Source organism: Carcharodon carcharias, chromosome 21, assembly GCF_017639515.1.
Source record: "Carcharodon carcharias isolate sCarCar2 chromosome 21, sCarCar2.pri, whole genome shotgun sequence".
In the NCBI taxonomy this organism is placed as follows: domain Eukaryota; kingdom Metazoa; phylum Chordata; class Chondrichthyes; order Lamniformes; family Lamnidae; genus Carcharodon; species Carcharodon carcharias.
The window spans coordinates 85,052,635-85,173,766 of record NC_054487.1 but is presented as its reverse complement, the minus strand read 5'-3'; the positions used below and the strand labels follow the sequence as shown (position 1 = coordinate 85,173,766).

Here is a 121,132-nt window from a genome sequence, read left to right as displayed (position 1 = left end):
GGGACTGGATGCTCTGGGGACACAGGTTCAAATCCCACCACAGCAGCTGGTGGAATTTGAATTCAATTAATAGTATGGAAATGAAAAGCAATTGTCATAAAATCCCATCTCGTTCTCTGCCATCCTTACCTGGTCTGGCCTACATGTGACTCCAGACCCACAGTAATGTGGTTGACTTTTAAGTGCCCTCTGAGATAGCTTAGCAAGCCACTCAGTTCAAGGGCAATGAGGGATGGGCAGCAAATACTGGTCTTGCCAGTGATGCCCATATCCATGAAAGAGTAAATTTTAAAAAATGGATGAAGCACTACCATTCAATTCCAGATGGTTGATTTGTACTCCACAGATGATACTACACTGAGGACCTGAAAGCCTCTAGAAGAGATCAGGTGGTCCTGTAACAAAATCGGGATTCATTTCATCCAGTGCCAACAACACTGCATTTATATGGTGCCTTTAATGTAATAAAGCATCTTACGGCACTTCACAGGGGTGTTATTGAACAAAATAAAACACTGAAGGCAAAGGGGATATTGGCCTGAATTTTACCTTCAGTGTGTTGGGAGTGCTCCCTGACATGCTGAAATGTAATATGATGCGCCTTGATGTCGGGCGTGTGTCCCTATGTCATCGCAACTCCTGCGATATTTTGTTTGGTAAGCGCTTGGTGGAGTTGGCTGCGCGTCCGCTGATAATTGAAAGGCCTAGTAAGGCCATGAAAGACCTAATTAACTTGAAGTTTACACTGCCCGTCCAGGCAGGTGAAAAGGTCAAGCGGCCTTTACATTTTTTAGGAAACCTCATCCACGAGCGGGATGAACTTTCCTAAAGCTAATTCTGTTTAAATGAAACCTTTATTTTGACATTAAAATGTGTCCCATCTCATGTGACACAGACACATGAGGGGACATGTTTCATTCAATTTTTACTCTATTTATTAATTTTTTTTTTTAACTGAGCGCGAGGCCCGGCTCTCCTCCTTCTCCCCACCCCCGGCCTACACAGGCAGCACTGGGCGCTGCCGCTCACAACCCATGTAGCCATGAAATCGCGGTGCGGAGCCGATCGCAGGCGGCGTTCAGCATCCCGACCGCCCCCCCGCCCGTTCCCGCCAAGCCCACCCGACAAGGGCAAACTTCAGGCCATTAGCACAGGTAACCAAAATCTTGGTCAAAGAGATAGGTTTTAACTTGAGTTTTAAAGGAAGCAGAGAGTGAGGCAGAGATGTTCAGGGAGGTTTTTCTGAGAACCTAGAGCCTCGGTGGCTGAAGGCGCAGCTGCCAATGTTGAAGCAAAGAAAATCAGTGATGTGCGAGAGGCCAGAATTGGAGGAGCATGAATGTCTTGAAGGTTCATAGGGCTGGAAGAACATAAGGGCATATGAACAGGATTAGGCACTGGGCCCATCGAACCTGCTCCACCAATCAGTAAGCTCATGGTTGAACTCTTACCTCAACTCTCTCCCTTCCTATCCTCATATCCCATGATTCCCTTGGAGAGGATCTATCAATCAGTCTGAATGGATATTGAATATGTATGAGAATCCACATCCCTCTCAATAGGTCAAAGCAGCCTCCTTGTTTGGCACCACATCCACAAGCATTCACTCCCTCCACCACCGACGCACAGTAGCAGCAGTGTGTACCATCTACAAGATGCACTGCAGGAATTCGCCAAGGCTTCTTCAACAGCACCTTCCAAACCCATGACTACTACCATCTAGAAGGACAAGGGCAGCAGATAGATGGGAAGTTCCCCTCCAAGTCACTCACCATCCTGGCTTGGAAATATATCGCCGTTCCTTCACTGTCACTAGGTCAAAAGCCTGGAACTCCCTCCCTGACAGCACTGTGTGGGTGTACCTACACCACATGCACTGCAGCAGTTCAAGAAGGCAGCTCACCACCACCTTCTCAAGGGTGACTAGGGATAGGCAATAAATGCTGGCCCAGCCAGTGAACCCACATCCCACGAATGAATTAAAAAAAAGGGAATTCCAAAGATTCACAACCTTCTGAGTGAAGAAAATCCTCCTCATTTCATGTTAAGACAATGCCCCTCATTCTAGACTCACCAGCCAAGGCACACTGCCTCTTGGCTTTAGCCCTGTCAAACCCTCCAAGAATTGAATACATTTCAATCAGATAGCCTTCATTCTTCTAAACTCCAGAGGATAGAGGCCTAGTCTATTCAACCCCTTCTCACAGTTTGGCCCTCTCACTCAGGAATGGATCTAGCCTTTGGGGTAGGGCTTGATCCCAGTGGCTTCAAATTCAGAAAGGACGGTGCTACTATTTACTGTGACACAGAGCAAGTGGGAGAATAAAATGAAATATTCTGTGCAAAATGAAAAGCAGTGCCACATAAATACGACAGGAGGTAGAGGGAACAAAGTGAAGTTGAAGGCACACTTCAGGTAATATAAGCAGGAGATAAGCAATTCTTTTCATTGCTTATCTCCAGCTAATTAGTGCGAAGGCTTCTGTTTCCTTTAATAGGGTCAGAGTACCCAACTCATTATTTAGGTCAGTCTGTTGCTATGATACCTGGCTTCCTGTTGCATGGTTAATGGTGTCACTTCAGTTTTAGAGCCCGTGAGTTCTTTGATGCTCCTGTTTAGGTAATTCAATTATATTCATGGGCTACAGACACCAACACTCTCCCTGTACAAAGACTTAGCACAATCTTGCTAAATTTTCCCCCACACTCTTTCTTAAGGCAAGTGTTATGAATATGGGGATAATGCAGGAAGATGGAGTTTGGTTCGGAGATCAGCCATGATCTTATTGAAGGACTGAATGCCCACCTCTTGCTTCTATTTCTTATGTTCTTAGGCTCTGGTTCAAAATGGGTCATTGCCCGCCTTAGTAATCAGACTTACATTTAAACAGTGTCATTCACAACCTCAGCATATCGCAAAAGCGATGTATGCCCAATGAAGTACTGAATAAAGAGCAGTCACTGTCGTAATGTAGGAAATGCCGTAACCAATTTGTGCACAGCAAGCTCCAGAAGCAACAACGTGATAACAGCCAGGTAATTGGTATTCTCGTGAAGTTGCTTGAAGAAGAAACATTGGCCAGGAAACCAGGGAGAACTCTCCTGTTCTACTTACAAGGGCAGACAGGCCTTGGTTTAACATTTCATCCTCAAAGACAGTGCCTCCAGCAGTGCAGCACTCCCTCAGCACTGCACTGGACTGTCAGCCCGGGTTTTGTGCTCAAGTCACTGAGGCTTATTGCCATAGAGTCCTTACACACAGATGGAGGCCATTCAGCCCATTGAGTCCATGTCAGCCCTCCACACAGTAATCAGGTCAGCACTCCCCACTCTATACCCATAGCCCTGCTAGTTTTATTCCTTCTAATACCACATCCAGTTCCCCTTTGCAATCATTGATTGTTTCCTCTTCCACCAGCAAGTTCCAGTCACTACCCCTTGCTGTGTAAAACAGTCCTTCCTCACATACCACTGTATCTCTTGCCCCAAAATTTTAAAATCGTATCTCTTGTCCATCGTTCCAACAGCAAATGAGAACAATTTTCATTATTGTTGAAGCTAATAAACTCTGAATGTGGGGCGCAAGCTGTTTGCAGATGTTAGGGTCTCTGCATGTAGGCTGTGAATAACACCAATCAGCAAGTCCAGGTCAAGTCTTTAACCTCCATACTAACTTCAATTCAAATTGAAACTGCTTCTTTGATGACTCCAATCAACCCAAACAGTAGAAGATTAAACAAATGCAAAGCTAGAAAGGGTTTTTAACTGCAGTGGATCCCAATTAACAGCAGTTGATATTAAAACAATCTTTCTAAAATTCATTTAAGAGACGTGGGCATTGCTGATGAGACCACCGTTTGTTGCCCCATCCCTAGGGCAGACTGTGACGTTGTGGTAATAGCATTGGACTAATAATCCAGAGGCCCAGGCTAATGCTTTGGGGACGTGGGTTCAAATCCCACCATAGCAGCTGGTGGAATTTAAATTTGATTAATAAATCTGGGATTATAAATCTAGTCTCAGTAATGGCAACTATCATCGATTGTTATAAAAACCCACCTGGTTCCATTAATGTTCTTTAGGGAAGGAAATGGGACACTTGCCTTTATCAGTCGAGGCATAGATTACAAAAGTAGGGAGGTCATGTTGGAGTTGTATAGAACCTTGGTGAGGCCACAGCTGGAGTACTGTGTGCAGTTCTGGTCACCACATTATAGGAAGGATGTGATTGCACTAGAGGGGGTGCAGAGGAGATTCACCAGGATGTTGCCTGGGGATGAAACATTTAAGTTATGAAGAGAGGTTGGATAGACTTGGGTTGTTTTCGTTGGAGCAGAGAAGACTGAGGGGCGACCTGATCGAGGTGTACAAGATTATGAGGGGCATGGACAGGGTGGATAGGGAGCAGCTGTTCCCCTTAGTTGAAGGGTCAGTCACAAGGGGACATAAGTTCAAGGCATGGAGCAGGGGGTTTGGGGGGTTGTGAGGAAAAACTTTTTTACCCAGAGGGTGGTGACGGTCTGGAATGCGCTGCCTGGGAGGGTGGTGGAGGCGGGTTGCCTCACATCCTTTAAAAAGTACCTGGATGAGCACTTGGCACCTCATAACATTCAAGGCTATGGGGCCAAGTGCTGGTAAATGGGATTAGGTAGGTAGGTCAGGTGTTTCTCTTGTGTCGGTGCAGATTCGATGGGCCGAAGGGTGTCTTCTGCACTGTGATTCTGAGATTCTGTGATTCTGTGAAATCTGCTGTCCTTACCTGGTCTGGCCTACATGTGACTCCAGACCCACAGCAATGTGGTTGACTCTTAGCTGCCCTCTGAAATGGTCTAGAAAGCCACAAGGGGCAGTTAGGGATAGGTAACAAATGCTGGCCTTGTCAGTGATGCCCACATCCCATGAAAGAATAAAGGAGAAAACTATTACCCTTGAGAAGGTGGTGCACCACGGCATTCCAGGTTTTGACACAGTGATATGGTTCCAAGTCAGTGTTGTTTGTGACTTGGAGCGGAGCTTGCAAGTGGCAGTGACATGCATCTGCTGTCTTTGTCCTTCTTGGTGGTAGAGGTCACGGGCTTGGATGGTGCTGTTGAGGGAGGGTTGGTAAGTTGCTGCAGTGCATCTTGTAGGTCATACACACTGCTGCCACTGTGCGTCGATTGCGGAGGGAATGAATGTTTAAGGTGGTGGATGGGGTGCCAATCAAGCAGGCTTCTTTGTCCTAGATGGTGTTGAACTTCTTGGATGTTGTGGGAGCTGCACTCATCCAGGCAGTGGAGAGTATTCCATCACACTCCTGACTTGTGTCTTGTAGACGAGGGACAGGCTTTGGGGAGTCAGGATGTGAGTTACTTGCCATAGAACTCCCAGCGTCTGACCTGCTCTTGGAGCCACAGTATTTATATGGCTGGCACAGTTACACCTCCAGTCAATGAAGCACCCCATGATGGTGGAGGATTCAACAACAGGAATGCCAATGAATGCCAAGGGTGACGGTTACAGTCTCTCGTATTGGAGAAGGCCGTTGCCTAGCATTTATGTTGTGCTCAACCAACTCTCTGTGTTGCCATCTTCTCAAAGATTTGAAATTTCCAGAGGTAACTGAATATTTAAAGTGATTCACTGCATGAGCCTGTGGTGTTTGAAAGACATTTGAAGTTTTAATTTCCTCTTATCGGACATTGTTTCTTTCTGTGACAAAGGGTTATTAAATGGTTGGATTATTGTGTTAATGGGACATGCCACAAATTTATGCAAATAGATTAAGCTTGTGCAACACTGAACTGTTTGGTGTACACCAATCAGGGCTGTCCAACCTTATCTTACCTGTTCATCAACCATATGTGTATTTGAAATCCCTGTTCCCATGAGTTTGTATCTCAATGTACAGACACACCGATTTTATCGGTCTACTCTAGGATTTGCTTGTCCTTAGCATGTGGGGACACATTGTCAAGTCCTTGGAACTCGTTCACGAGAATGATTCCAGGAATGAAAGGCTTAACATATGAGGAACGTTTGAGGACTCTGGGTCTATATTCGATGGAGTTTAGAAGGATGAGGGGGGATCTGATTGAAACTTACAGAATACTGAAAGGCCTGGATAGAGTGGACGTGGGGAAGATGTTTCCATTAGTAGGAGAGACTAGGACCCGAGGGTACAGCCTCAGAGTAAAGGGAAGACCTTTTAGAACAGAGATGAGGAGAAACTTCTTTAGCCAGAGAGTGGTGAATCTATGGAATTCATTGCCACAGAAGGCTGTGGAGGCCAGGTCACTGAGTGTATTTAAGACCGAGATAGGTAGGTTCTTGATTAGTAAGGGGATCAAAGGTTACAGGGAGAAGGCGGGAGAATGGGGTTGAGAAACTTATCAGCCATGATTGAATGGTGGAGCAGACTCGATGGGCCGAATGGCCTAATTTCTGCTCCTATGTCTTATGGTCTTATGGACATTAATGCCCCCCTCATGCTTGAGGGCATTACCAGCCAACCACAAAGTAGGAGACTGGAGTCACATGTAAGGCTGAGTAGGTAAAGATGGAAGGTGTCAGCCCTGGCTCAATGGACAGCACTCCTACCTCTGAGCAACAGAGGAGTGGGGATTAACTGAAGGAATCATTTATCCATTGCTATCAATGTCAATCGAGCTGAATTAAAACCAGATTAAAAATCAGCCCTGAATAAAGGAATTCAACTGAGCAAGTATGGAAAAAAACAAATTCTGATCTGGAGAATTGGGAAATGTTTTGCTCTATGAAATGTTAGAAAAGCTGATAAACTTTAAAGATCTTTCAATCACGTCACCGATTCTTGGCTGTCACGCAACTGCATTGGCAGAACTTCAACAAAGTCGACGCAGCAGTTTGTGACAAAGGTTTTATTTACTACAACTCAGCTTTATCAACTTTTAGCGACTGTTTAAGCTTGATGTGAGGGTTGAAGCAACAACCTGTCAATCATTAAGCAGCCTCTGAGTCCAATTTTCTTTCCAAATCATTTTGACAAAATATTTATTTTGCTGGCCACTTTTCTCTTTCTGAAACCACTTGGCCCTCTTGTAACCTTGGGTAGTTCACTCAGTAATTCCAGTGCTTTCACTTGCTCTGTTCTCTCACCCTCAAATAGAAACAGATGACCTGCTCATTTATTTTATTTGCTGTTTGTGGGATCTTGCTGTACGCAATTTGGCTGGCATGTTACCTGCACTACAACAGTGACTACATTACCAAAGTACTTCATTGACTCTAAAGCACTTTGGGATGTCCTGAGGTTATGAAAGGCGCTATGGAAATGCAGGTTCTTTCTTACCTCTTTTTGCTGTTTTGTCTCACTGCTGTGACGATACAAGGTCAGGTCCATTATTAAACTCACTCGTGTCTAGTCTCACCTCAATACATTCTGAGTCTACTGCTTCCCAAACAGAACACAACTTTGATGTTTTGCAATTGCTCAATAAATTCAAGGCCTGTCTGCTCTCTCTCAGGTGCACACAACAGACCCCATGGCCACTATTTCGAAGAAGAACAGGGGAGTTCTCCCCGATGTCCTGGACCAATATTTATCCCTCAACCAGCATCACTGGTTACCCTGTTATTATCACATGAATGTTGTGGGAGCTTGCTGTGTCTGAATGGCGACATAACAATGGTGACTACACTTCAAAATGACTTCATTGGCTGGAGTGAGGTGCCATCTGTGGCTCAGTGGGTAGATCTGTTATCTCTGATTCGAACATTCGTACATACGAAATAGAAGCAGGAGTAGGCCATTCAGTCCCTTGAGCCTGCTCTGCCACTCAATAAGATTATGGCTGATTTGCTTGTATTTCTAATTCCATATTCCTATCCAGTCCTGATAACCTTTGATTCCTTTGCCTAACAAGAATCTGTCTACAATAATATAAAAGCAAAAACTGCGGATGCTGGAAATCCAAAACAAAAATAAAAATACCTGGAAAAACCCAGCAGGTCTGACTGCATCTGCGGAGATGAACACAGTTAACCTTTCAAGTTACTGTTGAAGAGTCATATGGACTAAAATCGTTAACTGTGTTCCTCTCCGCAGATGCTGTCAGACCTGCTGAGTTTTTCCAGGTATTTTTATTTTTGTTAAGAATCTATCTACCTCTGACTTAAAAATATTCATTGATTCCGCCTCCACCACCTTCTGAGGCAGAGAGTTCCACAGTCACATAATCCTCTGAGAGAAGAAAATTCTCCTCCTCTCTGTCCTAAAAGGGCGACCCCTAATTTTAAAACAGTGCCCCCTAGATCTGGACTCACCCACAAGAGGAAACATCCTTTCCACTTCCACCTTGTCAAGACGGTTCAGGATCTTGTATACTTCAGTAAAAGCACCCCTCACTCACCTAAACACCAGTGGAAACGAGCCCAGTCTGTCTAACCGTCTCTCATAATGTCTAGGGAGTGTCTTGATGTTTGGTTGTGAACTCTGAGTGCCAGGGCGTGCTGCTGGGTGAGTGATGTAGCTATAGTGCTATAGTGCATCATGTGAACAGAGGGTAGCCTTTCTCCCAGAGTAGCCAGCCTCAGGTTCTCTGTGGAAGCACTAAGATGGCAGGAATGTCAAACTGCCTCAAAGTGAGAACATCACAGCTGCTGCCAGGATAATGGGCATTCACGTACAAGATGTACTGTATGTCTTCACACAAGACCCGCATGTTGATAGAATGAAGTTTCTGTGCATCTCCATTGACCCAGCGACAGTGCAGGAATGGTGATAGTTACAAGTGAGCCTGGTGAGTGGTTTGGAGGGAAACCTGCAGGTGGTGGTGTTCCCATGCACCTGCTGCCCATATCCTTCTGGCTGGTTGAAGTTGCAGGTTTGGAATGTTCTGTCTTGGTGAGTTTCTGCAGTGCATCTTGTAGATGGCACACACTGCTGCCACTGTGCATCGATGGTGGAGGGAGTGAACATTTAAGCTGGTAGACGGGGTGCCAATCAAGTGGGCTGCTTTGTCCTGGATGGTGTCGAGTGTCTTGAGTGTTGTGGGAGCTGTGCTCGTCCAGGCAAGTGGGGAGTATTCCATCACACTCCTGACTTGAGCCTTGTAGATGGTGGACAGGCCTTGGGGAGTCAGGAGGTGAGTCACTTGCTGCAGGATTCCTAGTCTCTGGTTGTTCTTGTAGCCACAGTACTTGTTGGCTAGTTCAGTTCAGTTTTTGATCATGCTGCTATTGGAAGAAGAGCAGGGGAGTGCACTTAGTAGCTTATTGGCTGTAAATTGGCTGTCGCGTTTCTCACTTTACAACAGCTACTACACTTCAGGAGCGACATTATTGGCTGTAAAGCCCCTTGGGGTGTGAGAGGCACTATATAAATTCATTTTTTTCTCTTACAAGCTCACACCAGAAGGTTTTTCGATGACCTTCCAGTGTGTGCAACAACATAACTCTACTTGCTCCAGATTGAATGGTTTTCTAATGGGTTGTAAGATATTGACTGACTTTGTACTTGACTCTAGTGAGTAAAAAATGAATGTGAATTTGCAATGGTCAGAAAACAGATTTTGGCCCCACAGCAAATACATGTTGTCCAACTTGATATTTACTTAGCATCCACAGCTTTGCTTTCTGACATTTCTGCTGATAATGGTTAAGCCCGAGTGCATGGTGAACATTTTCAGGGAAAGCTACGTCCATCAGCTCTCTGGCCCAGCGATATAGGCACACACACATTATGCCAGAACCCACTCAAAGCGCAACACCAGGGTTTATAACCTTCACCCATTGTTACATGTGAGGAGGAGTCAATAATCTCACGACTGTTGGCAAAAGGGGGTTAATGTGACCGTAATTATTCGTTTGACACTAATGATGTTTACAAAAGAAGTTTACAATAACAACTTACATTTATCATTTAACATAGTAAAGTCTGTTTCACAGGAGCGTAGGTCAGGGGCTGGGTTACAAGGAGGTGTCCCCCCCACCCACCAGAAGGACAGTCAATCTCAAATGGACCAATTATTAAAAAGCCTGTCCTGCAGCAAAATAACACACTGGGGATGGGCTAAACAGGCTCAGGTTAGACTTCTGCCCCTCGGTGGGAGCGGGTCCCACCCTCAAAAACCTAGCCAGGCAATCTGTTGTTTTATTATTCATTGGATGTGGGCATCACTGGCCAGGCCAGCATTTATTGCCCTTGAGAAGGTGGTGGGGAAAGTGAGTGGCTTGCTAGGCCATTTCAGAGGGGCAGTTAAGAGTCAATCACATTGTTGTGGGTCTGGACTCACATATAGGCCAGATCGGGTAAGGACGACAGATTTCCTCCCCTAAAGGACATTAGTGAACCAGATGGGTTTTTACAACAATCGACAATGGTTTCATGGTCATCATTGGATTTTTAATTCCAGATTTTTATTGAATTCAAATCCCACCATCTGCCATGATGGGATTCGAACCCAGGTCCCCAGAGCATTACCCAGGGTCTCTCGATTAGTGGCCCACTGAAATTACCACTGCCTCAACTTATTGGTTGTCAGCTCTAGTAGTCCCAACAATGCCAGAACCCGGTAGAGAGTACTGCCAGGGCTGCAAAAAGGCGCAAGAAGATGAGCGATGGCCACTGGAGGCAGGTCAGTTCCAGGCTTTTGGGGCAGAGTGGGACCGGAGAGCCTAGGGAGAGGGGAAAGAGTTTTCGAGGGTAGGCTGGCAGGAACAAAGAGGGGGTGTGACATCTTGGGGAGGGGTGCCACCGATACACACAGGGCACCTCCCAATTGATGTGCCCCCCCCCCTTCCTTTCTGTTTGTTCAAAGAAGCCATTTCAAATATGGTTCACCTGCCATGGTCCTCAATCCATTTCCCCACATTTTATGGCAGTGGAGATGGATTGAGGCCTTTAATTGCCAATTAATTGAGCAGTTAAGGGCCTCAACAGGCCTAAGGGCAGGCGGCCTAGTGGGTAACTTATCCACACCCCCACACCAACCCCACCCCTCCAGCCCTCCACCCCCATGTTGTGGGGAACAGGTCGGGGCTGGGAAACCAACAAATTTAACCTGCCTGACCACCAAAAATGCCAAAATCCAGCCCTAGGTAAAGGTTAATACTCAGCGACGTAAGGAATTATTAGGAAGGGTGATCAAAAGCTTAACCAGAGACCTATAGCTTTCTAAGAGTGCCTTAAAGAAGGAAAGAGAGGTAGAGAGATGGCCAGGTTGAGGGAGGGAATTCCAGAGCTTAGGGCCCAGGCAGTTGAAGGCACAGCCACCAATGGTGGACCAATTAAAATTGAAGTGTGCAAGAGACCAGAGTTTGAGGAGTGCGGAGATCCTGGAGGGTTGTAGGGCTGGAAGAGATCACAAAGATGGGGAGGGGAAAGACCATGAAGGGATTTGAAAACAAGGATGAGAGTTTTTAAACTGAGGCAGTGCTGAACAGGGAGCCAAAGATCACAAGAACAGGAGTGATTGGTGAATGGGTTTTGGATATCAAAGCAGAGTTTTGGATATAGGTTGAAACGATGATTCCAGCCACTAATATAAAGCTTTATTTTCCAAAGGCTTTGGCATGGAGGCTACCCTGTTGCTGATTGTTGGCTACTCCCACACCAGAGGTGTTGCAATCTCTTTTTTGGTCCTTGCTGTTGGATTTAGTGGATTTGCGATTTCTGGTAGGTCATCTTCTATTTTAATCATCTGCATCCAATTGAGTTATTTGTTTCTTATTGTTCATGAATACTTCTCCATTATATTCTCTTTATGGACCAGTTGCTTTGGCATCGAATGATGCTTGGAAAGTAAGGTTAGTTTAGGAACTTTGGAACAGGAGGAGGCCATTCAGCCCTTTGAACATATTTCTACATTCAGTTAAATCATGACCTGTATCTTAATTTGACTCACGCACCTTGGTTCTGTAAGATAAAGAGCAAGGTTTTATCTTATTCTTATCATGGGATGTGGGCACCAATGGCAAGGCCATCATTTACTGCCCATCCCTAATTGCCCTTGAACTGAGCAAAGAGGGAACATGAGAAAGCTCTGGCTGGTAAAAGTAGGGAAAATCCCAAGATATTCAATAAGTATATCAATGGGAAGAGGATAACCAGGGAAAGAGTAGGGCCCATAAGGGACCAAGGGGGTAATCTATGGGTGGAGCCAGAGGACATTGCTAGAGTGTTGAATGAATACTTCACGTCCGTCTTCACCCATGAGAATGAGGATGAAGGTATCGAACTTGGGGAGAGAGACTGCGAGGTTCTTAAGCAAATTGATATAGGGAGTGACAAGGTATTGGAGGTGTTGGCAGGCTTAAAAGTGGTCATAGGGACTCGAAACAATAACTGTGTTCCTCTCCGCAGATGCTGTCAGACCAGCTGAGTTTTTCCAGGTATTTTTATTTTTGTTAAGAATCTATCTACCTCTGACTTAAAAATATTCATTGATTCCGCCTCCACCACCTTCTGAGGCAGAGAGTTCCACAGTCACATAATCCTCTGAGAGAAGAAAATTCTCCTCCTCTCTGTCCTAAAAGGGCGACCCCTAATTTTAAAACAGTGCCCCCTAAATCTGGACTCACCCACAAGAGAAAACATCCTTTCCACGTCCACCTTGTCAAGGCCGTTCAGGATCTTGTATACTTCAATCAAATCACCCCTCACTCTTCTAAACACCAGTGGAAACGAGCCCAGTCTGTCTAACCGTCTCTCATAATATCTAGGGAGTGTCTTGATGTTTGGTTGTGAACTCTGAGTGCCAGGGCGTGCTGCTGGGTGAGTGATGTAGCTATAGTGCATCATGATTTAATGTGAACAGAGGGTAGCCTTTCTCCCAGAGTAGCCAGCCTCAGGTTCTCTGTGGAAGCACTAAGATGGCAGGAATGTCAAACTGCCTCAAAGTGAGAACATCACAGCTGCTGCCAGGATAATGGGGATTCACATACAAGATGTACTGTACGTCTTCACACAAGACCCGCATGTTGATAGAATGAAGTTTCTGTGCATCTCCATTGACCCAGCGACAGTGCAGGAATGGTGATAGTTACAAGTGAGCCTGGTGAGTGGTTTGGAGGGAAACCTGCAGGTGGTGGTGTTCCCATGCACCTGCTGCCCATATCCTTCTGGCTGGTTGAAGTTGCAGGTTTGGAATGTTCTGTCTTGGTGAGTTTCTGCAGTGCATCTTGTAGATGGCACACACTGCTGCCACTGTGCATCGATGGTGGAGGGAGTGAACATTTAAGCTGGTAGACGGGGTGCCAATCAAGTGGGCTGCTTTGTCCTGGATGGTGTCGAGTGTCTTGAGTGTTGTGGGAGCTGTGCTCGTCCAGGCAAGTGGGGAGTATTCCATCACACTCCTGACTTGTGCTTTGTAGATGGTGGACAGACCTTGGGGAGTCAGGAGGTGAGTCACTTGCTGCAGGATTCCTAGCCTTGGTTGTTCTTGTAGCCACAGTACTTGTTGGCTAGTTCAGTTCAGTTTTTGATCATGCTGCTATTGGAAGAAGAGCAGGGGAGTGCAGTTAGTAGCTTATTGGCTGTAAATTGGCTGTTGCGTTTCTCACTTTACAACAGCTACTACACTTCAGAAGGGACCTCATTGGCTGTAAATCCCCTTGGGGTGTGAGAGGCACTATATAAATTCATTTTTTTCTCTTACAAACTCACACCAGAAGGTTTTTCGATGACCTTCCAGTGTGTGCAACAACATAACTCTACTTGCTCCAGATTGAATGGTTTTCTAATGGGTTGTAAGATATTGACTGACTTTGTACTTGACTCTAGTGAGTAAAAAATGAATGTGAATTTGCAATGGTCAGAAAACAGATTTTGGCCCCACAGCAAATACATGTTGTCCAACTTGATATTTACTTAACATTCTCAGCTTTGCTTTATGACATTTCTGCTGATAATGGTTAAGCCCGAATCTTGAACTTTGTTTAAGGCAACGGCAATTATTCTGAAACGCTTTTGGTTGAGGAATCCTTTTCAAATAGATTAGTAGTCACAGACCCCAAACTAAACGGTTTTCCTTCACTTTGCTGAACAAAGTCATGTCTAATCCACAGCACCACAACCGGTATGTCCAGTCCAGGAGGCAGGTCCTAAACAGGGAAATAAAGCCCCATGCTGTTGACAGTGATCTGATCCAGAATAGCCATCCAGCCAACTGGTCCCTGAGTTGCTTTGGCAACTTACACTTTCGCATGCATGTTGTAGTCTGGAACTATGGTAAAGGCTCAGATTCCTTTCTATCACATGGCTGACTAGCAACCTCTCCCACCCTCACTACCTGTCATTAACATATGTTGGAAAGATATACAGATTGATAATCAACCTGTTTGACCACATTATGAACACACCTTCCTTGCCCTCCTGGAGTGGGACTTGAACCCAGAACTTGTGGTTCAGAGGCAGCCACACTACCCACTGCAGCACAAGACCTCCTACATCTAAATTATAATATTATATAATACTTATAACATGAAAGTGCTGCATGTAAAGAGTAGTTAATAATATTTTTAATAAAACTGGTATTTTCTAACAGCTATCAATGGAATGGGCATGCCTGCTTCCCAATGCAGTGTATGTCTACCCTGGATAGAAGCACGGGGCGAGAGCAGGAGCATGGGGAAAGCAGGAGCATGGGGAGAGAGCAGGAGCACGGGGATAGAGCATGATCATGGGGAAAGAGCAGGACCAGGGGGAGAGAGCAGGACCAGGGGGAGAGAGCAGGAGCACGGAGAGAGAGCAGGAGCACGGAGAGAGAGCAGGAGCACAGAGATAGAGCATGAGCATGGGGGGAGAGCAGGAGCATGGGGAGAGCAGGAGCACAGGGAGAGCATGAGCATGGGGAGGGCAGGAGCATGGGGAGAGAGCAGGAGCATGGGGAGAGAGCAGGAGCATGGGGAGAGCAGGACCAGGGAGTGAGAGCAGGAGCACAGAGAGAAAGCATGAGCATAGAGAGTGAGCAGGATCATGGACAGAGAGCAGGAGCATGGGGAGAGAGCAGGGGCACAGAGAGCGAGCAGGAGCATGGAGAGAGCAGGAGCACAGAGAGAGAGCAGGAGCACGGGGATAGAGCATGAGCATGGAGCGAGAGCAGGAGCATGGGGAGAGAGCATGAGCATGGGGAGAGAGCATGAGCATGGGGGGAGCAGGAGCATGGGGAGAGAGCAGGAGCATGGGGAGAGAGCAGGAGCATGGGGAGAGAGCAGGAGCGTGGAGCGAGAGCAGGAGCATGGAGCGAGAGCAGGAGCATGGGGAGAGCAGGACCAGGGAGTGAGAGCAGGAGCACAGAGAGAGAGAACATGAGCATAGAGAGTGAGCAGGAGCATGGACAGAGAGCAGGAGCATGGACAGAGAGCAGGAGCATGGGGAGAGAGCAGGAGCATGGGGAGAGAGCAGGGGCACAGAGAGCGAGCAGGAGCACAGAGAGAGAGCAGGAGCACAGAGAGAGAGCATGAACATGGGGAGAGAGCATGAGCATGGGGAGAGAGCAGGAGCATGGAGTGAGAGCAAGAGCATGGGGAGAAAGCAGGAGCACGGGGAGAGAGCAAGAGCACGGGTAGAGAGCAGAACTATGGAGCGAGAGCAGGACCATGGAGCGAGAGCAGGAGCACGGGGACAGAGCATGAGCATGGGCGAAGAGCAGGAGCATTGGGAGAGAGCAGGAGCACGGAATGAGAGCAGGAGCATGGAGAGAGAGCAGGAGCACAGAGAGAGAGCAGAAGGACGGAGAGAGAGCATGAGCATGGGGGAAGAGCAGGAGCATTGGGAGAGCAGGAGCACGGAGTGAGAGCAGGATCACAAGAGAGAGCAGGAGCACAGGAAGAGAGCAGGAGCACAGAAAGAGAGCAGGAGCACGGAGGGAGAGGAGCACGGAGAGAGAGCAGGAGCATGGGGAGAGAGGAGCATGGAGTGAGAGAATGAGCATGGAGTGAGAGCAAGAGCAAGGAGAGACAGCATGAGCATGGGAGAAGAGCAGGAGCATGGGGGAAGAGCAGGAGCATGGGAGAGAGCAGGAGCACGGAGAGAGAGCAGGAGCACGGAGAGAGAGCAGGAGCACGGAGAGAGAGAAGGAGCACGAGGAGAGAGAAGGAGCATGGAGAGAGAGCATGTGCATGGGGAGGGAGCAGGAGCATGGGGAGAGCAGGACCAGGGAGCCAGAGCAGGAGCACGGGGAGACAGAAGGAGCATGGAGTGAGAGAAGGAGCACGGGGAGAGAGCAGGAGCACAGAGAGAGAGCAGGAGCATGGAGAGAGAGCATGTGCATGGGGAGGGAGCAGGCGCATGGGGAGAGCAGGACCAGGGAGCCAGAGCAGGAGCACAGGGAGAGAGAAGGAGCACGGGGAGAGAGAAGGAGCACGGGGAGAGAGAAGGAGCATGGAGTGAGAGAAGGAGCACGGGGAGAGAGCAGGAGTACGGGGAGAGAGCAGGGCCACAAGGAGAGCAGAATATGGAGAGAGCTCTAGGTAGTAGGAGGTGAGCAGGAGCAAGGTGGAAGCAGTGCATATCTTTGATCACTGGTCATTCAAATTTTCCTGAGTAGTCAAGGACTCTGAGGAGAATTTCCTGTTCTTCCAATTGTGCCATGGGATCCTTGACATTCACGTGAAGAAGCTATGATATATTTCACAAATCCCTCTGAATGAAAGCAAATTCACTTCACTGTGTCAATCATTGTTGTGAATGTGTAATTCATCTTCAGTAACAGTTGATCAAAGAAGTCAAAGTTAGACATTCAGTAGCAGTAGGAATTGTTGCAATTGTTGATTCATCCTTTGCACTACTTTACTTGTTTCATAACACAAATCTGAACCTAATCAACACTGAGTGTGCCACACCTACATTCCTGAGATTATTTAGTCATCACAACACTGATGGGTAGCCTTAAAGAGAAAGCATTACAACCAGAACCGCTGGGCTGGGTAGAAATTAGTTTAGGCGGCCAAAAGACTCTATTTCACTAACACATCTCCTGTGGCATTGTTCACAATGAGAAAGGGGATGTGACACTTGAAATATATCAGGCTTGGCTCAGTGCTGGCACCCTCACCTCTTGGGGGAGAGGTTAGAGTAGATAAAGTGTCCATAAATCTCCTGATCTGGGATCGGGGTTGAGGATGGGGTGTGAGGTAGTGGGCGGATATAGGGGTTTGGAGGGGGAGTGAGATAAATTTTAGGTCCTGGATTGGGGGACTCTGAACCTGATGTGGGTTTGGTAATGTCTGAACAGGGGAGTTTGGAGGAGATCCTGGCAAGTGATACAGGGAGTGGGGTAAGATGTGTGCGAACCTCAGGTGGGACTCAGGCATTTGTGTACTTATCAATGATATTTTACAAATTTACACTCCTCTGAGAGCTCTGTGAGTTGGAATTGTCCGGTTGGAAAAGCCTGCAGGACATAGGAATCTCCAAAATCCATGGATTTCTGTTCAATAACTGGCAAAAATCATCAATTTGTGGGACATTAGAATGAAAGGAATTGCACTTACACAGCACTTCTCATGACCTCAGAGCAATGCAAAACACTTTACCGTTCTCCAGTTTAGGTGGTAGCATAGTGGTATTGTCACTGGACTAGTACTTGAGAGACCCAGGGTAACACTCTGGGAGCCTGGGTTTGAATCCTGCCTTGGCGGGTGGTGAAATTTGAATTCAGTGAAAAGTCTGGATCATGAAACCATTGTTGTAAAATCCCATCTGGTTCACTAATGCCCTTTAGAGAAGAGCAATGTGGTTGACTTTTAAATGCCCTCCCTTTTCAAAGGCAGTTAGGGCCAGTGACACCTACATCCCATGAATGAATAAAAAAACAGGCAACCATCCTGCGGCACAGCAAGCTCCCAAAAACAGCAATTAGGTAAATAATCTGTTTTTGTGATGTTGGTTAAGAATAAGTGCTCTTCTTAGAAATAGTGTCATGGGGCCTTTTACAGCCACCTGATTGGTTCACCATCTCATCTGCAAGATGGTGCATCCAACACTTCAGCACTCACTCAGGACTGCACCAGAGCATCAGCCGAGAGTTTGTACACAGGTCTCTGGAGTGGAACCTGAACATATAATGTTCTCGTGCAGATGTGAGCGTGCTGTCTACTGAGCTACTGTCTACTGAGCTCTGAAGAAATCTGTTCCAGAAACAAATCCAGGTGATCAGTTGGCAACTGTACAGGATATCTGAACACAACTTGTTCTTATTTTCCATATGGTGTTTTAAACTAAGATGCACATGGTTCTAACTGTAGCATTCTGTCTTCAAATCCAACACGGGGTGAGGCAGACCTGAATACTGAAATCACCAGACTTGTTAGATATTGAAACCATTCTTCACTCATTCTCTTTCTATTTTGGCTAGGCCAATGGTTAAGGTTTTTCTTTCAAAATAACGCGCCCAGAGGGAAGGGTCCAGTGTTTTGAACATTTTGAGTTATAATTTATGTGGAATGTGTTTAATCTATCACAAACCCCATCCATTCATTATTATATAAATAGTTGACTATATAGTTAATCATTTAATTTCCAAAGCTGTTTCTGTATGATCTTTTTGTTTTAATTGCTTGTCCCATATCAACCACTCATTTCTATTGATTTCGTTTTATATTCTATTTCTGGTCTCTTTCTTTTAATACTTCACCCCCTTCCCGCCCGTGTCACAGCCCATTAAGTATCATCGGTCTGGCCCGTTCTGGCCCATTTTATTATGTTGCTGCAGTGTCACAAGCTGGTCAGAGACAAGACATGTTATAGAGTGCATTAGGCAAACTGTTTAATGAATAATCCCAATGTTTGCACTTTCATCCTGACCAACGAATACTTTACAAGAGAGGTTTTAGTGAGTCCAGGATGAGGAGTTCTGTAAAATGTCAGTCTGAAACTGATTGAGGGTCGACAACAGGCACAATTCAGTCTAGAACATCACATGAATTACAACGTTCTAACAAAGCAGTGGAATTTAAAGTCTAATTAGTAGCAGCAGGTTCATATTTGTAAGTATATATTTCTTCAAAATGTATATTGACCTGTAGTTTTGCTTTTGGCAAGTATATAGGAAGCCATTCATTCTGGGTGTAAAGTCTGTCAGGACTAGTTCGGTAGAAAGTTAGACCATGTACCTGTATGCAATTAATTTAGCAGCATTAAGGTTGAAAATGTCGATCAATGAAAAAGCCGTAAAAAGGCTCCTTCAGCATTACCCCATGTCCAAAATCTCTTCTGATTGATAAATTGAGAAGTTTTGATGGCGAATGTTTGTTGGTTGTGTGGATTTTATTTTTAAATACTGTTTGATGTTTGTGAAATGTTCCCCAGTCTTAGAAATGTTTGAATGGCTCCCTAACGGAGATTGAAAGATTTATAGATTTTGTACCATTTTGAACTGTTTTTACAAATGCTCTAAACACCAGTAGACTCGGCTGTGCAAATTAATTGTCTGAAATGAATGTTTTTACATGTTACTTTTACAAAGAGCTTTGTGATTTATTCAGAGAACAAGGTTAGAAACTTTTGCATGACTTAAATGTACCTTCTCACTATTTTAAATCACTATTATAATGCGATTTCTCTTTAAAATGTTTAGCAGCATGAAGTCTATAAGATGTCACTTCAAAGGTTATTGTGGAAAATAAAAGCTCATGGTGTAAAGGGTAACATATTAGCATGGGTGGAAGATTGGCTGGCTGGCAGAAAACAGAGAGTAGGCATAAATGGGTCTTTGTCTGATTGGCAGGATGTGACTAGTCCCGTAAGGGGTCTGTGCTGGGGCCTCAACTTTTTACAATTTACATCAATGACTTAGATGAGGGGAGTGAAGGCATGGTAGCTAAATTTGCAGATGTCACATAGGTAGGAAAGTATGTTATGAAGAAGACCTAAGGGGTTTGCAGACGGATATAGATAAGTTGAGTGAGTTGGCAAAAATCTTGCAGATGGAATACAATATGGGAAAATGTGAAGTTGTTCACTTTGGCAGGAAGAATAAAAAAGCAGAGCAATACTTAAATGGAGAATAATTGCAGAATTTCGAGGTGCAGCAGGATCTAGTTGTTCTCAGGCATGAGTCACAAAAAGTTAGTATGCAGGTACAGCATGTAATCAGGAAGGCTAATGGAATGCTATCCTTTATTACAAGAGGAATTGAACATAACAGTAGGGATGATATGCTTCAGTTACACAGGGTATTGGTGAGACCACATCTCTACTGTGTGCAGTTTTGGTCTCTTTATTTAAGGAAGGATATAAATGCGTCGGAGGCAGTTCAGAGGAGGTTTACTGGATTGATATCTGGAATGAGTGGGTTGTCTTATGAGGATAGGTTGGGCAGACTGGGCTTGTTTCCACAGAAGTTGAGAAGAGTGAGGGGTTACTTGATTGAAGTATACTTGATCCTGAACGGCCTTGACAAGGTGGATGTGGAAAGGATGTTTCCACTTGTGGGTCAGTTCAGAACTAGGGGGGCACAGTTTTAACATTAGGGGTCACCCTTATAGGACGGAGATGAGGAGAATTTTTTTCTCTCAGAGGGTTGTGTGACTTTGGAATTCTCTGCCTCAGAAGCTGGTGGAGGTGGAGTCACTGAATATTTTTAAGGCAGAGGTAGAGAGATTCTTGTGAGGCAAAGGAATCGAAGGTTAACAGATTTAGACGGGAATGTGGAATTCGAAACACAAGATGATCAGCCATGATTTTATTGAGTGGTAGAGCAGGCTCGAGGGACCGAATGGCTGACTTCTGCACTTATTTTGCACATTTGTATGTTCGTAGGGGTTCTGCTTCTGATTGTTATTCCTGCCATACTAAAATGTCAATGCGGAATCAGCAACAAGAGGTCACTGAACTGTAGATAATCACCAAAAGAAGTAAGGGGAGCTCAGAAAAGTCTCTTTACACCGAGGAGGGTGAGAATGTGGAATTCTCTGCTATAATCATTGCTGAAACAAAATAGAGTCCAAGTCAATTTTGAAATGTGATTTGGATCATTAATTCTAAAAGAGGAATATTAAACAAAAAGACTTGCATTCCTGCAACATTCCTTCACAACCTCAAATCACTTCAAAGCCAATGAAATACTTTTGAAACCTTGTTGTAATATTGGTAAAACTGAAGGCCTTCATAGTCAATGCCATGCTGGTAAATCTCTTCTGTCATTTCTCCAAGGTCTTAACATCATTCCTAAAGTCTGGAACTGCACACAACGCTCCAACTGGGATCCAACCAGTGATCTGTAAAGATTTAGCACAATGTCCTTGTTTTTATTTTCTATCCTCTTTTTTTACAAAACCAAGTATCCCAGATACTTTCTTAACCGCTTACTCAACTTGCCCTGGGTTTATTAATTACCAATAATCTCATTGCGCCATTTAATGAAGAGCAGATAAGGGTGCTCTCTGGCCAATAATTCTCCCCCCAGGTCAACACCATCGATCCACAGGCAAAATACTGCAGATGCTGGAAATCTGAAATAAAATCAGAAAATGCTGGAAATACTTGGAGGTCAGGCAGCATCTGTGCAGAGAGAAACAGAGTCAATATTACACATCGAGATAATCTTTAATCAGAACCATTAATTAATTAACCAATTAACTGATTGTCTAACTTATTACTGTTTATGAGGACGTTAACAATTGTTGACATTTCAAGATAATTCGTTGGATGTGAAGCAGTTTCTGAGACACGAGATGGTGACTGATAAATGCAAGTTCCTCCTTTATAGGTTTTTATTTCTAATAAGTCTTCCTTCCTTCCCTCTTTCCTTCCTTCCAACCCTCCATTTGCTTTCTCTCGATCCCCCTCCCTACTCTCTTCCTCTTGATTTTTCTCTGTCCCCACTGCATTTGTGGAAAATTATCTGCCCTGTTCCCCATCCTCTGGCTGTACATCAATCACAAATGTGCACCGACAGCTACTTATCTGTGGCACTTACACCACACACTGTGTTACCAGCTCCCTTTATCAGCGATAGAGTGGGGAATCTAATCTTACCCTCTTGTTAAATGGCTTCCTCATTGTGATAACTGTGATGAAACTTATTGTTTTGGATTTTCACTCTGCCATGATTAATATAATGCAGCCATGGATATGTGGAATAGACTCCCAGGTAAAGCAGATAATTTACTTTATTGACTAATGCCTTATATCAAGGGCTGAGTGAGTTCTTGGTTGGCAGCAGAATTATAAAGATAAGCAGAGATAGAGATAATTGAATGCTTAGATCTGATGGTCCTCAGCCAATTAAATTTGACCTAGAAAGTGAGACTTTTGACCCATGATGTCTAAAAGTGAAGGAGCTGTTGTGGAGTATGAATGTGTTGCTGAGGTTGTTTGATGCACAATTGTCTTCCACAGGAGATTAAATTGTTTGAGACAAGTCTACAATAGGCCTATTTCTCTCCATGGCTAGTCCAACATCCAATCTTCCTCTAACTCTAACTCTCCTTACAATAAGCAGGTAAATGGAGCTGATGATCAGCCATGATCTAATTGAATTGCAGTATAGGCATGAAGGGCTGAATGGCCTCCTCCTGTCCCCTATGGTCCTAACTCCAGATGGTAGTACAGTTTGCAGCCACCTGGAACTCCCTGCCCTAAAACACTCTGGACTCCATTTAATGCCCTCCACTGAGGCAAATTTGGTGGCGGGGGCATTTAATCAGGTGGGAGGGTGGGAGGTGCGGAATCTGCTGCTTTTTCATCTCTGCCTCAATTAAATCTGGCACAGGAGGGCTTGTGGATGCACTTCCCACCTCAATGTCAATTAATACCTGGTTAAGGGTCTCATCCTCTGCCATGGGTATTCCCGAGACCCAGGGTAATGCTCTGGTGACCCGAATTGTCGATTGTTGTAAAAACCCACCTGGTTCACTCATGTCCTTTAGGGAAGGAAATCTGCCATCCTTACCTGGTCTGGCCTACATGTGACTCCAGACCCACCACAATGTGGTTGACTCTTAACTGTCCTCTGAACAAGGGCAATTAGGGATGGGCAATCAATGTTGGCCTGACCAGCGATGCCCACATCCCATGAATGAATTAAAAAAACACAGTGGCAGGCTGAGGGTTCACCGTGTGGGAAGGTCAAAAAGCAAACCCTGTAAGGGCTACTTGTGGGCTCTGGGAAGGGGTCCCTCATGGTCAGGCACTCAGCTCCTGGTCGAGGGATCTGAGATCAGAAATGGGGTAGGGGGGCAGGCTCGCTGAGAGCCACCCTTTACCCCCCGCCAATGAACCTCCATCCTGCCGTCATTCACCTGTGGCCTGGGACCCTAGGCCTCTGTTTGCTGCATTACCGGCAGCAATCACTGCTCCCCAGTGGCGCTGTCTGCAATGACAGCTACCAGCCTCTGACTGGCAGCAGCTCTAAGGGGTGGGGTTTCCACCTCCAGGGCTCTTGATCCTGAGGAAGGCCAGCCACTGCCCAGCCATCAGTTGTAGCAGGGTAATTCCTAAGGATAGTGTCCTCAGCCCATCCATCTTCAGCTGTTACATCAATGACCTTCTGTCCATTATAAGGATTGAACTGGGGATTTGCACTGAAGATTGCACAATGTTCAGCACCATTCACGACTCCGCAGATACTGAAGCAGTCAATGCCAATATGCAGCAAGACCTGGACAACATTCAGGCTTGTGCTGAAAAGTGGCAAGTAACATTTGCACCAAACAAGTGCCAGGCAATGACCTTCTTCAACAAGAGAGAATCTAACCATTGCCCCTTGATGTTCAATGGCATCACCATCACTGAATCCCCCACTATCAACATCCTGGGGTTACCATTGACCAGGAACTAAACTGGACTAGCCATATAAATACTGTGGCTATGGAAAAGAAAGTGTGCTAGCTTGGTTGCTAAGGAATTTCTAATTAACCTTTTCATGCTGACTTGAACGTTTGAACTGCTCTTTCAGCCCATCCATTTGAGGAAGGGTGGTATGGTGAAGTTTTTACATAAGTGACACTGTTAAGGCTGATAACCCACTGAAACTCAGCACTCATAAATGCCGTGCTGTTACCAGAAACCACTACTTCTGGTGGCCTGTTGATGGTAAAACTTTGACGTAGCTTCTCAATTGTAGCAAAAGATTTCGGTGACTTCACCTCATATATGTCCATCCATTTTGAGTGGGCATCAACAATGAACATTGTTCCCAGGAAAGGTCCCACATAGTCAATGTGCAACCACACCCATGGTCTGCCTGGCCATTCCCAAGGGTGCAATGGAGCTGTTGAAGGTAACTTTTTCAGCTGACATTGCACACAATTCTTCATTAAGCTCTCTATTCCACAATCCATCCCAGGCCACCATAGATAGCTGTGTGTTATAGTCTTCATTCGGGAAATTCCTGGATGTGCACTTTGTGGTTCAATTAACAATGGCTTTCATCCCTTTGGGGGAACAACCACTCGTGCTCCCCACAATAAGATACCACCCTGGCTGGTTATTTCATGTCTTCTGTTAAAGTACAATTTCATTTAATCAGATACAGGCTCTTGTGATTAACCATAAATTACTTGTTCTCGTATTTGTGATAGGACTGGGTCCCTATTTGACCAGTCTCTGATCTGTCGTGTACATAGCGGCGATGAATCTAAGAAAAGTAACAACAAAATAAGTTCTTGTGGAACTGGGACTTCCACAACCTTTTCTTGTAAAGGCAAATGACTGAGTGCATCGGCGTTTGCAATCTGACTACCAAGCCTTTCTACAAAAGTATACTCGTATGCTACCAGGATTAAAGCCCATCATTGTATTCTTTCTGAGGCTATGGGTGATATAACCTTGTCCTCACTGAATAATCCTAACAATGGCTTGTGATCTGAAATGATAGTAAGATGGTGGCCATGTACGTACTGGTGAAATTACTTGATACCAAAGATGATTGACAGGCTTCCTTTATCTATCTGCGAATATCCCTTTTCCACAGTGGTGAGCATTCTTGATATGTATCCTATAGGCCATTCAGTGCCATCGTCCATTCAACGGGAGAGCACTGCTCCCCTGCCATAGGGGGATGCATCAGAAGTCCCAGGTCACGAGTCATTCTTTCCTCTGGCCATATTGAACTATTAGGTTGGACGAGTGCAACAATTGTTTGACCTTCTTGAAAGCTTCTTTCTAGGGCACCTCCCAAGACCAATGTTGGTTTTTCTTGAGTAGAGAATGCAGAGGGGCCAGTTCTGTAGACAAATTGGGTAAGAACCACCCATAATAATTGATCAATCCTACAAATGATTTGAGTTCTGAAGTGTTCTTTGGTGCAGGTGCCTCTCTAATGGCTGAACCGGGGGGAGGCCCTGTGAATCTACCCTGTGACCCAAATAGATTACTTCCCTCGCTTGGAACATGCACTTTTCTTTTTTAAATGCGCTCCAGCCTGTAAGAAACTTTTTAAGGTTTCTTCTAAGTTTGCCATGTGTTCTACTTCAGTGAACCCTGTCACCAAAACATCATCTAAATAGACTACAACTTGGGGCAGCCCCTGCAGTAAAGTTTCCATTGTTATCTGGAAGATGGCACAAGCTGAGGAGGGGCCAAAAGGCAAATGGGTTTGTTGGTACAACCCTTTGTGGGTATTAATTGTGACAAATTCCTGGGAGGAATTACCTAATATTGATAAGCATGACTTAAATCAAGCTTCATGTAGGCAGTTCCACCTGCCAGCTTGGCACACAGGTCTTCAATTTTGGAATGGGGTGTCTGTCTATCTTAGTTACTTTGTTAACTGTCAATTTGTAGCCTTCACAAATTTGGACTCTTTGGTCGGCTTAAAGGACTTGATCTATGGGCGCTGCCCATTCTGAGAAATGAACAGGTTGTATAAAATCCCAGTTTCTCTAGTCTGTTCAGTTCGGTGTCAATCTTTTCTCTCAGTGCATAAGGTACAGGTCTGGCCTTCATGAATCGGGGAGGGTGGCCTCTGGATCCTCATGAATTTTTGCCTCCAGCCCCGGATCTTTCCAAGTTTGTCCCTGAAGACTGTGCCGAACTTTTGTAGTAGCTCTAGTAACCCACTTGCTCTCAATCGGAAAATTTCAGCCCATTCCAACTTGATTCCTTTTTGGCCAGTTTCACCCTAGGTCCCTTGCCTGCAACTGCCATCATTTACTGATTGGCTGCCATAATGAACAGTTACACTACTTATACCTTTGACTTGGTTGTCTTCACCTGTGCATGGTTTTAATTCGACAGTTGTTTCTTCCAAATTTATTTGATGTTCTCCATTGCTCAGGTATTTGAAGGTATGTTCCCCAATTACTGTACTGAAGCTCCTGTGTCCACTTCCATTCTAACAGGTCTACCATTCACTTTCACTGTTACATAGATTAGTCCGGTTCTCCCAACCTTCAAGCTATACGATGAATTAATATCTGAATCTGTTACTTCAGGCTCTTCTACATTGTAGATCTCACTGGGGTTTTTCCTTTTCTTTAAAAGTATGTTTGACTCTTTCCCTACACTGTCTCATTACGTGTTTTTATGACAATAAAAAACATTCTAATTTTCAAAGTGCCAATTGTTAAAAGATCGTTTCTTTCCGCCTCTATTTATATTACTCCTTTTCACTGCTGAGTTTTTTTTTCTTGTTTCCTGTTAGCGGGGGGCTGTTTACCACTTCTCAGTAGAGTCTTGCATTTTCACTCCCTTTTTGGCTGGGGTTTCCTGCCCAATGTGGAGGATGGCGCCATTTTACACGCCCTGTTTGGCTTTTGAACCTCTAACTGCACTTTCCATGGCCGGTGCAATCTCCAGAGCCTTTTTAAAATCCAAATTTGCTTTGGATAACAATCGCTTCTGAATCGTGTCCTCATTCACACTGCACACCAAATAATCTCTAAGCATATTGTTTAAGGATGTACCGACCTCACAATGCTCCATTAATTGCTTCAAACTTGCCACATAGCTTGCGACTGTCTCCCCCGGGGCTCAAATTCTTAAATTAAACTTGAACCTTTGCATCGTTACTGAAGGCTTTGGTTGGTAATGATCCTTCACCAGATCCACAAATTCATCAAAACTCCTTGAGCCTGGGGCACCGGGTGCTTTCAAACATTGAATCAAGCCGTAAGTCTTATTCCCACATGTACTTAAGAGGATCGCCCCCCCACCCCTTCTCTTCCCTCAAAATCTCATCTGCTTGGTAAAAGATCGAGAGATGCTCAGTATAGTGGGACCAATTGTCTGTTGCTGGACTGAAAGGATCAATTCTTCTGAATTGAGACATGCTGTGAGGGAGTGACTTCGCTGATTTGGATGGTACTTACAATGCTGTGTGGGGTGTGGTGCCAACTTCGTTCCTCTTGTTTGCTTCTGTTTAACTTGTTTAATCCTTGTTGCCAATTTGTTGGACCCTAGTCACCAGTTTGTTGGATCCTGTCCGCACACTTGTTGCAAGGGGCGGCCGATTTGGTGCTAATGATAGAGTTGAGTAGCAGACACTTCCTAGGTAGAAACTCTGTGTTTATTTACAAAGGTACTCAGCAGCAACTAAACATGTGCTTACACTTCAAACTCTATCTCTACACTCTGCTGCTACTAACTATTGACTACTGACTACTAACTACAGAAGTAGCCCACGCTACTCTGCTATTGGATATTAAGATCATGTGCTTTTCCATTATAACATTCTTCTTAAAGGTATATTACACATCAGATTACCACACCCAATAACCCTGTGGAGAAACCTCATTTCCGCCACTTGTACCGGCAATCTTATCTTTTCGGTCATTACCCACAGTTCATGACCATAGGTCAGGAGGAGGACATGGATCAACCAGTAAACCAAGAGCTTCATCCTTAAACTCAGCTCCCGCTTCACCTCCACAGACTGGTAGAGCGCCCGCAGAACTGCAGCCAGGTCAATCTCATGCTGCCCCCGGCCATCACTCACGGTCAAGATCCCAAGATACTTGAACTCCTCCACTAAGGGAAGCTGTTCCCCCCTCACCTGGACAGGGAAACCCACTCTTTTCCGGGAGAGAACCGTGACCTCTGATTTGGAGGTGCTGATCCGCATCCCAGCCGCATCACACTCAGCAGAGAAACGTTCGAGAGTGCGCTGGAGATCACAGTCGGATGAGGCAAGAAGCACAACATCATCTGAAAGCAGTGGAGATGCCACCCTCAAGCCCCCAAACTGGATACTCTCTGTACCTTGGCTGCGCCTTGATATCCTGTCCATGAAAATCACAAACAGGAGTGAAGACAAGACGCACCCTTGGGGGAGTCCAACACCCACCTTGAACGAATTCAACTTAACGCCGAGAATGCAGAGAGAACGCTCGCTCCATGAATAGAGGGACCTGATAACACGCAGAAGCAGCACCAGCACCTCCCACAAAATATCCCGAGGAACACGGTTGTATATCTTCTCCAGTTCTACTAAACAGAGGTAGAGCGGATTTGCAAACTCCCACGAGGGAATAAAATCTTTGTGAAATTTCTCTCTAAAGGCATTCGGGCTGCTACTTTAATAAATCCTATCACCAGATACTCAGCCTTGAGCAGCTACGAGTTTTCTAAACAGTCGCTTGGTAGCACAGAACTTGAATTTTGCTGAAAAGAGAGACATGTTGCTGAAGCTTCTTGTCTTACACTCACCAGGACAAACACAAGAATACCAAATTTCAAATAAGCACAACAATTTATACTACAGGAGAAAAGGGTGCCAACTAGTTGGAAAGTCAACTCTGATTGGCCAAGGCATTGCCATGGAGAAAGCACTGAGGAACTACAGGCCCCCCAATCTCCTGAATTCAAAAAAGCCTTGAACATATTCCTTTTGTTTGCAAAGAATGGGTCCCTGTGTATGAGTCAATCAGTACCCTTTTCTCCTGTACTATAAATTGTTGTGATAGTTTGAAAGTTGGCATTCTTGCATTTGTCCTGATGAAAAGCTTCGGCAACACATGTCACTTTTCAGCAAATGTTCTAAAGTTTCTTTATGCCTCTGAACTGGCTTATATAAAATTAATGTGTGAAATATCACTGCTCTTTCTCACCCACAGAGATCATATTTTTATACTGCTTCAGCTTGAACTCAAAATGAAATAAATGTAACAAATCACCAGAGTAATGGGTTTTGCAAATTCTGTCTTGCAGAGTTTTCCCACCAATCACTTCCGGTGTTTGGATGAAGCAGTGGATGAGGTCCGAGGTGAATATGTTGGGTCGCAGTCAGTTGTCACCATCGGAAGGATTTTGTCTCACTGACTCCTCATTCTTCGGTAAGGTCACATCGAAGAAAGAAAGAGAGAAACAAATTGCCTTTCCATGGTGTCTTTCACATCCTTGTGACAAACCCAGAGTGCTCTATCATCAGTGAAGCAAGTTTGACGTGTAGTCACTGTTGTAGTGTAGGGAAATGCCGATATGTGCACAGCAAGATCCCACAAAGAGCAACTAGATAGCCACCAGATAATCTGTTTTGATGATGTTGATTAAATCCTGGGGTTCTTCTATTCATACCAAATGCCAAACCAAATGCCACCATTAAAAAAAAATGTCCGCTTACCTCATTGCTGCTTGTGGGAGCTTGCTGTGCACTAATTAGCTCAGAATATTAAAACAGTGAGCACTCTTTAGAAGTACTTGATTGGCTGTGAACTGCTTTGGGATGTCAGGAAGATATAATAATTTTCATAATATTATTTGGAATTTATTATAGAGTAATAGTGGGGTCTGTGCCTGTGTCTGTGTGTGTGGGACTTAATTGAATTAATTAAATTGAATTTACCATCCACTATGCCATAACAGGGATGTCTCAAGGACCTGATGGATGCTATATAAATGCTTGTTCTTTCTTTTTTTCTTAAACTTTCCGTGAGGGTTGAATGGTAAGGCCTGTTTTAGGCAGCGGCTGCAGATACATGAAAAATGGTCCACCAACCTGACTTGGAACTGTGTTGCCATTCCTTTATTGTTGCTGGGTCAAAAACGTGGGCCAAAGTGAGGATGGTGTCTGGCTTGGAGGGGAACTTGCAGGTGGTGGTGTTCCCATGTACCTGCTGCCCTTGTCCTAGGTGGTAGAGGTTGCAGGTTTGGAAGGTGCTATCGAAGGAGCCTTGGAGTTGCTGAAGTGCATCTTGTAGATGATACACACTGCTGCTACTGTGCGTCGGTGGTGGAAGGAGTGAATGTTTAGGTTGGTGGATGAGATGCCAATCAAGCGAGCTGCTTTGTCCTGGGTGGTGTCGAGCTTCTTGAGTGTTGTTGGAGCTGCACTCATCCAGGCCAGTGGAGAGTGTTCCATCACACTCCTGACTTCTGCCTTGTAGATGGTGGACAGGCTTTGGGCAGTCAGGAGTGAGTTACTCACCACAGAGTTCCCAGCGTCTGACCTGTCCTTGTAGCCACAGTATTCACATGGCTGGTCCAGTTCAGTTTCTGGTCAATGGTAATCCCCAAGTATTGACACTGGGGGATTCAGTAATGGTAATGCCAGTGAATGTCAAGGGGAGATGTTTGGATTGTCCCTTGTTGGAGACGGTCATTGTTTGGAGAAATGCTGCACTGTTGCCTTTTGCACTGTGGCTTGCCATAGTTATGTGACCTCTGATGTCATCTTTTGATTAATAAAGGTTTCAGGACAGTAGCCATTTTACCCACCACATGGAATCTCATTGCCTGGTACTTGTGTGGCATGAATGTCACATGATAAACCACTGTATCATGCATTCCTCCCTCAAATCCATTTCCTCAGGCAGGAGGTATAAATGGACTTCGAATGCAATTGTCAAGTTAAAAGAAAGAAAGCACCTGCATTTCTATAGCTCCTTCCATGACCCCAGGTCATTCCAACAAGCTTTACAGCCAATGAAGCACCCTTGGTCACTGCTGTAATGCAGTTTACTTTTCATTAGATCTCTGACAACAAACGTGAAGGGGGATGAGGATTATCGGAAATTGCACTTTAAGAAACAATATAATTTGGTGTTATCACCGATTGGGTCATGAGTCAGGTTCAATTCTCCGTTCGCTCATACAGGGGTAAGAATGTTACCAAAACAATACAACATTTCTTGGATACACGAACACTCCCGATGGAGGGCAGTGGCATTTTCCAAACTCCTGAATGTCGCTGATTTATTAGCATTCAGGGAGCGTCTGAACGCTTGGCTGTGTGTAAGACATTCCTGCAATCAAGTGCTTTCAGCTGTCTGATATCAGTACTTCTATAAGGGGAGTTAATGAGTAAGCTTTATTAACCTTTAGTCTCAAATTAACCCAAGGAAGTCATCAAGTGTAGTTTAGTGGAGGAAATTTCTGTCCTTCGCTGCTCCCCATACATAGGTATTGCCTCCCTCTTTAGTTTCTGAAGGATTTATTTCCCAGCGATTGATGAGAAAGTCCCGACCACCAAACGTTTGTTCAAAGCTGTGGGTACTGAAGGAGGCTTTACGGTCGCACCTGCCCCACAGCTGGTTAAAATGAAGACTGTGAAAGGTAGGAGGTGATTATATTGCCAGCCTGTACTAGGCATAGTGTAATGTAAGCTTAGACTGAGGGCAGTGATTGTTAACATGATTAACATTCGGAACATGAGAAACTGTATTGCTAGCTTACAGGAAAGCTTTAGATTGATTCTGATTGAGAGGCAACACTGTTTTTAAAACTACTTGTAGCATGATACGTTCTTTAAGAATAGACCACCCCTTCATGGCGAAGTTTTATTCATTTCATAAAGAAAGGAAATAGCGTTTTAAACATTAAGATAATGGTTGTGTGGTGTTTGTAGTGTTAAAGATTATAATGAGGAACAAAGGAAACTAATCAATGAAAATATGTTTTCTAATCCTCGAACCAACTTCCGCTTTGCCTTCAGAGGTAAAAGCCTCAGGTAAAAGGTTGCACTTCAAGTAAAATTAATCTCAAATGCTCTTTCAATATATCAAGAACCTTTTACTGTACTTGTCACTTTCAGGAAGTTTTAACTCCGAGCAGCACACTGTGCTAATGGACCTCGACAAAACACAGATAGCAGTTCTAACTCAGAACTGCTAAGTGAGACCTTTCTGTCAAATACTAAAGGGTTGGAATAAAATGTGGAAAGCACTCATCAGACGGAATGGTCCAGCAGGCGTGAGTGGACAATATCCTGAAGACCAAGAATGAGTTTTACGCCGTTGTGAAACCAGTTTGTGACTGTTGCACCTGACAGTGGTGGGCCGCGTTTCCCACCGCCACATGTCGGGAACATCATTTTAATACATTTGCATCTAATGTAACCCTGCTCGCCAGAATCTTCTCCCCACGTCAAATTTACCGCCCACGCCGTTGTGACTTCAGAACAGCGTTGCTTCACGACCACCTTTAAAAGGCGTGCGCCTGTCGAGCTAAACTGCGAGGGCAGCTTGGAGGTGAGTGCACACGAACATGCGCAGCACTCGCGAGCATCACCCGTGGGACATCAAGGAAGAGGCGCCACACATTCAGCAGGGGAGCATAGGCAAGTCGCTATTTCCCGGCTGGTGTTCAGTGTGGTGCCGGGGCAAGAGCTCCAGTGCGGGTCAGACTGGTGGTGCGGTGGAGGAGCTGTGGTGCGCAGGCGTTCTTCCACAGCTGAGACCGTTCAGCTGCAGCTCCATTGACGCACTTGGAGTTGAGTGTCTGAAGCTTTGCTGCCCACTCAAGCAACTCAAAAGCATGAGTGTGCCACCAAATGATCCAGAACCTTTCACCACTCGGGAGCAGACTGAAAATTAAGGTGCATTTTAGGGGGCAGGAGAACAAGTGGCTGGCTGGGCAAGTTGTACAATCCCTTTGTGAAAGGAGGACATGCCACAGTCACTGGTGGAGAGCTCACAGCCCCTTGCAATGTCTTTATTCAGGTTTGGACCTGTATCCATCATGGTTCAAGCTAACAGTGCAGCCTTGCAGTGCGGGTTAGGAGAATGCCTGTGCCTGAGCTGAGAGCACAGCCTGCAGTCCAGTGGCTGAAGCTGCCGCCAATCGGTCAAGTGGAGTGGGGCGGAGGTGGGTGGGGTTTCGCACAGCCAATGAGTGCACTGCAGACTGGCCACCCAAGTGGTGACTCGCACTCTCCTGCATGTGTGAAAGGGCCTTCAGACTTAACCAAGAGATGTTCTTAGGACACATATATGCTAACCCACTCATCTCTCCCTTTGACCCTGCAGGAGAACATCAGGATCATGGAGCCTGGTGATTTAATGGTCTGTCTCATGGCTTACAGGGAGCAGAGATGAAGAAGAAGAGACTGACAGTGGCGCTTGGATCAGCAAAGGGAGGAGCATCTCCCTCAAGATGAAGGGGAGACAGGGCCTGCTGTGCATGCAGCTGAAGATCCACAAAGAGCCATTGCTCGTAGGCGGCTCGCTAGACCCAGGGTCTATAGATGGTGCTTGTTATTCCTGCAGATGACTGAGAACCAGAGTCGCTCATTTCTAGGGAACTGATCGGACACATATGCCACCTGCTTTAGGATTTGGCGTCATGGGTATGTGGAGGGCATCCACTGCCAGTGGCCATGAAAGTGACAGTGGTGCTTAATTTTTACACCACTGGCTCCTTCCAGGGTTCCACATGTGAGCTGTGTGGGGTCTCGCAAGCCTCCACACCCAAGTGTATCCAGGAAGTCATGGACGCCATCTTCACAAATCACAGAACTTTATGCATTTTGCCAGGGATCAGGAAAGGCAGGAGCGCTGGGATTTGCGCAGATCTCTGGTTTTCCACAGGTGCAGGGTGCCATTGACTACACTCACGTGCTTAGATCTCCATGGCAACAAGGAGTCAACCACAAGGGCTTCCACTCACTGAATTTTCAGCTGGTGTGCGACCACCACACAAGCATCCTACAGGTCAGTGCACGATTCCCAGGGTGTGCCTATGACTCCCACATCCCGAGAAGCTCGCAGATCCCTGACATCTTCCAGGGTCCCCAGAGGCTGCAGGGTTGGCTCCTCAGGGTTGAGGGCTACCCACAGAGGACATGGCGAGTGACACCCATGCGGCAGCCTCAGACTGCAGCAGAGCGACAGGATGATGAGGTCCATGCGCGTCCTGGACTTTGGTGGGGTAAATGATTGGCATTTTGAAAATGAGGTTCCGAATGCCTCAGCAGTCCGGGGGAGCACTGCAATACCCTCCCCAGAGGGTGTCGCGCAGCATTGTAGCTTACTGCCATACTCCACATCCTGGCGCTACAACATGGGGAGGACCTGGCTGAGGAGAAGATGGAAGAGCTGCACCTCTCCTTGATGAGGAGGGTGGCAGAGATGTGGTTTCAAAGGCCAGGATGCCGATGATGAGGTCATTGCACTGGCCAGATGAAGCAGGAGCACTCAGGCCCTCATAGCCACAAGATTCGTGGAGGATGATGACGATATGCATGGAGGACATTCCTGACATCCTCACCTTGCATCTGTGAACATTTGACTCCTGTGTGGCTGATGGCAGAGCACATACCCTCAGTGCTCAGGTTCATATCATGGAGACGCAGTGGAGGCCCCAGGAGGATGATGATGACATTCAGTGGGGATACTCCACCGATCTTCCCATCGCCTCTGTGAATGTCTGACTCCTGTCTGGCTGAGGCAGCTCGCTTGTGCCTATATGATGGAGCTGTAGCTGTGAAACTTTAAATGTATCTGATCCTTTGTCAGCCTTCAGCATCTGACCCCTTCAGGAGCACAGCGTCGCTGGTCACAGATGCTGAAGAGATGGGGGTCAGTCCTATCTCAAAGGTGCTGAGAACACACAGAGAATGACGGAACTCTGTGACGCCTGCCCACGACATTCTGGCAGCAATGACCAGCACCATTGAGGTGCAGGCATCACCAATGCAAGAATTAAACCGGACCATCACTTTGGTCTGAAGGTTACACAAAGCACAGGGAGGGGCCCTGGACTGAAAATCCCGGCATACTGATGCACCAAGGTCAATATGGCAGGGCGATGGCCACCGTAGAGAGCTTGTTCCAGGGCATTGGTCTTTATCTTGTGCTGGAACCAAGGTTTCACATCTGAGTGACACGAGCATTGCTCACCATAACAAAGAACCATAGCAAGAAGACATTCTTGGGAGTTTATTGACAATAGTGAACATTATGTACAAGCGATTAATCCCCCTGCCCAGGCTGTGCAAGGGGAGACAGTGGCATGGTGGTAATGTCACTGGGCTAGTAAACCAAAGGCCCAGGCTAATATTCTCAGGAGTCACGGGATCAAATCCAACCATGTCACCTGGTGGAATTTGAATTTGATTAATTTGAATCTGGATCTGAAAACCAGCTATCATCAATGGTCGTTAAATAAAAACATCTGCTTCATTAATACCCTTTTGAGAAGGAAATGTGCCATCCCCACCTGGTCTGGTCTACGTGTGACTCCAGATGCCCAGCATTGTGTGGCTGAATCTTAACTGCATCTGAAATGGCCTAGCAAGCGTAATTAGGGATGGGTAACAAATGCTGGCTTTGCCAGCGATGCCTATACCCCATGAAATAATATAGAAGAGGTCAGCCCACATAGGCATTCTACATTCCAAAAGAGTTACATCTTCCTAACCCTGCCGCTACGTCTTGGTGCTCCCTCAATATCGACAGCGAAGGTGGAGACAGCCTGCTGACTGCTACATCCAGTGACGACCTTGGTGGGCATCCTCTGGAGCACTGCGACCTGGAGGGCACTGGTCTGCTCTGGGTGTCCTGCTGTGGGCCACCTGCACCCTCCTTGGCCTGTGGAGCTGGAGCTGCGGGGGCCACAGGAATCTGAGGACATTCCCGGAGTCACCTGGGTGGATGGCCCTGGGGTGTTGAGCTGCTGGTCCTTCTCCCTATTGGTGCCTGACAGCACCTGGCTGACTCCTTAAGGAAAAGGGGAAGCTGGAGTGAGATTGAGCTGCCCCACACCCCTCTCGCATTGACATTGTTGAAGGCCAACTATGGTGTCAGCGATGGAGTTGAGTCCGTGCAGCAGTGCAGGAGCGACATCCTGGACCAAGGTCTCCATGGTGGGCGCTATCCTGCCAGTGTTGACCTCGGTGCGTCAGCATGCCAGCGCTATCACCTCAGACTGAAGGCGGACGGAATCCTCTGTTGTCTCTTGCAATCTGAGGAGTGCAGCGGACATCCCTTCCTGATGTTCCCATGATTGTCTCTTCAGCTCCACCAACTGATCGAGGACCAAATCCAGAGGCTCATCACCTGATCAGACTTAGCAGATTCCTTACCTCCAGCAGTCCTCCGAGTGCTGGCGACCTAAGGATGTCCCTGCCTCTGCCTGCTGTGCAACAGATTGTGTGCTCTGCTCACACCAGAATGTGACCCCGAGGCTGCCCTCTATTTAGGGCCCACCAAGGTGCATGTCACTGCGCAGGTGGAGGGTGTGACCGAGCACCGTGACAGGTCTTCAAAGGTGCTACCCTCCGGGTCCTCATCCGAGGGTGCTCTCGGTTCTGGAGCTGGGGTCAAGGTTGCCTGAAGGGGATGTGTCCGATGTGCCTAGGACAGAATGTGGAGATGGTTAGTGCTTGGCAGCCATGTTGAACACTGAACAAGTGGTAGAACAACAGAGTAGTTATGAGAGAGGGATGGTGTGGTGCATGATCCTCAAATGGGAGCTGCCACCAACATCACTGTCACCACAGGAATGGCCCACATTTGCTCTGGTCAGCTCCAGTGTGCGGCTCTCGAATGGAGTGAGGATTTTGATGTCTGGCACTCCACCCCCCCCCACCTCCCCCCCCCCCCCCCCCAAATCTGGGACCTCTCCCATTGATTGTGCGCGATCTTGTCCTGCATAAAGATAGATGGAGAGCAAGGCGCATGCCAGGCCAACTGAGAAGGATGTCAGGTGTGTGCTGGGTGTAGCCATGGATGGGATGAGGCAGTCTCCAGAGGAGATGAGGCCAGATGGAGATGTGAGGGTGTGTGTGTGTGTGAGAGAGTGAAAGGTGATGTCCCTTGAGCTGGTAGCGAGTGAGATGCCAGTGAATGTGTGATGGGCTTGAGTTTGAGAGTTGAGTGACGAGATGGTTGCCTTACCCTGGCTGCACAGATGAGATCATTCATCCTCTCTCTGCACTGGAAGGCCGACCTCCTGTGTGTAGCATTGGCACTGACCACCACTCCCACTGCCTCCCAAGCCGGAGTTGTGAGACTGATGGGCCTCCTGCAGCCAGAGCGGGGGTAGAGGACATCACAGCGGCCTCCACCATGGCAAAGGCATCCCAGGGTAGCGTCGCTAAGTCGGGGAGCTGCACCCTTCCTACCTTTTGGGGCCTTGTCTGGACCCGAGCAGTCCCGGGCTTCAAACATTGAGAAGTGTGGGCGTGGCTGCAGTTTAAATATGGCAGCCGGCACGAGGAAACGATGTGGTAACAGTGTGGCCGACCAATTGGAGGCCAGCGTGATTTCCAGGAACTGTATAATTTGAGGTGGGAAGGGGACGATATGGCGCAAAAAAAATGGCCATTGCAGTCGGCGGGTAAAGCGTCTTTGTTTCATGCCGGCTACTGCACCTTGTGCAAACCCGGGACAATTCCACCCCTCAGATTTCGCTTCCGCGTCTGGAACCCTCTGACCTGGTGTGCACACCAAGCGTGAAATCCAGGTGATTGAAGAAAAGTAGAGCAGTTCAGTTTTGCCTGACATCCCAGCTAGTGTTCGTCCCCCAATCAAGTATTATCTGGTCAGTTTCACATTGCTGTTTTTCGGGATCTTGCTCGGTGACAATTGACTGCCGAATTTCGGACACTACCAGAGCGTCTATCCTTTAGTAAGCATTTCATTGACTGGAAAGAGCTTTGGGAGATCCTGCAGGATGTGAAATTTGCTATAGAAATGCACAAATTTGCTGCTTTATTAAGCTGTCTTGAACTGGGCAGTTCGATATTGCACTGCTCTGTCTAGTGACTCAGCTGCAATCACTTACAATAATAGGAGCACTGGAGTTAATGTATTGCTTAATACATGGGAGGTGCAATTTTTCAGTTGCTGCCCACGCTATTTGTCATCGGTGCGGCTGGAAATTTGAGATTTGGAAAACAGCTTGGTTGCCCATTGCCAGTGCAGGTAGGAACATAGAAACAGGACTAGGCCATTCAGCCCATCAATCCTGCTCCTCCATTCAATTAAATCATGGCAGATCATTTATCAATGCCATTTTCCTGCACCATCTCCATGTCTCTCAATGTCATTAGCCTCCAGAAATCTATAGATTTCTGTTTTGAACATATTGAATGACTGAGCTTTCACAGCCCTCTGGGGTAGAGAATTCCAAAGATTTACCACCCTCTGAGTGAAGAAATTCCTCCTCGTCTCAGTCTTTAATGGCCTGCCCCTTATCCTGAGACTGTGTCCCCTGGTTCTAGACTCATCAACCAGACGTTCACCCTGTCACACCCTGCAAGAGGTGCTGCACCAGGTCTGGGCCTACTTTAGTAGTCCTCAGTTCTGTTGGGAGCAGAACGTGTGGCCCGCTCAGCTGGAGTCCCACAACACTCCAGATTGATGCAATAATTCTACTCGTCTCTTCACCGTGGTTACCAATCACTGGACGGAGTACTTCACCAGTCGGGCATTCAAAATTCAAGACTGAACTGCCTGTTTGGTGTGACCTTAAGACAATATGATCCAGAAGCAGAAGTAGGCCATTCGGCCCATTGAGTCTGCTTCACCATTTGATGAGATCGTGGCTGATCTGATAATCCTCAACTCCACTTTCCTGCCTTTTCCCCATAACCCTTCATTCCCTTACTGATTAAAAATCTGTCTATCTCAGCCTTGAATATACTTAATGACCCAGCCTCTACAGCCCTCTGCGGTAAAGAATTCCACAGATTCACTACTCTCTGAGAGAAGAAATTCCTCCTCATCTCTGTCTTAAATGGGTGCCCCCTTACTCTGGTCCTAGACTCTCCTACAAAGGGAAACAACCTCTCAGCATCTACCCTGTGAAGCTCCCTAAGAATCTTATATGTTTCAATAAGGTCGCCTCTCATTCTTCCAAACTCCAATGAGTACAGGCCCAACCTACTCAACCTCTCCTCATAAGAAAATCCCTCCATACCTGCGGTCAACTTAGTGAACCTTCCCTGGACTGCCTCTAATGCCAGTATGTCTTTCCTTAGATAAGGGGACCAACATTGTTCACAATATTCTAGGTGTGGCCTAGCTATTGCCTTGTATAATTTTGTCAAGACTTCCCTATTTTTATACTCCATCCCCTTTGAAATAAAGGCCAACATTCCATTTGCCTTCCCTATTACCTGCTGAGCTTGTATGTTAGCTTTTTGGGATTCATGCACAAGGATTCCCAAATCCCTCTGTGCTGCAGCTTTCTATAGCCTTTCTCCATTTAAATAATATTCAGCTCCTCTATTCTTCCTGCCAAAATGCATAACCTCACATTTTCCCACATTATATTCCATCTGCCACTCTTTTTGCCCGTTCATTTAATCTGTCCATATCCCTCTGTAGACTTTGCATCATCCTCACCACTTGCCTTCCCACCTATCTTTGTGTCATCCGCAAACTTGGTGATAGTACATTCACTTCCCTCATCTAAGTCATTTATATATATTGTAAATAATTGTGCACCCAGCACTGATCCCTGTGGCACTTCAGCAGTTACAGCCATCCTGAAAGTGCCCCCCTTATCCCAACTCCCTGTCATCTATTAGTTACCTAATTCTCTATCCATGCTAATATACTACCCCCAAAACCATAGGCTCTTATCTTATTAAGCAGCCTTATGTGGGTATCTTATCAAACACCTTTTGGAAATCCAAATATATTACATCTACTGGTTCCCCTTTATCTATCCTGCTTGTTACCTCCTCAAAGAATTCTAATAAATTTGTTAGGCATGATTTCCTCTTCATGAAGTCATGCTGACTCTGCTTGTTTAGATGATGCATTTCTAAATGCTCTGCTATTACATCCTTTATAATAGACGCTAACATTTTCCCAATGACAGATGTTAAGCTAACTGGCCTATAGTTATCTGTTTTTTGCCTCCCTCCCTTTTTGAATAAGGGTGTTATATTGGAAGTTTTCCAATCCTCTGGGACTTTTCCAGAATTGAAGGATTCTCGGAAGATAGCTATGACAGCTTTCACTATCTCTGCAGCCACTTCCTTTAATATCCTAGGATGCAACCCATCAGGTCCAGGTGCCCTATTGGCCTTTAGCCCCATTAGTTGCCCTAGTACTTTTTCTCTAGTGATAATTATTGCATTTATTTCCTCCCCCACTTTTTGCCCCATGATTATTTAGTATTTTTGGAATGCTAATTAGTGTCTTCTACTGTGAAGACTGATGCAAAGTATTTATTCAACTCCTCTGCCATTTCCTGATTCCCCATTATTATTTCCCCAGCCTCATTCTTTATGTTCACTTTGGCCTCTCTCTTCCTTTTTATATATTTAAATGAGCTCTCACTGTCCGTTTTTATGTTATTTGCTAGTTTACCCTCAGAGTTTATTTTCTCCCTCTTTATTTTTTTTGTCATCTTTTGGTTTTTAAAAGTTTCCCAATCCTCTGGCTTACCACTAATCTTTGCCACATTGTATGTTTTTTCTTTCAATTTGAAACTATCCTTAGCTTCCTTGGTTAACCATGGTTGGTTTATTCTCTTACTAGAATCCTTCTTTCTCACTGGGATATATCTTTGTTATGAGTCATGAACTATTTTCTAAAACGTCTGCCATTGTTCACCAATCGTCTTTTCTGCTAAACTGCTTTCCCAGTCCACTCCAGCCAACTCTGCCCTCATTCCTTTGCAATGACCCTTCTTTAAGTTTAGCACAGTTGTTTCTGACCCAAGTTTCTCACTCTCAAACTGAATGCTTAATTCTGCCATGTTATGGTCACTGTTTCCTAGGGGATCTTTTACTCTGAGATCATTTATTAAACCTCAAGAGCATTGGTTGTGACAGGCTAAGGAATGATTGCAGAGACATAGATATGTCTGAACAGTAGCTGGTTTATTGGATGAGCATAACTAGTACAGATATACAAGACCAGGGGTGGAATCATCCTAGATTTGCACTAAGTGAGATAGCGGGAATGAAAAATGACATTTTACCTGCCAGCTGCAATGGCAGGTTTTCACACTGTAGCATCTGCTTCCTGCCTCACCAATTGTACAGCCACAGGAAACACGCTGGTGGGCGGCCTCCGAATCACCCGCCACGTTGTTACCTCACTGCTTCCTCACTCTGGGTGCCATATCTAAACTGCAGCCGCCCACACAGTTCTCAGTGCCATCAGCCCAGGACTGCTCCAGTGAAAGGAAAGAAGAGTTCAGCGACCCGTCACTGGAATGCCTTTTGGAGGCCCTCCATAATGTCCTCTACCTCACCCTGGCCGCAGGAGGTCCAGCGATCTCGCCACTCTAGCTTGAGAGGCAGTGGCAATGGTGGTCAGTGCCAACGCTATACAGGAGAGTTTGGCCATTCAGTGCACAAAGGATGAATGATCTCATCCGTGCTGCCAGGGTAAGGCTACCATCTCATCGCTCAAAACTCTCACATTCACAAACCCATCACACATTCACTAGCATCTCACTCACAGCCAACTCAAGGGACATCACCACTCACTCTCTCACACACACCCTCACCCTCACATCTCCATCTGGCCTCATCTCCTCTGGAGAATGCCTCCTCATCCTTCGCCATCTTGAGGCCACTTGTACAGATCAACATGCGCCCCCGCACATACCCTGGGATACCCTCCTTTCCTAGTCCCAATATGGTTGACTCTTAACTACCCTATGAACAAGGGCATTTAGGGATGGGCAATAAATGCTGGCCTAGCCAGTGACACCCTCATCCCCATGAATAAAAAAAAAAGTACAACCCTCGCCCTGCAGCCATTGAAAAGCCACCCCCACCTTACAGCTGGTCCAGTAAGTAGAGACCTGGCGTTCAGGGCTTATAACAAGATGTTAAAGTATTGAAATTAGGTTCCCGAGGTGTGGCACTGGGGAACGTGGCCCTGTCATTGACGGGCGGAGCAGAACAGAGCAAACTGGTTTTACAACGACATGAAACTGATTTTTGTGACGTGCTGATGTTTTCCACTCCCTCCTGCTATGATACCCACTGCAAACAGGAGTGGGTGGTTCCGCCTGAGGTGTCACTCAGTCTAAGCCATGAGCATTCTCCTCTCGACTCTTGATCAACTGTCTCTTACATCATCATGTGGGCATTACAGTTTCTCCAGTCCCACACTCTAACCCTTTCAACCCTCAACACCCTAATACTACAGAGAGGTGCTGTGTGTTGGTGCCATAAACGTATCCAAGCACTATTGGTCCATGACTATTTAGGCCTCAACAGGAGTATTGGGACCAATTTTAACTTTGTCCAAGTGAATTGGTTCTGGATGAGTTTAAAATTTGGGTCCAATTTTGGGCACCACACCTTAGGAAGGCTGTTGAGGCTTTGAGAGGGTGCAGAGGAAATTTACTGGAATGGGACCAGGGATGAGGGATCCCAGTTTTGTTAAGAGGCTGGAGAAGCTGGGATTATTCTTCTTACCCTTCTTTGCTCTAAGAGGAGGCTTAATGGAAATGGGGTGTTTGAAAGAATATTTTCCGGACTAATTGGTTCCACTGGCAGGAACTTTGGTTACCAGAGGACACAGATATAAGATTATTGGCAAAAAAGCCAAAAGGCAGATGTGGAGAATTTCTTTAAACATTGTGAGGAATGTGGTGCCTGAAAAGGGCAATGGAAGCAGATTTAATAGTAAAGGGAATTGGATAAATACTTGAAAAGGAAACATTTACAGGACTATGGGGAATGAGACTAATTTGATAGCTCTTTCAAAGGGCTAGTACAGGCAGAATGGGCTGAATGTCCTCCTTCTGTAATCCATGATTCTAGCAATCTAACTGACTGGATTCTCTCTCTCTCTCTCTCTCTTTACCTTTTTGAACTAAGATGTGATGACTGACCAGCCCAGCCTATCCTTGCAAGATCCAGATGTTTCTGCCTACGCTCAATATCCCAACATGCCATTACCATCGATGCAGCTGTGCTCCACAGCGCCTCCATATTATCCCAACAACAGCTACTACACCCAGTACCCTGATGCCTGGTACTCCTCAGCAATGTGCGATGCTAAAAAGCTGCCCTGTGACACCATCTTTCATGAAGACACAGACGAGTGTGACATCCCAGTTACCAAGAAGTCCAGGATGGGATCCCTCTCTGGGAAGCTGAAAGGTGATGAGCTGTGTGTCGTGTGTGGAGACAAGGCCTCGGGATATCACTACAATGCACTTACCTGCGAGGGCTGTAAAGGTAAGGACAGCTACTTACTGTGTACATTTTCATCCAAATTGCTCAAATGATGTCTTATTGTGGAAGACGAGAAAGAACAAAAAAGGGATTCAATAATAATTTTCAATAGGGTTTGGTTCAATACCTGAAAAATTGACAGGACCATGAAGAAAGAGCAGGAGATTGGGAAAAAATGGATAGCTCTTTGAAAGAGGCATAGTGGGACGAATGGTCACCTCCGCAACCTCTTCTAGGAACAGGAGGAGGCCATTCAGCCCTTCAAACCCGTTCTGGTGTTCAATTAGATCATGGCTGATCTGTACCTTAACTTCATTTGCTTAGCTTGGTTCCATAATCTGAAACACTCTTTATGGCAGGTGGGTGGTAAATACTCAGCTGCCCAAATCCCAGAGGGAAACTTGAAGCAGCTGCCACAACTATTTGTAATTTGTACTTATTTTGAGATGCGGGCTTTGAATTCAGTAAAAGGAGGCATCGAGTCTTATAGGTTTCTTACAAAATTAAATTAAACCTTTATTAATAGAAGAAATGATTTTGAGCACATACATAGATCTACAAGTTACTAGTATGATAAATTTTAAATCCCCTAATAAATCTAAACCCAGTTACATCTCTGTTAAGGCAACAGCAACATAGATTTTAAAAGATCCAGGCAAAGTAGCACACGATACCCTAAACAATCAAATTCAAAGTGAGTTTTTCTCAGCTTCAGTTCCTTGTAGACAGCAGCTCGAGGCTTTTCACACTTGTGTTAGATCTTAAGAATGCCTTCCCTTACACACAACCATCGCTGCTTTATACATATTTATACATATTTTCCCCTTTGAATGCAAATTCTCATTGTTCCACTCTGGCCAAGATTTTTACCCTGTCGGGTGAGCGTGGAGCAATCACGAAGCTGCCCACGATCAGGCCCCGGCATCGATCCCACGCTGGCTGGCCCAGTTAACGGCCGGACAATGTGCCACGCGTGCTGAGCGCTGCCGGGGTGGGGTGGAGGGGGTTGCGGGAGGAGGGTGAGGGCGGAGGTTTGCGCATGCTTGTGGGTGCGGGTAATGGAGGCACACAACTGCCTCAGGGAGCTGAAGAGTTAAAAACACAAAAATGAAAAATTTAACCACTGTTTAAAATCATGAGCAGGGAAGTGTTTGAATGAGATTTAAAATGTCTAGTTTAATTTTTTAAATGTTATTGGAAGGCTCAGGCTGCCGGCAGACAAGGCTTCCTGAGAAATCCAAAGGCTTCTTGGCCTTTTTGCCTGCCCCCCAACCATAAGTTTGGGCGATCAATGAAAAATCTCAGTTTATTATTACTTTAATGGCCTTAATCGGCCTGTTAATTGTTGGTGGGTATGCTGCCAACTTCCGCATCTTTGGCTTTTACCTCTCTAATAATAGAATTGACACAATAACAGATTTTATCAGTAATCTTTGGAAACATAAACACATGGGGCAGGATTGTTCGTCTGGCGGGCTGGCTCGGCGGAAGCATCGCGATCACCGCCCGCGATCGGCTCCGTGCCACCATTTTACACGGGCGGGCCAATTAAGGCCCACCCAGTGTAATACGCGACCAGTGGCGCTCAGCGCTACCTGTGCGGGCGGGATGGGGGCGGTGGGGGAGGAGGGAGAGTCAGGGTCAGCGCACAAAGGGGCACAGCTCGGAGCTGCCTCAGGGAGATTGAATCGGTGTTCAAAAAATTAAATAAAAGGTTTATAAGTTGATTTAAACGTGTCCCTTCATTTGACTGACTGTGTCACATGAGTTGGGACGTGTGCTTATGTTAATGAAAATTTTAAAATTTATTTAATAAAAGCTTTAGGAAATCTCCATCCCGCTTGTGGGATGAGGTTTCCTAAGAAAACGTGAAGGCCGCTTGTCCTTTTCGCCTGCCTGGATGGGCAGCATTTATGATAACTTTTTAATGAAAATCCTTAATGGCCTTAATAGGCCGTTTACATATCGGCGGGTACGCAGCCTGACATCATTGCACGTCATTTTACGTGTTGGTGTGTCAGGTCCCCACACGCCAACGGAAAACTCCTGCCCCACTGTTCCCTAACTTCTCCTGGCTCGGTGAATTCAAGCTAGCCTGGCTTATTTAAAAATGCGAATGTTCCCTTTGCACCTCACATTCTAAACCTCCCCCCACGTTTGCCAGTTTAAAATTTCAAACCTAGCTTATCCTCTGATACATCAAAGCCCTCAGACCAGCTGCCTTTAATTCAAAAGTGCCACACACACACACAGACACAGACCCCACTATTACTCTGCTTTACAATAAATTCCAATAACATTATGAAAATTATTATATCTTCCTGACGCATTGCCTAACAAAAATCTATCAATCTCAGTTTTAAGATTTTCAATTGAGCCCCCCCTGGTCTCCCCATCCTTTTGGGAGGGAGAGAGTTCCCAATTTCCAATACATTTTGTGTGAAAACGTGCTTCCTGATTTCAGTCATGAATGGTCTGACTGTAAGTTTGAGGTTATGCCTCTCCACCAATGAGGGAAAATAGCTTCTCTCAATGTACCAGATCAAAACCTTTAAGCAACTTCAGCATCTCAATTAGATCATCCTTTAATCTTCTGTACTCACAGAAATACAAGTTCATATCCATTACTTCCTTCTCCTTGCATCTATATAGTACCTTTCATGACCTTAGGATGTCTCAAAGCACTTTACAGCCAAGAATGTACTGCTGTAATCAGTGTAATTACAGCAACTGATTTGTGCACACCGTTCCTTCACTGTCGCTGGATAAAAATCCTGGAACTCCCTCCCTAACAGCACTGTGGGTGTACCTACACCACATGGACTGCAGCGGTTCAAGAAGGCAGCTCACCACCATCTTCTCAAGGGCAATTAGGGATGGGCAATAAATGCTGACCCAGCCAGCGACACCCACATCCCGTGAATGATTGATTGAAAAACAAAAGCTCCCACATACAGCAATGTGATTAGAACCAGATCATGTGATTTAAGAACCATCTGAGTGTGAGTAGTCACTAATAAATCCAACAGGGATTTCAGAAGAAAATTCTTTAGTGGTGAGAATTTGGAACTGCCTGACACACAATAGGATAATTGCATTGAAGTTAAACAAACACACGAGGGAGAAAGGAACAGAAAGATATGTTGATAGTGAATTAAGGGAGCTTGACTGGAGCATATACACTGCATTGACCAGTTGGGCCTAATGGCCTGTTTTTGTGCTGTTAATTATACTGGAAATCGGGATTTATATGGAGGAAACCAGACCGAAAACAAACACCATTTTATAGCGAATCAACTTAAATTGGGGCTATTTAAAACATCCACTTTTCTTGTCAAGGAAGCGCAATGTAATGATCATTATTTGCTTAATGGGACAAAAATGTGAGTGTGATAGAGTATTAATTAAGGAAAAGTAATTTATTTTTAACCAATGACATCATTAGTCATATTTAATATTAAACACCAATAGAATAGTCCCAGTGTTAAATAAGGAGCAGAATCGTAGTGATAAAGTGAGATATTTTTCACATAAATTGAAATGTTCCCACACAAATTCTTAATGCACCCTTGCTTAAATCTCTCCATAGCCTTGCCTCCCAGCACCCCCACACTCCCTGCCGCCCTGCCACCTCTGTAACTTCCTCCAGCCCCACAACCGTCCAAGATACCTGCCCTCCTCTTATATATCCCTGACTCTGGCACCACCATTGGTCTACCATTGGCAGTCAAGCCTTTAGCATCTAGTGCCTAAGCTCTGTAATTTCCTCCCTAAACCTCTCCCTCTCTCTTTCCTCCTTTTAAAAAACAGTCCTGAAACCTACCACTTTGACCAAGCTTTTAGTCACCTCTCTAACATCTTCTTTGGCTCAGTGTCAATTTCTGTCTGATATCTCTCCTGTGAAACACCTTGGATTGTTTTACTACATTAAGGGTGCTACATAAACGCAAATTGTAGCAAATATCTCTCTGAGCTATGTTAATGGAGGCGTTAACCCTATATTGTAACAGCAAGCTGATTTATTGAAACTGTAACTACTGTCGTCAATTCTCAAACACATCATAACTGACTCATAGGAAATAATCCAGGTGTGGTCTCACTAACGTTCTATACAGCTGCAGCAAGACCCCTTTACTCCTGTACTCAAATCCTCTTGCAATAAAGGCCAATATGCCATTCGCCTTCCTGATTGCTTGCTGCACCTGCTTGCTAGACTTTAGTGACTCATGAACAAGTGTTTCTTTGAAAATCAACACTTGTCAATCTCTCACCATTTAAATAATACTCTGCATTTCTGTTTTTCCTACCAAAGCGTATAAATTCTCATTTTTCTGCATTATATTCCACCTACCATGTTCTTGCCCACCCACTTAGCCTATCTAAATCCCATGAAGCCTCTTGGCATCCTCCTCATGAGATTCCCACCTGATGTGTCATCAGCAAACTTGGAAATATTACATTTGGTCCCCACATCCAAATCTTTGAGATGGATTGTGAACATCTGTGGCCCAAGTACTGATCCTTGTGGTACCCCACTGGTCACAGCCTCCCAACCTGAGAACGACCCTTTTATTCCTACTCTGTTTTCTGTCCATTAACCAATTCTCAATCCATGCCAGTATATTACCCACCACCCCCCCATCCCATGTGCTCTAACTTTGGGCTTATTAACCTCTTGTGTGGGACCTTATCGAAAGTCTTCCATAAATCCAAATACACATCCACTGGTTCCCCTTTCTCTAATATTATTATTATCTATTACCATACCACAAGCCAAATTCCTTAAGAACATGGAAGGTTACTGTACAGGAGGAGGCCATTTGGTCCATCATGGCAGGGCTGGCTCTTTGCTAGAAAAATCCAATGTAATCCCAGTGCCCTTCTCTCCCTCTCTTCAAATGTTTATTCTTCCTTTAAAATGCTCACAGCTCAACCTCCCAGCTAATGCCTGCTACAAACCATTCCACTGTGTACTGTTTGTTCATTGTGCGCTGCCTGGGGAGGTTTGGAACTCAAGTCCCACACGTGAGGCCTGTGAATCACTCACTGGGGAAAGAGGAGGTGAAGTGGTTTCCTGTTGCCTTTCCTTATGGATTTGGAAGGGTTGCGGGGTTTCTCCTTTGGCGGGCCACAACTCAGGCTAAAGACTGTTACCCGGTGGGGGGAGGTGGCACCCACAACCATTGGACACGAGTACCCACCCCACCTTCACCCACAGCGAACATCAACCCAGTGTTCAGAGCCTGTGAAACAGAACAAAGCTAGAGTCAATTTGTCTGCAACCATCTTTAATTTTTGTAAGTTCAGTGGTCTGGTTAAAAGGTTGGTAAGGTAGCTGACTCAGCTGACTGTGCGACAGTTAATTGTCAATCACCTGAAACCTGAATAGGGGTTAATTACTATCTGAAGCTTAACTAGTGGTGAGTCAACTCAGCTCTATTTAAGAAAGGGACCATCTGGAAGCACATTACAGTGAGCTTGCACACGAACAGGGGAGAGAGCACATCCTGAGTGGGGCACAGCCAGAGTGGGTATTCGGAATTTGGTGCAAAGTGGGAATTTGGTGCATAGGTGTTGAGGTGCTCTTTGCATTTTTTCCTTGCTATCCAAATTCTTAAATCGTCAGAGCATGCTGCAGCAGTAGAGGCTACAAGGGAAAGGAATCACTGGTAAGTAGTGGGTAAGGTATTTACTACTTTAATCGCTTATAGTTCAAGGTCTTTTTGTGGTTTACAGTTTGTATACTCTGCAGTAACGAGGATCAGGAAAGAAGGCCCCTAGAGTAATTGACTTAAAAGGTTTAATTTAAAGGGATAAGTCATGGCAGGAGAGCTCAGAGCCATGGTGTGCTCCTCGTGCTCCATGTGGGAATCTGGGAACATTTCCAGTGCCTGGGACCAGCATGTGTGCAGGAAGTGTGTCCAGCTGCAGCTCCTGGAAGCTCGGGTTTCAGGGCTGGAACGGCAGCTGGGGACACTATGGAGCATCCACGAGTCTGAGAGCATCGCGGATAGCACGTTTAGAGAGGTGGTCACACCACAGCTGGAGGGACTTGAGGAAGGAAGGGAATGGGTGACCACCAGGCAGTCCAAAAGAAACAGGCAGGTAGTTCAGGAGTCTCCTGGGGTCCCGCTCACAAATCAGTATTCCGTTTTGGAGGCTGATGAGGGTAATGGTTCCTCCAGGGATTGGGGACAGAGCCAACCTTCTCGCACCATAAGCAGCCTGACTGTACAGGAGGGGAGGAAGAGTAATAGTAATAAGGGATTCTATATTCAGGGGAACAGATAGGTGCTACTGTGGCCGTCAACTTGACTCCAGGATGGTGAGTTGCCTCCCTGGTGCCAGGGTCCGGGATGTCACTGAACAGCTGCAGGGCATCCAGAAGGGGGAGGGGGATAAGGCAGAGGTCGTGGTACATGTTGGTATCAATGACATAGGTAGAAAGAGGGATGAGGTCTTGCATTAAGACTTCAGGGAGTTAGGCAGTAGACTAAAAAGCAAGACCTCTCGGGTTGTAATCTCTGGATTACTCCCAGTGCCACGTGCTAGCGAGCTCAGATATAGGAGAATAGCGCAGATGAATATGTGCCTTAAGAGTTGGTGCAGGAGGGAGGGTTTTAGATTCCTGGATCACTGGGACCATTTCTGGTGAAGGTGGGACCTGTACAAGCGGGACGGTCTACATTTGAACCACAGCGGGACTAACATCCTTGCGGGCGGGTTTGCTAGTGCTGTTGGGAGGAGTTTAAACTAATTCGGCAGGGGAAGGGGACACAGAATGTTAGCAGGATAGGGACTCATCATAATACAGTAAAACAATCAAGTCAGAGGGAGTACAGCTGCAATAAGCTTCAAGGGAGTAAGGCAAGGCTTAGAGGATGGCCTCTACTTTAATGCCAGGAGTATTACAGGTAAAATGGATGAGTTAAGGGTGAGGATTGGCATGTGGAATTGTGATATAGTAGCCATCACTGAGACGTGGTTGAGGGAAGGGCAGGATTGGCAGCTCAACATTCTGGCACATAGAATCTTCAGGCAAGACAGGAGAGGGGGTAAAAAAGGAGGAGGCATTGCATTATTAGTTAAGGAGTCCATTACTACATTAAGGAGAGATGATATCTTGGAGAGGGCAACGAATGAAGCTTTGTGGGTAGAACTTAGGAATAAAAAAGGGCAACCACATTATTACTTGTTTATTATAGACCCCCAGATAGTCAGCGGGAAATTGAGGAGCAAATATGTGCACAATTTGTGGAGGTGTGTAAAAACAATAACAATAGGGAATTATATTAGGTGATTTCAACTTTCCCAACATTAATTGGGATAGACATATTGGATGGAGTGGATTTCTTGAAATGTGTACAGGAGACTTTTTAGGTCAATATGTGGAGGGTCCAACAAGGGACGGTACATTGCTGGACCTAATTCTGGGGAATGAAGCCGGACAGGTGGCTGAGGTGGTGGTGGGGGAGCATTTTAGTGATAGTGACCACAACATGGTACAATTTAAGTTTGTTATGGACAAAGACATCAACAAATTGCAAAAAAATGTTTTGGATTGGGGGAGAGTGGATTTTAGTAAAAATAAGGCAGGATCTGGCCAAAGTAGAGTGGGAACAGTTACTTGTGGGGAAATCTACAGAGGAACAGTGGGGGTGTTCAAAAAGGAAATGGGGAGGGTACAGGCTCAACATGTTCCCTCTAGGGTGATAGGAAGGAGTAACAAGCCCAGAGAAACATGGATAACCAGAGATATTCAGGTTACGATGAGAAGGAAAAGAGAGGCTTTTAGCAGGTACAAGGGAAGCAAATCAGCGGAAGCATTAGTGGAGTACAGACAGTGCAGGGTGGAGCTTAAAAAGGAGGCAGAGGGTGATGACAGAAGGATGCTTTAGTGGCTGGAAGCCAGTGTCCAGTGGTGTACCACAGGGATCTGTGCTCGGTCCCCTATTATTTGTCATTTATATAAACGACATAGATGACTATGTCAGGGGTAGGATTAGTAAGTTTGCGGATGACACAAAGATTGGCTGGGTGGTTAACAGTGAGGTTGAGTGTCTTGGGCTACAGGAAGATATAGACGGGATGGTCAAATGGGCAGATAAATGGCAGATGGAATTTAACCCTGAAAAGTGTGAGGAGATACACTTTGGAAGGAGTAATTTGACAAGGAAGTATTCAATGAATGGCATGGCACTAGGAAGTTCTGAGGAATAAAGGGACCTTGGCGTGTGTGTCCATAGATCTCTGAAGGCAGAGGGGCATTTTAGTGGGGTGGTGAAAAAGGCATATGGGACACTTGCCTTTATCAATCGAGGCATAGATTACAAAATTAGGGAGGTCATGTTGGAGTTGTATAGAACCTTGGTGAGGCCACAGCTGGAGTACTGTGTGCAGTTCTGGTCACCACATTATAGGAAGGATGTGATTGCACTGGAGGGGGTACAGAGGAGATTCACCAGGATGTTGCCTGGGATGAAACATTTAAGTTATGAAGAGAAGTTGGATAGATTTGGGTTGTTTTCATTGGAGCAGAGAAGACTGAGGGGCGACCTGATCGAGGGGTACAAGATTATGAGGGGCATGGACAGGGTGGATAGGGAGCAGCTGTTCCCCTTAGTTGAAGGGTCAGTCACGAGGGGACATAAGTTCAGGGTGAGGGGCAGGAGGTTTAGGGGGGATGTGAGGAAAAACTTTTTTACCCAGAGGGTGGTGACGGTCTGGAATGCACTGCCTGGGAGGGTGGTGGAGGCGGGTTGCCTCACATCCTTTAAAAAGTACCTGGAGAGCACTTGGCACCTCATAACATTCAAGGCTGTGGGCCAAGTGCTGGTAAATGGGATTAGGTAGGTAGGTCAGGGGTTTCTCACGTGTCGGTGCAGACTCGATGGGCCGAAGGGCCTGTTCTGCACTGTGATTCTGTGAGAGAAGATGTTTATTCCATCAATTATACCAGAGAACCAATTCAATCACCTGTTCTTGCTTTACTTTATGGCAATAAAGGAAAGTGTGGTTCATTCATTGACGTCTTGCTGCTGAGATGATCTCCCTCCTTTGAAGTTGAGATTTTTGTAATAGGTGAGTCTTCCATGGGTAGATATAGAAGGAGATATTTCCACTTCATGCCACAACTGAGAGCTGCGGGGTGGGGGGGGGAGGGGGGAGTGACGGGGGTGGGGGAAGCAGTGGGTGGGGGGGGAGTGTGGGGGAAGTGGCACGGTGGGGTGGAAAGTCCATATCACACAAATTGGGCAGAAACTGCTTCCAGTCACATTCTTCACCCTGCCGAAATCCTTATGCTTTAAGCTGAGCTGGAAAGTCTGCTGCAGGGAGATTAAATTCTCTTCAAAACGGCAGAAAAGCAAATATCCCATTGTCTGTCTTTGAGCTGTTGTAATGAGCAAAACAGCCTTGGGATTTGTGCCAGAGGCCTTGTGATAGATTTACAGTCTGATAATGGCTTGTACAACCAGCCTGGATAGCAAGGCGAGGCCAAAGTTTTGCAACTTTCTTTTAGACAAATAAAGAGACGTGTGAGTCCTTCAGCAGATCGGTCATCCATAACAAACATTAATTCCTCACAATCGCAAGCCACCAGCAGAAAAATTCACTTGACACTCACTGACGAACAGTATTCATTTTTCTCAGATCGCAGATCGAATCGTGGAACATTCTGGCAAAGGAGACCATTCAGCTCTTCGAGTCTGGGCTGCACGTCTCTTCGTCAGGCTTTAATGTTTTTCAATCGTTCTCACCGTTGATCTATTTTGTAACAAAGCACAATATTTACATGTCTCCATCCAATGTATTGTAGCCCATTTGGAAGATCCTAACTCAGGTCAAACCATTTGCTAGGATCAAGTAGTTTCCCGTTGCCTTCCTCACAGTTTTTACCTTTTGACGACATTCTCCAGGGTGGGCTGCAGGTAAGGCAAGGTGGTCCCACCCTCACCATTTACAATGGGGTCGCCCGTGCCCCTCAGACACAAAAAAACCCTGATCGATGTTAGCTTTATCAGAGACAGAGTTCCAGCTCCCAACCTGTGGGACGGCTTGAACTGGACCTTGGACCCAACCAACCCAATGACCCGGAGGCCGGAATGCTACTCCTGAGCCTCTAGTCACTCTGTCCAGATGTGAATCCTACTTTGAAAGTAATTCGAGTGTTTAGAGATCTGATTCTAATCCTCACTCACCAGGGAGTCTGTGGAATGGCCTTTGAACCCTCCACGTTATGACTTGGAGGTGAAAGAAGGCCTCGTGATTTTATGGGAAAACCGTATTTAAAGAAACAACGTTATTTTAAGCTAGGGAGTGTATTTGTAAAAAATCATGAAAATCTGCCAGAATGTCTGCTTGGTGGATTTCCACATTGTTCAGTTTGCTGACAATCATGGAGTTTTTTTTTAGATATCATTCACGGGATGTGGGCTTTGCTGGCTGGGCCAGCATTTATTGCCTATCCCTAGTTGCCCTTGAGAAGGTGGTGGTGAGCTGCCTTCTTGAACTGCTGCAGTCCATGTGGTGTAGGTACACCCACAGTGCTGTTAGGGAGGGAGTTCCAGGATTTTGACCCAGCGACAGTGAAGGAACAGCGATATATTTCCAACTCGGGATGATGAGTGGCTTGGAGGGGAACTTCCAGATGGTGGTGTTCCCATCTTTCTGCTGCCCTTTTCTTTCTAGATGGTAGCTGTCCTGGGTTTGGAAGGTGTTGTTGAAGGAGCCTTGGTGAGTTCCTGCAGTGCATCTTGTAGATGGTACACACTGCTGCTACTTTGCTTCGGTGGTGAAGGGAGTGAATGTTTGTGGATGGGGTGCCAATGGAGCAGATTGTTTTGTCCTGGATGGTGTCAAGCTTCTTGAGTGTTGTGGGAGCTGCACTCATCCAGGCAAGTAGAGAGTATTCCATCACACTCCTGACTTGTGCCTTGTAGATGGTGGACAGGCTTTGGGAGTCAGGAAGTGAGTTACTTGCCAGAGGATACCAGCCTCTGACCTGCTCTTGTAGTCACAGTATGTATATGGCTAGTCCAGTTCAGTTTCTGGTCAATGGTAACCCCCAGGATGTTGATAGAGGGGGATTCAGTGATCATAATGCTATTGAATGTCAAAGGGCATTGGTTAGATTCTCTCTTGTTGGAGATGTTCACTGCCTGACACTTGTCAGCCCAAGCCTGGATATTGTCCAGGTCTTGCTGCATTTGGACAAGAACTGCTTCAATTGACAATTTAATGACAGCCTTTGTCTTCTGGGTGTTCCAAGGCACTGCCTGTTCTCAGGTCAGTCTTTCACGCTTTGACACAGTTATGTCAAGAGCTGAATCTTGAACTTATTTCCCACCAGGCCAATCCTGGAGGGTTGGCAATCCTAGCCTGAAGTCTCCAGATCAATCTCCAGGACGCTGCTGTGTGCAACCCTGGAGAAAATCTTTGGGACATTAAAAAAAAATATTTTTTTTTGTCATTTTCTTTGAATGTTTTTCTGTACCAGATATAAGAATATTCAAAATGGGGCAAAAAAAAAAGCTGTTTGGCTGACAGTCAAGCATCATCCAACTGGGTAATGAATCTTTTTGCTTTCCAATTGGGGTAGGAAGGCAGTGCATCACAAGGATGGATGTGTTTGCCGAATGATGGCTGGAATGTGAGGGCAAGTCATGTGTCGAAACCTCTAGGAATATATTTAATCACAGTTATAAGACCATAAGACGTAGGAGCAGAAGTAGGCCATTTGGCCCATCAAGTCTGTTCCGCCCTTCAATGAGATCATGGCTAATCTGATAATCCTCAACTCCACTTTCCTGCCTTTTCCCCATAACCCTTCATTCCCTTACTGATTAAAAATCTGTCTATCTCAGCCTTGAACATACTTAATCACCCAGCCTCTACAGCCCTCTGCGCTAAAGAATTCCACTGATTAGCTACCCTCTGAGAGAAGAAAGTTGGCAACATTATTCCAGGCTTAACCTCTCCAGTCTAAAGGCAAAGGATTGCATAACAAAAACAGAATTACCTGGAAAAACTCAGCAGGTCTGGCAGCATCGGCGGAGAAGAAAAAATATATTTTTTTCTTCTCCGCCGATGCTGCCAGACCTGCTGAGTTTTTCCAGGTAATTCTGTTTTTGTTTTGGATTTCCAGCATCCGCAGTTTTTTTGTTTTTATCAAAGGATTGCATAAGCTGTGCAGCAAGCCCTTTCCACTGGGAACACAAGTCAGAGGTGGGGGGTGAGGGGAGCGGGGGTTGGAGGTGGAGCAAATGTATTTAGGGGAGAGGAGGTTTAACATTTGAGCTTAGACAGAAAAATTGTGCCTTTCAAGTAATGGAGCCGGGGACACTGGACATTAGGAATCCTGGGAAAAATGGTCATGCCAAACTCTTGTTGAATCAGAATTACTCAGCACAAAAGGAGGCCATTCAGCCCACCATGTCTATGCCAGCTCTTTGAGCTCTCCAATTAGTCCCACTTTAAAGCCATTTCCTTATAGCCCTCCTTATTTCCTCTTCAAGTATTTATCCGATTCCCTTCTGAACGTTACTGATGAATCTGCTTCCACCATCATTTTAGTCAGCACATTGCAGATCACAACAACTTGCTGAGATTAAAACATTTCTTCTCCTCTCCCCCTCTTACCCTCTGGTTACTAACTCTCCTTCCAGTGGAGACCGTTTCTCCTTTTTCACTTTGCCAAAACTTCGAGATTTTGAAAACCTGTATCAGGCCTGTCTTAACCTTCTTTATCCTAAGAACAAATCCCAGCTTCTCCAATTTCTCATTGAACAAATACACAAAGCACAATAATATAGATTTCAATGCGGATGTGGAAAATGTGGTTGCAAAGAAAGAATTTATAACAATTGGTTTATAATTTATAGGAAGAGTTTATAACAATTAGTCAAACTGAATTTATATTGTTTCATTTAAAGGTTGCCATGGTAATGTGAGGCCACAGTTTGCAGATTATCTTTGATAACATGTGTTCTCTACAATTGGATACTATTTTTTAGAAGAATTGTTCTCAGAATGTAGGCTAGGCCCATGAGAAGTTTCTGGGTTTTAGTTTGAAGTGTAGTTATTACTATAATGTAGAAAACCTGGAGCCAGTTTGCATTCAGTAAAGTCCGACCAAACAGCATTGTGAAAATGGCCAGATCATCTATAATTTGGTGATCCTGTTTGAGAAACAAATATAAGCCAGGACATTGTTCTTATTCAAAATCTACTTCTGGAGTCTTGGTTTAGTGTCCCATCAACAAAAGACAGCCCCTCCGACAGTGCAGCGCACCCTCAGCACTGACCCTCCGACAGTGCAGCGCTCCCTCAGTACTGACCCTCCGACAGTGCAGCGCTCCCTCAGTACTGACCCTCCGACAGTGCGGCTCTCCCTCAGCACTGACCCTCCGACAGTGCGGCGCTCCCTCAGCACTGACCCTCCGACAGTGCAGCGCTCCCTCAGCACTGACCCTCCGACAGTGCAGCGCTCCCTCAGCACTGACCCTCCGACAGTGCAGCACTCCCTCAGTACTGACCCTCCGACAGTGCGGCTCTCCCTCAGCACTGACCCTCCGACAGTGCAGCGCTCCCTCAGCACTGACCCTCCGACAGTGCAGCGCTCCCTCAGCACTGACCCTCCGACAGTGCGGCTCTCCCTCAGTACTGACCCTCCGACAGTGCGGCTCTCCCTCAGCACTGACCCTCCGACAGTGCAGCGCTCCCTCAGCACTGACCCTCCGACAGTGCAGCGCTCCCTCAGCACTGACCCTCCGACAGTGCAGCACTCCCTCAGTACTGACCCTCCGACAGTGCAGCGCACCCTCAGCAATGACCCTCCGACAGTGCAGCGCTCCCTCAGCACTGACCCTCCGACAGTGCAGCGCTCCCTCTGTACTGACCCTCCGACAGTGCAGCGCTCCCTCAGCAATGACCCTCCGACAGTGCAGCGCTCCCTCAGCACTGACCCTCTGACAGTGCAGCGCTCCCTCAGCACTGACCCTCCGACAGTGCAGTGCTCCTTCAGCACTGACCCTCCGACAGTGCGGCACTCCCTCAGCACTGACCCTCCGACAGTGCAGCGCTCCCTCAGCACTGACCCTCGGACAGTGCAGCGCTCCCTCAGCACTGACCCTCCGACAGTGCAGCGCTCCCTCAGCACTGACCCTCTGACAGTGCAGCGCTCCCTCAGCACTGACCCTCCGACAGTGCAGTGCTCCTTCAGCACTGACCCTCCGACAGTGCGGCACTCCCTCAGCACTGACCCTCCGACAGTGCAGCGCTCCCTCAGCACTGACCCTCGGACAGTGCAGCGCTCCCTCAGCACTGACCCTCCGACAGTGCAGCGCTCCCTCAGCCTTTGAAGTGGGTACTGAACCAACTTCTGATTCAACAATACAAGGGATACCGATTGACAAATGACTGAATTGCTTCACAAAACTTGAGATAGGCTAAATCCAAAAATCAGAGAAGGGATAAAACATTCATTATACCTGAGGAAGATGTAATACCAATTAATTTAATGAACTATAATAGAGGCAGATGATTCCGGAGAAACTATAGCCTTCCACCTGACCCAACATCTGTGATTCATTGAGGCAAATGCATATTTCTACCGCATCGAGGTATCAGCTAAAGAGAAATGGGCAAAACCTGTTGGCTAAGCATGTGATAGCATTATGGAGTTGCTGTAGTGAGTTACTTTGCTTCAGTGGAAATGGACACCAGGTTACTTTTGCACTGTAATATGACAGGAGGCAGAGCTTCTCAAAGATTTGATAGTTTGTTAAAAGATTGGAAGCTGCTGCTAATGCCCCTTAAAATGGTAAGTTGGAGATTTTGTTGACCTTTCTTTGCTAATGTCAACAGTCGATGTTGAAAGCTTTCACTGTGACATTAATCTGATTCGATCATCATTCCAAACAACATATATACTGTGTGTGTCTGTGTGATATGCCTCTCATATTAAGACTGGTCGTTAAGAAATTGGAAATCATTGATTGGTATTTTCTAAATAAGCATTCTGTGAAGGACTAAGACCTCATCCTGTATATTTTTTTTAAATAAAACATATGGAGAGATACGCTTATTGCAATCTCTTAAAAATTTCTTGGCCAAAGACCTAAAATGACTGAATCTTACCCACGTCAGGCAGGCTGGGTGGGAGTGGGTGGGGCCGAGCAGGGAGCCAATCGCTGTCCACGATCGGCTGCGCGCCGCCATTTTACGCGGGTGAGCCAATTAAGGCCCACCCAGTGTAATATGTGTTCTGTAGCGCTCAATGCTACCTGTGCGGGCGGGGGGAGGAGAGAGAGTCGTGGCCTGCGCTGTTTCGCGCATGCGTGAGAAAGAGCGCTTCAATCTCCGAGGCACGGAGCTGCCTCAGGGAGATTATGTACATAATAAAAGTTTATGAATAATAAGTTGAAAAATTTTTTTAAGCATGTCCCCTCACGTGCCAGTGTCACATGAGCTGGGACATGTTTGTGAAGTCACGAAAATTTATTTGTTTATTTTATACACGCTTCAGGGAACCTTATCCCACCCGTGGATGAGGTTTCCTGGAAAACGCAAAGGCCGCTTGGGCTCTTCACCTACCCCCCTGCCAACCTTAAGGTTGGACGGGCAGCATTGTTAACAACTTTACTTGCATTTTTAATGGCCTTACTAGGCTGTTGACAGTTTGGTGTGCGCGCAGCCACCTCCAGTGTGTGCACCCGCCGAACGCAATAACGTAAGCCTGACCTCATTTTGCATCATTTTATGCATTGACGTGTCAGGCCTGCCCCACCCCCACACGCCAATTGCAATATTCTGCCCTATGTCTGTCTGTAACCCTGAACAAAAGAAGATACCTGGCAGTATCAGGGTAACTCGCACATCGTTATCTCCGAAAAGCCACAAATGACCCACCCCCCCTGTGGATTACGCAGACAAATTCAAAGAGCTATACAAAGGCCATCTGCATTTCATAACTCGGGCTGGCTAGCAGGATTCTGCTCATCTGGTAAGACAAAGGGCCCTACAACCTTCCTTTCAATGCTTAATGGTTGAGACATGTAACAATTTTGGGGACTCAAGACAATGGATACGTGTCCTTTGTCAAAACAATGTGGAGAGGTGGGAGTCTTGTGACATGGGCCTCTGGCTTGTGGAAACAGTAGTATTGCCTTGCTGAGCTGCAAAATCTCAGTTTGCTTTTCTACCATCTAACTAGCAGCCTCACAGACAAGGAACTCTGGCTCAGGTTGGATACCTGGCCCCATCTATACTGCTTCTGCTGGAAATTCTGTACCACCACCTACAAGACTGATTTATCTCTGCATCCCTATCTCATCACATGAAATCAACACCACTGGAAAAGTGAATTATCTTGCATCAGTTTTCAGTTCATTGACCTAGTGAAGGAATACCTCATTGGGCTTTGATCCTGAACACTGGAACTCATGTGAAACAATATTTTCTTGTGATCTTCGGACTATAATTTTTTTCTTTTCTCTATCCCTCTTTTACCGAATGAATGCAAAGGGTGCAACATTGCAACCCTCCTCCCACATTGAGTGTGTGCAAATAAACCAGCCTTCTGAGTTCCCCCTATGTCAAGTTTGCTGTGGGGTTATTAATAAAAATTGGATCACACTGAAACTGAGGGTTGGGAAATACACAACCACATATGAAAGGGGAAGCAAATCAAAACCACCTTTCTATGTATGGATGGGTGGTGAGAGGAGAAATTAGTGCTGTTTAAATTAACCCCCTATCAATAACAATTGTTCTACTAGTTACTTGCTCTATTTTACTGTTCTCTGTAATTACTTATTTGAAAATAAATCCAATTATTAGTTTTAGCCTGAACATTGAGACTGGAGAATGTGGTAGGTATCCTTTTTTATCCCTGATGCACAAGCTAAGGATTAATTATTAGTGAACAACAACAACTTATATTAATATACCGTCTTTAATGTAATAAAATACCTCAAGGTGCGCAACAAGAGCATTAATTATTAGACAAAACTTGATACCAAGCCATATACGGAGTTATTGGGTCCAATAATTATAGAGACAAATAAGTTTAGGAAGGCATTTCTAGATCATAAGACTTAAGCGGGGCCATCATTTGGTGATGTGCAGGAGACCAGAATTGGAGGAATGCAGAGATCTTGGAGGGTTGTAGGGCTGGAGGAGATTACAGAGATTGGAGGTGGGGGCAGGTGGTGGTTGGTGGTGTGAGGTTATTGAGGGGTTTGAAAATAAGGATGAGAATTTTAAATGTGAGGCATTGACGGACCGGGAGCCAATAGATCAGCGAGCGCAGGGGTGATAGGAGGATGAGACTTGGTACTGAGCTGTCATCACATTCACAGTAACCATAACGACTGAGGTTTTTCTCAATAAGGTTTTAGCAGCTTATGAAGTTGTAGTTAGCTGGGAATACAAGTTTACAGCTTGAGGAGAAAACCACAAACATAACTAAATGGTGGAAATATGTATCTGATTATAGAATTATAGAATGGTTACAGCACAGGAGGAAGGCATTCAGCATGTTGTGCCTGTACTGGCTCTTAGCAAAAGCAACTCACCTAGCCCCACGCCCCACCTTTCCCCAATAGCCCTGCAAATCTTTTCTCTTCAGATAATTATCCAATTCTCTTTTGAAAGCCACGATTGAACCTGCCCCCACCACGGTCTCAGGCAGTGCATTCCGGATCCTAACCACTTGCTGCGTGATAAAGGTTTCTCCTCCTGTCACTGTTGGTTCTTTGGATAATCACCTCAAATCAGTGTCATCTGCTTCCCGGCCCCTCAGCTAATGGGAACAGTTTTTCTCTATCTACTCTGTCCAGGCCCCTCATGATTTTGAACGCCTCTATCAAAATCTCTTCTTAACTGTCTCTAAAGAGACCAGCCCAGTATCACCCATCTAGCCACAAATTGAAGCCCCTCATCCATGGAAGATCCTTGTGAATCTTTTCTGCACAGTCTCCAATGCCTTTGCATCTTCTCGAAAGCATGGTGCTCAGGATTGGACACATACTCCAGTCAAGACCGGGAACCAGTGTTTAATAAATGTTCGCCATAACATGCTTCTATTTATAAACTCCTGGGTCCCAAATGCCTTATCAATCGTTTTCTCATCCCTGTCAACAATTTGAGCACATATAGCCCAAGTTCCTCTGTTTCTGCACCCCCCCCCCCCTTTATAATTGTGTCTTTTCTTTCATATTGTCTAATAACCAGGTAATCAAAACACAAGAAGATCAGCCATGATCTTATTGAATGACAGAGCAGGCTCAAAGGGCCAAATGGTCTACTCCTGTTCCCATTTCTCATGTTCTTATGATAGGCTGTTGGACATAGAAAAATAACATTTGTCTTATATGTCCAGAAGGATAAACAAACTGTCTGATAATGAAAATTAAAATTTAAAGCAGTTTGCATTTTAACAGTACTTCACATATTTTATGTAACGCTGTAACAATTGATGGTAAAAGGAGCAATAATCCCGTGAGGGGTTTAACAGCTGAATTCAAAGTCATATAAAGGACTCATGTGGTTGAAGTGATGCTTCATTAGTTATATTAATGGTTTTAGCCAGTGGACTGCAGTTTCCTTCTGCCTTGTTTAGTTGTTAGCTGAGGCTTGGGACCAACTTCAGTAACATTAACCCACACTGTGTCTAAAGTATATCTAACTTCAACATTAATGGAGCACTGTGTCTACCACCTACTCTACAAACTGGAGAAGGTGGGAGGTAATCAATTGCATCAGACAATTCAAAAGAAAGAGAGACTTGCATTTCTATAGCATTTTTCATGGCCTCAGGGGATCCCAAAGTGCTTTACGATCAATGAAGTACTTTTGAAGTGTAGTCACTGTTGTAATGTAGCCAATTTGCGCATAGCAAGCTCCAACAAACATTAATGTGATTGTAGCGGGGCCTCCGGCAACAGGTGGTGATGTTGGGGGAGACCGCTGAGCAGGGCAACTGGTCAGCCCATGTGGACCCTTCCCTGCAGGGAGCAGTGTCTTTGACAAGCTGAAAGGTGGAGCCAGAGGCAATGAGGTGAGGGAGAAAGCAGCAAGACCTCATCCAGGGCTTGTGAGTGACAGTGTGGCAGGATCCTAAGGCAACTTGAAGTCCCTGAGGGTGACTAAGGAGCCAGGAATGGAATTGGAAACCTAGTCAAAACTGACTGGCGGCACCCCCGAGTCTAAGAAGCCTCATGAGAAAGGGAGTGAGAGAACAGGACTGCAGCCAGGAGCTGGGCAGCAGAACAAGCCTGGTGAGTGACTGCATTGAGGAACTGAGGCCTGAATATGACAGAGGTCTGGAGCATTGGCAGCGAACGTTCTCTGTAAATAACTTGTTCCTTGGGCAGGAATTTTCTGGCCTCTCCCATCGGCAGGATTTTCCGGTCCCACTGAAGTCAATGGACTTTTGAATGGCTTGTTGCATCTGCCACAGTCAGACCCACCACGGAAAACCCTGGCCTTGAAGTCACACTTTCCTCTGAGGATTGATATCGCTTTGATGCCAGTGGAATAAACAAAGCTTGTTTTATAATCGTTGTGCAGTCCGTGCGTTCAAATCCCACATTGCAGGATGATGACTAGATTCTCCATTTTTGTGATGTTGGTTGAGGAATAAATATTTGTCCAGAACATTGGCGAGACCTTCCATCCTCTCCTCCGAAAGAGTGCTGTGGGATCTTTCTGTGCCTACCCAAGAGGGTAGATGGGGACCTTGGTTGAATGTCTCAGCCAATGTGGTACCACTGAAAATGCAGCACATTATCCAAAATCCAGCTGTCTGAGAACCGGAATTGTCCGAAAACCAGCCATTTTTCTCTCAGGAGATCTGGGAGCTGATCTCAAACCAGAGTAAATGTGGGAACGAAGAGACAATTCTCAGGCTGATCTCCGGGGAAGGAATCAGCGACAGTTTTACACACACGGGGCCTGAGTCCATCGCAGCGCTTTAAGATCTGCCTCCCCATCCTCCGTCCCCAACCCAAGCTCCCCCCAGCGCTCCCTATTTTCTGGAGCTGCTTGTTCCACTGGTGGGATAGAGTGGGGATTATCTCAGGAAGGGTCTGCAGCCTCAGAGAACCTACGATTAGAGTCAGAGCGATGGAGCTGCATTACATGTAAATGGAGTTGGGTCCATTAATTCCTTCCAACCAAAACTGGGATCCACCTGTATTTATTTCCTATTAATGGATCACAGGAGCGGGGATGAGATTCTGCTGAGCAGCATTGAGCCTCCGGCAAAACTGCTTTATGAGTTTCAGATCGCGTCTTAGTCCTGCGATCTGTGACAACAGAAAAGATGTATTCGGCCTCCAATCTAATAGTGGGTAATTCAAAATCCAGGAAAATCCAAAATCTGGCCCAGACTTGGTCCCATGTGTGCCAGGTTTCTGAAGTGGGACTGTGCTGTATTGAAGTGTCAGTTTAACTTATGTGGGATTTTAACTTCTGACTCTGAAATGAGTTTCACCCACTGAGACACAGCTGACACTTTTTTTTTTGCTGTTATTCTATCTTTAAAAGAATTTATAAAAACTCTTGGGATGTGGTCATCACTGGTAAGGCTGGCATTCTATGCTACTCTCTTGCAGCTGCATTTATTAACCATCCCTAGTTGTCTTGAGAAGGTTATGGTGGTGGTAATCTGCCTCTTTTTAAACTCCTGGTGGAAGCTTTGATACAATTGAGTGATTTGTTAGGCCACCTCAAGAGCGGAGCACTGTCGTATGGGTCCGGAGTCACAATACAAGCCAAACTGGATAAGCACAGCAGATTTCCTCCTTTTAAGGGCATTAGTGAACCAGATGGGTTTTTACAACAACCCAATAGCCTCATGGTCACTTTTACTGAGACCGGCTTTTGGCTTCCAATTCTGGATTCAATTTCTCAAATTGCTGTGTTGGGATTTGTCCTCATGTTGTGCTGGATTATTAACCCAGTAACATCACCACAACATGACTGTACATCTGTAGCACTAATCGGGGAGATTTACAGCTTGCTGCTGGGCGTCAAACTAACATTGTGGACCAACCCGACCATTACAGAAATGATAATCAACCAGGTTTTTACAATGTCAGTTTAACGCTGGGGGTGCAGTACAGCTCCCTGAGGTAGCCCTAGCAAATCACTCAACAGTACAAACCCTCCTCCAAGAGTTTAAGGAGAAGGCAGCTTACTATCACCATCACCATCACCGTCACCATCATCACCATTAGCACCACCACCATCACCATTAGACAACAAGGGGTGGTTAATAAACGCAACAAGAACCCAAACATCAGTTTAACACTGCGGGTGCAGCAAGCTGAAAATCTCTCTCAATGTCAAATTTCTGATCCAGTTTACTCTTGTGCCTCAAGTTCTATGGGTTTGAGTGGCTGCTTGGTTCAGTTAGTAAGAGGGCTACAGGTTCAAACACAGTTCTGGCACTTGAGAATGTAATCCAGATGACACTCCAGCGCTGGTGCTGTAGTGTCAGAGGTGAAAACAATCCTCGGTCTGCCTGAATCAAGAGAAAGGGAGTTTATTTTCATAAAACTAACTGAAGCAGCCCATGTCCAAATGTAGCAAGACCTGGACAATATCCAGGCTTGGGCTGACAAGTGGCAAGTAATATTTTTACCACACAAGTGTCAGGCAATGACCATCTTCAACAAGAGAAAATCTAACCATTGTTCCTTGATATTCAATGGCATTATCCACCACCCCCACCACCCTCCCACCCCCACCGAATCCTCCACTATCAACATCCTGGGGGTTACCATTGACCAGAAGCTGAACTGGACTAGCCATATAAATATTGTAGCTACAAGAGCAGGTCAGAAGCTGGGAATCCTGTGACGAGTAACTCACCTCCTGACTCCCCAAAGCCTGTCCACCATCGACAAGGCACAAGTCAGGAGTGTGATGGAATACTTTCCACTTGCTTGGATGAGTGCAGCTCCCAGAACACTCAAGAAGCTCGACACCGTCCAGGACAAAAAAACCCATTGGACTGGCACCCCACCCACAAATATTCACTCCCTCACGACCGACGCACAGTAGCAGCAGTGTGTACCACCTACAAGATGCACTGCAGAAACTCACCAAGGCTCCTTAGACAGCACCTTCCAAGCCCAAGACCACTGGCATCAAGAAGGACAAGGGCAGCAGATAGATGGGAACACCACCACCTGCAAGTTGCCCTCGAAACCACTCACCACCCTGACTTGGAAATATATCACCGTTCCTTCATGTTGGGTCAAAATCCTGGAACTCCGTCCCCAACTGCACTGTGGGTGTACCTACACCACATGGACTGCAGCAGTTCAAGAAGGCAGCTCACCACCACCTTCTCAAGGGCAATAAATGCTGGCCTAGCCAGCAATGTCCACATCCCATCAATGAGTAATGAAAAAAAATGACTGCCTTGTTCCTATTTAATTTGGTTTAATTTTAATGAACTTCTGTTTACATGAATTTAGGTGAACTTGCACGGGCTGTCCATGTTTCTGAGTTTTCTTCTTTTTACAACCCACCCCCCAGGATTCTTCCGTCGCAGCATCACTAAGAATGCGGTGTATAAGTGTAAGAATGGAGGGAACTGTGAGATGGACATGTACATGAGACGGAGGTGCCAGGAGTGTCGTCTGAGAAAGTGTAAGGAAGTAGGGATGCTGGCTGAGTGTAAGTATCCGGACACATTCAACTCAAATCCAAATATGCCCAAAGAAACCTCCTTGGACAGGTCAACAAGAACTTGCATTTATAGCGCACCTTTAACATAGCAATTTCACAGGAACACAATCTGATAAAATAAACTGAGACCGAACCAAAGGAGGAAACATTAGGACAGGTGACAAAAAGCTTGGTCAAAGGGATAGATTTTAAGGTGATTCTTAAGAGGATAAAGAGGTGAGAGGTTTGTCAAAGGAATTCCAGAACCTCGGGCCTAGTCAACTGAAGGCACAAACCCCCTCAAACAAGATTGGACACTGACCCACATTAAGGATATATTAAGACAAATGATCAGAATCTTGATAGAAGAGTTTATTTTAAGGAGCGTCTTAAATGAGAAAAGAGAATGAGTGGTGAAGAGGTTTAGGGAGGGAATACTAGAGCTTGGGGCCCAGGCAGCTGAAGGCACAGCCAACAATGGTGGAGCAATTAAATCAGGGACTGTTCAGAAGGCCAGAATTGGAGGAGTGCATAAATCCCGGAGGATTGTAGGACTGGAAAAGACTACACAGATAGGGATGCATGAATGGATTTGAAAATAAAAGTGCAGGTAATTAGTCATAGTTCACAAAGAACCATAGGCATCCCTTTGCATTAGAGAGAGACAATTGGTATATACAGCTCGAGGGCCATCAATCCACAAGCATGGGGCAAGGCGAGGGGCGGGCCTCCAGTACAGGGATTGAACCCGTGCCAGTGGAGTCATTCTGCACCACACTCTGGTCAACTAAGCTGACCGACACCTGAAAGAAAAGGTGAAGGTTTTAAGATTGTGCGTAGTCGAATGGGGAAACAGTGGAGCGTGGGGGTGAAGGGTAAATGAGGCTTTGAGCCAGTTAAGACACGGACAGCAGTGTTTTGGCTGAGAACAATTTTATAAAAGGTGGGAAATGGGAGAGTGGCCAGGAGAGCATTGGAATAGTCAAGTCGAAAGATAACAGGGGCATAGACCAGTGTTTGAGAAGCTGTTCGGCCCAGTGTGCTGGTCGCTTCTTTGAAAGAGCTCTCCAATTAGTGCCACTCTCCCTACTCTTTCTCCCTAGTTCTACAATCTTTTCCCCATTATCCAATTATCTTTTGAAAGTTACTATTGAATCCGCTTCCACTGCAGGCAGCGCATTCCAGATCAGAACAACTCACTGTGTAAAACACTGTTTAAAACAGTGAGGACGTTTCATTGGCTGTAAAGCACATTGGGATGTCCTGAAGACATTGCAAGTTGAATTTCAGGCCTCTCTGTAGGAGGGCTGGCCCAGTCTCATTTCTGCTTAACATTCTTTACCTTAAAAGTTAACGTCCACATCTTGTGATTAAAAATTAAGGTCCTAAGGTTATAGCAAGTTATGAAATTAAAGTCAACAGATCTGGTCATTTTTGGTTTGGTGCCAGAAAACTGACCATCAAACTCAAGGCATCACTAAATCCTTTCAGGGAAGGGATCCTGTCACCCCTACATATGACTCCTGTTCCATGCAACGTGATTAAGTCTTGTTACTGCTAAAGTGGCCTAAATCCCCTTAAAGCACACACAAGTGAATAAGAAATAGGAGCAGGAGCAGGCCAGTCATCCCTTCAAAGCTGCTCCGCCCTTCAACAAGATCATGGCTGAACTTCTAACTCAACTCCACCTTGCTGCACTCTCCCCATATCTCATCATTCCCTTCAAAAACCTATAAGGTTATATTACATCATGTTCTGGATTCACCAGCCGGGGAAACATTTTCTCAGCATCTACCCTGTCAAGTCCCTTAAGAATTTTATGTGTTTAAATGAAATCGCTTTTTTATTCTTCTGAACTCCAAGGATATTTTTTTGTTCGTTCAAGAGACGTGGGCATCGCTGGCTGGGCCAGCATTTATTGCCCATCCCTAACTGTCCTTGTTCAGAGGACATTTAAAAGTCACCCACATTGCGGTGGGTCTGGAGGCACGTGTAGGCCAGACCAGGTAACGACAGCAGATTTCCTTCCTTAAGTGAACCAAGTGGGTTTTTAGAACAATCGGCGATGGTTTTGTGGCCATTATCAGACTTTTAATCCCAGATTTCTTACTGAATTCAAATTTTGCCATCTGCTGTGGTGGCATTTGAACCTGGGTCCCCAGAGGATTACCCTGTGACTCTGGAATACTAGCCCAGTGACAATGCCACTGTGCCACCACCTCCTCTATGGATCCAGTCTACTCAATCTCTCCTCATAGTAAAATCCCCTCATCCCAGTGATCAGCCTAGTTAACCTTCGTGGGCTCTCCCTGTAGAGCAGGTATGTCCTTCCTTAGTTAAGGTGACCAAAACTGCACATAGGTGTGGCCTCATCAATGCCTTGTATAAGTTCAGGAAGGCTTTTTTTCCTCTTAAACTCAATCGTTTAGTAACAAAAGCTAACATGCCATTTGCCTTCCTAATTTCTTGCTGTACCTGCATTAACTTTCTGTTATTCATGTATAAGGACATCCAAATCCATCTGGATGCAAACATTTCCCAGTCTCTCAACATTCAAAAAATATTCTTTTTTTATTTTTGCTACCAAAGTAGATAACTTCAGACTTCGCCATATTATATTCCATCTGTCATGTTCATACCCACTCATCCAACCTGGCTATATCCCTCTGTAGCTTCTTTGCTTCCTCCTCACCACGTACCTCGTTAATGACTTGTCTGTTATATTTTTAAGGTATATCAATGTCAATTACATTGTTGAGGTTAAGAGAAGCAAGCAATGGGTATTAATTGTCATTGAACACACAACTGATAAGGCTAGGACACTGGGTTGAGGAGAGCTGTGAGACGGAACAGGTCATAAACTCTCTCAATAAAGAAAAGCTGTGCCTTGGTTTTGGTTTCACCAACCGGCTTGGATCCGATTAACATACCAGCAAATACATTATATCTAATGCAGTGAAGGGTCGGTGGAAACAAAGTTTACACTTTCCCTGAACCGACTCTCTAATGTCAACCCTGGAATTTTCTTTTCTTATTGAAAATCTCTCCTTAATCACAAAATGAAAATAGATCCAATGGTTCTGCCTCCTCAGAATGACCACTCCTTGTGACCAAAATGCAAGGAGAATAAAGTGGGAGTCTCCTGATTGTGCTATTTTCAGTGGGCCATCTGAATCAAACCAGAGATACGAAATGGGAAGAGACTTCATTGAAAGGTTACAGTGCTCTGACAGGGCGGCTGTGACCTGCGCTCTCAGAAAAGTCACCTTTGTGGCTGTCTGCATATTGCAAGGGAACCTGTGTAGGCCCATTAAGGAGAGATTCGCTAACTGCACTGGCTCATAACCATTGTTGATCTTAAATCTCAGCGCCAGTTGCTCAATACAGGTTGTCACACTGACTGTCACATATCGTCATCACGGTAACAATAAACCTTACTGCAGTCTACCCATCACATTATGTTATAAAAACGATCGCGATTGTAAACCTGAGCCTGCAATTTCAAAGATAGCAGAACACAGTAAATTTTTAAAAAAAAATCTGGTCACAGGCCAACAGGATAAAAATTGTAACTGGCACTGAAATACGGGACAGGATTCTTAGCCCCATATAGGGGCGAGCAAGGGGTTGGGTGGGTCGGGAAACCCTGCAATGCCAGCCTGTGAGCTGGCTGGCTGCCACCACCCTGCAAGTGGCAGGTAACCAACTGAGCAAAGGTAAAGGCCGATTAAAGTCTGTTGGTAGAGGCTAGTTGAAATTTCCCTGTAGACCAGGAAGCCCCTTCCCAACCAAGGTGTCAGGATCTAGGCCAGCCAGCTACCTGGAGGTGGCCTGCCGGAGACAGACTAGGGCGGGCGCCAGCATTTCAGGCAAGCGAGTGAAGCCCCCCCAACCACCCCACCACCCCCCACCTGCTTGGTTACAGCTGCAGCCACAGGCTGCTCTGTGGAGGGGGACACCTTCCATGGAGAGCAAGTGCCTCAGAATGGACATATCCCCTCTCTTCCCCCTTACCTAGAACCATAGAACACTACAGCACAGAAAACAGGCCATTCGACCCTTCTAGTCTGTGCCAAAATATTATTCCGCTAATCCCATTGACCTGCACCCAACTGCAGGCTTCATCTCCTTTGGTGCTGGAGCGCCTCCTATTGGCCTCCATTTTTGAGAATCTGCCCAGCATTCTCAGTTAGACAGCGAACCCACCTGCAGGCCACAAATTGACCAATTCAGGGAAAATCACTGTGGGTGACTGTTCCCCAAGTGCTGCGGGGTGTGACCCCTATTTGACCCCACTATCAGTGTTCCAACCCATTGGGCAAAAACCTGCCCTTGAAATGAGGTTACAGGATGGAACTTCCACTCAATTTATTACTGAAGCTGAGATACCCTAGGGTGGCCTTTTGGGGTGGGGATGGGTGGGGACATTCTAAATCCCACCAATTTATGGCCCATAGGTCCCTGGTATCTAATATCACTCGGGGTTTCAGAAGGCTAGGAAAGGAGACATTCCATCTTAACAATGGGGCCCAGTCAGCAGCCCTCTCACTTGAATCAGGACATTGAGATCGAGTCCCACCCCAGAGACTTGGGCCTGAGGTTTAGGCTGACATGCCCAATGTTGAATTGAGGGAACATTGCACAGCAAGTGCCCAAAAACAGTTATGAGGTAAATGGCCAAATAACTTGGTGGTGATGTTGGTTGAGGGATAAATATTGTCCAGGACACAAGGTGGAACTGCCCTATTCTTCTTCAAAAAACTATGGGACCTTTCACATCCACTTGAGCAGGCAAACACAGCTGTGATTTAACATCTCTGAAAGACAGCAACTCCAGCACTCCTTCAGTGCTTTCTCTCCGACAGTACTGCACTCCCTCAGTACTGTCCCTCTGACTGGGCTGTGCTTCCTCAGTACTGTCCCTCTGACAGTGCAGCACTCCCTCGGTACTGTCTCTCTGACAAGGCAGCAGTCCCTCAGTACTGTCCCTCTGACAGTGCAGCACTCCCTCGGTACTGTCTCTCTGACAAGGCAGCAGTCCCTCAGTACTGTCCCTCTGACAGTGCAGCAGTCCCTCAGTTCTACAAAAGCAAACTACTGCAGATGCTGGAAATCTGAAATACAAACAGAAAATGCAGGAAAAATCCTTTTTGTGATGGAGGGTCACCAATCTGAAACATTAACTCTGTTCCTTTCTGCAGATGCTGCCTGACCTGTTGAGTACTTCCCTCATTTTCTGATTTTACTCACTCCCTGACAGTGCAGCACTCCCTCGGTCCTGCACTCAGTCTCAGCCTGGATTATGTGTTCAAGTCTCTGGAGTGTGATTTGAATACAGGATTTCCTGACCCAGAGTTGAGAGTGTTAACCACTGAGCCACAGGGTATTTTTTTCCTTAGAGAGCCTTTTCTACCTATAGAACTGCTGTATCTATGTAGGAGAGCCTCTGCTCAGCTCTTTCTGGCTCCACAAGAACTTTAAAAAATAACTGAATTTAAAATTTGTGCTGGACCATTTTCATACCAGGGATTCCTGAATGTTGTGTTCAGTTGTTGAATTGTTCTGTGTCTGGTAACTGTTCTATGCTCACTGTGCTTGATTGGTTAAGACTGGGTGTGGACTCAGAGCAAAGCAAACAGAAGCCACTAGAAGCCGAGCTGTAAGCATGAGTGCAGGCATTTTAGCTGGAATTTTCCAGCCCCCACCCCCCACGGCTGTCCCATGAGCCATTGAAACCTCCGCTCACATTGGCGGGACCGGAAGACCCCACTGGTGTGAGGGGCTGGGAAATTCTGGCCATTGAGACTAGAGAGATATTTTAAAACTCCTGTAAAATACACCTGTTGCACTCTTATAAACGAGTGTCATCTTGGCATTGGCCTGAGCCAGAGGAGTATACAACACTGGAGCCTGATTTAGACAGCCATTTTGAGCATCTAAAAATCAACAAAGACTAGTGCCTTTGGCGTTTTCCTGGCAGCCTTGGGACCACACCGACAAAATTGTTCACTTTTGTCTATTTACTTGAGGAACAAATTCCACCCCAATGTCCCTTGACTCCTCTTACAGCTACAAAAGGGACATAAATTCCTGAGTTGAGAGGGTGTAAGAGAAGAGATGAGTCTGGCAGCCTGTAGGGGGGTGGGGGGGGGAGAAGTTATCCTGGCCTCCGTTTCCTTTCCTGCTGATTGTCAGGTCTTACTGGGGTGTTAAGACCCCAATTATCTTTCATCTCCCTCCCTCCCATTTAACACCGACATTTTCACCTGAAAATTGCCCCCAAATACTGTGAATAGGTGGGTCCAGATTGAGTCAATCACTCTTCTGTCACCCTCTGCACCAGCATTAGTAAATATCACTTTTACCTCTTGCTGTTAGAGGAATAAAAGGCAACTCTTGAGTTGAAAGCTCTGCAGTGGCCATCCTGTCGGTTTGAAGTGACATTTCGTTAAAAGCTCAGCAGAGTTGAGACTTAATTTCCAGCCAGGTTTAAAGGTCAGGTACTAAGCAGGGGCTGGAAGCTTGGGGCAGGTTAGGTTACATTAAAACCCGTGTCAGATCACAATGGCACGATGAGTGAGGTGGTGCTATTCCAGGCTCTGTGTAATGGAAACATTGACCTCCAAGCTGGGCTTCTCAAGTTGCTCATGAATTGAACATCACTGTTATTTATAAATATTGTAAGGACTCGAGTATTCCAGCAGCCTCCTGACCAGCTTCCCGCCCTCTACCTTCTATACACCTCACCTCATCTGAAGCTTTGCTACCTTTATGCTAACTTTCTCCCGTCACCCATCACCCACTGTGCTCACTGACCTTCGTTGGGTCCTGGTTAAGCAAAGTCTCAAATTTAAAGTGCTAATCCTCATGCTCAAATCCCTTCATGGCCTCATCCCTCCCTATCTCTCTAACTTCGCCCAGCCCCACAATCTTCCAAGATCCTTCCGATTCTGACCTTTTGAGTTTCCCTAATTTTAATCACTTCACTGCTGGCAGCCATGCCATGGACTCCCTGGGCCCTAACCTCTGGAATTCCCTCCCTAAATCTCTCTACCTCTCTCTCTCCCCCTATAAAACCCCTCCTAAAACCTATTTTTCACCAAGCTTTTGGTCACTTGTCCTAATATCCCCTCCTTTGACTCAGTTTCAATCCGAGCACTCCTGTGAAGCACCTTGGGGCGTTTTATTACGTTAAAGGCACTATATAAATGCAAGTTGTTGTTGTTGTTAACCCGCAGTCTCCACCAATTAACAGGGTTAAACGAATGGTCGTGTTTATTGTCAGAATTTTTATCAGAGAACAGCAGAGGGCAGTTTTCAATTCCAGCACATATTGGGCGAGTATTCTGCCCTCTCGCGTAAGTTGGCGAGGGAATCGAACCATTCTCATGGTCCGGCCTCAACAGTATGAGGTGTGGAAATGCTTTCCTTACTGACAGCTCTCTGGCCCTGAGGAGGAGGAGGAATACTTTTCGAACAACATAAAACCAGGTGTTTATATAGCACCTTACTAACATGTCCAAAGCCGCTTCGCAAGAGAGTTAGCAGACAAAATGTGACACGCTGAGCCACATCGAGAGACATTAGGACAGGTGTCCAAAAGCTTGGTCAAAGAGGTAGGTTTTAAGGAGCGTCTTAAAGGAGGAGAGAGAGGCTGGACGGGTTTAGGAAGAGAACTCCAGAGCCTAGGGCCAGGCAGCTGAAGGCACGGCCGTCAATGGTGGAGCGGTTGAAATCGGGGATGTTCAAGGGGCCAGAATTAGATGAGCGCGGAGGTCTTGGCGACGCGGGCTTGGAGGGGTTAAGATGATAGAGGTAAGGGTGAGCGAGGCCCTGGAGGGATTTGAAATTGAAGCATTGCTGACGAGCTGGGGGTTACAGTGCAGAGAACATCGAATCCTTCCTGTAGGCCATGTAACGCCATTGGGATGCCGTCCTGTGCTTCCAGGTTTATTAACAGAAATTCAGTGCAAGTCAAAACGCCTTAGGAAAAACCCAACACTGCCTGCAGAGCAGCCCAGCAGAGAGACTGTTGACGGAGTGGACTCCAAACAGGTGACATCCACAACGAGATACAACAAAGTAATAATACTCAAGGTTTTTCCCTTTCTAATGTGCCATTCGGGTTATATTTTTCCAAGCAAGCATTGAAAACAAAAAGGGTCTGGTTTCAAAAAGTGCTGAGGTTGTGGGTTTTACGTGAAAGAACTTAAGTAGGAGCAGTAGACCATTTGGCCCCTCGAGCCTGCTCTGCCATTGAATATGATGATGGCTGACCTTCGACCTCAGCACCACTTTCCTGCCCACTCTCCATGTCTCTTCATTCCTGAGAGAACAAAAGATCTGTCCATCCGAGCTATGAGTGTGCTCAAAGATCAAACATTCACAACCCTTTGGGGTAGAGAATTCCAATGATTCACAACTCTCCTGAGTCAAGAAATTTCTCCTCCTTTTGGGTCTGAGATGGCCAACCCCTTATCCTGACACTGTGACCCCGTGTTCTAGACCAGTGTGTTTAACAAGAGCCCCAAAGTGGGCATCTCACACCCAGAGAACTCTGGGAATGTGGAAGCTCAGCCAATGAGAATGTCAACGTGCCTCGTTGTAATTGGAGTTTCCGAATTTGCTACATGCCTGACAACTGAGCTGGTCCAGTACCAAGCGAGTGGGCAGAAGTGGGAATCTGGCTGTGGGAGCCTGTAACCCGGGGCATGATTGAACAATTGGGATACATAACCAACTCTTGGAGCTGATCAGGTATGCTGCCATTATAGTCGCAGGCTTTAACAGTTGTCTTGATTTTATTGACACCTGGGCCAGAGTCCCTGTCCCTGGGAGCGGACTGGCAGGTGGGTGGTGGGCCGAGGGGAGTTGCTAAGATCTGGTGGATGGTGGGGGTTGCTGTGCTTGTCACCTTCCTGCCTCAGTGGCAGGGGAGGTGGTGGGTGGCACACCTACCCTTGTGCCCTTGACTATTTTACAAGATGCGAGGGCTACGACACATAGCGAGGCTGTGGGTTCACGGGGGCCCTCCTGATTGGGCAATGGACACACTCTTGAAGAACCCCACCTGACCTTCCCATCGCTGTCCCCAAGCTCGCGTCATTGGGACCAAGTGAGCCTGAACCTGCATCAATGCTTTTGATTCAAGGCCTGACTGCGGTTCCAGCAGTGGCCATTTCTCCCAGTGGCGCTGTTGGGTCTGAAGAGCTGTCGGTCCTCCGTTGACCAGCAGCTCTTGGAGCTCATGAGAGGGCCCAGAAACCACAACTACAGACAACTAATTGCCTGAACCACGTAAAATTCAGCCATGGCTACCAAGGCTGGAGGAGGCAGTCTCGCCCTTGACTTTCCGGCTGGTGAATAGAGACACAGTCTCCATGTTAAACCCTGGCCCTGGGGTTGCTCTCATGGGGTTTTCCCACACGGATCCATTTTCTTCGGTTAATTTGGTAACAGGAGGAGGCCATTCTGTCCCCTTAGCTTGTTCTGCCATACATGGAGATCATGGCCCATCTATAGCCTAACTCCATCCACCCATCTTGGCTCCATAATCCTGGAAGGCCCTGTCCAACAAAAATCTATTGATCTGATATTTCAAATTATTAACTGAGATAGCACAGGCAGCTTTATGTGGGAGAGAGTTTGACATTCCTTTGTGTTATATTTTCAATAACTACTATTATAAATGACTCATTATTTTATCATGCATAGCTCTTTTAATGCAGATGATTGAGGAACATAGGCATGGCTAGATATAACAAGCCCAACGTACATCTGTAAAAACAAAAAAACTGCGGATGCTGGAAATCCAAAACAAAAACAGAATTACCTGGAAAAACTCAGCAGGTCTGGCAGCATCAGCGGAGAAGAAAAGAGTTGACGTTTCGAGTCCTCATGACCCTTCGACAGAACTTGAGTGAGTCCGAGAAAGGGGTGAAATATAAGCTGGTTTAATGTGTGTTGGGGGGGGTTTGGGTGCGGGGAGAGAGAGAGAAGTGGAGGGGGTTGGTGTGGTTGTAGGGACAAACAAGCAGTAATAGAAGCAGATCATCAAAAGATGTCACAAACAACAGAACAAAAGAATACATAGGTGTTAAAGTTGGTGATATTATCTAAACGAATGTGCTAATTAAGAATGGATGGCAGGGCACTCAAGGTATAGCTCTAGTGGGGGTGGGGGGAGCATAAAAGATTTAAAAATATTTAAAAATAATGGAAATAGGTTGGAAAAGAAAAATCTATATAATTTATTGGAAAAAACAAAAGGAAGGGGGAAACAGAAAGGGGGTGGGGATGGAGGAGGGAGTTCAAGACCTAAAGTTGTTGAATTCAATGTTCAGTCCGGAAGGCTGTAAAGTGCCTAGTTGGAAGATGAGGTGTTGTTCCTCCAGTTTACGTTGGGCTTCACTGGAACAATGCAGCAAGCCAAGGACAGACATGTGGGCAAGAGAGCAGGGTGGAGTGTTAAAATGGCAAGCGACAGAGAGGTTTGGGTCATTCTTGCGGACAGACCGCAGGTGTTCTGCAAAGCGGTCGCCCAGTTTACGTTTGGTTTCTCCAATGTAGAGGAGACCACATTGGGAGCAACGAATGCAGTAGACTAAGTTGGGGGAAATGCAAGTGAAATGTTGCTTCACTTGAAAGGAGTGTTTGGGCCCTTGGACGGTGAGGAGAGAGGAAGTGAAGGGGCAGGTGTTGCATCTTTTGCGTGGGCATGGGGTGGTGCCATAGGAGGGGGTTGAGGAGTAGGGGGCGATGGAGGAGTGGACCAGGGTGTCCTGGAGGGAATGATCCCTATGGAATGCCGACAGGAGGGGTGAAGGGAAGATGTGTTTGGTGGTGGCATCATGCTGGAATTGGCTGAAATGGCGGAGGATGATCCTTTGAATGCGGAGGCTGGTGGGGTGATAAGTGAGGACAAGGGAGACCCTATCATGTTTCTGGGAGGGAGGAGAAGGCGTGAGGGCGGATGCGCGGGAGATGGGCCGGACACGGTTGAGGGCCCTGTCAACAACCGTGGGTGGAAAACCTCGGTTAAGGAAGAAGGAGGACATGTCAGAGGAACTGTTTTTGAAGGTAGCATCATTGGAACAGATGCGACGGAGGTGAAGGAACTGAGAGAATGGGATGGAGTCCTTACAGGAAGCGGGGTGTGAGGAGCTGTAGTCGAGGTAGCTGTGGGAGTCGGTAGGCTTGTAATGGATATTGGTGGACAGTCTATTACCAGAGATTGAGACAGAGAGGTCAAGGAAGGGAAGGGAAGTGTCAGAGATGGACCACATGAAAATGATGGAGGGGTGGAGATTGGAAGCAAAATTAATAAATTTTTCCAAGTCCCGACGAGAGCATGAAGCAGCACCGAAGTAATCATCGATGTACTGGAGAAAGAGTTGTGGAAGGGGGCCGGAGTAGGACTGGAACAAGGAATGTTCCACATACCCCATAAAGAGACAGGCATAGCTGGGGCCCATGCGCCAGCACCTCATCTTCCAACTAGGCACTTTACAGCCTTCCGGACTGAATATTGAATTCAACAACTTTAGGTCTTGAGCTCCCTCCTCCATCCCCACCCTCTTTCTGTTTCCCCCTTCCTTTTGTTTTTTTTTCCAATAAATTATATAGATTTTTCTTTTCCCACCTATTTCCATTATTTTTAAATATTTTTAAATCTTTTATGCTCCCCCCACCCCCACTAGAGCTATAACTTGAGTGCCCCACCATCCATTCTTAATTAGAACATTCGTTTAGATAATATCACCAACTTTAACCCCTATGTGTTCTTTCGTTCTGTTGTTGGTGACATCTTTTGATGATCTGTTTCTATCACTGCTTGTTTGTCCCTACAACCACACTACCCCCCTCCACTTCTCTCTCTCTCTCTCTCTCTTTCCCCCCCCTACACACCTTAAACCAGCTTATATATCAACTCTTTCTTGGACTCACTCAAGTTCTGTCAAAGGGTCATGAGGACTCGAAACGTCAACTCTTTTCTTCTCCACCGATGCTGCCAGACCTGCTGAGTTTTTCCAGGTAATTCTGTTTTTGTTTTGGATTTCCAGCATCCGCAGTTTTTTTGTTTTTATTTTCAAAACCATTCTTTGTTTGACGTTTGAGTTGAGCTTTTGATCGTGTATCCCTGTCTCTGTCACCTCCAGCATAAAATAGAATTCACACAGAAGCAACAAGATCTCCTGAGGCACATACTCGATGCCTTTTCCAAATATCGGATCCCTCAAGAGGTGACCAGGAAACTAGTAAGTATTGAAAGGACGAGCCTGCATTCGTTTAGTGCCTCCCACCTCCTCATTACATCCCAGAAGTTGATGAATTGGTTGTCTTTTTTGAAGCCTACTTGATTTTTGTTATATGGACAAAACTGATACAGAGTCCATTTTTATGCAGCCAAGTTCACAGAAACAGAGGGGAGAATATTAGCTAGGACATCTCGAGTGCTCCTTAAATTGGCCACACCAATTGACAAGACTTTGATCTCTTACTTGAAAGATGGTCCCTCCAACCTCAATACTTCAGTCAAGGACAAATTTGCATCTATATATCACCTGATCACATTCGAGGAAGTTCCAATCACTTTACATCCAATGAGTGACTTTTGAAGTGTAGTCCCCATAGTTATGTTGGCAATCTGAACACAGCAAGTTTCCACAAAATAGCACTGAAATGAGGTGTACTGGCTCCACCAAATAAGGACACATGCAAGCACCACCCACCTTTGGGGACTGGTCCTGATTGGGTCAATGATTGGAGGAGTGCTGAAATCTGGATGGGGGACAGAAGGGGAAAGCCAAAGGGAGCAATCTTGAGCTCCACTCCTTCCTCTAGAGGTGGGTGAGTGGCCGAATTTCGACGGGCATGGGGCAGGTTGGTGCCAACAATGCACTCGTAACATAGCAAATGAGGTGCACCTCCCACTGACCCATGAACTCCATGAGGGTCTGGTTTCAGCATTGGATTTCACTGGTGAGTGTCACCCCAGGCTGTTCTTGCACTCTCAGTTTCCAGGCTCCTCCCTAACAGCACTGTGGGTGTACCTACACCACATAGGCCATTAGGGATGGGCAATAAAAATGTTAGCCCAGCCAGCAATGCCCACATCCCGTGAAAGAATTTTTAAAAAATGTGTTTTCAGGGGTGCTACGTTTTGAAATGTAAGATTCATTTGTGCTTCTTAACAATCCAACCGCATCATTGAACTGGAATGTTAAGAATTACTAACATGTTCTATTCCTCTTTGAGTGATCTCAATTTAGAGCTGTTATCTATTGCAATAAAGTTGGGAGCATGGGATACAGAATGGGCCCTGTAATATTATAGTCCAATCCCCAATCTGTGTGGTTCCAGAATGGGCTCTGCAGTCCTACACCCCTGCCTAGGTCACAGAACGAGTAACACATCTGCTGACTCCCCAAATGTGCCTTTAAGGGATATCAGCATGGCATCACTGGGAGGGAAGTGTGTCATGTGGTTCAGTCTTAGTTTCACTTTTGTTTTGAGCAGAGCGTGCACACAGCTCTGATGTCTGAGCTTTATACCCATGTTTACTGTTCTCATGTGCCCACTTTTAATAAATAGACCCACAATGTGTTTATCCAATTCCTTATGAGTGATTGATGCCCTGTGTCATGTACAATAATAAGCCCAAGGATTATGACATTGTGATAACCTGACACACCATCCACAAGGCACAAGTCAGGAGTGTGATGAAATACTCCCCACTTGCCTGGATGAGTGCAGCTCCCACAACACTCAAGAAGCTTGACACTGTCTAGGACAAAGCAGCCCACTTGATTGGCACCCCACCCACTGCCTTAAACATTCAGTCTCTCCACCACCGATGCACAGTAGCAGCAGTGTGTACCATCTACAAGATGCACTGCAGAAACTCAACAAGGCTCCTTCAACAGCACCTTCCAAACTAGCAGCCTCTACCACATAGAAGGACAGCAGAAACATGGAAACACAGCCACCTGGAAGTTCCCCTCCAAGCCACTTGCCATCCTGACTTGGAAATATAGCGCCGTTCCTTCACTGCTGCTGGGACAAAATCCTGGAACTCCCTCCCTAACAGCGCCGTGGGTGTACCTACACCACATGGACAAAATCCTGGAACTCCCTTCCTAACAGCACTGTGGGTGCACCTACACCATATGGACTGCAGTGGTTCAAGAAGGCTGCTCACCACCACCTTCTCAAGGGGCAACTAGGGATGGGCAGTGATGCCCAGACCCATGACCGAATAGAAAAAAAAGGAGCCTAGAACGTTATAATCCCAGTGTGGATAACAAGATGCTGGAGAGTGTTCGATTCCTATTACTGACCCAGGATCCAACTTAGTAAAAGTGGAAGAAGGAGACGTACAAAAAATAGTCTTCAGTCATTTCCAAAGTCTAATTTTTAACAAATCTGCACGACAGCCCTGGGGTGTTCCCACCATCCCCTGGAAAACATGAATGATATTGGACCCTCCAGTCAGCGTTGACCGCTCTTTATCTTTCTCTGAATGATATTGGACCCTCCAGTCAGCGTTGACCGCTCTTTATCTTTCTCTGAATGATATTGGACCCTCCAGTCAGCGTTGACCGCTCTTTATCTTTCTCTGAATGATATTGGACCCTCCAGTCAGCGTTGACCGCTCTTTATCTTTCTCTGAATGATATTGGACCCTCCAGTCAGCGTTGACCGCTCTTTATCTTTCTCTGAATGATATTGGACCCTCCAGTCAGCGTTGACCGCTCTTTATCTTTCTCTGAATGATATTGGACCCTCCAGTCAGCGTTGACCGCTCTTTATCTTTCTCTGAATGATATTGGACCCTCCAGTCAGCGTTGACCGCTCTTTATCTTTCTCTGAATGATATTGGACCCTCCAGTCAGCGTTGACCGCTCTTTATCTTTCTCTGAATGATATTGGACCCTCCAGTCAGCGTTGACCGCTCTTTATCTTTCTCTGAATGATATTGGACACTCCAGTCAGCGTTGACCGCTCTTTATCTTTCTCTGAATGATATTGGATCCTCCAGTCAGCGTTGACCGCTCTTTATCTTTCTCTGAATGATATTGGACCCTCCAGTCAGCGTTGACCGCTCTTTATCTTTCTCTGCAGCTACAGCAGCGAAGCAGTGCTGAGGAAAACTTCCTACTCCTCACCGAAACAGCCACTAGCCACGTTCAGGTGCTTGTCGAATTCACCAAAAAATTGCCCGGTAAGTGACTTGACTTTTCAGCTCTATTCATTCTTGAGAAGTGGAGTTTGCTGGTACGCTTGGCATCTGCTGTCCAAACCCTCAAAGCCCCTGAGAGGGTGGTAATGGGTTGCTTCCTATTTTTGTAGCGGTCTTGATGCGACTGAGTGCCTTGTTAGGCTGCTTCAGCAGGTAGTTAAGAGGCAGCCACATAGCTGTGTAGGACTACACCATTCGGCCCCTTGATAAAATCATTGGCTGATCTTCTTGTGTTTCGATTTCCACATTCCCATCTAACCCCAATAACCTTTGATTCCCTTGCCTAACAAGGATCCATCTACTTCTTCCTTAAAAATATTCAATGACCCCGCCTCCACCACCTTCTGAGGCAGAAGAGTTCCACAGTCACATAATCCTCTGAGAGAAAAAAATTCTCCTCCTCTCTGTCCTAAAAGGCGGACCCCTAATTTTAAAACAGTGCCCCCTAGATCTGGACTCACCCACAAGAGGAAACATCCTTTCCATGTCCACCTTGTCAAGACCGTTCAGTGTCTTATATACTTCAACCAAATCACCCCTCACTCTTCTAAACTCCAGTGGAAACAAGCCCAGTCTGTCCGATCCTTCCTCATAAGACAACCCACTCATTCCAGGTATCAATCTAGTAAATCTCCTCTGAACTGCCTCCAATGCATTTATATCCTTCCTTAAATAAGGAAACCAAAGCTGTACACAGTATTCGAGATGTGGTCTCACCAATGTCCTGTATAACTGAAGAACTGACACTCCAGGACTGGCTGTGACAAGGTTTTGTTGTGATTTTAGTGAAGATGTGCTTTGCCAATACTACAGGAGTCCCACCATACACAATTCCAGATTATAGGGCAGGATTTTTGGGTCACCGGGTGGACAGACTCGGGAGCGGCCAAGAAACGGGCTGCCACCCACGATTGGCTCCCGACCGTGATTTCACGCTGGCTGGCCAATTAATAGCGTGCGCTGAGAGGTCCAGTACTGCTGGGGTGGGGGTGGGAGGAGGGCGAGCAGGCGTGGAGTGGGGGGAGCACACTGAAAGCTCCCTGAAAGCAGAGAGCTGCCACAGGGAGCTGAAGAATTTAAAACCGTGAAATAAAGGTTTGGGGAAATGCAGGAAAATAATGTCCACACATCAGACTCACTCTCACGAACATATAAAAATCCTGTCAAAACATTTTTTTAAAAATTAATCTCGGAAACCTCATCTCGCCCAAATCCAAAGGCTGCCTGGCCAATTCTTCCTCCCGCCACCCGTAACGTTGGAAAAAAATCACACTTAGTTAATACTTTAATGGCCTTAATAGGCCTCTTAATTGTCGGCGAATGTGCGATGATGTGGGGACGTTCACTCGGCATCATCGAGTGCTATTTTACGCCTGATCGGGTTGGGCACGTGCCCGCCCGCGGGACATAAAATGCTGCCCGTAAGGAATTAATCAGACAAGTTACCTGAGTTCAAATCAAAGAACAAGATATGTTTACTGAAGCTACTTCCCAAATTTAAATAAAAAACTAGGTAAATTGCGACCACCATTCATACACGGTCTAGTACAGATGGTAGAATAAGGTGATAGGCTGAAAGATATTTTATTATTTGTGTAGAAAATATAGAAAGGAATATGCGATGACTCCACGTTGCAGCCATTTTGTTCAGTTGTCTTCCTGGGTGTAGTGTACAGAGCAGGTTTCCACATTTTCACCCAAGGGATCTTGGTTTGCAATAGATTCCTCTTCTCAGGCTCAATATCAATGCTCAATACTTCAGAGAGAGAGAGAGATCTAGCTCTTGTGGCCTTTCAGTATATCTTCTGGTCTCTGCTCTGACTTGGTAGAAACAGTTCTTAAAAAGCCTTGCTGGTTGTATACTCCAGAGGAATTTGCTTACCATGTTTACTGTACTCATTGTGTTGTAGAACAGGGAATAAAATTTTTGATGTCTCATCTCGGGAACATTTGAAGAGTAATAGTGTGAAAGTGTGGGGTCTTTCATGCTCGCTGTGGGGTGTTTGAGAGTCTGTTCCTTTTCACAATACCTGGGGATGGAATGCAAGTTGTTTAGTTGGCTGGCTGGCAGTCTTTCTATTATCTTAATAGGATTACAGTGTATTAAAATTCAGCCAGAAAAAAAGGCATTAGAAATTTTTTAAAAAAACATCCTTGTAACAACAGACAGGGTAAAGACAGTAGTTTTCCTTCCCTAAAGTGACTTTGGTGAACCAGTTGTTTTCACAAAGAGAACTTCTGTGATTTAGGCATAGTTTTAAAATCAAATGATTTAGGCAGATGAAACACTGGAGAGTACAGCCCCCTTCTATAATGTATTTGACCCCCCCCCTCCAATAGGATAGCAGACAAATTAAAGGAGAGGTTTGAAATATTTTCATTGAACAGAGGGCAGTTGCAATGTGAAATTCTCAGACATAATCTGACAGTTGAAGCCAAACCCATAACTTCTTAAATACAAAGTAAATTACTGTGGGTGCTGGAAATCTGAAATAAAAAGAGAAAATGCTGGAAATACTCAGCAGGTCTGGCAGCATCTGTGGAGAGGGAAACAGAGGCCGGGATTTTCCAGCCCTGTCATGGTGGAACCCATTGTGGGAGAATTGGAGGCTCAGCCAAAAGCCCATTGCCGGATGATCCTGGCAGTGGGTGGGGCCAGAAAGCCCTGCCCAGAGTTAGCTTTTCAGGTCGAATATGATTTCCCTGAAGAAGAGTCATATTCAACGTGAAACATTAACCCATAAATTTTTACTAGATAGTTGCTTGAGAAAGAAAAATATGAAAGGATATGGATAGTGAGTAAGAATGAGGATTAAAGTAATAGATCCTTTGGGGAAAAATACCAGTGCAGCCTGATTGGCTTGTTCCTAAGGCGGTACAGTCTATGATTCCATGCGCAAGTTCCCTTCCAAATCACACACCATCCTGGCTTGGAAATATATCACTGTTCCTCCACTGTCGCTGGGTCAAAGTCCTGGAACTCCCTTCCTCACAGCATCCTGGGTGTACCTATGCTACGTGGACTGCAACGGTTCAAGAAGGCAGCTCACCCCCACCTTCTCAAGGGCAATTGGGCATAGGCCAAGCCAGCCACGCTCACATACTGAGAATGTGTAAATTGAAAAAGGATTATATCATTCCAAGATACAGAATTTGATTTGAGGTCAGTTGGCATCTTCAAAGATCAAGCAGGAGCAATATCATATTGAGAAGGGGATTAGAAAGAACATTGCCTCATTTTACTCAAATGAGGAGGGAAAAAACTTTAATGTCCTCTTTGGGTTGATGGTGTGGGAAGGTGGCCATTGTTCAATAAGCAGACTTGGACTTTGGGTGGAGTGGGATTTAGGAGGGAATTACATTGTATTTACAGCCCAGCTGGTCTATTCTGGAGTTTATCTTCCACACAAGCCTCCTCTCACCCCTCTTCATTTCACCCTATCAGCACATCATTCCATTTCTTCCTCTCTCATGTGTTTATCCAGCTTCCAACCTTAAATGCATCTCTGGTATTCAGCTCAACTGCTCCGTCAGGTAGCGAGTTCCACATCCTCACCGTTCTCTGGGTAAAGAAGCTTCTTCTGAATCCCCTTATTGAATTTATGAATGATTTTCTTCTATTTATGGTGCCCAGTTTTGGGGAGTCCCAACTCTGAATGGGGTGATACTGATAAGAGGATGTAGGCTGGGGGAAATGGGTCTTTCTGCTGTACCAGTTTCTGTTCCAGTAACATCACCACTAAACTACAACACCTCATTTTCCATAACTTGGGAGCCTCCTCTTGATGGAATTCATCATCTCCAATGTATCAGCTCAGCCTTTAGCTGACTGAGGAAAAGTGTATTTGAGGACCAGGATCTCAAACCCAAGGTTAAGTTTGTGGTTTACCAGGCAGCAGTGATCTCCGGCTCTGATATGCTTCAGAAACTTGGATAACCTACAGCAAACACCTCAAAGCACTGGAGAAGTGCCACCAGTGGGACCTTCGCAAGATCCTCCAAATCTGGTGGCAAAAAAAGACAATCCAACGGCAGCATTCTCTCCCAGGCCAACTTGCCCAGCATCGAGGCGCTAATCACTCAAAACCAGCTCCGCTGGGTGGGATGTGTCATTCGTATGCCTGACACCAGACTCCCAAAGCAACTTCTCCTCTCTGAACTCAGTCATGGCAGGAGACTCCCAGGAGGACAGCAGAAATGCTTTAGGGATGTCCTCAAAGCATCCCTGAAGAGGTCAAAAGTCCCCCCTGACTCATGGGAATCCTTGGCTTGTGACCAGCCAAAACAGAGGAGGTTCATTTGGGAAGGCAGTGAACACATCGAGAGACTTCATTGGGACTATGCAGAGGCAAAGTTGAACCATTTACGGGAGCGCACTTACAACCTAACAACCCATCTCCCCGATCCTTCAAGCACCACCTGCCCCCCTGTGGCAGAGTCTGCAAGTCACGCATTGGACTTATCGGCCATCTCAGAACCCAACAAACTGGAATGGAAGCAAGTCATCCTTAATCCTAAGGGACTGCCTGAGAGATGAGAAACTACCACATCTCTCTCGTGGACATGGGGTCCAAACTCAAAGACCCAACACTGCAGACTGGACCAGCTGGACAAAGCCTTTACCTGTAAAAGTTCGGAGACTGAGGACTCTCATTTCTTCAGATATCCACTGTGCAGCAAAACCCATGGACAAAATTCCCACCACATATCCAGGGAGGGAACAAAGTTGGAAAATCACAAAATTTCATGTCCTTAGTGCCTTTAACATAGTAAAATGTCCCAAGGTGCTCCACAGGAGCATAATCAGGCAAAATTTGACACCGAACCATATAAGGAGATTTTGGGATTGGTGACCAACAGCTTGGTCAGAGAAGTAGGTTTTAAGGAGTGCCTTAGAGGTGGAAAGAGGTGGAGAGGATTAGGGAGGAAATTCCAGAGCGCTTAGGCTTGGGCACCTGGAGTGATAAAAATCGGGGGTGCCCAAGGGGCCAGAATTGGAGGAGCGCAGATATCTTGGAGGGTTGAGGGTGGTGATCACAATAGATAGGGAGGGATGAGGCTATGGAGAGACACAGGGTCCGCATTCTCTGTGCGGTGATCAAATACAACGACGGAAAACATTTGCAGAAGCCAAGGGATTTTCACCCAGGGATGGAGAAGGAAGCAGAAGGTGAGTTAAACTGGGGTCCCTTACACACATTCTAGAGACTGACTTGCTATTGGCTGGGGAATGTTGTGTCCCAGAGTGAAAAATAGGAACTGCCTGCAGTGAAAAGATCAAAGTCTATCGTCCTGGTAGTCATATGACACAATTTTAATGGAGTTGTTAATTAATCAGAACAATCAACCTCAATCAATTAAAGAGCTAATTGGAACTTTGGGTGGGGAGCTTGGGAACCATAGATCCAACTAACCTGTTCTCCCCGAACATGCAGCTCTCACCACATGTCATGTCTCAATTTTACTCATAAATTATGTCCCAAAATATTGTTTCCTGGAATAAATCTATCGAATTTGCATTAGAATGAATCCATTACTAAGTGCTTCCAATGTCTCCCTCGGCCAATGCCTGTTCTGTAGATTGATCGGCCCCTCACTGAAGCTGGGCAATAAGGAGTAATGGAGTTGGCCAGAGATGGTGTGGGTGATACTGCCTCTGCTTTCTCCGTAGGGTTCCAGATGCTGGACCATGAAGACCAGATTGCCTTGCTGAAAGGTTCAGCTGTCGAAGCCATGTTCCTCCGCTCTGCCCAGATGTTCAGCAGGAGAATCCCTTGCCAGCAGAGTGAGTTGCTGGAAGATCGAATTCGTCATAGTGGTAAGTCCAAGGAACACACTTAAGAGTAGGCATCTGTCTGTGTGTCTCGGGAGATGATGGACTGCATTCATGGCGAATGTCATTTCTGGTTTGAAAAGAACACACCTACAGGGGCAGATATTGATTCAGTCAGTGTTGTTCTGGAATAAATGCTGAATGTGCTTGATTTGCAAGAAAGAACAAGAACTTACATTTATATAGTGCCTTATCCTGTGCCTAGACCATTTCAAAGCCCAATTACGTTCAAAGAAATTTTTACAAATTCTTTCATAGGATGTGGGCTTTGACATCTTCTAAGGATAGGAGAAGGCACTATATAAATGCAAGTTCTTAGTTCTTTCTTCCATTTAGAAACATAGAAAATAGGAGCAGGAGTAGGCCATTTGGTCCCTTGAGCCTGCTCCGCCATTCAATATGATCATAGCTGATCCTCTATCTCAATGCCATACCCCCCCTCTCTCCCCATACCAGGCCTTTAGAGTCTAGAAATCTATCTATTTCCTCCTCAAATATATTCAGTACCTTGGCCTCCACAGCCTCTGTGGCAGAGAATTCCACAGGTTCACCACCCCCTGAGTGAAGAAGTTTCTCCTCATCTCAGTCCTAAATGGACTACCCTGTATCCTGAGAAAGTGTTCCCTTGTTCTAGACCCCCCAGCCAGAGGAAACATCGTCCCTGCATCCAGTCTGTCCATCCCTGTCAGAATTTTATACGTTTCAATGAGATCCCCTCTCATTCTTCTAAATTCCAGTGAATACAGGCCTAGTCGGCCCAATCTCTCCTCGTACAACAATCCTGCCATCCAGGAATCAGTCTGGTGAACCTTCGCTGCATTCCCTCTATGGTAAGTATATCCTTTCTTAGTTAAGGGGAACAAAACCGCACACAATACTCCAGGTGAGGTCTCACCAAGTCCCTGTATAGCTGCAGTAAGACATCCTTGCTCCTGTACTCAAGTCCTTTCGAAATGAAGGCCAACATACCATTTGCCTTCTTAGCTGCTTGCTGTACCTGCATGCTTGCTTTCAGTGACTGGTGCACAAGGACATTCAGGTACATCAGCATTTTCCGATCTATCACCATTTAAATAATACTCTGCCATTCTGTTTTCCTACTGAAGTGGATAACTTCACACTTATCCAAGTTATACTGCATCTGCCATGTATTTGCCAACTCACTCAACCTGTCCAAATTGCCTTGAAGTCTCTTAACACCCTCTTCACCACTCACGTTTCCATCAAGTTTTGTGTCATCAGCAAATCTGGAAATATTACATTTGGTTCCCTCACCCAAATCATTGATATATATTGTGAATAGCTGGGGCCCAAGCACAGATCCCTGCAGTACTCCACTAGTCACTGCCTGCCACTCTGAAAAAGACCCATTTGTTCCTACTCTCTGTTCCCTGTCTGCTGACCAATTCCCAATTCGTGCCAATATATTACCCCCAATCCCATGTGCTTTAATTTTACACACTAACCACTTATGTGGGACTTTATCAAAAGATTCCTGAAAATCCAAATACACCACATCCACTGGAGGCAATTGTAAGTGCCAATTGGGGTTCAGTGAGGAGCATTTTCACCTCTGAGTCAAAGGGTCATGGGTTCAAGTTCTATTCCAGAGACTTGGTGAGAAACTTGTAAGTGTTGGTGTTCAAAGAAATAAGGAACACAGTAAATTAACATTCAAGGTACAGCAAGTAAGTAGGAAGACAAATGGTGTGTTGACCTTTATTGTATGAGGATTGGAGATCAAGAATAAGGAAGTCTTGCCACAATTGTACAAGGTTTTGGTGAGGCCACATCTGGAATACTCTGCAGCTTTGGTCTCCACATTTAAAGTATATGCTTGCACTGTAGGCAGTACAGCAAAGGTTCGCTAAATTTGTCCCTGGGATGAGGGGGTTGTCCTTGCCTCCCCTCCCTGGAGTTTAGAAGAATGAGAGGTGGTAAAATCCTGAAGGGGTTTGACAGGATGGATGCAGAGAGATTGTTTGCGCTGGTCAGGGAATCTAAAACACAGGGGCAGGTCTCAGGATAAGGGGCTGACCATTCAGGATTGAGATGAGGAGAAATTACTTCACTCAAAATGTCGTGAATCTTTGGAATTCTCTACCCCCGAGGGTTGTGGATGCTCCATCATTGAATATATTTAAGGCTGGGATAGACAGATTTTTGGTCTCTCAGGGAATTAAGGGATATAGGGAGGGGGCAGGAAAGTGGGGTTGAAGCCCAAGATCAGCCATGACCATATTGAATGGGGGAGCAGGCTCGACAGGCCGTCTGGTCTACTCCTGCTTCTATTTCTTATGATCCTACAACTTTAGTAAAGATCTAGGCAGACACTCTGGTTGGAAGTTTACAGTCCCTCACTGGTTCGAAGGTGGGGTGGAGATGGGAGGATGGGGAGATTGTGGGGGGGACAGGTGCGGGGGGATGGGGGGGGTGGTGTTGTAAAATGCAGCACATGCCTTGCCCAGCACCTACCCACAAGCCCTCACTTGTCTCCCATTTTATTGGGTGGCAGAGGTGTTGGATGCCCTTGGGCTGATTGAGACCCTTAAGTGACCAATTAATAATCACTTAAGTGCCTCATCCTGCTACCCCAGCCACCTCCCCTGCCCCGCCTCCCAACCATCGGGTAGCCCGGCACAGGCTGGAGTCGGGCAATGGGTGGTTACCTTCTTCAGAAGCAGGCCGTACCCCTCTTTAGCCCTCTGCACCTGGGTCTCTCAAACCCGACCTGCCATCTCCTGTCAATGCCCTTGCTGGGGCCTGCTCGCCAAGTCCTGCCCGATACCCCTGACTTACTTTCAGCCCCGCCTCCTTTAGCCCCTCTTCTTTGGGGACTGACTGACTGCGTGTATTCCCAGCAGTGCTCACCCCTCGAACCTGCCTACCCCGCCAACTCTTCAGGCCCCCCCCACCGAGTGCAGCACTGAGGGAGTGCTGCACTGTTGACTCTAGCACTGCCCCAACTGCATGAATGCAGAGGTCACATGGATTTTAGCTGTGTTAAAGATAGGGTAGATTGATGCAGAATCCATGTGTGTCAGGTGGAGATCTCAGCCTGCCCTGATACTGTCAGTGATGGAGGGGCCCTGTGTGTTGTTTTTAGCCACTCATGGGATATAGGCCTCACTGATAAGGCCAGTATTTGCTGCTCATCCCCAATTGCCCCTTAAGAAGGTGGTGGTGAGCTGCCTTCTCGAACCATTGCAGTCCATGTGGTGTATTTTGAAGTGGTTTGTTACACCTGAGTTCCTTGCTACAGCATTTCTGAGGGCAGTTAAGAATTAATCACATTGCTGTGGGTCTGGAGTCACATTGTAGGTCAGAGCAGTTAAGGATGGCAGATTTCCTTCCCTAAAGGACATTTGTGAACCGGATGGGTTTTTATGACAATCCGGTTATTTAATGATTATTCTAGCTGGGGCTGGCATTTTATTCCAGATTTATTAATTAATTGAGTTTAAATTCTCACAGCTGCTGTAGGGATTTGAACTCATATCTCTAGAACATTAGTCTGGCACTGCGGATTATTAGTCCAGTAACATTACCAATATGTTACTGTCCTCGCTATAGGTCTCTGTGAGATTCCCTGGTGAGCAGCCCTTGCTGCTTTTGGAGAATGGAGGGAGGGCTGTCAGGCCATATTAAACACACACACTTACTGAAGTGTGATGGTTTGTTATGTTGACTCATGCATCCCTTACAAGTCACCTGCATTATTCATCCACAATCAGTAAATGAACAACAACTCGACCATTGTAACCAAGCATCGCTCGGACTCTGAGACTGGAACCCAAACACCATACTACATTTCTGTGCAACAGTTCACAACACACTTTATGTTCCTCCTCTCGTGCGTCTTAATTTGCCTGTTTACTTGCAAGGTTTTTGTAACAAGGGGCATATCGGCACAATCCAGGCATCACACACAAGGTGACAAATTGTGATACAGGGCAAATCAATCTTAAGTGTAGCTGTAAAGCTGATCCAACTCCCTGTCTGAAGCTGATTACATGTGGCTGAGCTGGTATGGATGAGCTGGCCAGGTGAGCCTCTGAATCAAGCTGCTGATGTACTGATGAGAGCAATGCCACAGGAGATTGGCCGACAGGCTGGTTGGAATTATTTAGTAAGTGTCTAACTCTTACCAGAAAACATTTTCGAGGATTTGAGGATTTGAAATAATTTGAGGAGGAAGATTGGCACAGCCGCTCGGAGCCATCTTATTGTTTCCATCAACACCCTGTCCCCTTTCAGACAGTGAGAACTTTCAGTGAAATGCCATTTGAGTTGACGATTAATCGGAATCACAAACCCCGGGCCCTTGTAATGGTGTGAGCAAATTATTTGTACTTCAGACTTTACAGGAACGTAGGAAGCAAATTGGGTAATCGAGCCGATTTTTTCCTTGCAGAAAATTACTTGCAGCAATTGTATTGCAACCGAAGAGGTTCATTAAACGTTTTGAAGTTTTTTGGGGTTTTGAAAGGAATTAACAATTCCACTGGTGGGTGGGTGGTGGAGTGGGTGGGTGGGTGGTGGAGTGGGTGGGTGGGTGGGTGGATGGTGGAGTGGGTGGGTGGGTTGGTGGTGGAGTGGGTGGGTGGTGGAGAGTCTCGGACAAATGAATGCAATCTTAAAATCAGAGGCTGGTCATTCAGAGAGAAGTTAGGAAACACTTTGCACAAAGGGTGGTGAAGTGTGGAACTCTCTCCCACAAAAAAACAGCAGCTGCTAGCTTAGTTTTAAATCTGCGATTGATAGATTTTTGCTAGCCAAGGATATTAAGGGATTAAAAAGGGATTCTGGCACAGGCACAAAGGGCTGAATGGCCTCCTCTGTGCTGTATTATTCTATGGTCAGAATTTCATGGACCCCCCCCCACCTGCCCCCTCCCGGTGGCTTCTGAGGCGGAGGTGGTGGGGGGTGGGGGGGTGGGGGGGAGTGTGAAATTGCACTGGTGAGGTTTCTGGCCGCCTGGACCTTGGACCAGTTTCACGCTGGGGTGGGTAAGGCCTCAGACAGGAAGCCCACCCTTGCCCCAATTAAGGCCCTTAAATGACTATTTAATGGCCACTTAAAGGGCCGTTTCCCACCCAGCCTCAATTTTTAGGCTAGTGGGTGGATGACAGCTCGGTGGGGGTGGGGGAAGGCCGGTAATGTAGGGAGTTAGATCTCAGACAGCAAGGGTTGGTGGGGTAGGGGGTTACGCCTCCATCAGAAATCCCCTTCTGACTGGGTGCACGTGCCCCTTATGGCCCGTCAAACTGTGGACCTCCCTCTACAACCCCCCACCCTATCCCCTGAGACCCTGATCCCCTCTCAAACCCCCAGACCTTCCCTGCCCGGACCCCTAACACTTAGCTTCTCCTCCAGTTCCCTGGACTTTGGCTCAGGAAGCGTCTTGCAGTGCCTCTTGCGGCCTCTGCAGCGCTGTTGCTGGAGATCTGTCGGCCAATCTGATTGGCTGGCAGCGCTCCAAGGCCTGAACGAGGGGCAGAAGTCCCGCCTGCTGCCAATCAACGCATGTGGGGCTGTCGGAGTTGGCGGGGATGTGTTCTTGGCTGACGTTTTGGGATGGGGTGGGGGGGAGGGGGGTCGAGTCCCCACCAGCCTAAAAATCCTGGCCTATGATTCCACATGGAAACAAGGTGGGTGGGTGGAATTCAGCTGCAGCCCAGCTATGACTTCATTGGATGGTAGAACAGACTTAAAGGGCCGAGTGTTCTCCCCCTGTTCCTGTGGTCCTAGATACATCTTAAAGTCCATTCCATGAAAACCCTTGGTTATACTTTCACTATACAGGGGAGACGAATCCTTTGTGATCTCATTGGCAATATTGAGCATATTCAATCGTTTTTTTGTTTAAATTGATTACCAGTTTTACTCTTTATAGTTGGGCTGTGTTAATTGGGGATGGCTGGGAGTAACTACATCCGGCAATCTACTCCGGGCTTTGATCAAACAACGGCATGAATAATACATGTTGTAGATTTGAAACCAGGTCTCGGAAAAGATAAATATTTCAGTGCGTAGTATTGTCGGCATTGTGCCACTCAGTGCTTGTGTCGCTGGTACAGGGCAGAGAGAGTATCAGCTGCTAGACGGGGATTGGGTTTCCAGCCCTGTAAAGATGTGGTTTTTACCTCTGTGCTCCACACTGCTGAGTGACTGAAAAAGTAACCAAATGTAACTCTTTCAAGTACAAACCTGTTTCCATCTGTTACATTGTTTCATAGCTTGCCATTGTGAGATGTGAACTCTTGATCTTGTGGTTACAAACCCAGTACCATAACCACTTGGCTATTTAAGCCAAGCTTAACCAAATGTAAGGTGAAGTGATCCCACATGCACACTTAGTAATGCAGATTGACTGGGGCTTAGGGAGGATTTTGAGGCTGGCTCTGACGCATTTTGTGAGACCAGCGTTCATCAGGATTAAATCCTTTACCTTCCAGATACAGCGGTACATTCCTACCCCCCCCCCCCCACGGAGATGCAGCTTTCAGATGTACCCAACGCACTCACCGCAAACATGTTGGCAAGTATTCCCCTCCCCCCCCACCCCTCAAAACAAGCCCTTCTCCAGAAAACATACAGGTTGAATGTCTTCACTGTGCAGTTGGTTTGAGTAATTCAACTATCGCCTGATTCCGTGATTTTTGTGACCCTGCAGCCAGAATTTAACAAACCCGGGGGGAGGGGGACACATCTGGCTGTGAAGTAGCGCGAGGAGAGGTCGGGCGAGGGTCCCGCTTCATGCCGCACTCGCCCGCTGCCTCGCTCGGAGGGTACGCGCGGCACTCGGAAGCAGACCTGCCGACAACTAATCGGGCGATCAAGCCCATTAAGGAGGCAACGGAGAGCAACTTTTCGTGGTCCGTCCACATTTACGGATGGGCTGATCGGCCGGGCGGCCTTAACAACATTTTTGCTCAGCCCTCGATCCAGGGAGGGATGAAATCTCCGTGGGGGAAATAAAATAAAAAGTGATTTCCCGGGATTGGTTTTTTTTTTATGAGGTTCGCTTTCGGGTGCTTGACTGTGCTGCATGGGCATATTTTGCAGCATTTTTTGCTGTTTGGTTTATTCTGCGGGCGTCTGCAGCTCCCTGGGGCAGCCGTCTGTCTTCAGGGAGCTCCCTGGAAGCGCCCACCAGCACCCGCGCTGACATCGTGCCCGCCCTCTTGCTGCCTTTCTCAGCGCCCGTTAGTTGGCCAGCCAGTGTGGTCAGGGCCGGTTTACCACCCACTCCCGGAAATCGCGGTCAAGGCCGGTTTACCACCCACTCCCGGAAATCGCGGTCAGGGCCGGTTTACCACCCACTCCCAGGCCCCCCGATCACGCCGGCCTGAGGAGCAAAGATTCAGGCCTCTGCTTTTGTAGAGCAATGAGATTACGATTCTATGATGCCGAGGTAACACAATTTAATAACGCCGCTATTCCATAATACTTGTTTCCATTTCATCTTGGGATGTCAGCATCATTGTTACAGCCAACAATAGTTGCCCATCCCTAGTTGTCCTTGAGAAGGTGGTGGTGAGCTGCCTTCTTGAACCGCTGCAGTCCATGTGGTGTAGGTACACCCACAGTGCTGTTAGGGAGGGAGTTCCAGGAATTGGACCCAGCCACAGTGAAGGAACGGCGATATATTTCCAAGTCAGGATGGTGAGTGGCTTGGAGGGGAACTTCCAGGCGGTAGTGTTCCCATGTGTCTGCTACCTTTGTCCTTCTGGATGGTAGTAGATGTGGGTTTGGAAGATACTGTCGAAGAAGCCTTGGTGAATTCCTGCAGTGCATCTTGTAGATGGTACACACTGCTGCTACTGTGCATCGGTGGTGGAGGGAGTGAATGTTTGTGGATGGGGTGCCAATTAAGCGGCTGCTTTGTCCTGGATGGTGTCAAGCTTCTTGAGTGTTGTGGGAGCTGCACTCATCCAGGCAAGTGGGTAGTATTCCATCACACTCCTGACTTGTGCCTTGTGGATGATGGACAGGATCTGGGGAGTCAGGAGGTGAGTTACTCATCGCACGATTCCTAGCCTCTGACCTGCTCTTGTAGCCACAGTATTTATATGGCTAGTCCAGTTTAGCTTCTGGTCAATGGTAACCCCAGGATGTTGATAGTGGGGGATTCAGTGATGGTAATGCCATTGAACATCAAGGGGCGATGGTTAGATTCTCTCTTGTTGGAGATGGTCATTGCCTGGCACTTGTGTGGTGTGAATGTTACTTGCCACTTGTCAGCCCAAGTCTGGATATTGTCCAGATCTTGCTGCATTTGGACATGAACTGCTTCAGTACCTGGGGATTCGCGAATGGTGCTGAACATTGTGCAATCATCAGTGAATATCTACACTTCTGACTTTATGATGGAGGGAGGGTCATTGATGAAGCAGCTGAAGATGGTTTGGCCAAAAACACTACCCAGACTTACATTTCTATAGCACCTGTTACAACTTCAAAGTGTCCTAAACTCTTTTTATCTATTGAAGTATCTTTTGAATGTTCAGCGTTGTAACATAGGAAATGTAGCAACCAATTTCCACACAAATAGAACCCACTAATAGCAATGAGATAATGACCAGATGGTCTGTTTTGGAAACATGGGTTGAGGGATAAACATTGGCTGGGACACCAGGGAGAACTCACCTGCTCTTCTACAAAATAGGCCCTTCAACAGTGCAGCACTCCCTCAGTACTGGCCCTCCGTCAGTGCAGCACTTCCTCAATACTAACCCACTGACAGTGCAGCACTCCCTCAGTATTGACCCTCTGATAGTGCAGCGCTCCCGCAGTACTGACCCTCCGAAGGTGCAGCACTTCCTCAATACTAACCCGCTGACAGTGCAGCACTCCCTCAATACTGACCCTCCAACAGTACTGCCCCTCTGCCAGTGCTGCACTCCCTGAATACTGACCCTCCGCCAGTGCAGCCCTCCCTCAGTACTGACCCTCCGCCAGTGCAGCCCTCCCTCAGTACTGACCCTCTGCCAGTGCAGCACACCCTCAGTACTGACCCTCCGCCAGTGCGGCACTCCCTCAGTACTGACCCTCCGCCAGTGCAGCGTTCCCTCAGTAGTGCCTCTGGGTTATGTGCTCGACATTATGGAACTCATTTTATTCAACAGGTGAAACAAGTTTTGATTCGTTTTTCAGTATCAGCCGATCTTTACGCCATCACAATATCAATTCTTCAGCTCATCAGTTCCCGATGTCTGTCCCTCCTTTTTTAACACGGAGAAGAACTTCTGAGGAGAATGGTGCTTTAAATGGCATTGCTGAGAAAAGTGACACTGCCAGGTGGAAGGGCGAAGATAAAACTGACTTAATTTGGACATTGAGAAACAAAAATATCATCTAGCCCCTTTGTCAAGGTGTGACAGTCTGGGGGTGATAACTGAGATGTTTGTGCCTTAACAGTCCACAGGAGTCTTTCACATTGTCACCTATCAACTTCTTAACTTAAGGCCGTTTTCATGAATAATTCATTCGTGTGTCTCAGATTATACAAGAAGCTATAATGAATTCTTAATATTCTGTCGGGTGAATGGCTTGTGTCTGATGATGCCCTTAGTACAGAAGCATTCATTCATATGGAGATGGATGAGTTCTATAAAAAAGGGCAACTCTTTTTTTAAAAAAATTCTATTTGCAGAGGACAATACAAATGGATGTCTTTTCTTTTGCAATGAAGAATATTGTGATCTTTACACCCACATAATAATCAGGACACGGGGAACTTGAAAGGTTTTTAAAACTGGAAATTTTCATTCATCTGTCATGATTGAGACAGACGGTTTCTGATGATCTCATCTCCTGAACTGGAATCAACTGAGCGGTGAACTTCCAAATTAATCCTTCATATCACCTCAGCCTAATTGAACAGCACAACACATGTGTGCTCGTACCGTGTAATCCTATCATTCAGCTCTTAGCCTGATTAACTCTTTGCAATGATCTCACCGGAGAGGGTGCAGAGGAGATTTACAGAGGATATTGCCAGGACTGGACAAGGTTAGCGTTGAGGAAGGATTGGATAGGCTGGGGTTGTTTTCTTTGGAGCAGAGGAGACTGAGGGGAGATTTAATTGATGTGTACAAATTATGAGGGGCCTAGACAGGTTGGATAGGAAGGACCTATTTGCATGAACAGACGGGTCAATAACTAGGGGGAATGGATTCAAGTAATTGGCAGAAGGACTAGAGGAGAGATGGGGAGTAATTTTTTCACCCTGAGGGTGGTGGGGGTATGGAACTCACTGTCTGAAAGGGTGATAGATGCAGAAATCCCCATTGCATTTAAATAATCATTTGGACATGCTCTTGAGGTGCCCTAACCTACAGGGTCAAGCTGGAAGGTGGAATTAGTTCTTGGCTGACACAGACATGAGGCTTCAAATGGCCCCTTTCTGTGTAGTAAATTTTTCTATGGGCAGAATATTACGCTCAGCTTGCGGGTGTGCGCTTGAGTGTAAAATGACGCGTGATGATGTCAGGCGAGTGTCCCGACGTCACTGCGCAATCTCGCGATATTTTGGTTGGTGGGCGTGTGCTAGAGTTGGCTGTGCACCGGCCAACAATTAACAGGACTATTAAGGCCATTAAGACGTTAATTAAATTGAAATTTACGCTGCCCGTCCAACCTTACGAGCAGGCGAAAAGACCAAGCGACCATTACATTTTTTAGGAAATCTCATCCACGGGCGGGATGAGGTTTCCTAAAGCAAATAAACATTAAATACAAATGTTATTTTTGAATTAAAAACAGGTCCCAGCTCATGTGACAGAGTCACACGAGGGGACATGTTTCATGACAATTTTATTCCCTTTTTTTTAAACAGCGCCTCATCTCCCTGAGGCAACTCCGTGCCTCAGGGTGATTGTGCAGCGCTCACTCGTGTGTATGTGTGGAATACACACTAGGCCCCCTCACCCTCCTCTCCTCCCCCCTCCCTCACACAGACAGCGCCCAGCGCTGCTGCTCACATTCTGCCCTGGGTGCGCACTGTGAAGCTCTGTCAAGAGTGGTTCTCTCCCTTGCAAAGGGACGACTCTTGACTCCACAACGATATTCCATCTTGACAACTTAACTCTGTTTTATGGGCATGGAATGGTCTCATCTCTTCAGACACTGATGAATTCGACCACCCTTGCAATACCTGGTCTCAGACTTTAGACAAAATTGGATCCCTGTTTGCCCAATTCCTTATTTGCTTCACACACACAAGTGAAGAGTCCAAGAAATTCAGCACAAGCACAACTTCTTGTGGCACTGGAGCATGTACAATGCTATCTGGTAATGGAAGATGACTGAGTGCACCTGCATTTGCAATATGCACACCAGGACGGTGCATGAAGGTATACTCATACGTAGAAAATATCAAAGCCCAATGTTGAATTCTTGCTGATGCTATTGGCAGAATGGCTTTATCCTCACTGAATAAACCCATTAAAGGTTTATGGTCCGACACTATGGTGAAATGTTGTCCATGCAGATACTGGTGGAATTTCTTCACTCTGAATATCACTGATAAACCTTTTCTAGTTGTGAATAATCCTTCTCAGCTGCAGAGAGGGTTCTGGGGATATAGCCAATTGGCCTTTCAGAACTATCTTTCATCCTGTGTAACAGCACAGCTCCCACACCGTAAAGAGATAATGGTTAATATTAATTCTTTTGATGGGCATAATGTACCAGTAGACATGATGAGTGTAATAGCTCCTTGACTTTCACAAAGGCTTCTTCTTGTTGCACCTTCCATGACCATCAATGGTTCTTTTTTAACAAGTTTAAAGGTGCTAACGCTGTTGACAAGTTTGGCAAAAAACAGCTATAATAATTAATCATGCCCAAGAAACACTTGAGTTCGGTAACCCTGGACGGAGAGGGCACCTATTTGATTACCCTGACTTTCTCCTCTACTGGATGCGACCCCATGGCGTCCACCCTATGACCCAGGTAAGTAACTTCTGACACTTGGAATGTACATTTCTCTTGCTTTAATCGTACGCCGTCTTCCAAGTATCTTCTTAGCACATCTTCCAGCTTGGCCAATTGTTTGGTTTCAGTTGACCCTGTGAATCAGAATATCATCCAGGTACACTACTACACTGGGAAGTCCTTGCAATAGGCTTTCCATGGTCCTTTGGAAGATTGCACAGGCGTATGATACACCACAGGGTAAGCGTGTATATTATACAGATCCTTGTGCGTGTTGATGGTTACACACCCTCTAGACGTGCTGTCCAGCTCCAGCTGTAGGTAAGCAGGGCTCATGTCCAGTTTGGTGTAGGATTTTAGCTCCAGCAGCTTAGCGTACAAACCTTCAATCCTCAGGATAGAATATTTATCTAGTTTAGCAACCTTGTTCACAGTTAATTTGTAGTTTCCACAAATGTGAATAGTTCGATCAGGTTTCATCACAGGGACTATGGGCGCTGCCCATTCTGAACATTGGACTGGCTGGATGATGCCCAGCTTCCCTACACGGCACAATTCTGCACCCACCTTCTCCTTTAGGGCATAAGGCACAGGTCTGGCCTTAAAGAAATGGGGTGTTGCCTCCGAATCTACATATATTTTTGCTTGTAAGCCTTTTATCTTTCTCAATCATCACAAAACACACAGTCGTATTTAACAGCTCAGGAATTCCCCCTGTTCTCAATCGATAGATTTCTGACTGATTGAGCTTTATTTTTTGTAACCAGTCTCTGCCCAGAAGATTAGGTCCTTCACCTGTCGTTATGATCACTGGAAGCTGGGCTGTCTGTTGCCTATAGGACACAGGTACTGTGGTGATGCCCTTTACCTGCATTGACTCTCCAGTGTATGTCTTCAATTGAGCCGTGGTTTGCTCAATGACATCTTGCGGGACCGGTTGGTTTGTGGCGTTCACGATGATGCCATTCACAGAAGTTAACATCGATTTGTAGCACGCTATGGAACTAGCGCTAGCAATGGAGAGTGCTGAGGGAGACGCGCAGGCTTTTCAGAATGTGTAACATGGCACCGTTCTGTGTGTAGGGTGGAAACCTACCGCTGGACGTGGTGTAAAAACCAGAGAGACAGCCGCTAAGTGGAGGAGTGTCTCTACTGCTCGGAAAACAGCCCAGCCGTGGCTGGGTACCTTCATTTAGGTAGTTAAATGAATGATCTCCCACCACTGTGTTTGAGGCTCCTGTGTCTACCTCCGTGACTAAAGACTTCCCATTCACTTGAATTGTGATGGTTATAGGCTCAGTTTTTACCACTATGACATTGTACAGGGAATAGATATCGGTATTGGCAGCTTCAGTTCTTTAAGATTCTTCACTTCAATTGTCTTGGTCTGCTGCTTGATTGGCTGTCTCAATCTCATCCTGCATTGCTCTATTGCCTGCCCTGTCCTTTCACGTGGCAGTAATGGTGTTCTGCCTCCTTGAATCCACAGGTTTCCAGTGTGTAGTCACCCCCACATCTGTAACAGATTGACTTCTGAATCATTGTTTCCACTCAGCCTTTTTGTTTTCTGAGCAGTAGAGACACTCCTCCACTTAATGGCTGTTTCTCTGGTTTTTACACCACGTCCAGCGGTAGGTTTCCACCCTACACACAGAACGGTGCCATGTTACACATTCTGAAAAGCCTGCGAGTCTCTCTCAGCACTCTCCATTGCTAGCGCTATTTCCATGGCGTGCTACAAATCGATGTTAACATCTGTGAATGGCATCATCGTGAATGCCACAAACCAACCGGTCCCGCAATATGTCATTGAGCGTATCTCCAAAGTCACGGTGCTCAGTCAACTGCTTCAACTTCACTGTATAGGTTGCAGTGGACTCTCCCAGGGCCCTTACACTGGATTTAATCTTAAACCTCTGCATTATGTTCTGGCACAGCCGATGGTAAATACTGAGCTGCTCAAATTCCAAAGGGAAATTTGAAACAACTGCCACAACTGTTTTGCAATTTGTATATTTATTGCGAGATGTGTGCCTTGAATTCAGTAGTAATAAGACACCGAGTCTTATTGGGTTTTGACAAAATTAAATTAAACATTTATTACTAGAAGAAATGATTTTATGCACATACATAGGTTTACAAATTACTTCTATGATAACTGCTAGCTCCCCTGATTAATCTAACTCCCAGTTACACATCTGTTAAGCCAGCAGTAAGACACACAGATTTTAAAAGACCCAGGCAAAGTAACATACAATACCCTGAACAGTCAAATTCAAACTGAGTTTTTCTTATATTCAGTTCCTTGTAGACAGAAGCTTGAGGCTTAGATGTTGGAGGTTTTTCTCACTTGTGTTAGATCTTAAAAAGCTTTCCCTTACAAACAGCCTTCTCTCCTTTATACATATTTTCCCCTTTGAATGCAAGTTCCCATTGTTTCACTATGTCTTTGGACTTTAGCTCTCTAATAATAAAAATCCATCACAATACTAATTTTACCAGTAGTCTTTGGGGAAAATAAACACACTGTTTCTTAACTTTTTCTCGCTAGGTGAAACATTTCACCCCCTCTTGAATTCAAGCTACTCTGGTTTATTTAAAGATGCAAATGTTCCCTTTACACCTTACATTCTAAAACTTCACCCATGTTTACCTGTTTAGCATTTCAGACCTAGCTTCTCTTAAGTCAAAGCCTTCAGACCAGCTGTCTTTACTTCAATTAACACACACACACACACACACACTCTCCCCACTATTATTCTCCTTTACAATAAATTCCAATAACATTATGAAAATGATTTTATCTTCCTGACAATTATTATCGATGGCTTTGGCTAAAAATGCGTCTTCGCAAGGTCTACTAATTGGTTAAAAGATTTAGAATTGGGCACGTCCAGGTCTGTCTAACTGCGGATGAGACTGTGTGTCCTGCTACCACACACACTCAAAAGGATTGCTTTCTGCTTCTCCTCCATGGTAATTTCGTTTGCCGTGAAATAAAAGCTCCACGTACTGGCTCTGGTCTCCCATATCGTGTTGTAAGGATCAATCCCTCAAAGAGCGGTATGACTGGTGAGTAAACTTTTCTTTCTTTTCAAGGCGAGGTGAAGAATGGGAGCCATGTTACCCTCCTCACCAAATGTAATGACCTGACATACCGGACAGGCTTCTACTTGAAAGGGATAACTTTATTACAGAGAGCTTTTCAGAAGCTTGAACCAGGTCCTCGACTAGAAAGCCACACCTGTCTTTCCCCTGCCCCATCCCCCTCCCCGGATTACCCACGCTTAGGGCTCATTCGTCAGAGTCTACAGCAACAATCATGTGACCCCATGATAGGCAGTAGGAAAAGGCTAAACCTTCAATCACTACAATGTGTGATGGGCTTGTGAGTTTGGAGGGGTGAGATGGTTACTTTACCCTGGTGGCACAGATGAGATCATTGATCCTCTTTCTGCACTGGAAGGTGGAGCCGTGACATTGATGTGGCCTCTTGCGGCCTGAGCGGGGGGTAGAGGACATCCCGTTGGGCTCCAATGGTATCCAGAAGGCATCCTGGATATGTGTCATTGATTTTGGGCGGGGGAGTGGGGGGCTGCAGTCGTCTTGCCTTTCAGGGCCATATCTTCTGTGCAGCAGCCGTGGTCTGGAAGCTCTGAGAGGTGTCTGCGCGCGGCTGCGTTTTAAATATGGCGCCCGGCGTGAGAAAGCGGCGAGGTGATAGGCCTGGCGGGTGAATCGGAGGCTGCCCGCCGGCGAAATGGCCTGTTACCCGGGAATGCGGGATGAATGAGGTGGGAGTGGGACGATATGGCCGCTGTAGCTGGCGGGATTAGCGCCCTTTTTCCTGCCTGCTACTGCACTAAGTGCAAATGTGGGAATGATCCCACCCTGTGTTACCCCAGGGTCAGGCCGGGCCTTGACTCTGGGTTGACCATACGGCAGCTCCTAGCGCAGGGATTGGCGGTGCACCTTGCTAATGTGACCGGATCATTCATCCTGAAGCCTGGATTAAGAGGGCAGTAGAAGGGGAGTTCCTATCCCAACATCAGCAGTTAGCTCGAACTGAATCTTTAAAAAAAAATCTCCTATCAGTAAAAGCGACCGTGAATTCTGTTACAAAAACCCATCTGACTCACTAAATGTCCCTTTAGGGGAGGAAATCGTCTGTCCTTACCTGCTCTGAACCTACATGTGACTCCAGTCCCAGCGCTAATGGGGTTGAGTTTGTATCCTGCCTGTTGTACCTGCTGCTTCTCAACGAATCCAGGGCTGGCCTTGCCACTGACCCCCAGACCTGATAGCAGACTGGAAAGGGAAGGGGACAGTTTACAGTCTCCACTCACATGAGGACCAGGCAGAGAAGTTGGGAGATCTCGGTCATCTAATTCTGCCCTCTTGTGCATCTGGGTTTTAATCACCACCACTGGTGACTGTATTTCCAAGTACCTGAGCCCTAAACCCTGGGAGTTCCTCCCTAAATCTCTCTGCCTGTATCTCTCTCTCTCTCTCTTTTGAGATGCCCCTTAAAACCAACCAGTCTGACCATGCATTTGGTCACCAGACTCAATATCTCCTCAGCTGGGGTGGTGTCATATTTTATTTTACAAAGTCCCTGTTAACTGTGCTGTACAAATTCAGGTTGTTGTTGTAGCCAGCGGTTTAGTGGGGTATTGGGTTGACGGAGCGAGGAGTGAGTCTCACGGACAGGATGAGCTTGGAGAGAGGGTGGGGGGTGGTGGGGGGGGGGGTGGTGGGGGGGGGGGGATGGGAGACAAACTGGTGAAAGATGCAGGTTCGGAGTCGGGTGGGAGGTGAGGCCTGTGGGCTGGCGGCCCAGAGGAGGCCAGGCCACTAGGAGGCGCCGGCGAACGAACAGTTCCCGATGCTAGCCGGGTTCACTCCCCACCTCCCGTGGAGTCAGCAGTCAAATCTGGTGTTGGTGCCGGTGTGAAGTAGAACTGACCATGCTGTCGGCAAGTCTTTGCTGTGGTTCAGTTTGGTTCCTGACTTGGGGGGGGTGGGGTTCGAGCTCTACTCCTCGAGCGCCGAACCCTGGCTGAGAATCCCGATGCAGTGTGAGGGAGTGCCGCACTGTTGGAGGTGCTGTCTTTTTAACGAGGCAATAAACCGAAGCCCTGTCTGCCTTCCCAGGGTGAGGTCGAAAATCCCAACGGCCACGATTTCGAAGCAGAGCGGGCGAGTTCTGAGGTTGTGTAAATACTGTCGTACAAACGTTAATGGATAAACTTGGTCACTTGTTTCCTTTAAAACGGCACCAACTTAAATAAAACTGTTTAGTCATTTAGAAACGGACGATGAGGTGCCAGAGCTTCCAGTGAGAGACATCGCCGGCACTCAGTGATAACTTAATTGCCAAACACGAGTTAATCTACAATATTTCTTGTGATGACATGTGTGCGTGTGGCTTATTTGCCTCACCCCCCAACTATTTGCCACCTATCCTTCTAATTCCACAGACGATAAAAGGTTTTGAACGATTGCTATTCTGTAAGGAAGTAACATACAGTAATGTAATTAATTGTCAAAAAACTCCCCGATAACCTGTGAAACAGTGAAATGAGAGGAGACACTTCCATCTTGTGGTGGTAATAGTGAACTTCGAGCAGTGCCAGCTAGTGGGAATCTAAATTTTATATTTTTTATTCATTCATGGGATGTGGGCTTCGCTGGCTGGGCCAACATTTATTGCCCCATCCCTAATTGCCCTCGGGGAGGTGGTGGTGAGCTGCCTTCTTGAACCGCTGCAGTCCATGTGGTGCAGGTATACCCACAGTGCTGTTAGGGAGGGAGTTCCAGGATTTTGACCCAGCGACAGTGAAGGAACGGCGATACATTTCCAAGTCAGGGTGATGAGCGACTTGGAGGGAAACTTCCAGGTGATGGCGTTCCCATCTATCTGCTGCCCTTATCCTTCTACATGGTAGAGGCCACAGGTTTGGAAGGTGCTGTCAAAAGAGCCTTGGTGAATTCCTGCAGTGCATCTTGTAAATGGTACACACTGCTGCTACTGTACGTTGGTGGCGGAGGGAGTGAATGTTTGTGGATGGGGTGCCAATCAAGCGGGCTGCTTTGTCCTGGATGGTGTTGAGCTTCTTGAGTGTTGGAGCTGCACTTATCCAGGCAAGTGGAGAGTATTCCATCACATTCCTGTCCACCATCAGGCTTTGGGGAATCAGGAGATGAGTTACCACAGGATTCCTAGCCTCTGACCTGCTCTTGTAGCCACAGTATTTATATGGCTAGTCCAGTTCAGTTTCTGGTCAATGGTAACCCCCAGTAGGTTGATAATGGGGGGTTCAGTGATGGTAATGCCATTGAACATCAAGGGGTGATGATTAGATTCTCTCTTGTTGGAGATGATCATTGCCTGACACTTGTGTGGCACGAATGCTACTTGCAACTTATAGCCCAAGCCTGGATATTGTCCGGGTCTTGTTGCATTTAGACATGGACTGTTTCAGTATCTGAGGAGTCACAAATGGTGCTGCACATTGTGCAGTCATCAGCAAACATCCCCACTTCTGACCTTATGATGGAAGGAAGGTCATTGATGAAGCAGCTGAAGATGGTTGGGCTGGGACACTACCCTGATGAACTCCTGCAGTGATGTCCTGGAACTGAGATGACTGACCTCCAACAACCACAACCATCTTCCTTTGTGCTAGGTATGACTCCAACCAGCAGAGCATTTTCCCCCTGATTCCCATTGTCTCCAGTGTTGCTAGGGCTCCTTGATGCCACACTCGGTCAAATGCTGCCTTGATGTCAAGGGCAGTCACTCTCACCTCACGTCGAGGGTTCAGCTGTTTTGTCCATGTTTGAACCAAGGAGGTCAGGAGCTGAGTGGTCCTGGCAGAACCCAAACTGGGCGTCAGTGAGCAGGTTATTGATAAGCAAGTGCCGCTTGATAGCACTGTTGATGACCCCTTCCTCACTTTACTAATGATCGAGAGTAGACTGATGGGGCGGTAATTGGCTGGGTTGGATTTGTCCTGCTTTTTGTGTACAGGACATACCTGGGCAATTTTCCACATAGCCGGGTAGATGCCAGTGTTGTAGCTGTACAGGAACAGCTTGGCTAGGGGTGCGGCAAGTTCTGGTGCACAAGTCTTCAGTATTATTGCTGGAATATTGTCAGGTCCCATAGCCTCTGCAGTACCTAGTGCCTTCAGTCATTCCTTGGTATCACGTAGAGTGAATCGAATTGGCTGAAGACTGGTATCTGTGATGCTGGGGACCTCTGGAGGAGGCTGAGATGGCTCATCCACTCGACACTTCTGGCTGAAGATTGTTGCGAATGCTTCAGTCTTATCTTTTACATCGACGTGCTGGGCTCCTCCATTATTGAGGACAGGGATTTTTGTGGACTATTTGCATAGACCATGTGGGACAACAAGTGTGAGCTGGTTTTAATGCTCTGCACAAGCCTCCTCTTGCTCCTCTTCATCTCACCCTGTGAACATATCCTTATGTTTCTTTTTCATTTATCTAGCTTCCTCTTAAATACAAAAATACTATTTGCCTCAACCACTCCCTGTGGTAGAGAGTTCCACATTTCTCACCACTCCCTGGGTAAAGAAACTTCTCCTGAATTCCCGGTGGGATTTATTAGTGGCTATCATATATTTGAAGACCTCTAGCTTTGTTCTCCTGCTTAAGCAGCGGAACCCCACCCCCACCCCCACCCCCACCCCCAGTTTTCAGTGTTTGTTCTAGTAGCTCTCTTTACAATTTTCTTAAGTATCTGTAATTTGTGCCACACCCTTTCCTCCTCTGCCCCCTCTCTCCCCCTTCCCCACTCCCCCTCCCCCTTCCCCTTCCCCCTACCCCACTCTAATACTGCTGCAGCCTGCGCCCCAGGCTTTTACTGATGATATATTGCTCTGTGATCGCGGGAGACTGTACTGTCAAACCCATTCCTTTTCCACTAGCACAGTGACGTCCGATACTTCCAGCGTCTGCCTAATTGAGAATGCTAATGTGCTTAATTACATTTCTGATCAGTGAACAAGGAAATGAGTAATAGAGACGTGTTGATCATGTGATCTCAACACTCGGATTCACACAGGCTGTGAATGTGAACTTTAACCTTTTTTTATGTATTTGGTGTGGGAGATAGGCAGAGGAGTATAGGCGGCACAGAAATTGATTATGATGCTTTTGAGGAGGGAAACTTTGATGAGGAATTGGAGGTAAAAAGACCAAGATCCACTTCATAGTCACAATGGAGTTATTGGCCAATCACAGTGATCAGTCTCTATCAGTGAGTCTAAAACAGAGCCAGATGTGAGGTGAGGAAAACCCCCTCATCTCATCCCCCCCCTTCGCCCCCAGGGGCAGAGAGCTTTGGGAACCATAGACCCAAAATCGCCTGCTCTCCCCCTGCCTTCACCCCAAACGGATCACACTCACCGCATGTCATGTCTCACGTTACTCACTTCCAGGATCCTAAAATGATTTTGGAGGGGATCCTTGCAGTGGTTGTGGGTAAAACCTTTCCTACTGTTTTAGGGGGTCACGTGATTGTACTGACGAATCAGCCCTAAGCACCGGTGACCTTAGGGGGCAGAGCTTTTTAGTCGTGGACCTGGTTCAAGCATGTAACTTCTTCAAGAGCTCTGTAAATAAAATTAATTGTTTCAAGCAAGGAGCCTATCCGGTACATCAAGTTTATTACATTTGGCGATGAGGATAAATAGTTCTGGTACAGCACCTCGCCTCATGAATGTGAGTACATCGATTCTCAAGGAAAGCAAAAAAGTATACTCACCAGCCATGCCATTTCTCAGCATAATCGACCCCTATGATTCGTCCATGGACGACTGGAGCCAGTACATCGAGCACAGAGGTTTTTATTTTGCGGCGAATGAAATAACAGCAGAGAAGCAGAAAGCAATTCTTTTAAGTGTCTGTGGTAAAAAGACATATTACCTCATCCGCAGTCTGATGGCCCCGAACTCAGCCAGTTCTAAATCCTTTAACGAATTGGTAGACCTCGTGAAGATGCATTTTCAGCCGAAGCCACCGGTATTTACACAGAGACTTAAGTTTAAATCCAGAGTAAGGGCCCCAGGTGAATCCGTCACAACTTATATAGCAAAGTTGAAGCAGTTGACTGAGCACCGTGACTTTGGAGATAAGCTCAATGACATGTTGTGAGACAGTTTGGTTTGTGGCATTCACGATGGTGCTATTCAGCACCGGTTACTTGCAGAAGTTAATATAGACCTAAAGCGCACCATGGAAATAGCGCTAGCAATGGAGAGTGCTGAGAGGGACTCGCAGGTTTTACAGAATGTGTAACATGGCACCATTCTTCAGCTGGGGCAGGAACCTGTCGCTGGGCGTGGCACGAAAACCAGAGAGACAGCCGCTAAGCGAGAGACAGTCTCTGCCGCTCGGAAAAGGATAAGGCTGAGTGGAAACATTTCAGCAGCGATTCAGAAATTAATAATTTCAGATTTAAGGAGGCAGAATGCCATTACTGCCACAAGAAATAAAGCAATGTAGGGCAAAACTGAGACAGCCAATCAGGCAGCAGACCAAGATGATTGAAGCACAATGTAACAGAACCAGAAGCTGCTGACACCGATATCTATTCCCTATTGACTGTCAGAGCAGTAAAAATTGAACCAATAACCATCACCCTTCAAGTGAATGGGAAGCCTCTAGTCATGGGGGTAGACACAGGAGCCTCAAACACAGTGGTGGGAGAGCACACATTTAAATACCTAAGTGAAGGTACCCAACCACTGAATCTGGAGCAAACCACGGCTCAATTGAAGACATACACTGGAGAGTCAATGCAGGTAAAGGGCATCGCCACAGTACCTGTGTCCTATAGGCAACAGACAGCCCAGCTTCCAGTGATCATAACGACAGGTGAAGGACCTAATCTTCTGGGCAGAGACTGGTTACAAAAAATGAAGCTCAACTGGTCAGAAATCTATCGATTGAGAACAGGAGGAATTCCTGAGCTGTTAAATACGACTGTGTGTTTCGTGATGATTGAGAAAGATAAAAGGCTTACAAGCAAAAATATATATAGATTCGGAGGCAACACCGCATTTCTTTAAGGCCAGACCTGTGCCTTATGCCCTAAAGGAGAAGGTGGGTGCAGAATTGTGCCCTGTAGGAAATCTGGGCATCATTCAGCCAGTTCAGTGTTCAGAATGGGCAGCGCCCATAGTCCCTGTGATGAAACCTGATCGAACTATTCACATTTGCGGAAACTACAAATTAACTGTGAACAAGGCTGCTAAACTAGATAAATATCCTATCCTGAGGATTGAAGGTTTGTACGCTAAGCTGCTGGAGGTAAAATCCTACACCAAACTGGACATGAGCCATGCTTACCAGCAGCTGGAGCTGGACAGCACGTCTAGAGGGTGTGTAACCATCAACACGCACAAGGATCTGTATCAATATACACGCTTACCCTGTGGTGTATCATACGCCTGTGCAATCTTCCAAAGGACCATGGAAAGCCTATTGCAAGGCCTTCCCAGAGTAGTAATGTACCTGGGGGATCAATGGAAGCCAAACATTTGGCCAACCTGGAAGAGGTTTCAAGAAGATTTTTGGAAGCTGGTGTACGATTGAAGAGAGAGAAATGTACATTCCAAGCGACTGAAGTCACTTACTTGGGTCACCAAGTGGGTACCATGGGATTGCAGCCAGTAGTGGAGAAAGTCAGGGCAATCAAAGAGGCACCTACCAGTGTCACTGAACCCAAGTGTTTTTTGGGCATGATTAATTATTATAGCTGCTTCTCGTCAAACTTGTCAACAGTTTTAGCACCGTTACACTTTCTATTGAAAAAGAACCATTGTTGGTCATGGAATGCAGAACAAGAAGCCTTTGTGAAAGTCAAGAAGCTATCACATTCATCATGTCTATTGGTACATTATGACCCATCAAAAGAATTAATATTAACCTGTGCTGCATCTCCTTATGGTGTGGGAACTGTGTTGTTACACAGGATGGAAGATGATTCCGAAAGGCCAATCGGCTATATCTCCAGAACCCTCTCTGCAGCCGAGAAGGGTTATTCACAACTAGAAAAGGAAGGTTTATCAGTGATATTCAGAGTGAAGAAATTCCATCATTATCCGAATGGATGACATTTCACCAGAGTGTTGGACCATAAACCTTTAATGGGTTTATTCAGTGAGGATAAAGGCATTCCGCCAATAGCATCAGCAAGAATTCAACATTGGGCTTTGATATTTTCTGCGTATGAGTATACCTTCATGCACCGTCCTGGTGTGCATATTGCAAATGCAGGTGCACTCAGTCGTTTTCCACTACCAAATAGCATTGTACATGCTCCAGTGCCACAAGAAGTTGTGCTTGTGCTGAATTTTCTGGACTCCTCACCGGTCTGTGTGAAGCAAATAAGGAATTAGATGAACAGGGATCCAATTTTATCAGAAGTCCAAGACCAGGTATTGCAAGGATAGTTGAATTCACCAGCGTCTGAAGAGGTGAGACTATTCCATGCCCGAGAAACAGAGTTAATTTTTCAAGATGGAATCTTGTTGTGGGGAACAAGAGTCATTATCCCTTTACAAGGGAGAGAACCACTCTAGATGTAGCTTCACAGTGTGCATCCAGGCATATTGAAGATGAAGATACTTGCACGAAGCTATGTCTGGTGGCCAGGTATAGACAGTGATATGGAAAAAATGGTTAAACACTGTCTCCAGTGTGAGTGACAACAGAAGTTGCCTGTTTCAGCTCCACAGCATCCGTGGGTGTGGTCTGGTCAACCCTGGGTTAGACTGCATATAGACTATGTAGGCCCATTTTTAGGTACAATGTTTTTATTGATCATCGATGAGCATTCGAAGTGGGTGGATGTGTATGAAGTTAGATCACCAACATCGTGTGCAACTATTGAAAAGCTGCACCAATGTTTTAGTATATATGGCCTACCGGAAGTCATTGTTATGGATAATGGTATTGCTTTCACTAGTATGGAATTCCTGAGGTTCGTGAGTTTAAATGGGATTAAACATATTTAAACAGCACCATATCATCCCTCATCCAATGGTTGAGCAGAAAGAGCAGTGCAAACCTTCAAAACAGAAATGAAGAGGTTATCCAAAGGGACGTTAAGAATTCAAATTTCATGTTTTCTTCTCAACTATCGAACGACTTCTCATGCAACTGCGGGTTCAACACCGTCTGAATTGCTGATGAGACACCGCTTTCGTACAAGGTTAAGTCTGGTGTTTGCAAACTTAGAGGGGATGATAGAGAAGAACCAGAGTAGTCAGGAAGTGAATCATGATATTCATAGCAAAGCTGAAAGATTTACTGTGGGAGATACAGTTTTCGTGCAAAATTTTGTAAATGGACCTAGTTGGGTTCCTGGTATAATTGTCTCTGAAGCTGGACCTTTGTCATTCCAAGTGGAAGTGGAAAACTGGATTGTTCAAAAACATGTGGAGCATCTAAGGACTGGAGAGGCATTCTAACAACCAGCTATTGCACCTGTAATTGATGTCAAACCTTTAATCCCTGAGGTGCAGAGCAACATAGAATAGACATACCTGATGTCTCTGAGTTAAATAATTCTGAATTGCCACTGTCTAAGGATGTCCCTGATGCTGTCATTCCTGATCACGTTAATCCAGTGGGAGAATCTCAAGTTGTAGAGCTACGTTGCTCTAATCGAGTTAGAAAATCACCTCAGAGTGGTTTTAATCACATGAGCTGTGTATATTTGTACATGTTGTTGATTAAGATATTCTTGTAAATAAGAAATATAAAAAAAGGGAGGAGGAATGTAGCGATTTTGGGTAAAACCTTTCCTCCTGTTTTAGGGGTCATGTGATTGTACTGAAGAATCAGCCCTAAGCACGAGTGATCTTAGGGGTGGAGCTTTTTAGTCCTGGGCCTGGTTCAAGCATGTAGCTTCTACAAGAGGCCTGTAAATCAAGTTATCTGTTTGAAACAAGAAAACTGTCCACATCAATTCCATTACAATTCTCTTTGTAAAGAATAATTAGAGTCCGGAATTGACTGACACAAACCACCATTGTGGCAAGGTTCACAGATCCTTCTGAAATGAAATGAAATTGCAGCAAAGGGAATGAACTTCAAAAACTGGAATTCAAAGCAATATGAGCAACAAGCCAGAGATTGGGATTAGATAAAGTGGCACGGATTGCTGACTGGCTTTTTTCTGTGCTGGAACATTCTGTGATTCTGAGGAATGGATTTTGTCAGATGCACATTGTACATTTTGTCAGTCTTCAAGAGCAACTTGCATTTATATAGCGCCTTTAACATAAACATCCCAAGATGCATCACTGGGCCGCATAAGGAGATATTAGGACAATTGACCAAAAGCTTGGTCAAAGATGTCAGTTTAAGGAGCAGATTAAAGGAGGAGAGTAAGGTGGAGAGGGTGAGGGATGGAATTCCACAACTTAGGGTCCTGGCAGCTGAAAGCACGGTGACCAGTGGTGGTGTGATTAAAATCAGAGATGCTCAAGAGGCCAGAATTGGAATATTGCAGAGATCTCAAGGAGATTTGGAGCTGGAGAAGATTACAGAGAAAAGGAGGAGTCAAGGCCACGGGGGGGATTTGAAAGCAGGGAAGAGAATTTTAAAAGTAAGATATGTTGTTGACAGGGAGACAATGTAGGTCAGAAAGCAGAGAGTGTGTTGGAGGAATGGGGCTTGGCGTGAGTTCTGACCTTGTGCATTTCTAACAAACGTCTTTGCTTTAGTCTTGTATATTGCTTATGCATTTTACCATGGAAGTGTTATTTCAAGAAGAAATTGGTGAAGAAAGTGATGGATTATAATCAAACATCATTTCTATTTTAAATAGGCATTGCTGAGGAGTATATCATACCAATGTTTAACTTCTATCGAAGTATAGGGGAGTTGAAGATGACCCAAGAAGAATATAGCCTTTTAACAGCCATCACAATTCTTTCACCAGGTAGGTGGTGGTCCCAGCAATGTCCAATATTAATGTTTCAGGCATGTTATAAGCTGCCTATTTAAGGGTTTGATTAACATGTTCGCTGTGGCCCAGTGTGTTGCAATCTCATCTCTGAGTCAGAATATTGTTACCACCTTCCTTTAATGTGGAGGGAGGGGGTGGACAGAGAAGGGAGGAGTGTCTGTTTTACTGGGGCAACAGTGATCCCATGGTCTGCAGGACACATGGAGCGGAGAGTCTGCAGTGCACAGAAGACATGGAGCAGTGTGTGCAACATGTGGAACTCACCAGTTGTCTTGACAAATCTACAAGAGATTGAGATGCTGATTACCTCCCCTCGCCTCCCCCCACACACCGCCCCCCCCCCGCCACCCTGATAAACAGGCATGACCCTGTCCCCTCATTCTCTACGGTCAGTCCTTTAAAAATGGCATTAAATCATTCTGCATCTCTGAAACATGGAATTTAAAATCCTGAACAAAGAGAGGAGCAGGTCAGATCAGGCTCCAGAAATGTCATGTGTTCAGCTCATAGAATTGTAAAACAAAAAGTAAAAATCCCAACAGTCTAGATTTGAATTGCGATTGCCAATAACACAGATGCTCCTCTGTGTTTGTTTTGCTGAGAAGCTGAGTCTGTTGCTATGGGTAAATGCCATGGTCTTCATACAGTCAGAAAGCTGCATAAAATTCGACATGATCAGGGAGTAGCAGGATAAGCCATACAAGAAGATCCACTTGGGGACTCCCCTGAAGGCCAACCCATGTGGTGGCGCCTCCCTTGCCAAAGGAATAGTCTTGGATAAAGTTGGCCCAATGCTGCTGTCAGAAAGTGCGTTCGAGTCTAGCTTATTAAGAATGGCAAGAAAATCACGGCTTTTGTTCCAAGTGGTGGTTGCTTGAATTCCATTGAGGAAAGTAAGGAAGCTGTAGCGGCTGGTTTTGGTGGGAAGGGTCATGCTGTTGGTGATATTCTTGGTGTCTGTTTCAAGGGTGGTGAAAGTAGCCAGTGAATCCCTGTCGACCCCTATAACAAAGGCAAGAAGGAGAGACCAAGATCTTAAACCTTTCAGTATAAAAATAATGGAAAATAAAACATTTTAAAACAGATATTTAACAAAACAATATACTGTTCATTGTCCCACTGGGGTTCGATTAGCATGGACATTCTCACTATCCCTGAGAAAGTGAGTGATTTGACAATGGACAGAAAATACCTCGGCCAGGAATACTTTGGATGGTGGGGTTTCCGGTCCAGCCATCCAAAGGATCAGTGGGGGAACACGTTCCCGCTGACACTGCTCGCCCCGCAGCCATTTCACCCCCGAATGAGCCTCCATTGGCTGTAGGCGGGACTTCTGCCCCTCACCCGCGAACAAGTCCCACCTTAGAGAGCTGCCGGCCAATCTGATTGGCTGGCAGCTCTTTAATCCCTGCAGCGGCCGAAGCTGCAGTGGACGGGAGAGGATCTTCCTGAAGACGTTGGAGCCTAAGTCCCGGGAGTGGACAGGAAGGTTAGTTTTGAGGGTCTCAGGGAGCAGTGAGGGCAGGGGAGGCCTGAGGAGGTGGATAGTGGGCGATTGGAGAGTCAGGGGAGGGGCCGGGGGGGTGTGGTGGTGGGGGGGGGTAGGAGGTCCAGCGTCCACTGGACCTTATGGGGGTGCGGCCCGAGGGCATTCCCCCCACCCGCCCCCACTTCCCACCCGAGGCCTAAACCTGATCATTTTCGGATTTCCCTCCCCCCCCAGCCCAGGAAATCCCACCCCCCCGGCCAACCTAAAAATCGAGCTGGGCGGGAAACGTGGCCAACAATTGGGGCGATGGCGGACAGCCCATCCGAGGGTCGTCGAGAGGTCAGGGTGAGTGGGAAGCCCATTCGTTCTATTCTGTGCTTCCCCCACCCGCCGGCGGGGAGGGGGCTAAAATTCAGGCCCATGTTTAAGACACATCCCCATTCATTACTGCACCTGATAAGGTTTTAACATGCACTGGCAATACCTTTGGCTTAAATATTCACTCAGCATTGCTTATCACTGCTTCATGTAGACTATGTGTTTGAGACCTGATGCGCTTTACACAAGATCTTGAGAAATAGCGGCGGGAGTCAGTCATTCACCTCTGCCAGCCTGTTCCACCACTTAGTAAGAATATGGCTGATCGTCCACATCATCTCCACTTTCTCGTTCTACCCCCATAATCCTTAAATCCATTCGTGCCGAAGGTCTAGTGAGTGCCCTTCCAGTAGAAATATGTTCCATGTTGCTCCACCGAGATGAAGTGGGTTAGGCTGCAGGGTTGTGGCGAGGGGGTGGATAAGCAGTGGTTGAGGGAGGGCAGCGTGTTTGATGGCGCTCATCAAACAGAGGCGGCCTCATTGGCTCGGGCACGGATGCAGGATGGTCGCGTACCCAAGGACTTTCTGTATGGTGAGGTAACCGGAGCCAGACGACCAGTAGGACACCCAAAGCTCCACTTCAAGGACGCTTGGCAAGCCTGACATGAAGGCCTCAGGCATGCGTTATTGCATCTGGTGAGTCACCAGCTGATGACTGAGGAAAATGGCGACACCTCCCACGGGTCGGTGTGCATGACCACGATGACCGGTGGCTCCAGCTGCTTGGCAACGGGCACCAGTGCCAAAAACAACAACCCACACTGACACTTGGTAGCTTCATATGTCATGTGGCACTTATGGCAGATCCTGCCACTCAAGGATTGGCCTCTTCAGCTATCAGCAGGACTGTGCCATATGAAGCCCCCCCATACGAAATAGATTGTTTGCTGCGTGTCCATCACCTTTCATAGATGGAAGGATGCTCGACGATTCTTTACAGGCTGCCCACTCCATGGAAATCAGGCCCAGGGCCGAATGCCGGGCACCCTGGGCTTTAACCATTCATGCACAGGAGCTGTACAATGTCCACTCCCCCAGTGACACATGGGCACACCCAAATTTGTAGAGCTAGATATTTCAAAGTAGCTTTGTTTGGCCTAATAGCCTCCCTCAGAAAATACCCTGCACTGCAGAGATTTGAGGGCAAATATCCTAGTTTAAACTGTATGTTGCCAGCATTGGGAAACCTCGTGTGAGTCAGGTGTGCACCTGCTCTACCTTGTCGGATGGTGTGACTCAGTATAAAGTAAAATGTCCGCACTTAACAATCTGTTTCTCTGCTGTAGATCGTTCCTTTGTGAAGAATCGGGAAGCGATTGACAGACTTCAGGAGCCTTTGCTGGAAATCCTGCAGAAATACTGCAAACTGAACCACCCAGATGACCCCCAGCACTTTGCCCGGTTACTGGGCAGGCTCACTGAACTCAGGACTTTTAACCACCATCACTCAAACATGCTGATGTCCTGGAGAATCAACGACCAGAAATTCACGCCTCTTCTCTGTGAGATCTGGGATGTACAGTGAATTCTCCCGCTCTCCTTGACAGATTTCTTGAGTCATTTACAGGACCTGGTAATTAAAAATGGATGCACGCAATAGTCTGGAAACTGAAGCTTTGAACTTTGGGACATTGACTGACTGGTGTGCCTACACCAAGGGAACTAATATGTTTTCTGCGGCACCACAGCTAGTGCAAAGACTCATTCTGGGAAAGCACAGGTTGAAAACAAGGATGTGACACTTTAACCCTACAGCTTTGACTCATGCCCACCAATAGCGAGGTTCTACATGGGCAACACAGGCATCAGAAACAACCCCAAATATCTTCCAAAAATAAGTTTGGCACTTTTTAAAATTGCCTTTGTGGTCTTAATGTATAGACAAGTAATATGTAAGACTATTTGAAGTGTCTTTGAGCTAATGTCTTGTTTTGTGAAATCTAGTCCTACTGATTGTTTCCATAGATGGATGTTAAGGGCAGAGGTGATGCCACTGACAGCCAGTGCAGTACCACAGCAATAAGTATCGCCAGTTAATTCCTTTGACCAGAGCGCATGTCCAAAAGGAAACATTCCATGGTGGAAGTTGATAGATTTGCTTTCATAGACAGAGCAAGGTAGTTTCAAATGTAGAATTATGTGAAAGGATGCACAGAAATGCTAATGATGGATAGAGTGTGGTGCTCAGTGTCCTATTCAACCCCCAGGAGGACAGATGGAATTAGGCTTGGAGCATTTCCCTAACTTCTCAGCTCTGAGGTTAATCCGATGCCCCATCTGCCCTCTCAGGTGGAAGTAAATGATCCCACGGTCACTATTATGGAGAAGAGCAGTGAAACTGACCTGGAGCATCTATTCAATTTAGCAGCAAGCCCCAAGCCTTTACAGACTGGCAAACCATCCCATTGCTAAATTGGTCCACTTTCCACCGATGTTATGCTGAAAAAATTGGCACAACACAAACCAATTTCTACTTTAATGGTCTCTTTAGTCTCTTATATTACAACAGTGGCTAACCTCCAAAAACTTCAATGACTGCAAAGCACTTTGGGGCTTAAAGGGATTGTGAAAAGCCATATAGAATGCAACTGCTTCCCTTGGATTTTAAGGCATTCTAACTGCTTGTGAAACTAAACTCTGGCTGGAAGAGTTCAGCGGTTTGGTATTTACGACAAATTGAAAAGTGTTCTGCACAATTTCACTCTGAATAGGGAGCATTGGAAATCTTCCCTCATTTTTCTCAATATGTCAATTGATAGTGAAGTAGATTGTGACTCAAAGCAGTGCATCACATGAGTAAAGGAAAAAACTGTATTGCGTAAAGATTTCTGACAGTTTTTAAATCCTTGTAGGATAACAAAAGAAACCAACTTCAAAACTGAAAGTGTTAGCAGGTCATGTTCATAACCCGTATATTGATATGTTACTAAGGAAACCCAATTCTTATTCACACTATATGTCAATTACATTAATGTGCGATACCATTATAACTCAGATTGATCCATTGAAATCTGGAATGTATTTGTGAAAATACATATTTTAATAACGAATAAAGGATGAATTATAACAGGTTGATGTAAGTTGCTTTGTGTTAATTTACGGGATGTATTGGTGTATATACATTTCATATGTTACTGTAACAAAAACAGAATTACCTGGAAAAACTCAGCAGGTCTGGCAGCATCGGCGGAGAAGAAAAGAGCTGACGTTTCGAGTCCTCATGACCCTTCGACAGAACTTGAGTTCGAGTCCAAGAAAGAGTTGAAATATAAGCTGGTTTAAGGTGTGTGGGGGTGGGGGGAGAGAAGTGGAGGGGGTTGGTGTGGTTGTAGGGACAAACAAGCAGTCATATGTTACTGTGTTAAGTGGCAGTGAAGTCAGGCATAATTAATAAATGTTAGGGACAGAATATTTTGTAAAAGTGATTCGAGAACATTCATGATAACCAGCGTGGGGCAGAGTTTCCACTTTGGCAGCAGTTGCCAATCTGGAGTCGCACTGGTTTTTAAAACTGAAGCTATGGTTCGTGACTCTACTCAAACGCATGAGCATGAACGTAAATTCTTCCATGAACCAATGCAACCAGTCAATGCAAACGAAAACAGCTTACATGTATATTACGCATTTAACACAGTAAAACATCCCAAGACACATAACCAGAGCAATAAACAATAACAACAACTTACATTTATATAGCACATTTAGTGTAATAAAATGTGCCAAGGTGCTTCACATGAGCATTATAAAACAAAATTTAACACAGACTATTTTAAAGAAGAGCTGGGAAACTTCACCCCAGTGTCTTGGCCAATATTTACAATCAGCCCATCATGCCTGTGCTAGCCAGAAAAAGATGGAAAAGAAATTAGCCGCTCATTTTAATCCCATTTTCCAGCACCTGGTCTGCAGGTTACAACACTTCAGATGCAGACCCAGGTACCTTTTAATTGAGTTGAGCGTTTCAGCCTCAACCATGGATTTAGACAGCGAATTCCAAACGCCCACCACCCTCTGGGTGAAAAGGTTTTTCCTCATGTCCCCTCGAATTCCACCAATCACCATCAATCTATGCCCCCGGTAACTGACCCTTCAGCTAGGGGAATCAAGTCTTTCCTGTCAGCACTATCTCGGCCCCTCATAATTTTGTGCACCTCAATCAGGTCACCCCTCAGCCTCCTCTGTTCTAAGGAAAACAACCCCAGCCTATCCAATCTTTCCTCATGGATGCAATTTTCAAGCCCTAGTAACGTTCCTGTAAATCTTCTCTGCACTGTCTCCAGAGCAATTATGTCCTTCCTGTAAAGAGTGACCAGAACCGTACACAAAATTCCAGTGGCCCAACCAGCGTTTTATACAGTTCCAGTATTACATCCCTGCTTTTGTATTCAATATCCTGTCCAACAAGGGAAAGCTTTCCATATGTTTTGTTTACCACCTTGTCCATTTTCAGGGACCTGTGGACATGCGCTCCAAGGTCTCTCACTTCTTCAACCCCTCTCAATATCCTTCCCTTTATTGATTTGTTTGCCCACTCAACCAAACCATTGATATCATTCTGGAGTCAGCAGCTATCCTCTTCAGTATCAACTATTCAGCCGATTTTTGTGTCATCTGCAAATTTCCTAATCATACCTCCCACATTTATGTCCAAATCATTAATATATACAACCAACAGCAAGAGCCCCAACACTGTGCCCTGTGGAACACTACTGGAAACCATTTTTCATTCGCAAAAACATCAATTGACCATTACCCTTTGTTTCCTGTTGCTGAGTCATTCCTGGATCCAACTTGCCACCTTCTCCTGTATCCCATGGGATCTCATTTTTCTGACCGGTTTGCCATGTGGGACCTTGTCAAATGCCTTACTAAAATTCTTGTAGACAAAATCCACTGCACTACCCTCATCAATCCTCCCTGTTACTTCCTCAAAAAAAATTCTATTAATTTAGTAAGACACGATCTTCCCCTAACAAAACCATGCTGACTGTCCCTGCTCAATCTGTGCCTTTCTAAGTGAGTTTATCTTGTCTCCCAGAATTGATTCCAATAATTTGCCCACCACCGAAGTCAGACTGACCAGTCTATAATTTTCTGGCCTATCCCTTACACACTTTCTAAATAATGGTACAATATTTGCAGACCTCCAATCCTCTGGGACCTTGCCTGTATCTAGTCAGGATTGAAAAATGATCCTCAGAACATCTATTTTCTCCCTGGCTTCCTTCAACAGCCTGGGATACAACCCATCCGGCCCTGCTGACTTATCCACCTTCAAGGGTGCCAGTCCCTCCAGGACTTCCTTTCTCGCCATGCTTATTGTATCTAATATTTCACACTTCTCCTCTTTAACTAGAATGTCTGCATCATCTCTCTCCTTAGTGAAGACAGAGACAAATTACTCATTGAGAACCCTGCCCACATCTTCAGCATCAATGCGAGATGTATATCTCTGATAGGCCCTTCCTTTTCCTTAGTTATTCTTTTGCTCTTAATGTACTGGTAAATCATCTTTGGGTTTTCTTTGATTTTACCTGCCAATATTTTTTCGTATCCTCTCTTTGCTTTCCTAATTTCAATTTTTACTTCACCCATGTACTTTCTATACTCTTCCAGGTTTTCTACAGTATTAAATCTTTTTGACTGTCACAAGCTTTCTTTTTCTGCTTTATCTTGGCCTGTATGCTTCTGGATAACCAGGAGGCTCTAGATTTGGCAGTACCACCCTTTTTCTTTGTGGGGACGAGTCTGCACTGTGCCTGTAGAATCTCACTTTTGAATGCCTCCCACTGATTTGACACTGTTTTCCCTCCTAATAGTTGTATCCAGTCCAGTCTCATCAGTTCACTTCTTAGCTTCGTAAAATTTGTCTTCCCCAATTTCAAACTTTCACTCCTATTCTATCTTTATCCTTTTCCACGATGATGCGAAATCTAGCTGTATTATGGTCACTATCTCCAAAATGGTCCCCCACTGCTACTTCATCCACTTGCCCACTTCATTTCCTAAGACTAAATCTAGAATTGCGCCCCCTCTCATTGGGCTTGTTGCGTGCTGGCTAAAAAAGTTCTCGAGTTCAGTTCAAGAATTTTGTGCCCACTGTGTCTTTCACACTCTCCATATCCCAATTGATATTAGGGTAGTTGAAATCCCCAACAATTACTGCCTTATTGTTTTTGCGCTCAGAAATCTGACCACATATTTGCTCTTCTAACTCCCTTCCACTATTTGGGAGTCTATCATCCACCTCTAGCAGTGTGGCTGCCCCTTTTTTATTTCTGAGCTCCAACCCATACGGCCTCATTTGATGCTTCATTTAGTATATCATC

At 46.0% G+C, this 121,132-nt stretch overlaps 1 protein-coding gene and 1 pseudogene across 1 annotated transcript; both read left to right on the top strand.

Annotated features, from left to right (window-relative positions):
- Positions 1–42,919: 42,919 nt before the first annotated feature.
- nr1h4 (nuclear receptor subfamily 1, group H, member 4) lies at positions 42,920–116,828 on the top strand. Its single transcript, XM_041216052.1, has 8 exons — positions 42,920–43,226; positions 65,775–65,915; positions 73,855–73,988; positions 78,065–78,163; positions 81,030–81,129; positions 86,819–86,965; positions 112,794–112,907; positions 116,090–116,828. Exons 1-8 carry the CDS (start codon positions 42,935–42,937, stop codon positions 116,326–116,328), a joined length of 1,266 nt encoding a protein of 421 aa, XP_041071986.1. The 5' UTR covers positions 42,920–42,934; the 3' UTR covers positions 116,329–116,828.
- On the top strand, positions 113,554–113,973 carry LOC121293218 (annotated as a pseudogene).
- Positions 116,829–121,132: the final 4,304 nt, after the last annotated feature.

Excerpts from the sequence above, each read along its gene's own strand:
- nr1h4 (XM_041216052.1), top strand. The coding sequence starts at position 42,935 with ATGCCATTACCATCGATGCAGCTGTGCTCCACAGCGCCTCCATATTAT. Across the intron at positions 65,916-73,854 it reads AGTAGGGATGCTGGCTGAGT|GTTTATTAACAGAAATTCAG; the intron begins GTAAGTATCCGG and ends CTGTGCTTCCAG. Across the intron at positions 78,164-81,029 it reads AAGAGGTGACCAGGAAACTA|CTACAGCAGCGAAGCAGTGC; the intron begins GTAAGTATTGAA and ends CTTTCTCTGCAG.